At 44.0% G+C, this 121,896-nt stretch overlaps 9 protein-coding genes across 12 annotated transcripts in view; 4 read left to right on the top strand and 5 right to left on the bottom strand.

The window, feature by feature from the left end:
- The first annotated feature begins 1,591 nt into the window (after nt 1-1,591).
- tmprss15 (transmembrane serine protease 15) lies at nt 1,592-18,525 on the top strand. The gene is made up of 30 exons (XM_055148672.1): nt 1,592-1,771; nt 1,927-1,995; nt 2,514-2,623; nt 3,051-3,172; nt 3,441-3,508; nt 3,957-4,099; nt 5,015-5,054; nt 5,365-5,561; nt 6,649-6,768; nt 6,914-7,019; nt 8,781-8,890; nt 8,967-9,107; nt 10,214-10,363; nt 10,431-10,536; nt 10,742-10,892; nt 11,248-11,389; nt 11,526-11,612; nt 11,693-11,818; nt 12,212-12,355; nt 12,494-12,604; nt 12,718-12,832; nt 13,494-13,586; nt 13,672-13,715; nt 13,982-14,068; nt 14,431-14,575; nt 15,208-15,389; nt 16,218-16,307; nt 16,408-16,547; nt 17,631-17,685; nt 17,780-18,525. Exons 3-30 carry the CDS (start codon nt 2,515-2,517, stop codon nt 17,887-17,889), a joined length of 3,234 nt encoding a protein of 1,077 aa, XP_055004647.1. The 5' UTR covers nt 1,592-1,771; nt 1,927-1,995; nt 2,514; the 3' UTR covers nt 17,890-18,525.
- A 2,987-nt stretch (nt 18,526-21,512) lies between these two features.
- LOC110174989 (PWWP domain-containing protein 2A-like) lies at nt 21,513-27,064 on the bottom strand. The gene is made up of 2 exons (XM_055148484.1): nt 26,310-27,064; nt 21,513-24,814 (listed from the first exon to the last, which is right to left on the bottom strand). The coding sequence occupies exons 1-2, from the start codon at nt 27,029-27,031 to the stop codon at nt 22,150-22,152; spliced, it is 3,387 nt and encodes a 1,128-aa protein (XP_055004459.1). The 5' UTR covers nt 27,032-27,064; the 3' UTR covers nt 21,513-22,149.
- Nucleotides 27,059-37,287, top strand: slc23a1 (solute carrier family 23 member 1). Its single transcript, XM_055148485.1, has 15 exons — nt 27,059-27,364; nt 27,723-27,830; nt 28,473-28,616; nt 28,807-28,964; nt 29,079-29,167; nt 29,672-29,739; nt 29,913-30,094; nt 31,722-31,842; nt 32,695-32,851; nt 33,250-33,397; nt 33,678-33,783; nt 34,311-34,440; nt 34,507-34,650; nt 34,748-34,843; nt 35,841-37,287. The coding sequence occupies exons 2-15, from the start codon at nt 27,816-27,818 to the stop codon at nt 36,074-36,076; spliced, it is 1,794 nt and encodes a 597-aa protein (XP_055004460.1). The 5' UTR covers nt 27,059-27,364; nt 27,723-27,815; the 3' UTR covers nt 36,077-37,287.
- Nucleotides 37,288-40,307: 3,020 nt separating this feature from the next.
- On the bottom strand, nt 40,308-51,186 carry ik (IK cytokine). The gene is made up of 20 exons (XM_055148696.1): nt 50,997-51,186; nt 49,747-49,813; nt 49,278-49,370; nt 47,211-47,270; nt 46,927-47,094; nt 46,310-46,424; nt 46,168-46,238; nt 45,822-45,868; nt 44,391-44,554; nt 44,152-44,260; nt 43,238-43,277; nt 42,930-43,131; nt 42,793-42,811; nt 42,594-42,674; nt 42,362-42,443; nt 42,099-42,156; nt 41,936-42,024; nt 41,261-41,369; nt 41,097-41,131; nt 40,308-40,466 (listed from the first exon to the last, which is right to left on the bottom strand). Exons 1-20 carry the CDS (start codon nt 51,004-51,006, stop codon nt 40,439-40,441), a joined length of 1,647 nt encoding a protein of 548 aa, XP_055004671.1. The 5' UTR covers nt 51,007-51,186; the 3' UTR covers nt 40,308-40,438.
- A 3,925-nt stretch (nt 51,187-55,111) lies between these two features.
- On the top strand, nt 55,112-57,824 carry ndufa2 (NADH:ubiquinone oxidoreductase subunit A2). Its single transcript, XM_020941070.2, has 3 exons — nt 55,112-55,261; nt 56,180-56,286; nt 57,649-57,824. Exons 1-3 carry the CDS (start codon nt 55,158-55,160, stop codon nt 57,735-57,737), a joined length of 300 nt encoding a protein of 99 aa, XP_020796729.1. The 5' UTR covers nt 55,112-55,157; the 3' UTR covers nt 57,738-57,824.
- A 971-nt stretch (nt 57,825-58,795) lies between these two features.
- On the top strand, nt 58,796-90,272 carry LOC110174988 (A disintegrin and metalloproteinase with thrombospondin motifs 2-like). The gene is made up of 25 exons (XM_020941101.2): nt 58,796-59,816; nt 69,452-69,786; nt 73,361-73,532; nt 73,934-74,064; nt 74,222-74,305; nt 75,615-75,698; nt 75,854-76,007; nt 77,198-77,303; nt 78,496-78,639; nt 78,719-78,851; nt 79,226-79,339; nt 79,496-79,641; nt 79,754-79,846; nt 80,452-80,534; nt 81,812-81,945; nt 83,617-83,740; nt 83,881-83,961; nt 84,148-84,311; nt 84,383-84,551; nt 85,201-85,333; nt 85,529-85,736; nt 85,872-86,004; nt 86,384-86,449; nt 87,945-88,200; nt 88,461-90,272. Exons 1-25 carry the CDS (start codon nt 59,729-59,731, stop codon nt 89,083-89,085), a joined length of 3,960 nt encoding a protein of 1,319 aa, XP_020796760.1. The 5' UTR covers nt 58,796-59,728; the 3' UTR covers nt 89,086-90,272.
- Nucleotides 90,273-92,136: 1,864 nt separating this feature from the next.
- On the bottom strand, nt 92,137-109,633 carry ncoa4 (nuclear receptor coactivator 4). Of its 3 annotated transcripts, none has more exons than XM_020941079.2 (11): nt 109,474-109,633; nt 100,269-100,377; nt 98,829-98,969; nt 98,168-98,271; nt 97,924-98,059; nt 97,736-97,849; nt 96,298-96,846; nt 95,641-95,940; nt 94,729-95,016; nt 94,523-94,612; nt 92,137-94,434 (listed from the first exon to the last, which is right to left on the bottom strand). In XM_020941079.2, the coding sequence occupies exons 1-11, from the start codon at nt 109,509-109,511 to the stop codon at nt 94,429-94,431; spliced, it is 1,875 nt and encodes a 624-aa protein (XP_020796738.2). In that variant the 5' UTR covers nt 109,512-109,633; the 3' UTR covers nt 92,137-94,428. The 3 variants fall into 3 exon arrangements, with proteins under 3 accessions (XP_020796738.2, XP_020796737.2, XP_055004181.1); XM_020941078.2 differs by lacking the exon at nt 109,474-109,633 and adding an exon at nt 104,438-104,573; XM_055148206.1 differs by lacking the exon at nt 109,474-109,633 and adding an exon at nt 103,344-103,493.
- Nucleotides 109,634-110,019: 386 nt separating this feature from the next.
- On the bottom strand, nt 110,020-115,042 carry LOC110175010 (deoxycytidine kinase 2-like). Its single transcript, XM_020941124.2, has 8 exons — nt 114,721-115,042; nt 113,022-113,140; nt 112,681-112,764; nt 112,422-112,531; nt 112,007-112,154; nt 111,626-111,741; nt 111,428-111,527; nt 110,020-111,259 (listed from the first exon to the last, which is right to left on the bottom strand). Exons 1-8 carry the CDS (start codon nt 114,797-114,799, stop codon nt 111,233-111,235), a joined length of 783 nt encoding a protein of 260 aa, XP_020796783.1. The 5' UTR covers nt 114,800-115,042; the 3' UTR covers nt 110,020-111,232.
- A 5,673-nt stretch (nt 115,043-120,715) lies between these two features.
- LOC110175012 (GTPase IMAP family member 8-like) overlaps nt 120,716-121,896 on the bottom strand; it is an 8,332-nt gene continuing 7,151 nt past the window's right edge. Inside the window, exons 6-7 of one of the 2 annotated variants that reach the window (XM_020941127.2) lie at nt 121,855-121,896; nt 120,716-121,791 (exon numbers count right to left, since the gene is read on the bottom strand). The exon at nt 121,855-121,896 is cut by the window's right edge and continues 30 nt beyond it. In XM_020941127.2, the coding sequence (XP_020796786.1) occupies nt 121,016-121,791; nt 121,855-121,896 (818 nt within the window). In that variant the 3' untranslated portion in view covers nt 120,716-121,015. The remainder of the gene's footprint in view (nt 121,792-121,854) is intronic. The other variant, XM_055148207.1, reaches the window with a different exon arrangement.

Below are 121,896 nucleotides of genomic sequence, written 5' to 3'. Positions count from 1 at the left end.
CATTTGCGTTTGTAATGAGCCCTCCCGGCTTCCGTAGATTTATGACTGCAAACAGAGCCTTCCGGAAGTTGTCACTGCATCTTTCCAAACGTCTTCCTGGTTTGTAAGCGTGAATGAAGCGTGGTCGCCTCTACATCCGCTCTACATACATTTCCAGTACTCCACTTTCCCGCTTCATTTTGTAAACATGAACAACATTTTTAAATCTTAGCCTCCTAATGTTATAGCAGTGAATTATTTCATGGCACACAGACCTCGACACAGATCCATAAATCAAAAACGATGGTGACAGAGCGACAGCGGCAGTGTACGCTGAATCGACGCAGAACTATAAAACGGCCTTCATTGTTCAAATGTGAGTGCAGCCAACAGGGGGCGCCACACTCGCCTCACAGAAGCAGGGTCCCGAGGTCAGGGTCATTCTTGTGCTAACAGTCCATTTGTCATTCTTTTATTCGTTTTTCAATATAAAACCAAAAATAAGAAAATGAAAAAACAACTATTTTCTTTCATTATTTGTCTCTAAAACCAAAATGAAAAAACTGATAACTGATGTGACTGATCAAGAACTGATGATTTGTTTTTTCATTTTTTGATTTTGTGTTTAAATGAAAAATGAAAAAAAAAGGATAATGACCGTTTCCCGTTTTCGTGACTTAAACTGCGATGCCAGACTGAACCAGGACTAAACCAGATCCGACCAGACCCGAATCAGACCGGGACTGAGACCAGGACTACAGGGACCAGACCAGCACTGAGTTCGGGACCAGGACTGGGACTGAGACCGGGACTGAGGCTGGGACCAGACCAGGGCTGAAAATGTTTTAGTCCTGGTTCAGTTCAGTTCAAAAGTCCAGCATCACAGTTTAAGTCACAGAAATGGGAAACAGCCTTTATCCATTTTTTCATTTTGGTTTTGGCGACAAATAATGAAGAAAACTGTTGTTTTTTCAGTTTTCTTACTTTTGGTTTTATATTGAAAAACGAATGAACGAATGACACACAGATTGTTAACCTGACTTTGTTTTTTATGTTTGACTCCAAAAACTGTGAAATGTTCTCACAGTGAAACTCTCCTTCCCTGAAGTCAAATGGAGTCACCAAAGAAAGTTTGATAAGGTTTATTTGGATAAAAACACAGTTAAATCTCTTCACAAACACATGAAATCCTCAGATCAGCTGCCTCCATGTCTTTCTGCACTCATCTGTTTGTGTTTGTGTTTGTGTTTGGGCCTGATTAGGATCCTGGAGAAGATCTGGAGAAGGTCCCACTGCTCAGGTTTAACCCCGGGACACTGGAGGATGGGTCAAATGCAGAGGACAGTAAATTCTACCATCACCTTAAACCTTAAAAAATCTTTAAACAGTAGACCTTTGTTTCTTGCTTCTTTGCTTCCTTGGTCCCTTGCTTCCTTCTCTCCTTTTATAGCTGCCCTGGGTCAGACTCATGGAAATGTGGCAGCTAATCTGCGCCTCTTGTCACCACACACATACATTCACACAGGTGAGTGGGTGAAGCGTCTTGCTCAAGGACACAACAGCAACATTTCTTTATTGGAGCAGGGACTGAACAGGAAATCCTCTGGTTTTATGGAGGCCGCTTTGTGCCCGAGCCGCTGCTCCCTCAACAGCTCCTGTGGTTTGATTTTTATGCTTTTACAGATGATTTTTCAGATGATTTATGGGCTGTTATTATTATTCCAGATGATTTTACAGTTGAGTTTACGGCGCCACGACGATAACGACAGCAGATAAAAGCGACAGGTCCGAGGTTCGTGTTCACAGATCAGCTCAGCGACAGGTGCAATCACGTTTCCTCCATGTAGAACACAACAAAGAGAATATTCAGATTTAAAGAGGTGTAGACAGGTGCAGACAGGTGCAGACAGGTGCAGACAGGTAAACGTTTATATGTGGTGTATTTAGGACCAAACCTGCTTCTGCTCTGGTGTTCGTTGTGTTTGAAGACTCTGCCTGAGCGTTCCTCTGACACAGGTGAGATATGTTTTATATGTCTTTATCAGAATTAAACCCACAGGAAAATTTGTTTTAACATATTATCTCAGGAGAAAACATGACTCACTCTTTTATATTTGTGTAAAATATGATCAGAGGAGCCCCGGGTGATCTTCTGAATAACAGGGGCCCCAGCTGGAAAAAAACATAAACATCATCAGGTTTATGCAGAAAATCACGTGACAAATGTTGAACTAAGTTAATTTTTTTGAATATTGTTTGTGGTTTAGATTATGAAGTCAGTCTTTTCAACAGTTATTTATCTTGATTTATTCTCTGCTGGAATTTTAGTGTGAAAATGAAAGGTTCTCTTGTCTTAGAAGGAGAACGTGTCCAGACTCAGTGATTCTAAAAATGATTCACAAACATATTACTGGAGGTAGAAATAATGTAGTCTCTCCCAGACCAGACTGACAGAGCTGTGGCTGCCTCTGCTCATCACCATGACAACACTTTAAAGCCGTGTAAATGTGTTTCCTGTCTCTCTCTCTCTGGAGGATGAAGAAGTTCTCGTCTCTGGAGCTGCTCCTCAGCCTCATGGTGGTTATTCTGGTTGCCTGCACCATCGGCCTCAGCGTCGTCGGCTTCACCTGCGTCCAAAAGACAGGTAAATCTGACCACAGACCAGGACTAAACCAGGTCTAAACCAGGACTAAACCAGGTCTAAACCAGGACTAAACCGGGTCTAAACCAGGACTAAACCAGGACTAAACCAGGACTGAACCAGGTCTAAACCAGGATTAAACTAGGACTAAACCAGGACTAAACCAGGACTAAACCAGGTCTAAACTAGGACTAAACCAGTACTAAACCAGGACTAAACCAGGTCTAAACCAGTACTAAACCAGGATTCAACTAGGACTAAACCAGGACTGAACCAGGTCTAAACCAGGATTAAACTAGGACTAAACCAGGACTAAACTAGGACTAAACCAGGTCTAAACCATAAACCAGGACTAAACCAGGATTACCCAAGTCTAAACTAGACTAAACTACATTACAAATTATTACATAGTAAATATTTGATATTTCAGGAGCAGATGAGGGCGTGTTCTTGGCCCACTTGAGGATCTCGGGAGGAGCAAACTTCTCTGAGGACCTCACAAACTCCTCGTCTCCTCAGTTCAAAACTCTTGCCTTTGACGTCCAGAAGCTGGTCAGAGAAACACACCCATACTCAGAGACATGCACACTTCCTGTAGCACTGACCTCCTTCACTCGTCTCCTTGTCTCCTCATTTCCTCCTCTCCTCTGTTCTCGTCTCCTCTCTCCTCGTCTGTTCTGTGCTCGCCCCGCCCACAGATGAGAGACGCTGTTTCCTATTGGCCTCTTTCTCTGTGGATGGGACAGAATATTGTAAAGATACAGTCTGACCTCTGTGTGACCCCTGTGTGACCTCTGTGTGACCTCTCTGTGACCTCCAGGTGGGCGAGGCCTTTTCTCTCAGTGACCTCAGGCTCCAGTTCAAATCCTGCTCCGTGCTGTACTTCAGGTGAGAACCAATAAACCAGACCAGGATCATAACCAGATCTGAGTCCAGACCACAGACGGTTTCAACAAATGGACAAAGCTTCCGGCTCGTTCTGGCTCCAGCTCCCGTTGACTTACACTGGAAAACTGTGGCTGCTCCTCTTTCTGTACCTACTGTTGTGAGCCTCGTCATTTTGGTCTTAAAATGTTCATATTAACCTGCTCTACATGATTCTGAGGGTTTTATTCTGCTATTTTACATTATTAAATTCCTCTTCATAATACAGAGTTTAGCTCCAGATTCACTCCTGTAACCGTGAGCCTCAATGAGCTTCATTTGACTGGAGCTGGACGCTGTGGGTGTCGTCACGCTCACTCCGTCCACTTTTTGATCCCGTCTGTGGTTCAGACCAGGATCATAACCAGTTCAGCTCATAACTGATCCTGTCATGTTAAACTGGTATATCCAGCAAAGGCAGCATTGTGGTGACCATTGACCTGCGCTTCCTACTTCCCATGAGTGCCCCGGAGGCGGAGCAACAACTGGGGGTGGGGCTTCAGCTCGTCCAAGGCTCGGAATTGGTTGTTGACCTGAGCAGCGTGAACGTGACAGGTGACTAACATTTCAGTTCGTCAGCTCACTCCCCTGCCCCTGTCTGCTCCTGTCACTGTCTGCTCCTGTCACTGTCTGCTCCTGTCCCTGTCTGCTCCTATCACTGTCTGCTCCTGTCCTGTCTGCTCCTGTCACTGTCTGCTCCTGTCCCTCTCTGCTCCTGTCACTGTCTGCTCCTGTCACTGTCTGCTCCTGTCCCTGTCTGCTCCTGTCCCTGTCTGCTCCTGTCACTGTCTGCTCCTGTCACTGTCTGCTCCTCTCCCTGTCTGCTCCTGTCACTGTCTGCTCCTGTCCCTCTCTGCTCCTGTCACTGTCTGCTCCTGTCACTGTCTGCTCCTGTCCTGTCTGCTCCTGTCACTGTCTGCTCCTGTCACTGTCTGCTCCTGTTCCTGTGTGGAATGGGGGTAAAAAAAAAAAAAAAAAAGACAAAAAAAAAACACGACTACTAACTCCTAAACACATGCTCTTCTTTAACATTTTCTTTAACATTAACTTTTATTTTGTAGAATCATACACGATAAACTTTTGTGCCTTCATTAATGTTAGTATACATGCATCAGGAATTTCGGACTTCTGGTCATTGCGCAATTCATACTGGGAAGGATTTTCCGAAAAAGTGAGCGTCAAACCTCCATGTTTGTTTGTCTATTGACAAAGTTGATCTTTTCAAGTCTTTTGAACCATTTCACTTTTGTTTCTGGTTCTGATATTGTCATATTTTAGTTTTGGGATTTGGACATCGTAATTGTGTGGTTGTTGGATCCTAACAGTGGAAAAAGTCTTGAGAAATGGGCTTTGGAAGTTTGTGAACTCCATAAATGTAAAAGGGAATCATAAACACTAAACTCCCTGTTTATTGTCAGGTTTTTTTTCTGTGTCTTTCACTTCTGTGTCTAAATCTCTCTTTTGTAACAGTGGCTCTGGTTCAGCTCAGAGGCGTTATGACCTGTTCTCTGTGCACTAGTTTTGTTTTGCGGAGGCTCTCAGCTCAACATATTAAGTTGTCATCACTGGAAATATGGCGGTTTAAATCAAGATCATGTCAGAGTTTGGTCAAAGATTAGATCTGCTTGAATCTAGTTTTGTTCTGACTCAGCATTCTCTCTTGTCCAATCATTTTTGGTCATTAACCGCGCCTTATCGGCCCCAGACCCTGAACTGGTCCCTCCAGGGGGCAGTATGGTTCACTTTAAACGCTGGAGACATCTGTTGCTCTAAAGTCAACCAGGCTTACATGTGGTTTGTGTATTTTTATCTTTATTCAGACAAAGGAGCCATTTCGACCACCTCTGTGACCCCTCCCACCACCACTGTGACCTCTACCACCACCTCTGTGACCCCTCCCACCACCTCTGTGACCCCTCCCACCACCTCTGTGACCCCTCCACCACCACTGTGACCCCTCCCACCACCTCTGTGACCCCTCCCACCACCTCTGTGACCCTCCACCACCACCACCCCTGTGACCTCTACCCACCTCTGTGACCCCTCCACCACCTCTGTGACCCCTCCACACCTCTGTGACCCCTCCCACCACCACTGTGACCCCTCCCACCACCTCTGTGACCCCTCCCACCACCTCTGTGACCCCTCCCACCACCACTGTGACCCCTCCCACCACCTCTGTGACCCCTCCCACCACCTCTGTGACCCCTCCCACCACCACTGTGACCCCTCCCACCACCTCAGTGACTCCAGGTGTGACCCCCAGCTCCTCTCCAGGTGAGTGCCTCTTTATGACAGAAACTATAAGAAATAAACACCCAGGTTTCTTTACATCAGACAATCTGCAAACAATTATTTTCTGAGAGGGACAAAACCTCTAGATCAGGGGTCATCAAACTAAGGCCCGTGGGCCGACTCCTGCCCGCCACGTCCCTCTGAATGGCCCCCTGAGCCCCTCTGCCCCCACCACTTGAACTGGCCCTATGAGGCAATCCTCAAAAGTGTCAAGGCCTATTTTTTTTTATTACTTTTTGGTAAATAATAATACGTCTGTATCTTGTATTTTGTTGATTTTTTTTTTTCAATTTAAAATGTGTATTCATATTCAGTGTTTTTATTTAGATTTAAATAGTTATATAACATATTTACATTTGCTGCTGAATTTGCAACCGAATTTTCGTCACCTGACAAACTCGAAATCAAACAGTGGCAGTCACATGCGTAGAGTTCTGTAGTGAAGTTAAGGACAACAAAAGCTGACATAGAGTTCCAAGTTTTCAAAGAACAGTGGACGACTGATTATTTTTTTGTTCAGTGTGAGGACCGTGCAGTTTGTCTGATATGTAAAGAAAGTGCGGCGCTTTTCAAAGAATATAATCTGCGTCGTCAGGGTCAAACAATTCTGTTATATGGCCCTGACCCCCATCACAGTCAGGAGAGATAATGTGACCCCCAGAGAAAAAAGTTAATGACCCCTGTGTTTGATTCAAAACTTTACAATCTGCCATGCCCCCCACACCCTGCTCTCATCACACTTAAAGTCTCTGTAACTAAAAGTGAAACTAAAAGTGCACTCCGCCCTTAAGGCCTGCTCTCTGTTTCAGTTCCGTGTCCGGACGGTCACATGAGCTGCTCCAACGGCTCAGGCTGCGTTCTGATTGGTCAATTCTGTGACGGACACAAAGACTGTCCCAATGGATCAGACGAGAACCAGAGCACCTGCGGTAACACCTGTCACAAATCAGCACCTGTCACACGCAGACACACAGTTTTAGAGATTTTGAGGACGGTGGACCATTCAAAGAGACAATGTGTGTCTAATTGTTAACCGCTATGGCAACGGTCCTAACTGTTTCTCTCTCTTCACAGCGACGTCGTGCGATGGCAATTTCTTGCTCCAGGGCCCCAATGGCTCCTTCACTTCCTCCGTGAGTGGGAACTACAGCAGCTCCACTTCCTGTCGTTGGATCCTCAGGTATTTCACAATAAAAGCTTGATTCACGTATTATTCTGTACTCTCTCTCTTTTTTTTTTTTTTTGAGTCTCAATGAAGGTAAAACCACAAATCTCTATCAGTATTGAAAGTAGAGCTGTGCAAAAATATGGAAATATTGATGATTTGTTTGATGATAGAGTATTGCTATCGTCGGCTGCTGTATCGATATATCACCAAGAGTATTTTTTTGGTTTATCTTAGTAGATTATTTCGTGAAAGAGCTTCAGTTTTATTGCTTGTTTGGAGAAAGTTCACTTGTTTATGTGATAGACTTGACATATCCACAGTTTTGAGTAAAATGGGCGTTTTTCATATTTAGTATCACAGCTATGATTTAGCCTTAGTTTTTTACTGAACCATATTGAATCGTTTTGAAATATATCATATCGAATTGTATCAAATCGAAAGTGCACTGTATCCAAAACCATATCATATCGTGGCCTATGTATCGAGGTATGTATCGTATCAGCAACTTCTTAATGATACCCAGTCCTAAAAATAATAAAATAATTATTTTAAATTTGAAAAACAGGTAAATGCAGTTATCAAATCTGAAATCTGAAGTGTCTTTCGTTTAGACGGTGACGGTGTTTTTGTGGCTTAAAAACCCAAAAAGCTGAAACCACCCTCCAGAGTGGAAAAGTTAAATACACTCCACCGTAGTGTTTCCATCTACACTGCCCAAGACGCAAAACTCTGGTCAGATCATGTACACATTTACGTCACATACATACAGTAAATGGTAAATGGTAAATGGTCACATTTTTCTACAGCGCTTTTCCACCTTCAAGGCACTCAAAGCGCTTTACAACAAGGAACCACTCACCCATTCACACACACATTCACACACCAGTGTACGCAGACACTGTGGGCAAGGTGGGTTAAGTGTCTTGCCCAAGGACACAACGACAGCATTCATCTGTGGGAGCTGGAATCACACCAGCCAACCTGTGGGTCAGTGGATCTGACCACTCAACCTGTGATGTTTATGTTGAGAGCTGGATTCGAACCGCCAACCTTTAGATCAGTGGGCAAATGCTCTACCAACTGAGCTACTGCCGCCCCTACACAGTACACAGAAACAAACATGTCGGATCATTTCCAGCTCTAATAAACTTACAGGAGGCTCCCAACAAATGTGGAGAATCTGCAGAGACACTATTAGTGAACAGAGAAGGATCTGTAATCACCTCTGTCAAATTCTGGATGCACCAGGTCATCGCAGTCGAGTCAGACGGATCTGGACGAGACCTGGAGAACCAGTCGATGGTGGGCCAACTTTGTGGAAGGAGGAGCTGATGAAAATGTGTGACGTGAAAACTTCCGTGTATCCAAAGACACTCTTGTTGCTTTAAGTACAAACACACCCAGTCCAATTCCACACGCTTTTGCGTCACCGTATGCAGCAGATTTACTCCCGAAAATGCTTGTCTAAGTGCGGAATAAAAAGTGAAGACGCGACACCACTTTTGCGTCTTCTGGTCATACCGTCATCATATAAACGTAGACATAGCCGAGACATATAACCAGGGAAGTTTTTTTATTCTGTGACTTTTAACACCGCGTGCTCCTTTGTGTCTTTTATTTTATTTTTATGTTTTTTTACCTGTTTATTATTTATTGGTATTCTTGCTCTTAGTTGATTTTACAGTTTTATTCTCTTAATGAGGACAAGTGGAGTCAAATAGGGCTTTTGTTTATGAAATGTGGACTGGATCTTATTGTGGTGGTGTGTTTCAGGGCGGAGCCAGGCCTGTCAATCAGAGTAGACTTCCTCTTCTTCGAGACGGAGGAGAGGCGGGACTTCCTGCGGCTGTTCGAGGGCGTGGGAGCGAACCGGCGGCTGATCGGTTCGTATTCACCTTTTGTTCGGAAGTCCTCTCACCCGCTCGTCTCTGATTGGCTCTCTCCTCTCTCCCCGATCAGCTGACCTCTCAGGCTCCACCCCTCCAGGAAGAGTGTGGCTGCTGAGCGACCAATCATCAGCGGAGTTTGTGTCGGATGACCTGGGAGAGGGGCGGGGTTTCAGGGCCACGTTCAACACTGAGAATTTAACTGACCTCAGCAGTAAGATCCTCTGACCCTATCCCGCAATACACCCACCCTGTACTTATGTTTACATTATATTTACGCTCACATGTCCCGATCATCTGACCTTGTCCCGCATTCAAACACAAACACAGAGAGCCACAGAAAAGTCTTTGTTTAGTCCTGGTTTAGTGCTAGTTTAGTCCTGATTTAGTCCTGGTTTAATCCTGGTTTAGACCTGATTTAGTCCTGGTTTAGTCCTAGTGTAGTTCTGGTTTAGCCCTGGTTTAGGCCTGGTTTAGGTCTGGTTTATTCCTGGCTTAAACTTGGTTTAGACCTGGTTTAGTCCTAGTTTAGACCTGGTTTAGTCCTGGTTCAGTCCTGGTTTAGTCCTGGTTTAGCTTTGGTTTAGACCTGGGTTAGGCCTGGTTTAGTTCTAGTTTAGTCCTGGTTTAGACCTGATTTAGTCCTGGTTTAGTCCTTGTTTAGTCCTGGTTTAGTCCTAGTTTAGTTCTGGTTTAGCCCTGGTTTAGTCCTGGTTTAGTCCTTGTTTAGTCCTGGTTTATTCCTAGTGTAGTTCTGGTTTAGTCCTAGTTTAGTCCTGGTTTAGGCCTGGTTTATTCATGGTTTAGTCCTGGTTTAATCTTGTTTTAGACCTGGTTTAGTCCTTGTTTAGTCCTGGTTTAGTCCTAGTTTAGTTCTGGTTTAGCCCTGGTTTAGTCCTTGTTTAGTCCTGGTTTATTCCTAGTGTAGTTCTGGTTTAGTCCTAGTTTAGTCCTGGTTTAGGCCTGGTTTATTCATGGTTTAGTCCTGGTTTAATCTTGTTTTAGACCTGGCTTAGTCCTGGTTTAGACCTGGTTTGGTTCTGGTTTAGATGTGGTTTAGTCCCAGTTTAGTCTAGGTTTAACCCTGGTTTAGTCTGTCTGTGTGGAGTTTGAATGTTCTTCTAGTCTCTGGGAGCTAAGGTAGTCCTGACTAAGACCAGCTCAAGATCTAGAGATGGGTCCCACTGACAGGTCTAAGCCCAAGACAGTGGAGGACGGGTCAAATGCAGGTTTAACACAGAGACACTGGGGGACGGGTCAAATGCAGGTTTAACACAGAGACACTGGGGGACGGGTCAAATGCAGGGTGCTGTGTTGCAGATGAGCAGATGCTGAGCTGTACCTTCGAGGACGGTTGGTGTTTCTGGAGACGAGACCCAGACCAAGACCAGGACTGGATCAGGACCAGAGGAGATCAGTTCCCCACAGGGACCGGACCCAGTGAGGACCACACCACAGGGACCAGCGCAGGTCTGAACCACAACTGAACCAGGATTGAACCACAACTGAACCAGGACTAAACCAGATTTTGTTTCAGGGTTTTATGTGTCGACTCCGACCAGTCCTGGGTCTTGGTTGAAGACTTTCCGGATCCTGAGTGTTCCTCTGAGACCATCCTCTGGCGCCTCTTGTCTGTCCTTCTGGTAAGAGCAATCTCCGCCCCTGAACTCATCGTTAGGCCAGAGTCTGACCCTGTTACAACTGACCCCGTAAACCCATTAGACTGCCGCCTGAAGTCCCCTTAGACCTCAACAGAAGACGAGAGCAGAAGGACGATGAGAGAATGAGTTTGAGAGAATTATGTTTGTTTGACTCTTGTTTCATTTGTTTGTCTCTCGTGTTTTTCAGGTATCACATGTTCGGAGCAGACGTGTTCTTCCTCAGGGTCCTGCTGCTCCGGCCGGACCTGCCAGACCTGCTCCTGCTGCAGAGACACGGGGACTACGGGGACTTCTGGTATCAAGGCCAAGTCCAGTTACACAACTACAGTCACACACAGGTACGGGGGCCGGGTTTAGGCCTGGTTTAGTCTTGGTTTGGTCCTAGTTCAGTCCTGGTTCAGTCCTGGTTTAGTCTTGGTTCAGTCCTGGTTTAGACCTGGTTTAGTTCTGGTTTAGTTGTGGTTCAGTCCTGGTTTAGACCTGGTTTAGTTCTGGTTTAGTCCTGGTTTAGTTCTAGTTTAGTCCTGGTTTAGCCCTGGTTTAGTAGTGGTTTAGTTCTTTTTTAGTTCTGGTTTAGTCCTGGTTTAGTCTTGGTTTAGTCCTGGTTCAGTCTTAGTTCAGTCCTGCATTAGACGTGGTTTAGTTCTGGTTCAGTCATGGTTTAGACCTGGTTCAGTCCTGTTTTTTTTTCAGGTGGTGTTTGAGGCTCAGAAAAATGGAGGCCGGTTGAACGACATCGCTCTTGATGACATCACCTTCACGTCACAGCCCTGTGGCCCCGCCCCCCCAGAGCCCACCAACGTCCCGCCCCCGACCACGCCCGCCCCTCTCCCAGGTATGCCCCGCCCCCTCCCAGGTATTAAACATAACTTCGGGTCTGTTTTTGACGAAGTAACAACGACTTAAGGCTCCAGGGGGTGGGGTTTGTGCTCTGTTCTGCTCTCTGATTGGTTGATTGTTGTGTCTTTCAGCCGACTGCGGAGGGCCGTTCGATCTCCATGACAACGGCACCTTCAGCTCGCCCAACTACCCCGATTATTACGGCAACAAGGCCAACTGTGAGTACTACTACTGTCTAACTTGGTATAACCTGGTCTAAACCCGGTCTAAACCCGGTCTAAACCCGGTCTCTGTGCAGGTCTGTGGAGGCTTCACACTGATGCGGGGAAAAACCTTCAGCTCCATTTTCTGGACTTGGACCTGGAGACGTTCTACGACACTTTGGAGATCAGAGACGGACCAGAGCCGAATTCTACTCTGCTCGGTCTGGACCAGGGATTTCAACCAGACTTAGAGGGGTCTGGAAAAATCAGGGATCTAGAAGGGTCTGAACAGGTCTAGACGAGGATCTACTCTAGAGGTGGATGAGGTCAAGAGGATAATCGAGTCTAGAAGAGGATTGGATCTAGAGGAGGCTCAGGTCTAGAGGAGGGTCTGGTCTAGAGGAGGGTCATGTCTAGAGGAGGGTCTGGTCTAGATGAGGATAAGGTCTAGAGGAAGGTCTGGCCTAGAGGAGGGTCTAGTTAAGAGGAAGGTCTGGTCTAGAGGAGGGTCTGGTCTAGATGAGGATCAGGTCTGGTGGAGGATTAGGTCAAAAAGAGGATCAGGTCAAGAGGAACTGGTTTAGGGAGGATCTGAACCGGTTTTCTTTCCTCAGGTGTGTTCACTGGAACCAGAGGCCCCACCCACGACCTCTTCTCCTCGACCAATCAGATGTCCCTAATATTCTTGACGGACAGCTCAACCTCGGGCCGAGGTTTCAAGGCAAACTTCAGCTCCGGGGTCAATCTGGGGTCACCAGGTCAGAGCACCTATCCCCTGTTTGTTCCCTCACCTGTCCCTGCCTCTTCCCCTGTCGTCTCTCACCTGTCCCCCTCTCTCACCTGTCCCCCTGTCTCACCTGTCCCCTTGTCTCATCTGTCCCCATGTCTGTCTTCAGATCCCTGCCCTGTTGGACAGTTCCAGTGCGTTTCTGGTCTCTGTGTTTCCGCTGACTCTGAGTGTGATGGACACATGGACTGTCCAGACGGAAGCGACGAGGCCCAGTGCGGTGAGACCTGGTTTAGTTCTTGTTTAATCCTGGCTTACTCCTGGTTTAGTCCTGTGTTAGTCCTGGTTTAGGCCTGGTTTATAACTGGTTTAGATCTTGTCTTGTATCTTCAGTGTTCTTGGACTCGGAGCGTCTTCAGTTCCAGGTGACCTCCGCAAACTTCTCCGTGTGTTCATCCTCGTGGAGCCAGCCTCTGTCCAATTTCACCTGCAGATACCTGGGATACAGGTGAGTCCCTGCATGCCGTAAACAGTAAACAAAGCATTGAGATGGACGTAGACAAAGACAGACATTCTGTCTTGGCAACAATTCCCCAGCCGGAACAAAGGGAATATTTGGTGATTTTTATCAAGGGGAAAGACGTTATTGTCCTTCTTCCTACAGGATTTGGAGCATTACATACGTCACGATGAAACAGCAGCGATTGGTTAAATAAAAAATAAAAAAAAGTTTCTACCTACTGTCGAGTGAACGAATCCTAATGCTGCGAGGTCAGACGGTTTCCACCAAGTGAAACTGGCTGATGAATTAGGCTATATTGGTCCAGCTCCCACAGATGAATGCTGGCGAGACACTTCAGCCACCCTGCTCCCAGTGTCTGTGAACACTGGTGTATGAATGTGTGTGTGAATGTGTGAGCGGTTCCTTGTTGTAAAGCGCTTTGAGCCTTGAAGGTTTCAGAAAAGCATCATAATGACAGATTGATGGGCACCTTCTTTCCTTGAGGTCATTCCCGTTAGTCTTAGCAACAGGTTTGATTGACAGTGTGTGCACGTGCTCGCCTTCAGTAGACTCGCTCCTGATTGGCTCTTTGGTTGCTATGATACTCACGCTGAGAAATCCAAAAATTCCTCTGTGCTTCTGGGTTTAAAGTGTGCGCGTTTTTCAGGTCTGGACTCTGGAGCCCGGTCGCGTCTCGTCCCGAAGATTCTCCGTTTGTCTCCGTGTCTGTGTCAAACGAGACCATCCAAACAGATATACTGTAAGAGCGCCCCCTACTGTGTGTGTGTGTGTGTGTGCGTGCGTGTGTGTGTTTGGTGTCTCACGCTAGTGTGATTTTGTCACAGGGAGAAGTGTGAGAACGTCGTGTCTCTGAACTGCAGCAACCTCCGTGAGTCCAACACAAGAAAGACCTTTTTTAGTCCTGGTTTAGACCCAGTTTGGATCTGGTTTAATCCTGATTTAGTCCTGGTTTAGTCCTGGTTTAGTCCCGGTTTAGACTCAGTGTACATCTGGTTTAGTCTTGATTTAGTCCCAGTTTAGTCCTGGTTTAGACCCAGTTTAGATCTGGTTTAGCCCTGATTTAGTCCTGGTTTAGTTCTGGTTTAATCCTGGTTTGGTCCTGGTTTAGTCTTGACTGTGGATCTGTGTTTTCAGCCTGTGGAGTCCGACAGGTGAACCTCACGTTTGAGTTTAACCAATCAGAGCAGAGAGGAGACACAGGTGGCCAATCAGAGGACGCCGGTGAGTATTGAGATTTTTCAATTATAGTTTAAATAATCTTTAATCACTTATTTTGCTTAAGTGTAGCTTTAATTGAGTCACTTTAGTTTTTCAGATTTGTAAAAATAAAAATAACTAATGTACCATCACCATATCTGTTTGACTCATCGCATCCTCATACCATTTGTTGTTGAAGTCCTGGTTTAATTGAAAATATAAGGAATTGTCATTTTCAACACATTTCTTGACTTTTTTTCCACAAACTATTTCTTGATTTGTGTAAATATAATTTATATTTACAACTGGTTTTATTTCACCAAACTGAGTCAAAATTAAAGAATCGCAAAAATCTCGTATACACTTTTTTGTTTTGTGTGTTTCAGGAGGTGGGCGGATCGTGGGGGGAGTTGATGCGGCGAAGGGGGCGTGGCCGTGGATTGTGTCTCTTTGGTGGTCGGGGCGTCACGTGTGTGGAGGAACTCTGATTGGTGAAGACTGGGTCCTGACGGCCGCCCACTGCGTCTACGGGTCTGGGTCTTGGTTTTACTGTTTTAAATAATAAATTTAAAGAATATATAAGTTTGTACAGATCGAGGGAAGCGGCATTTGGACACAGCCGGTGCTTCACTATAGATGTAGAATGGTAGATCTCGCATTGACGACCAAATGATTGAGTCAACAAAGCCACCATCTTGGTACTGGAGTAACGCGGCTTTAAATGAATGAACATCATCAATGTTTCCTACTGACCAAGCAGCAGTACAAGATAAGTCCTGGTTCAGTCCTGGTTCAGTCCTGGTTCAGTCCTGTTTTAGTCCTGTTTTAGACCTGGTTTAGTCCTGGTTTAGTCCTGTTTTGGTCCTGGTTCAGTCATGGTTGAGTCCTGGTTGAGTCCTGTTTTAGTGCTGTTTTAGTCCTGTTTTAGTCCGGGTTCACTCCTGGTTCAGTCTGGGTTTAGTCCTGTTTTGGTCCTGGTTTAGACTTGGTTTAGTCTGGGTTCAGCTCTGGTTCAATCCTGGTTCAGTCCTGGTTTAGACCATGGAACCTCTGTACCAAGATGGCGGCGGTATTATTGCGCATCAAGAGGCTGAACGCGAAATCTACCATTCTATATCTATGGTGCTTTACATTTCCCCTTTTCTGACCTTTGACCTCTGCAGGAAGAACATGCACGTGGAGCGGTGGCAGGCAGTGCTGGGCCTCAGCGCCCAATCACAACCCTCCAGTCCCGAGGTGCAGTCCCGACCAATCAAACGCATCATTATACACCCGCTGTACGACCGGCGAATCAAACGCGCCGACATCACCCTGATGCAGCTGCAGGAGCCAGTCAGCTTCAGCGGTGAGTCACACGAGCCGACGCTAATCGAGCCTAAAACTAGTGTTGGAACTAGATCCTCATTATTCTCAGGTCTGGATCCTAAAAAAATACCACTGACAAGACAGAGCAGAACCTTTCCTGACTGTGTGTAGAACGATCTGGACGTGGATCAGAACAAGTGTAAGAGCACATAGACTAGTATACACCCATGGACTTGGTTTAGACCTGGTTTAGACCTGGTTTAGACCTGGTTTAGACCTGGTTTAGACCTGGGTTTAGACCTGGGTTAGACCTGGTTAGACCTGGGTTAGACCTGGGTTAGACCTGGGTTAGACCTGGACCACTGAGAGATTACACAGATATAAGGACACATGGAAAGAAAAAAGTCACAGTTTTACCATTTAATGTGGAAAATCACAGGAGATTGTCTAAAAAAAGAGTTTTTTTTTGTTTTTTTTTATTAACGTGGGATCTGAATCGAGTTTGTTTCTTAGTCTTGACTCCAGTTTGATATTTCAGTATTAGTCACATGATCGGCTCCGTAAATTATTTTAATAAGTCACTAAGTCAATTTCTGTCATTCATTGTATAAAACTCTCTATACTATTTACTAAGTGTCTGTATGAGCTCGCATCTCCACAGACCTGACTTATTTCTCTGTGTGGTTGCCTCTCCATAGAGCTGACCTGTCTCTGTGTGTGCTTCTCTCTCCACAGAGCTAATGTGTCTCTGTATAAGCTTGCTTCCCCACACACTTGACATGTCTCTGTGTGCTCTCCTCTCCACAGAGCTGATGTGTCTGTATGAGCTTGCCTCTCCACAGAGCTGACGTGTCTCTTCTCTCCACAGATTACGTGCAGCCGGTGTGTCTGGCGGAGCTGGACCCGCCCCCCGGGACTCTCTGCTCCATTGCGGGCTGGGGACGCCTGTCGAGTGGAGGTGAGAGCCAATCAGAGCGCAGCACGAATTCGAAGCAGCCAATCAGAGCAGAGGAGCAGACAGGAGCAGAGAGGGTGTAACAGAGCTGTGTGTTTTTCAGGTTCTCTCCCTGATGTTCTGCAGGAGGCTCAGGTTCCTCTGGTTCCTCAGACTCTGTGTCAGGAGCAGCTGCCTCAGTACAACATCTCAGACCTGATGTTGTGTGCGGGACGGGAGGAGGGCGGCACCGACACCTGCCAGGTACAACACCTGCCAAAGTCTGGCTGGTACCAAGACCAGGTCTGAGCCAGGACCAGGTCTGGACCATATCGTATACATGTGTCTGGACATATCTAAAGTGTTTCAGACAGGAAGTGAGCACGGGCGTGATTCGGAATCCGTGTATCATTCGTTCATTTGCTTTTCAAAATAAAACCAAAAATAAGAAAATGAAAAAAAAAAAAAAACAATTTTCTTCATTATTTGTCTCCAAAACCAAAATTAAAAAACAGATAATGATTAATTTTTTCAGTTTTCGATTTTGTGCGTGTTTTGAATAATGGAAAAAATGGATAACGACTGTTTCCTGTTTCTGTGACTTAACCTGCGATCCTGCGAACCAGGACTGAACCAGGTCTAAACCAGGACTGAACCAGGTCTAAACCAGGACTGAACCAGTACTAAGCCGGTCTCAGTCCTAGTCTAGTCCGGTCTCAGCCCCGATTTCAAGCCTGATCTTGTCCCGGTCTGGTCCCAGTCTCAGTCCTGGTCTCGGTCTCAGTCTTGGTCTCAGCCCTAGTCCCGGTCTCAGTCCTAAACCAGGACTTCAGCCAGGACTGAACCAGGAGTGTCAGGACAGGCCCAGAGGTGCGTGTCAGGTTATCAGGATTGAGACCGGAACCAGACCGGGACCAGACCAGGTCTGAGACAAGGACTGAGACTGGTTTAGTCCTGGTTCAGTCCTGGTTTAGTCCAGCATAGCGGTTTAAAGTCACAGAAATGGCCATTATCTGTTTTTTCCATTTTTCATTTGAACACAAAATCGAAAACTGGAAAAAAAAATAAATAAATCATTATCGTTTTTTTCATTTTGGTTTTGGAGACAAATAATGAAGAAAATTTTAGTGTTTTTCATTTTCTTCCTTTTGGTTTTATTTTGAAAAACAAATCAACGAATGCCACATGGATTCTCCAGCCTGGATGAGCTTCCTTTGGAGTTGAACACTGCGGGTCACATCACACTCCCTCAGAACACGACTTTATATAGCCTGTGGTCTAGACCAGGACCAGGTCTGGACCAGGACCTGTCTCAGATCTTGCACTCACGTGTTGTTTGTGTCTCAGGGCGACTCGGGAGGTCCTCTGATGATCCTGCAGAACGGTCACTGGACTCAGATCGGTCAGTTTCATTCATATCATCATAATTGTTACTGAAATGCAAACCTTGAGAGGCACGTTCAGTGTAAATGTTGTGCTCTGATTGGCTGCTTCAGGTGTGACATCATTCGGCGATGGCTGTGGAGACCCTCAGAGTCCCGGAGTCTACGCCCGAGTCTCCGCCTTCACTTCCTGGATCACTCAGATGCAACGCTCGCACGGCTAAACTACACCTAAACTACAGAGGACTACAACTCCCACTACAGCTAAGACCGGAGGACTACAACTCCCACTACAGCTGTGACCACAGGACTACAACTCCCACTACAACTGTGACCAGAGGACTACAACTCCCACTACAGCTGTGACCAGAGGACTACAACTCCCACTACGGCTGAGATCAGAGGACTACAACTCTTCCATGTGGACTACAAATCCCAGGGTTCAGTGTAAATAGTAAATATAACCCTGTGATGATGTCATTCTCTCAGATGGGGTCAGACTGTGAGAAATAGGAGAACAAACTGCCCCCCGTCAGACTTGTCTTGTTTAAATCCAGACTCAAGCTCTTTTTTTTTTTTTTTCAGACTGGTTTTAACTCTCATAGTGCATTATTTGTTTTACTTCTGTTGGATATTGTGTATGTTTTTATTGTATATTGTGTTGATTTGCAAAGCACTTTGGTCTCCTTGTGTTGTAAAAAAGATCTAGAAAGATCTAGATTGATGCAAAATTATAAACCTGTTATTAATGTGAGAGACTAAATCAAAAGATCATTTTGTGTATCGATGAATCTTCACTTTGAAGCACTTTGAATTACCTTGTGTACCAACTGTGTTGTACAAATAAACTTGTCTTGTCTTGCCGGTGACTCTGTGGTGTGACTCTGGTGTAACCGTAGATCGTGTAAATAAATCACAACTATAATAGATCCAGGATATAAATGGACATTACTAACAGTACTCGCAACCTGAGCTTCATTTGACTGGAGCTGAACGCTGTGGATGACACTCGCTTGAGAACACTTCTTTATAGAGTCTGTGGGTGTGACTCCTAGTGCCTCCACTCAATTACATTTCTCTCCAGGTCAGGAATCAGAATACAACAAACAGTTCGAAAAAACCCCTGAAGTGTGAGTTCGGGCACCAGCCAATCAGCAAAGAGACAGACATTCTGTGTTGGCAACGATTCCCGAGATCAAGGATTTAAAGCTGGAACAAAGAGAATGTTTGGTGAATTTTATCAAGGGCAAAGACGTTATTGTCCTTCTTCCTACAGGATTTGGGAAAAGTTTAATATACCAGTTAGCCCCGTTAGCAGAGCATTACATACATCACGACTAAACAGCAGCTACTGTCAAGTGAATGAATCCTAATGCTGCGAGGTCAGACGGTCTCTACAAAGTGAAACCGTCTGATGAATCAGACTATGGTGTGACTCTGCACATCTGAGATTTAAACCTAAAGATTATAAATAACTATAAATAATTGAATTTAAAAAAACATGAACCTTTAATTTGTGTGTGAAAATATGACTTTTTACACTCTCCTCAGTGGAACTGTAGAACCAAACCAGGACTGAACCAGGTCTAAACCCCTGGACCATCTGAGATCCTCAGCAGTAAAAGTACTCGTATATTAAAGTACTGAGTCAGAGTACTACTCATGCAGTATTTATTGCAGTAAAATCTTATTCACAGAAAGTGGGCGGAGTAGAAAACACACACGACCTTTGACCCTGATCGGCTGACGGGGTCTTTCCACGGCAACGGGATTCCAGGAAGCCGCCGTCTGATTGGTCGACGCAGGAGAGAGACATCTGATTGGCTGACGCAGGGAGCAGCTCTTATTCCATGATTATAGAATTTATTCACAATAATAATTATTTTCATTATAATATATTAAATCTAAATATCTGTGATCAGCTCCTCAGATCCTCAGCAGCCCGTCAGTGCCGACCTGCAACCACAGAGCACAGGGTCAACTTTAAACCACAGAGTAAAGCAGGACCGAACCAGGACCGAACCAGGACCAAACCAGGAACGAGTACTTTCTTTTCTATTCCCATGTGTCCTTATATGGCTGTAATCTGTCAGTGGTCTGTGGGCATAGACTAGTCTCTGTGCTCTTACACTTGTTCTGATCCAGCTCCAGATCATTCTAAACACGTTCAGTAAAGGTTCTGTTCTGTCTTGTGAATGGGACATTTTTAGGATCCAGATCTGCCAAAAATTAATAATACCAGTTTTAGTATCATGTCTGATTTTCTAAACTTTTGACCTGCCTTTTGACAAATGTGGTCTGATTTGATCTTAGACATTTAGAAAAATACATGATTTAAGCAGAGTTTGTGAACTGCATTTTTAGAGGTATTAAAATAAATCAATAAAAGTGTCTCAAATCTAAACTCAGATGAATAAGGACCACTGTAATCCCTCAGTCACCCAGGAGGGGGCCTCAGCATGAGTTTCAAGTTTTAACCTTTGACATCTGTCCATCTCTCAATCAGTCTCTATCTCTATCTATCTATCTATTTATTTATTTATCTATCTATCTATTTAATGTATTTATTTATCTATCATCTATCTCTCTCTCTCTCAATCTGTCTCCCCATCTATCCATCCATCTTTCTCTCTCATCTATCTATCATCTATTTATCAATCTCTCTTTCTCTCCCCATCTATCTATCTCTCTCTCTCTCTCTCTTCCCATCTATCTATCTACTCATCTATCTCTCTTTCAATCTTTCTCTCCCCATCTATCCATTCATCCATCCATCCATCCATCCATCTATCCATCTATCTATCTTTCTTCTGTTTGGACATTTACAGTGACGTAATGAGACGTTACATTACAATCGTTGTTCTGTGTTACCTGAGCGACACAGCACAGCTCCATCACACACGTGGGTCAGTTTGGTCTTATTTTATTTTAGTGTATAGTTTATATTTAAAGGTGTAGTATTGAAACTGGTATTGGAACTGAAAAAGTCGGATCAGTGCCTTCCGAGCCCCCTGCTGTGGTTTCTGTGATATTAAAGTGTGAGTGTGTGTAAAGCTGCTACACTGAATAACACTGAACTGACTCTAAAGCTTTAAACCCTCCTCAAAAACAGACCTGGAGTTGTGTTTTCTTTCATTCACACATTTGAGTAACTCTTTATTATTAGTCTGTCTGCATCTCCACAGCTCAAAACGCTCTGTTCTAAATTGTGATGTCATGAAGTAATCGTTTTCAAGTGAACAGCTCCTTTTACTTTTAGTTCAGAAGAGCTTGGGTCAATTCCAGGGAAGAAATTCACGATCCAAATAATTCTAATGAAGAATGTGTAGAGTTTAAAAACGTGTGAATGAAACAAAACACAAGTCCAGGTCCGTTCATGATAAGGAAACTTCATTTTAACAGCTCAAAGAGAGGGACATTTAAAAATAAAAACAGGACTAAACCTCCTCTCATGAAGTGTTTGTTAAACATAAATATGATAAACTCTCTTCAACCTGCACTTTTAAATGAACCAGATTCAGATTCCAAACCGGGACTAAACCAGGACTAAGTGAGGACTTAACTATGTCTAAACCAGGACCAAAGTAGAACTAAACCAAACTTGATGAGGAAGGAGGGTGAGGAGGGGAGCGGGCTTGTGCAGGAAAAAGGAGGGGGTAAAATGCAGGAAGAGGGGACATAAAGGAAGAGAAGGAAGGAGTAAACTGGAAGAGGATGAGGAAGAGGAGAGGATAAAATGAAAGAAGAGGCGATAAAATGAAGGAGGAAGAGGAGGAGGAGGGGGTAAAATGGAGGATGCGTTTTCCGTCTGTTTGCAGCAGAAAAGTGAAAAGGCAGAGACACAAAAAAGATTCACAACATTTTATTTAACAACAGTTTCAACATTTACACAAGTTCTGTTCTGCAAACAGAGGGAGAACATCCGGGCTAAACGGGGGCCAAACTGGGCCACACCGAGCCAGAACCGCAGTCCAACTCTGTCCAACAGTTCAACAGTCCTTAGACCTAACCCGGGTCAAAGGAGGACCGGGTCAAAGGAGGACAGGGCGGAGGGGTGGGTCTAATGTTCTATTTCTGTTTCGCTTTTTGACGACTTAAATAAAATAAGAAGTAAACTGAAAAGTGAGTCACAGTAAACTGGATCCAGACCAGGACTAGACCAGGACTAAGCAAGATCTGTGGACGAGTTTGGCACTAAATAAAGTTCAACTGAGATAAAACATGGCACAAGAAATCTTTCTGAAAACCTGGACCATACCAGAATCAGGCCTCAGACCAGAACCAGGTCATTTACAGCAGTTTACAGCCTACAGTTCCCAGGATGAACCAGGCCTTTAGGTCCTCACTCACCGTTTCCCATGAGGCCACAGGAGCGCCACACAAAATGGCTGCTGCTCCTATGTTTTTATTATTTTTTAAATTTTAGTTTCTCCTTCTCCCCAGAGCTCAGTGCGTTTAGCTTCAGTTGCGTGTTTGCGTCGCTGCTACGTCTCAAACTGCGTGATGAGCGCTCGCACTTCGGGCGTGAGCTGCTTGGCGGCGCTGGCGGCTTCGGCGATGGCGCGGCGGTACGGCCCACGGCGTTTCCTGTCGAATCGTGCCTGAAACGTCTCGAGAAACGGAGACGTGAGACTCAGCGGCAAAACAGACGTGGTCCTGGAGCCGAACCACGCCACGCGCACTTCCTGTTTCACAGCCCCACTCACGTCTCCACGGCGACACACCGCCAGAGACAGCACGCGCGCCGGCCACCACGGGAACCCGGCAATCTTCGCCCACACGATGTCCCCAACGCAAACGCAGCGCCCGTCTGCGCCCACGCACTTGGGCACCGCGCGAGACTGCGCCGCTCTAGACTCGGGTCTCGGGTCTGGTCTCGGGTCTGGTCTAGACTCAGGTTTAAGGTCTGGTTTAAGGCCTGGACTCTCCACTAGCTTTGGTTTCTTCTCAGAGACCTCAGGTTCTGGTCCCTCAGTTTTACAGACGGACTTTGTGCTGGACCGGGTGCTGCGCTGGGACCGTTCAGAGGCCCGAGACCCCGATCTAGACCGAGACCTGGACTCAGAGGAAGAGGCCGGAGACGAGGGCCTGGAGTCCACCACAGAGCCAGACCGAGACCGGGACTGAGACGGGGATTTAGACCGGGACCGGGACTTTGACCGGGACTGAGACGGGGATTTAGACCGGGACCGGGACTTTGACCGGGACCGAGATGGGGACTTAGACTGGGACCGGACTATAGGGTCTGAACTGTCCTTCGACCTGGATTCTGGGGAGAAGTCCATCGGCTCGGGCTCGAGATCTGTTATGGCTCTGTTTTCAGGTTCAAGATCCGATTTTAAGGACTCGAGATTGTAACAGGATTCTGGATGACTACAGTTGGATTTAGCAGGACTACAGCCAGACTCTGGATCAGGACTCGACCTGGACTGGACCTGTGAACCGTCCATAGACACATCCATCACTGCTGCATCTAGACTGAAGTTTGTCTCAGACTCTTGGTCTGGTTCTGATCCAGGCCTGGGTCTAGGGTCTTGGTCAGGTTCTGATCCAGGGCTGGGTCTCGGGTCTTGGTCAGGTTCTGATTCAGGTCCAGGTCTCGAGTCTTGGTCAGGTTCTGATCCAGGTCTGGGTCTCGGGTCTTGGTCTGGTTCAGTCTCTCTGATCTGAGCCCCTTTTTCTGACCTTTCCTCACGCACAGACTTTGCCTCAGCTGGGTTCAATATTGGTTCTGGTTTTGGGTCTAGTCCTGGTTTTGGGTCTAGCCCTGGTTTTGGATCTAGTCCTGCTTTAGTCCGATACCGGTCCTGGCCTGGTTGAGTCTGGTCTGGATCCGGGTCACACCAGCCGATAAAGTCCAGGTCGAAGTCCCGGGTTGGTCTGGGGAAGACCTGTTTGCGGCGGCTGCGTGACGGGGAGGGAGCCGGTCTAGAGTCTGGATCCGAACAGGGCCGAGACTCGGGTTCGGGTTTAGGGTCTCGTTTGGGGTCTTCCAGAGACTGGTCTGGGCCCTGATCTAACAGCGTCTTAGTCCTGTTTGCTGACTCTGGTCTGCACTGGGATTTGATTTCATGTTTTCGGTCTGGTTCTGGATTCTGTCTGGAATTTGGGTCCTTCCGCTCAGTCTTGGGTTCAGTCCTGGTCTCAGTCCTGGTCTCAGTCCTGGTCTCAGTCCTGGTCTCAGTCCTGGTCTCAGTCCTGGTCTCAGTCCTGGTCTCAGGTTTAGTCCGTGGTTTAGTTCCTGGTTTAGACCCAGGTCTAACTTCCTGTCTGCTCTGAAGCCTACCCTGCAGTCTGCTGGGGGTCTTAGTCTGGACTTTGGGGTTCTTGTTGGTCCGCTGAGGTCCTGAGTCTAGTCCGGGTCTGGGTCTGGTCTTGGGGGGAGGGGGGGGCTCTGGTTCTGTTCGGTACCTGTGCGGCTTTAGTCGGATTCTGGGCGGAGACAGAGCCGAAGAGATCCTCCGGGTCAGAACCCTGGTCCCAGCTGAGGCTCCGGAGGCTGGGTTAGACCTGAGACCGGAGCCGGACCTGAGACCGGAGCCGGACCTGAGGGTGCCGGAGCGGGCGGGCTCTCTGTCTCTGTTGCGGGGGTCTCTGGTGTGGTTGGCGTTGGCGGCGCTGGAGGTGGTCTGAGGTCGTCGGGGGGCGGGGTTAGGGGCTGTGGCTCCTCCCCCTGGCGTTCTGGGCGCGTCTCGACGCGGCCGCGGGGGGCGGGAATCATCACAGCGCAGACGTTTCACTTCGGTGGGCAGGTTTTCGTCCAGGGGTTCGGGGTTGGGGCGGCGGCGCGTCGAGGGGGCGGGTCTGGGGCCAGCTGCGCCCTTGCATCTGTCGCACAGCACTTGTCGGGGGCGGAGCCGCACTAACATGCAGGTGGGCTCCTCGCTGTTGCCATAGCGACGGCGGGAGCGTTTGATTCGTCGAGGAGGGGGCTGAGGCAGGCTTTGGTGATACGTGTCTCTGAGGAACAGCGGAGGAGGATAGGGTGCCCCCTGGTGGAACAGCGGGATCAGAGCGGGGTCAGGAGGCGGGGCTTCAGCTGTGGCAGGGGGCGCGGTATCTGCAGCAGGGGGCGGGGCCGGGAAGTGGCGCCGCGACGACTCTCTTCGAGTGGGAAACGTGGTGATGGGGATTCCATACGGGCCGAACCTGCACCAGAGAGAGGAGAGTCACACACACGATACCACAAGGACGGGCCATTTATAGATTACAGTATCGTATCGGCCATATCCAAGCCCATTCTCTAGTACTGGCCGATATCGATACTCGACACCGATATTTCTTATACTCCATTCACTGTGTGCCCTTCATGAACACACCCATGAGTCCAAATGGAAACAGAGTGTTACACAAACATGTCACACATTGTTTTACACCCCAGTGAAATACAGTGTGGTTTTATTTTTACAAAAGTGAAAAGTTAATTTGTGGTTGTTGCTTCACTTAAGAGACATTTGTGGGTCTCTCTTTGGATTTAAAATGAGAGAGATGGATTTAGTTTTGAGCCGATAACCCATATGGGCCCAGCTCTAGTTTTAATCAGGCCCGACCTCTGTCCATTTGTCATGAGCTGAGATTTAGAGATGAGAGAATCACTAGAACAAGTCAGATTTCATAAAACAATAAGGGTGCATGCGTAACAATTCTATTGGAGGATCCACCACCTGATGTCTCTATGGAAATGTTGTTGTTTTGTCTAGAATATTTCACAGTATAGATTAAACCTACCTACTTCTTCTCTCAACAGAAAACACTCTGTTCCACCTTGTGATGTCATGCGGTAATACAGGAAGTGCGCCACTGTGTTTTTAAATTCCACACACTAGAATTATTTGGATATTTTCAGCCATGGAATCACCAAACCTTTCTGAACTAAAGGTAAAAGGAACTATTAACTTACCAACGACTGCTTCATGACTCAGAGCATTTTTGTGCTGTCCAATTTTTAGATGTTTGAATTCACTTATAAACCAAAAAAACATGTTTTAGTCTAATGTTTTGTTACATTTAACATCCTAAATGTATGACAAACTCATTATTTGTGTAATAAATATTTGATTTACCCAAGTAAGGCCTTGGATAATCCCTTACAGAAGTGCATTTATGTGGCCATACCAGCTCGTCAAAGTCTGGTCTCCTCAGATCTGAGACGTTCAGCAGGGTCGGGCCTGGTCAGGACTTGGATGGGAGACCAGTGGTACAATGGAACGCCAGTGTCAAAAACTGGTGATGGTTGGAGGGGCCAATGGCACAGTTTGGCAGCCTCTTTTAGTCAGTCTGCCCCAGGGCAGCTGTGGCTACAGTAGTATCACCACTGAGTGTAGAGTGAATGAATAATGCTCTGTAAAGTGCTTTTGGTGTCATGAAAGGCGCTATATAAATGCAATGCTAAATGAAATCAAAATTTCCTAAATTTGAACTATATTTTATTTATTAATAATATTATTATTATTCTACATTATAATTTATCATAAAGCAGACTGAACACAGGTTTACCTGAACACTCCTTTGTACGGTTATTGTTATAATGATTAAATATAAAAAATACCAGGGTTGTTTACCTACAGGTCAGGTCCATGAGCAGCCCTCTTTGTAATTATTAAATAGAATATTATAATTATAAATATCGGGGTTTGCTGTTTACCTGCGGGAGAGGTCCATGAGCACACCGGAGAACACCTTGTGTCCCACGCGGAAAGACACCACGAGCGCGTCGTCGATCACGTGATCCAGAGAGACCCGCACCTGTGTCCCGGGCCGCAGCTCCGGACCGGACTCTGTCCCTGGGGGATCCGCGGAGTCCTGAGCGGGGTCCTGAGCGTTGTTCGCGGCCTGCTGCCCGCGGTTCTCCCCGCTGTCCCCTCCGGGCTCCCGCAGCGCCGTGAAGCGCGAGGCCGCGGGCTCGGTCCGGTTCGGGCTACCGGTCATAGTCCTCTCGGTACAGGCGCGGTCCGGGCCGTTGGGTTGGCCCAGAGATAGTCCGGCCTCCGGAGCCTCCGGAGCCTCGGGGGCCGCGGGTAGAGACAGCGGGGACACGGCGGATTGCACCGGGTCTTGCTCCGCCCCGGGGGCAGAGTCTCGCAGTAGCGGCGGGAGTTCGGGCTGCTCTGCGCGGGGAGAGAACGGGGCAGAGTCGTGGCTCTGGAGCTCGGCGTTAGCATTAGCCTCTGAGCTAACGGGAGCCGCGGTAACATGGCGCCTGTCTTCGTCCTTGTCGCTGAAGGCGACGCAGAGGCGAGGCCCGGGCGGCTCGGGCAGCAGCAGCGGGAGGCCCGGGCCGGAGCAGGCCGGGTCCGGAGGTCTGGGTTCGGGGGGAGACACCGTCGGAACCGCAGCAGCTCCGGGCTCGCGGGCCACGGCCGCCATTTTGTTCCGCTGTGATGCGGAGCGGCGCGAGGCCCCGCCCTCTGTGACCGCGGCACTGCGCAGGCGGGCTCCTATTGGATAAAGGAGCTGTCCATCAGAGACAGCGCGCAGAGCGTGCGCTTTAATTGGCTGTTTCTGACGCAGCGAGGAGTCCGTTTGTTTTAGAACAAAAACATCTGTTTTTTATCAACAAGAATCATCAATATCAGCAAAAACCGGCCGCGGGTTTGAGTCTCCGGCCCCGGGTCTGAGTCCCGGGACCCTGTGTGTCCAAGGGGCCGCACTAAAGCATAATATGAGAATAACACACTGAAGGCCTATGAGAATAACACGGTAAAATCAACAAGACTCACGTTCAGCATAAATGATATAAAACAAAACCCCCGAGAACACTAACTGTATAAACCAGGTCTAAACCAGGACTAAACCTGGACTCAACTAGGACTAAACTAATTAATTTATAAACAGGAGTTAATCACATGTGACTGAACAAAGCTGTGGATCTGCAGTATTTAGTCTGACTGTACTGTTAAACTGCAGTACCGGGCCTATGTACTATCAGAGTGCAGTAACAGTAAAGTCCTGGAGATGTTAATGATCTTCAGACAACTCCACAGCACCTGTCAGCTCCTGTTTGCCCCTGTCTCTCTCTCTCTCTCTCTCTCTCTCTCTCTCTGTCTGTCTTTCTCAGTTCTGCTCCTGTCTGCTCCTGCCTGCTCCTGTCATTTCTTCTTGTCACACCTCCCTCTTCCTTCAGAGCGTCTTCAGACTGGACTAGTGCAGAATGCCAGAGTCTCAGGTAAGACTTTAAACGATACTTATAATCTTTAATCTAACATTAAAACCCAGAAGATGATCACACATACCCTGTGAACGCTGTGATTGGTTCAGGCTCCTGTCATTCATTAGAAAGCGGGTCTCATAAAAACTGTAAAATATTGTAGATTTTTCAGAATCAGGTCAGAGCCTCTTGTGAGTTTAAGATTCGTATCTTTATAGACCATTGTATTTATTATTGTCCCAGTGACTGAACACAGGGAGGGCATCCGTCTTAAAATCCCTTTAACTGTTTGAAGAAAAAACAAACGAGGGCAGCTGAATCTGGGATAAACTTTAACCTTATTATTGTGATGTTAATAATTATCTGAGTGTACGAGCTCAGCACAAAAGTTCAGGACATGACCTGAAATAAAAACACATTTTCATAATTTAAAGCTCATTCGAGGATTTTTGTCTTTTTAATATTTTATAAAGAAATCAACTCTGAGTGTGCAGCAATAACTAACTGTGAGGTCACTGTTTAAAGGCCTGGGCTTGGGACTGGACTGGGACCAAACTTGGACTAAACTGGGACTAAGCCATGTCATATCTGCATGTCTGACCTTAATATTCATAATTCTAGGACTTTGAACTTCTAACCTAGTTTCCTCTGTCCACTCAGAGCCCAGAAGAAAAATCCCATCAACCAATGGGAGCAAAGCGAGGTCGTCGTCAGCCAGTGGGAGCAGAGAAGGTCGACACGGGGATGATCTACACCATCGAGGACGTGCCGCCCTGGTACCTGTGTGTGCTGCTGGGTCTGCAGGTGAGGGAGGGCATCTGACACACAGGGAGGGCATTTGACACACACAGGGAGAGCATCTGACATAAAGGGAGGGTATCTGAAACACGAAACTGCAGTTCAGGCTCTGATAATAAAAGATAGTCATACATAACCTTTTGTCTGTTTCTTGCCTCACCTGTCACACCTGCTGCACCTGTCTCCCCTGTCGAAGCATTACCTGACGTGTTTCTCGGGCACGGTGGCAGTACCGTTCCTGTTGGCCGAGGCAATGTGCGTGGGGCGGGACCAGAGCACCATCAGTCAGCTCATTGGAACCATCTTCACCACGGTCGGGATAACCACGCTGATACAGACCACACTGGGTATCAGGCGAGTCCTGCTATAGACTGGGTTCAGTCCTGGTTTAGTACTGGTTTAATACTGGTTTAGACCCGTTTTAGTCCTGGTTTAGTCCTGGTTCATGTTCTTATTGTTGCTCCTCAGGCTTCCTCTGTTCCAGGCTTCGGCCTTCGCTTTCCTCATCCCGGCCCAGGCCATCCTCAGTCTGGACCGATGGAAGTGTCCCCCACAAGGTCTGGACCAAGACTAAAACAGAACTAAATCAGGGCTAAACCAGGACTAAACCAGGACTGAACCAGGACCAAACTAGGAGTAAAAAAAATACCAAACCAGCACTAAACCAGGACTAAACCAGGACTGAACCAGGACCAAACCAGGAGTAAAAAAAATACCAAACCAGGACTAAACCAGGACTGAACCAGGACCGAACCAGGACTGAACCAGGACTGAACAAGGAGCAAACCAGTACTGAACCAGGTCTGAACCAGGTCTGAACCAGGACCAAACCAGGACTGAACCAGGACCAAACCAGTACTGAACCAGGACCGAACCAGGTCTGAACCAGGACCAAACCAGGACTAAACCAGGTCTGAACCAAGACTGAACCAGGAGTAAAAAAGGACTAAACCAGCACTAAACCAGCACTAAACCAGGACTGAACCAGGACCAAACCAGGACTAAACTAGGACTAAACCAGGACTAAACCAGGATGATTCTAAAGTCTGGTTCTGTTCCAGAGGAGATCTATGGAAACTGGACTCTGCCCCTGAACACGAGTCACATCTGGCACCCGCGGATCCGAGAGGTAAAAGTACAAATATTGCAGTACAAATACTTTACAGTAGTGAGGAAATCCTTTATAGTATTGTAGTGACTGATGTGCCGTTGCTGCACTGTGATTGGCTGATTGAACTCTGGGTGATACACATCTCTCCTCTGATTGGTGCGTTTAAACCCTCTCTCCTCTGATTGGCTCAGATCCAGGGCGCCATCATTGCGTCCAGCCTGACGGAGGTTGTGATTGGTGCATTTGGACTTCCTGGCCTGATGCTGCGTTTCATTGGCCCTTTGACCATCACCCCCACGGTGTCTCTGATTGGTCTGAGCGTGTTCACGACGGCCGGCGAGAGGGCGGGGTCTCACTGGGGCCTGTCCGCACTGTACGGAACACACACACACATATACACACACAAACACACACACAGACGCACACACACACACGCACGCACACACACACACATACACACATACACACACACACACACGCACACAGAGACAGATACACAGACCTACAGGTAGGTGTACTACAGGAGGTAGTAGCAGTAGTAGGAGTAGTTGTTGTACTAGTAGTTGTATTAGTAGTAGTAGAAGTAGTAGTAGGAGTAGTAGTTGTAGTAGTAGTAGTAGTAGTAGTAATAGTGGTAGGAATAGTGTAGTAGTTGTATTAGTAGTAGTAGTAGTAGTAATAGTGGTAGGAATAGTGTAGTAGTTGTAGTAGCTGTATTAGTAGTAGTAGTAGTAATAGTGGTAGGAATAGTGTAGTAGTTGTAGTAGTTGTATTAGTAGTAGTAGTAGTAGTAGTAGTAGTAGTAGTAGTAGTAGTAGTAGTAGTAGTAGTAGTAGTAGTAGTAGTAGTAGTAGTAGTAGTAGTAGTAGTAGCAGCAGCAGCAGCAGTAGCAGTAGTAGTAGGAGTCGTGTAGTAGTAGTAGTTGTAGTTGTAGTAGTAGTAGTAGTAGCAGCAGTAGCAGTAGCAGTAGCAGTAGTAGTAGGAGTCGTGTAGTAGTAGTAGTTGTAGTTGGAGTAGTAGTAATATTAGCAGTAGTAGTAGTAGTTACAGTAGTAGTAGCTGCAGCAGTTGTAGTAGTTGTTGTTGTAGAAGTTTTCAGTTTGTCTAAGAAAGTCTGGAAGTAAAAGTCTGGGCATCTTAAGCAGGAGAAGTTTATTTACCGTCAATAATAAGGCCCACAGGGACATGAAAAGTCAATATAGTGTAATTTCAAAAGTGAACAGAGTGTGATCTCTGAGTGTTCAAGACCCTGGACTGTGCTTAGCAGTAGCAGTAGCAGAAGTAGTAATAGTAGCAGTAGTAGCAGTAGCAGTAGTAGTAATAGTAGTGTTAGGATAAATATCTAGGCTTAACTGTTTTGTTTTGTACCAAGGTCATTGTGAAGATAAGGCATAGATCTGTGTCAAGACAAATGCAGGATATTCCCATGTACCCAATCACAAACTCACTAAACAGGTCAAGAAGTACAGATAGAGACGATGTCATGACATGTGAGTCAGATAACAGCCCGGATGGAGTCTGATCAGACTGTGCACCGACGACAAGGCGCTAAAACAGCGGTGTCGAACAAGCGGTGTCAAATTCACAGAGGCTGAAATTAAAAACTGCGACTAAGTCGTGGGCCAAATGAAATATTTACTGAAAAATGTCAACAGCATCTGGATGTTTTCTCTTCTTTCGAGATATGTAATATTAAACCTTTTCTTTTAAAAGTCATTGTACCGGCATAAACATGGAGTGTGTGCTTGGAAATGTAGGCACAGACTCCTTGTACAAGTATGAATTTATAATATTTAAATAAGTAAATTACCCGGACTTTATTTCTGTTTCAAGTGTATTGAGATCGGAAAAGGCTGTTATCAGTAGTTGTAGTAGTAGTAAAGTAACAGCAGCAGTACTAGTAGTAGTAGTAGTAGTAGTAGTAGTAGTAATAGTAGTAATAACAGTAGTAATAGTAGTACTAGCAGTAGTAATAGTAGTAGTACTTCCTGTACTTGCAGGTGTATTCTGCTGATCCTTCTCTTCGCTCAGTACCTTCGCTCCATTTCTCTGCCCGTCCCTGTCTACAGCCCCAAGAGAGGACTGTCCTCCACCAGAGTCCACATCTTCAAGATGTTCCCCGTAAGTCCCCAAGTCCTGGTTTAGTCCTGGTTTAGTCCTGGTTTAGTCCTGGTTTAGTCCTGATTTAGTCCTGGTTTAGTCCTGGTTTAGTCCTGGTTTAGTCCTGGTTTAGTCCTGATTTAGTCCTGGTTTAGTCCTGGGTTAGTCCTGGGTTAGTCCTGGTTTAGTCCTGATTTAGTCTTGGTTTAGTCCTGTTTTAGTCCTGGTTTAGTCCTGGTTTAGTCCTGATTTAGTCCTGGTTTAGTCCTGGTTTAGTCCTGATTTAGTCCTGGTTTAGTCCTGGTTTAGTCTTGCCATGGAACTTCTTACAGACTTGGACAAATGTATTTTATTTCAGATGATTCTTTCGATCCTGCTGCTGTTTTAAATTTAATTGACTCCTGTTGTGGAAAAAAAAAAATATCTTTCTTGAAGATAAATAATGAATCCATTTGCGAAGCTCGATGAGTTTTTGGAATATAGACCAAGGTTTATTCTTGTTACAGCAGATATGGACAGGGCCTAGGCCTGTTTCGGCCAAAGCCCAAGAGCCTCTCACCCCTGTCTCCTCCCGTCTCTTCCCATCTCCCTCTCCCCAGAGCATTTGAGCTCTGAGTATTTATACAGAAATACAAGTTACATACATACCAAAGCAGAGTCACTTAGGTTTCAGAGGGTGGTACTAAATTAACATACAGTTGAGGACAACAAAGGGCTTCCTGAAGGCAGAGACAGTTATGCCTAATGAACCTTTACACATGTTAATGACTGGTCTGGGTTTCAGGTAGAAATCACATTCATTTACACAAAGATAGACTGAAAGAAATCTCTTCACAATCTAAATTTCTATCACAACTCCCTTGATTCCCTCAGATTATTCTGGCGATCCTTCTGGTGTGGCTGTTGTGTTACGTCATGACCCTGACCGACCTCTTGCCGTCTGACCCCGGTCGCTACGGTCACCGCGCCCGGACTGACGCCCGCGGTGACATCATCAGCTCGGCGCCATGGATACGAGTGCCCTACCCCTGTGAGCCAATCAGAGTGCAGCACACATTCAAACCGCCCAAGAGCAGTGCTTCCCAAACTGTTGTTCAGCTACAATTTAGATCCACTTTAGTCCTGGTTTAGACCTGGTTTAGTCCTGGTTTAGACCTGGTTTAGTCCTGGTTTAGACCTGGTTTAGTCCTGGTTTAGACCTGGTTTAGTCCTGGTTTAGACCTGGTTTGGTCCTGTATTATGATTAAGGTCCACTTGAGTGTCTCTTGGGAAATGTGCCCTCTGCATTTGACCCATCCTCGCCCTGTAGCAGTGAGTTTGCTGGTCCTATGCCCTGGCATAGACCTGGCTTAGACCTGGTGTAGACCGGGGATTAGACTGTGGCCCTGTAGCGGTGAGGTTGCTGGTTCTATGCCCTCTATCCCTCAGGTCAGTGGGGTTTGCCCGTCTTCACCTTGGCAGGTTTTCTGGGGATGATGAGTGCGACTCTCTCCGGGATCGTGGAGTCCATCGGAGATTATTACGCCTGTGCGCGCCTGTCTGGAGCCCCGCCCCCTCCCGTACACGCCATCAACAGGTGAGCCCTGCCCCGTCCCGTACACGCCATCAACAGGTGAGCCCTGCCCCGTCCCGTACACGCCATCAACAGGTGAGCCCCGAGCCCTCCCATACAGGTGAGCTTCATCCCTGTCACTAAGCCCCGCCTCTGTCAGTCCTTCAGGTTTGGGTTACATTTTATTTTAAAATGATTTAAAGAGCACATTTTCATTTTCCTGTGATCAGTCAGAACGTTCATGTGTTTGTGTTTGTGTGTGTTTATGTTTGTGTCTGTGTGTCTGTTTGTGTTCATGTTTCAGAGGGATTTTCACTGAGGGTTTGTGTTGTATCATCGCCGGGTTATTGGGGACAGGAAACGGCTCCACTTCCTCCAGCCCAAACATCGGGGTCCTGGGCATCACCAAGGTCAGAGGTCACACAGAGGTCACACAGGGGTCAGAGGTCATACAGGGTCACACAGAGGTCACACAGGGGTTAGAGGTCATACAGGGTCACACAGAGGTCACACAGGGGTCACAGAGGGTTAGGGTTATGACCAATCTGACATGAGGTCACTCAAGCTGTACTCACTCTGGTCTCTGTTCTCTGTTTGGTCTCTGGTCTGGTCTTTGGTCTGGTCTCTGGTCTCTGGTCTGGTCTCTGGTCTCTGGTCTGGTCTCTGGTCTCTGGTCTCTGGTCTGGTCTCTGGTCTCTGGTCTGGTCTCTGGTCTGGTCTCTGGTCTCTGGTCTGGTCTCTGGTCTCTGGTCTCTGGTCTCTGGTCTCTGGTCTCTGGTCTCTGGTCTCTGGTCTGGTCTTCTGGTCTCTGGTCTCTGGTCTCTGGTCTCTGGTCTCTGGTCTCTGGTCTCTGGTCTGGTCTCTGGTCTCTGGTCTCTGGTCTCTGGTCTCTGGTCTCTGGTCTCTGGTCTAACCCTGGTCTCTGGTCTGGTCTCAGGTGGGCAGTCGGCGTGTGGTCCAGTACGGGGCTGGGATCATGTTTCTTCTCGGGTCTGTGGGGAAGTTCACGGCCCTTTTCGCCTCGTTACCAGATCCCATCCTCGGAGGCATGTTCTGCACCCTGTTCGGTAAGTCCTGGTCTAGTCCTGGTCTAGCTCTGGTTCAGTCCTGGTTCAGTCCTGGTTCTGTTTCAGGGATGATCACGGCGGTGGGACTCTCTAACCTTCAGCTCGTGGATTTGAATTCGAGCAGAAACCTTTTCGTTCTGGGTTTCTCGATGTTCTTCGGCCTCACGCTGCCCACGTACCTGGACTCACACCCGGACTGCATCCAGACCGGTACGCCAGATGCCCTCTTTCTGTGCCCTCTGTGTCAGATGCCCTCCTCTTGTGTGTGTCAGTTGTGTCAGATGCCCTCCCGTCCTTTTGCTTTCAGGAGTGCAGGAGCTGGACCAGATCCTGACCGTGCTGCTCTCCACCGAAATGTTCGTGGGAGGATTCGTCGCCTTCTGCCTCGACAACACCATACCTGGTAACCATAGCAATGGCGCACCTATTATCTCTATACCTGGTAACCGTAGCAACAACGCTTCCGGTAACCATAGCGATGGTACTCCTCCTCCCACCTGGGCTCAGATTTAAGATTTCAGACAGAATCAGGTTCACGTTGCAGTGTGGGTTATGGTTCTGAGCCAGGATTCAGTCCTGGTGCAGTCTTGGTTTAATCCTGATTTAGTCCCAGTTTAGTCCTGGTTCTGACCCAGTTCTGTGTTTTAGGATCTCTGGATGAGCAGGTTCTGGTTTAACTTCTTGGGTTCTTTTTAAAGACAATGCAGTAATGTGTGTTTACCTTGTTGACATGTTTCGGTGGTGGACCACCAACACCGGTGACAGTTCTGAAGATGGCTCGCAGCTAGCAGCCGAAACATGTCAACAAGGTAAACACACTTTACTGCATTGTCTTTAAAAAGAACCCAAGAAGTTAAAGTATATAAGAAGACAAAATGAATCTTTGGCTTAGGTTCTGGTTTAGTCTTGTATCACTCCTGGTTTAGCTCTGGTTTTGTCCTGGTTTTAGTCCTGGTTTAGTCCTTGTTTAGTTCTGGTTTTAGTCCTGGTTTTAGTCCTGGTTTAGTTCTGTTCAGTCCCAGTTCAGTCTTGGTTCAGTCCTGGTTTATTCCTCTTTCACTCCGGGTTTTAGTCTTGGTTTTAGTCCTGGTTCAGTGTTTTAGGATTTCTGGATGAGCGGGTTTTGGTTTAGTCCTGTTTCATTCCTGGTTTAGTTCTGGTTCAGTCCTGGTTCAGTCTTGGTTCAGTCCTGGTTCACTCCTGATTTAGTCCTGGTTTTAATCCTGGTTTTAGTCTTGGTTTTAGTCTTGTTTAAGTCCTAGTTTAGTCCTGGTTTTGACTTGGTTCTGTGTTTTAGGCTCTCTGGATGAGTGAGGTCTGGTTCAGTTCTGCTTCATTCCTGGTTTAGTCCTGCTTTAGCCCTGTTTTAGTCCTGGTTCTGACCCGGTTCTGTGTTCTAGGGTCTCTGGAGGAGCGTGGGCTCATTCACTGGACCTCCTCGTCCGGTTCTGGATCTTCTCCATCGTATGAGTTTCCATTCGGGATGAACCTGATCTGGAAAGTCCCAGTCTTGAGCCGCCTCCCCTTCTGCCCCACCTTCACAGGCTTCAGGAGGACCACGAAGGACCAGGACCTAGACCAGGGTCCAGACCAAGAGCAGAACCAAGACCAGGACCAGGTCTGGACCAGAGTCTGACCCAGAGAAACCTGGAAAACACCAACCAAAGACTGGAAACTAAAACACGTTCAGACCACTCCTTCAGGCAAGATCAGGTCAGGATCCGAGCTCAGACCTGGTCCACTGCTCCTGACAGGTGCGCCACAGGAGGGCAGGTGCAGGGGCAGGTGCAGTTAGGACTGAGCGATGTGAAGATAAAAATTTAATCGTCTGGTCCCTGTCAGCGTTTGGTAAATTGATCATATTGTGATTTGTCTTTTTCATCCTCTCCTCTCATTGGTCAGGTTTAGCAGTGCTCTGAGTGACAGGTGGATCTGACCAATCACAGTGCAGTGTGGACTCTCAGAAGAAGAAGATGACTTTAGCTACCTCTTCACGGCTGGATGCAGAGTTTACATAATAAGTGATAAAAAGAGAGAGAGAAAGAGAGGAGCAGTGATGGATGAAGCACTCAGTTTCAGTACTTTTACTTTTTTCAAGTACTCGTTAAAGAGTAAAAAGTAAAAGCATTCTGGACATATTTTGAGGGCTTAGTTTTTTGTGTTTTTTTTTTTAACTGCAGTTTTTCTTTGTATATTTGTGTTTGCTCAAATTATGAACGTGTTAAAATAAACCCTCAGGCTTTTCAGCAGGTCTATAATAAAAAAAAAAAAAGACTTTTACTTTTCAGTCCTGCTCTAAAATGTAGTATAGTAGAAAGTACAGATACCTGCTCTCAAATGTAATGAAGTAAAAGTAAAAAGTATCCAGTGTAAAATGTACTTAAGTAAAGTACAGATACCTCAAATTTATACTTAACCTCCCAGGACCCGAGCTCTTGCAGCTTTATTGATTTGTGTTTTTTACCGTATTTTCTGTACTATAGGATGCTTTGGATTATAAGGCGCACTGACATTAAATGGTCTATTTATGAGCTTTTTCACATATAAACCGCACCGGACATAAAAACGAAACACAACAGTTCGATAAGTCAGTCAAACTTTATTTAACGTGTTCACAATAACTCTCAAATTTCTTTATTTGTAACATGTAAAAAAAATACTGTCTGAGACGCTAAATTGTTCGTGTATTCACAATAAGTCGTAATAGTTGAAACAGTTGGGTGATTCCGGCATCCAGTACACCAACATCCCTCTCATCATTATCCCAGTCAGTGTGGTTCCTGTTCCCTGGAGTTCAGTTCAGTGATGATTCCGGTCTTGGTGAAAGCTCGGACCACAGTTGATACTGATCCGTTGGCAAGCCAATGATGTTCATTTTGTCTTCTTGTATACTTTAACTTCTTAGGTTCTTTTTAAAGACAATGCAGTAAAGTGTATTTACCTTGTTAACATGTTTTGGCTGCAAGCCATCTTCAGAAGTGTCACCGGTGTTGGTGGTGACGTGTCGTATATCAGCTGTTGTTACTTCCTGTAGGCGTGGTCAGCCTGATGGACCTGGCATCCGAACATCCCACTGCACACAAACTTTTAGTAGTAAGAACATTATTCGAACGGGCCACACTCATCACAGACCGACAGAGAGGAAGAGGAGAGACACATCATACAAGCACTCAAACAATGCCAATATCCCAGCTGGGCCATAAACAAAGGCAGACAACAAGTTATCAATAAAACCAACAAACCCCGGAAAAAAACACAACAATCCAACACAGGGCAGCAGGACCACAAAAACGTAGTCACACTACCGTACATCAGAGGCATAATCGAACCCATCCAGAGAGCCATGAAAAAACACAACATAAGCACTGTAGTAAAACCAGACACAAAACTCCGCCAACAGCTCGTACACCCCAAGGACAAAATCCCACAAGAACAAAAATGCAATGCCATCTACGAAATCCAACGCAAATCATGCAATAAATCATACATAGGGGAAACAGGCCAGGCATTTCACATCCGAAAAAAAGAACACCAAAAGGAATGCGAAAAGGAAACGTCAGGGAGACTCACCAGAACACAAAAAGATAAAGCAGAACAGGAAAACCTAAAATCCGCCACATCAGACACTGTAAAAGAAACAACCACATTATGGATTGGGACGGGGCTCGGGTCATTGGATCAGAAAACAACAAGTTTAAACGCTGGATCAAGGAAGACACTGAAATCAGGAAACGAGGCACGGACAGCATTAACCGTGATGATGGCGCGTTCCTCCTTTCACACACCTGGGACACCCTCCTCCAGAGACACCGGGCGACGGGAGGCGTGGTCAGTCTGAGCGACCTGCCAGGTCCATCAGGCTGACCACGCCCACAGGAAGTAACAACAGCTGATATACGACACGTCACCACCAACACCGGTGACACTTCTGAAGATGGCTTGCAGCTAGCAACCGAAACATGTCAACAAGGTACATACACTTTACTGCATTGTCTTTAAAAAGAACCTAAGAAGTTAAAGTGATCCGTTGGCAGATCGTGGCGTAAGTGGCTCGGCGCTGTCTCTCTGTCTTGGTGAATGTGTGTTCTCCTTCTCTCATCCACTGCTCCCACACAGCTCGCACTTTCACTATAGAACAGTCTTGAGTTTAAAGTGGGCATTGTGAGCGTGTCTCTTGACAGGTGCATGTTGATATTAAAAGGAATCACAGTCACAGTATGTATTACTCCTGATGCTCCTGACTACAGGAGCCGGAATGCTGCAAGTGGAGCGATTTTGTAGTTTAATAAAGTCATACTAAGACAAACTTTACAAAACAAAATTTATATATAAGGCTCGCTGGATTATAAGGCGCACAGTCGTTTTTTGATTAAATTAAAGGCTTTTAAGTGCACCCTATAGTGTGGAAAATACGGTAATTGGGTTGATTGGGACCTGATGAGTGCTAAAACAAAGAATTATATTTTTACATTTATATGTCCACATTTGATATATAAAACTTTCATTTTATATTTTAATAATTTTGATGGAACACAATAAAGTCACATTTGAATAATGATTTGCAACAACCTAGGAGGCTCCATACACTTTACTACTTTTACTTTGATACTTTCCACCACTGGAGAGGGGCTACGCTTTTTATACACAACGTGAACTCCAGCCAGAGTCAATGGCACCGAATCACATCCATGCTCACTTTCTGTTTAGAACAGTGACGCTAGACCAGACCTGAGCATTGTACAACTCCCGGGCCACATATGGTCCTTTGTTTGACTCTGACCGTCCCTTTTAAGCTCATTTGGAATGACAAAATAAACACATTTTATAATTTTACCTCATGCATGGACTAAAGCTGCATTACTTTTATTGTAAAAGTGTTTTTATGACATTTTCTGTAAGGCAGCCTCACTTTTTAATTGCTTAGTCATAAGATAAACTCTTAACAGTCTGAGCAGCGAGTCAGAACAATGATATTTTCTGCTTTTTATACAGAAATATAATTAATAATCTGTAGAATTGAGTTAAGCATTTTGGCTTCCACAATATATTCTGTTTCTCATTTGGCCCCATGGAAACAATAATTGTCCACCCCTGGGCTCAAGGCTTAGCTGTGGCCGCGTCACAATTCTCTTTCCTCACTTTCTTCTCCTCGATTTCTCTCCTCGATCCTTCATTTTTCAGCTGTCAATCAAATGTGTCATATTACGTGTTGTCCCAAAGAAAACCAAGGAATGAAGGAGTAAACCTGAGGGAGGATTCAGGAGCAAAAACCAGAGAAAAGAATCAAACTTTCTTGGTCTCAGCGAGGAGTTTAGATCCATAACCCTGCACCTGCGTTTAGCTCGAGCTGAAAAAGTGACAGGGACAAACAGGTGCAGGTGTCCGTCCTCAGACAGAGCGTGGGGTACAAATCTGCTGCAATGTGAATGTCAGAGTCACATTTGATTTTCCTTTAGTTAAAAAAAAATGCGTATGTTTCAAATCTGTTGTTCCTTTTCATTCCCCTGAGTCATGATCAAAAAAGAAGCATCTGTTTTGTGTTTTTACATTCTTCTGTTGTTTTTCTGTTGTGAAAACATGAATAAAAGACACGATGTGACTGTGAGCGAGTGTAAGTCTCCTCTACTGCCACAAGGGGGAGCACTCAGTCACTTCTACAGTATTTTAAAAGGTCCTATATCACACAAACCAAACCTTGAGAGATTTAAGTCATGTCCTAATGTTTCCTCCTCAAAAACAGACTGTGGTTGTGTTTTGATTCATTCACACATGTTTGAGTAACTCCAAAGCTCAAAATGCTCAGTTCTACCTTGTGATGTCATGAAGTGGTAGAGGGTTTTTGATCGGACAACACAGCAGAAGGGGAGGACGGGATCAGAGGTTTTTATTGGACATTTCACTTTTAAGCATTTACACACGTTTCATTAATAACACATATTACACAGATCAATATTCTACAAATCTGTAAATCGGACCTAAACTCGTAAACCCAGAGTCTTCAGTACTTCGGCCTCTTCACGTCCACCCTGAGGAAACCGACAAGGAAGCAAAAGAGAGGAGAGAAGGAGAGGAGAGGAGAGGAGAAGACAAGGAAAGGAGAAGAGAGAAGGAGATGAAGAAACAAGAGATGGAGATGAGAAGGAAAGGGAAAGGGATGAGGCAAGGAGTCAAGGAGAGGAGAGAAGGAGTCAAGGAGAGGAGAGAAGGAGGCAAGGGAAGGAGACGTGGAAACAAGGGAAGGAAACGAGGAAACAAGGAAGGGAGACAAGGGAAGGAGGCAGGGAGAGGAGAGAAGGAGGCAAAAGAACGAGACGAGGAAATAAGGGAGGGAGACGAGGAAAGAAGAAAGAGAAGGAGGAAGGAGACAAGGAGGCAAGGGAAGGAGACAAAAGAAGGAGACGAGGAGGGAAGGAGACGAGGAGAGAGAGTTGTGATGAGTCAAACAGATAAACTGATGGTACATTTGTTTTTCAGATTTGTAAAAATAAAATTAACTCAAGTGACTATTATCGATTACTTCATTAAAGCTGCACTGCGTCACTTTTCTGGATGAGGGTGCCTCAGAAATGTTCCAGAGTGTGGCATTAACTCATCTTTCATTTCAGTGTCCTAAACGTGTCATAATGAGATCTGAGCTGTGATTAGTCAAGACTCACCCGTCCGCCTCCATTTTCTTCCTCTTTTCAATGATCTGGAAAAAAATTAAATAAATAAATAAATAAATAAAAAGGTCTCTAAGGATCAAGGACCGGGACTAAACCAGGTCTAAACCAGGACTACATCAGGTCCAGGACTAGATCTTAAGCAGGTCCAAACTCACAGCACTGATCTTCTTCCACTGTCGGTCCAGTTCGGCTTTCTCGTTTGTTTCTTTGAATCGTCGTGTTTTTCTGCCTTCGGACATCTTGATGCCGTACTGGAATGCAGCTCTGAAAATACACAAGTACATGTGAATATGTACATATATACCACCAAATACTACTACAAAATACAACTACTACTAATACTGTAATCTATAAGAAGTACTGGAACCACACTCTGAAATACACAAATGTACTGTGAAAATATAAACTACCTACTTTGAACTAGTGTGAAATTTTACTATCATCATCAGTTATGGTTATGCCATAGAACTTAGGTGTTAGGAGGTAGGAGATAGGGAGCAGGGCATAGGACGTAGGGAGCAGGGCGTAGAGAGTAGGGTGTAGGGAGCAGGGTATAAGGCGTAGGCAGCGAGGGTGTAGGGAGCAGGACATAGGAAGCAGGGCTTAGGACGTAGGGAGTAGGGAGTGGGGCGTAGGGGGTAGGACGTAGGGAATAGTATGTAGGACCTAGGGAGCAGGACGTAGGGAGTAGTATGTAGGACCTAGGGAGCAGGACGTAGGGAGTAGGGCATAGGGAGCAGGACATAGGAAGCAGGGCGTAGGGGTAGGATGGAGGGAGTAGGGCGTAGGGAGCAGGGTGTAGAAAGCAGGGCGTAGGGGGCAGTACATACTTGGGCAGGGCCTCCTTGTTGTTCATGTAGTCTGAATACTCCTCCTGAGTGTCGAAGTCCCAGCGTCCCAGAGGACCCTTCTTATTCCCCTGAAAACACAACATTTAAATGAGCCCATGATGTCATCGCCACAGGAGCAAGGGCTGATGGGAAATGTAGGCACCTGGTCCATTTTACTGTAGTCCACCTCCTCGTCACTGTCCACGGCGAGATCGTCCATTCTACAGAACAGACATAGGTCCAGTTATTTCAGCTGCATAAAAAATACATCAGGGTGGAGCTGTGGCAGAGTGAGGAGGTTGTGGGTTAGATCAGCCTGACCACTAAAACAGGACTAAAACAGGACTAAAACAGGTGTCATTGTGGTTGCTGTGGCAGAGTGGTTGTCCCGCCTCCCGGTGGGGAGTTTGTGGGTTTGATTCTTACGTTGCAGGATAACATTCGGCGTAGGAGTTGGACCCTCCAAAGAAGTCGCCGAGCTGCTCTTTGCTGTCCCTCCGAGACCCAGTACAGAGAGATTAAGGAACAAACTAGGACTAAATTAGAACCAAATCAGATCCAAACTAGGCCTTAAACCAATGTCTACACCAGGTCTACACCAGGACCCAAACCAGGACTAAACCAGGTTTAACCCCGGACCAGTGCAGTGAAGGATATGCCTCCTGGTTCCACTGGGGTCCTGCAGCTCCAGCAAACTTCTCGTTGATGAGTTTGATCTGATCTCGGACCGACCCAGGACCTGGACACAAATAAAAACGGTTTAGGGGGATCTAAACCAGGACTAAAGCAGAACCAAAATCAGGTCTAATGCAGGTGTAGAACTGAACTAAACCAGGGAATGTTTAAAAGAGTCTCACCTGTGTCCACCTCCAATGCCTGGAAAACAGAAAAGTAAAATATTAAAATTATTAACCCCAAAAGAGCGAAATATAAAGTCTAATGCAAACATGCCAGATGCCCTCCCTGTGTGTCCCGTGTATTAGTGGGTTCTGACCTGCTCCTCAGCGCCCCCTCGTGGTTTGTCGAAGTAGCTGTGTCGGCTCTTCTCCTCCCTCTCCCTCTCCCTCTCTCGCTCTCTCTCCCGGTCTCTCTCTCTGTCCCTCTCCCTCTCTCGCTCCCTCTCTCTCTCGCGGTGGCGTTCTTTCTCTCTGGACTTGGACGAGGTCGGGATGTAGTCTCCGATGTCGTCAAAGATACTGAAAAACAAAAACAGGAGGATGAGAGGAGAATCCAGGACCAGGACTGAACCAGGACTGAACCAGGACTGAACCAGGACTGAACCAGGACTGAACCAGGACTCACCTGAGGTCGGCCTCTGGAGCTCGCTTGTCGTCCAGTTTACCTGAAACCCAGAACAACAGGTGAATCTTAATGAGGCGAGGGCCATCAGGTGGGCATTATGTGAGTAATATTTGGTTTGGCCACAAGGGGGGAGAGTGGGTTACTGTTGTCTTTCTTTTTGAGCCTTGTGTTCCTGGTCCCAGAACTTGTTTAGGTGGTAGGGGGTTTGGGCATAGGGGACATGGTATAGGGGTTAGGAGGTAGGGGATATAATGTAGGGGACATTGTGTAGGGGTTCGGGTATACGAGGTAGAGGACTGTGTAGTGTGTAGGAGGTAGGGTACAGTGTATAGGGTGTAGGGGTTAGGGTATAGGAGCAAGGGGACAGTGTGTAGGGTGTAGGGGTTAGGGTATAGAAGTTAGGGGATAGTGTCTAGGGGTCAGTGTGTATTAGGTAGGGACAGTGTGAAGGGTGTATGAGTTAGGGTGTATGAGGTAGGGGACAGTGTGTACAGTGTAGGAGGTAGAGGACAGTGTGTATGGTGTAGGAAATAGGGGCAGTGTGTAGGGGACAGTGAAAGGGGTTAGGGTGTAGGAGTTAGGGGACAGTGTGTAGGACTTAGGGGACAGTGTGAAGGAGTTAGGGGACAGTGTGTAGGGTGTAGGTTAGGAGGTAGGAGGTAGGGAACAGGGTGTAGGGGTTAGGAGGTAGGAGATAGGGGACAGTGTGTAGGGTGTAGGGGTTAGGGTGTATGAGGTAGTGGACAGTGTGTACAGTGTACGAGGTAGAGGACAGTGTGTATGGTGTAGGAAATAGGGGCAGTGTGTAGGGGACAATGTATAGGGGACAATGTGTAGGAGTTAGGGGACAGTGTGCAGGAGTTAGGGGACCGTGTGTAGGGTGTAGGGTGTAGGGTGTAGGGTGTATGTTGTACCTTTGTCCTTTTTCTTGAGCCTCTTGTTCCTGGTTCCTGCTCGGAGGTAGGACAGGATCTGGGTGAGTTTGGAGATTACGATGTCATTGGTCGTCAGCGTCGTCTGAGCCTAAAACAAACAAACAAACAAACAAATACATGAAGATTTAATACGTGTCCTATTCATTCATTACAATAAAATCACACATGTCAACATGTGTAGGACTGGTCTGCAGCAGTAGCAGTAGTGATATCAGTACCTCCATAGTGGGACAGTCGGCTTTGCTCCTGATCAGGGTGGTGGGGATGTCTGTGTCGGTAAACTCGTCCTCCAGGTCGACCACATACGCCATTCTCCCCGGAAGAAACAGCTCGTTCCTCTCAGACTGACCCGAGCGGAACACCACACGGTAAATGTTCCTCCCTGAAACAAACACATAGTCAAGTGTGCTTACATGCGCTCCAGTATCCCGGGTCTGAGTGGTTATCCTGATATCCTGGTATTGTGTGTGTCCATGTAAACACACTGTCATGGTTTCAGTCTCCTACATGAGCCAGTGTCCCGCTGGTGAGAAACCAGGAAACTCTCACTGGGTTTTTCTGAGAGTATCTGATACTGTGGACTGTAGATACAGTATCCTGATTTCTCACCCCTGAAGCTGCCTGAGCATGTGTGAACTGAAGTAATTAAAAGGATAGGAGCGGTTACTTATCCAAAACGACTCCAACTCCTACCAGGACTTTTTAAGTAATACTATTTTATACTTATAAACAAAATAAAGCAGTCTACGGTTTAATACAGCCACATTTTAACACCAGCCTCACCTCTGTGTCTGCGCGTGCTGCTGTTGAACTAAATGAATGCTGTGAGACTGTTGTTAAAAACACCTTTAACTCAAACTTTGACAGAGCTCCACACTCTTATGTTCATACTTGAATCTATGTGCACACTGTATGTATGTCTGTCTGTCTGTCTGTATATATATATATATATATATATATATATATATATATATATATATATATATATATATATATATATGTGTGTGTGTATATATATATATATATATATATATATACACATATATATATATATATATATATATATACACATATATACACACACACACACATACATATATACAAATATATACAAACAATCAAATGCACTAGTGGTCAGTTATTATTAGATTTAGAAAAAGTTGATGACAGTCTGACCATGAGCAATGTCAGTAACTGATACGTGGCCATACCGGTTTGTCAATGCCTAATCCTGTCAGATCTCAGAAGCTCAGCAGGGCCGGGCCTGGTTAGTATTTGGATGGAGACACTGTGAAAATCAGGAGCCACAGTGGGTCCAGTCACAAAAACTGTCATTGTGTCCTTACGCAAGACACTTCACCCACACTGCCTATTGTGAAAGTGGTGTGAGCATGAGTGATGGTGGTCAGAGGGACCAATGGCGCAGATTGACATGGTAGCCGCGCTTCTGTCAGTCTGCCCCTGGGCATTTGTACCTACAATAGTAGTTTACCACCACCAGGTATGCAATGACTGAACAATGCTCTTGTAAAGCGTGTTTGTGACAAAAAGTCTGTGAAAGGCACTATATAAATAAAAAATAATAAAGTTGGCCCGCTGGCTGCCTATTGGAGACCCAGGTTCTAAAATTGTTTGTAGTGTTTTCTCACCGAGGCGTGTCTTAAACTCCATCTTCTCCTCTGGCTCCACCTCTTTCCTGAAACACATTAACATGACTTTATTAAAATGAGCTGTATTTTTCAGATAACCCTGCGGTGTCCTCTAATACAGGGGTGTAACAGAGAGTCACTTTGTCTCGTGGGTCTGAATATTTACATTCAGACATTTTTTTAGTTTAACAGAAGATTTCAGATCACACGTGATGTTATTTTCTCATATTTCTATTTATATGTGTGAGCTGCTGTGTCCAAATAATTTCCCTTGTGGATCAATAAAGTTTGTTTAATAGTTATATAATCATAGTCTTATTATGTTTTGTCTGATGGAGCTTCATACTTTGCCTCCTTCTGGACCTTCTCCATCATGTCCTCCTCTTCTTTTTCTTTGTTGGTGATCTCCGCTCGCACCTGACGCACAAACACCAGAGATTAACACAAGAAAGGGCATCAGAGCTCGTGCAACGGCTATTTTGTGTCACCTTCTGCAGCAGAGCGAAATCCAGACCTTTCACCAAGTGAGTGTGCTCCATGTCACCACCCAAGAACTTAGACTCCTGGATCAGCTGACGACGCTTCTCCGCTGCAGATTTATCTCTGAAACAGAAAACAAACAGAACCACTTTAATGAAGGAATAATCATCAGTAGTCAGAGTATCTTTATTCACCCAGTGAAGATGATCTGTGGCATGTTTTGGGTTTTGAACAGCGGTTTATGCAAAGCAGCTCAGGTTTTAGTTAAGGTTTAATTTTTCTCAGTTCATTTTCAGAGGGCTTTACTGGGATTCTCTTCTCTGTGTTTCTAAGGGTCATCAGGATTGTAGGATTTTACAGTTTGGGTTAGAGTTTAGGGTTATAGAAGTTGGGATGTAGGATGCAGGGAGTAGGGCTTAGCATGTAGGGTGTAGGATGTACGATGCAGGGTTTAGGATGTAGAATGTAGGGATAAGGATGTTGGCTAAAGGGTGTAGGGTGTAGGCTGTAGGACATTGGGTGTAGGACGTTGGGTGTAGGACGTTGGGTGTAGAGGTTAGGATGGTGGGTGTAGGGTGTAGGGTGTAGGTGTAGGATGTAGGACGTAGGCTGCAGTTGGACTCACGCCTCTGCAGTGGGCCCCACAGCTCTGTAGTTGGCTGTAGTACTGATGAGTTCTGTTTCTTCATAATCTTTGTTGACTCCGTCTCGTCTCTCGCGCGCTCTGTCTCTGTATTTCTCTGCCAGCTCTCGCTCCCTCTCCATCTCCTGCTGCCGGAGCTTCGCGTAGTAACTGAAAAACAAAAGCACAACATGTTTAAAATTAAATAAACATCACTAAATTTAAATATATGAAGTGCAAAGTGCCAGAATAAACACGGCGCTCTGGAGTTTTACAAATGGCATCACCTCTTCTTCTTCCTCCTACGGGCGGCCGGGTCCTCATCCTCGTTATAGTCCCGTGGCATTCTGGGAAAAAACACAACAACTATTATTAAAGGGTCCTCTATTACACCATTTTCTGAGCTGTAATAATGTTGAGGTGTGTTTTGTTTCATTCACACATGTTTAACATACAAACCCTGCAGATTTAGATCTTCTCACTCTATTCAACCTTGTGATATCATCTGGTGTAACAGGAAGTGCTCCACTGTGTTTTTAAATGCCATACATCCTTCACGAGAATCATTTTAATAATTTCAGCCCTATAATTTACTATCTCCACTGAACTAAAAATACAATGAGCTGTTAAATTGAAAACTACCACTACATGACATTACAAAGTGGATGAGAGCATTTTGAGCTTTGGAGAGACAGGTTTTGAGGAGGAAATAACATTATAACATGGCTTAAAGGGATAGTTCGGATTTTTTGACATAAATCTGTATGGTCATCCCCGTCATCAGTGTTGTGCATCCACACCGACTTACCCCCCGAAAGCATCCGGTGAGCCGAGATACTGGCCGGTTTTGGTGCTGAGGAAAGTAGTCCGGCAAGTTGTGTGGGGACTGTATACTAAAGCATTTTTCTTCTCAAAGCAATATGTGTTCAAAAGACTGATACATTTGCATCACAAAACCATCGTCCTCTAAAAAGTCAGCCCTCATAATCGCTATTTTCTCTCCGTACGTACCACTGCGCGCAGCCGCCAGGTGACAGCCGCGCACGGATCCATCACTTTCTTCAGTTGTTCGGCAGTGTTTACATGCGCAGACCGCCGCCACACGAGAGAGCTAACGTGAGAGCTAGAGCCATAAGTATATAAGCTTGTATAAGATACATATGAATATATCTAAAAAATGGTGCGAACTCTTGATTATCCAGGCTGTAACAACAAAAATCTGGCTGAATCTCCACGCACATTCCACTGTCTTCCTCTCACGGACTTTGCGCTGAGGAAACTTTGGCTTCTTGCCTTTGGCTTCAACATGGAAACCAAACCAGGTAAGAACGAAGACGTGCCGCTATGTTTACAAGAGGACAGGCTCAAGAATCAGCTGTAACGCTGTGTGCAGTAAATTACTCTGTCATATCACCAGTGAAGCTTCTACAAAACGTAACTTTATAAGTCGACTGTTATTACTATTGTAAATGTCACGTACACTGTTGGCAGCAGCTACGTGGACGTGTGGCTGATTCCATGTTTCTATTAGTAGTCCATGCTTCAGTCACAGTGGTAGGCTCTATGTTCACTGTATATGAGTTTATAAATGACGTGATGGTGATTGTCGCTCACTCGGTCTCTCACGGCTCCAGCTTCAACTTGTACCACTTCTCTGTCTCTCTTCTCTCTCTGCCCGTTCTAACTCCATCTGGCGAAATTCAGCATCAGTATATTCGGGTTCACAAAGATCTCCCCTTGGGTTTGTGGTAAAGGCAAAGTCTTTATTGTCGGTGTCGTAATCAGACATGTTGTCGCTAACATTCCGAGCAGTAAACAAAGTGAACCAGGCTTATATGCTTATGGCTCTAGCTCTCACGTTAGTTCTCTCACGTGGCGGCGGTCTGCGCATGTAAACACTGCCAAACAACTGAAGAAAGTGATGGATCCGTGCGCGGCTGTCACCTGGCGGCAGCGTGCAGTGATACGAACAGAAAGAAAATAGTGCCAAGCGATTGATGAGATCTGACTTTTTTGGCGACGATGGTTTTGTGATGCAAATGTATCACTCTTTTGAACACATATTGCTTTGAGAAGAAAAACGCTTTAGTATACAGTCCCCACACAACTTGCCGAACTACTTTCCTCAGCACCAAAACTGGCCAGTATCTCGGCTCACCGGACGCTTTCGGGGGGTACAACACTGATGATGGGGATGCCAGACAGATTTATGTCAAAAAATCCGAAGTATCCCTTTAAAACTTACAAGAATCAATTTTTGCGTAATATAAGACCTTTAATGACTAGTAAAAATGAATATATGGCACTTTGAAGAGCACAGAGCTGATTCAGACTCTCATGTTTCTGAAACTCACTCATGGGTCCTGGTCTTGGAGGGCGGGGCAGAGGACGGCGCCGCCCTGGGGGTCATCAGCAGCTTCCTGAAGTCATCGTTGGTCAGTTTGGCCCTGGACAAACAAATAAACATACGTAAATAACAGTGCAGAAATCTCTCCCCCTCTGTCTCAGATGCCCTCCCATTCTCCATGCCATATCAAATCACCATTCCATCTCTTTCTCCTAACCCCACCTTTTATTTATAACCTACATATATTTTGCATTACTATATTTTTACTTGTACATATACAGTTAACTGTGTGTCAGATGCCCTCCCATTCTTCTGTAGAAATACCACCACCAGACTAACACTGATGGTTCTGTTCATGGTGGGTTGGGGTCAGTGCTTGAGCGACTTACTTGTGGACTGCCTGTTATAGTAGCATTTGCAGGACTAATGATAGTAGTATTTATAGTAGTAATAGTATTATTAGTAGTAGTACTGACTGAGCGGCAGAGCGGTGGTCGTCCACATCGTGTCCCTCCGGGGCCAAAGGGTTGGAGTAACTCTCGGCTGAAACACAAACAGCTGTAAATCACGTGGAACAGAACATCGAGCAGAATGTTTATGTCATGAACAGGGGTGGGTCAAGTTTTCTTCTTCCCACTCCTTTTCGAGAAATGTGCTTTTCTGTTGTTTATAATATATACGCAGTGCGTATAGGATTCATTTTTCTCTCTTGGCACAAACTCGTGCTGTGCGTGTTCTCTTCCATGTTTTGATGCACTTGTTAGGATTAAGGTGATTAGTAAAAGAGTGGAAATTATTAACAACAGAACAAACTCCAGAATAACATCAGTGAGTGTATGTCTGGACCATGGACTGGACAGGGTCTCTGGTCTGGACAGGGTCTCTGGTCTGGACAGGGTCTCTGGTCTGGACAGGGTCTCTGGTCTGGACAGGGTCTCTGGTCTGGACAGGGTCTCTGGTCTGGACAGGGTCTCTGGTCTGGACAGGGTCTCTGGCCTGGACAGGGTCTCTGGCCTGGACAGGGTCTCTGGCCTGGACAGGGTCTCTGGCCTGGACAGGGTCTCTGGCCTGGACAGGGTCTCTGGCCTGGACTCCATCAGAGCTTTGTCCACAGTCTGATGTGCAGTGTTGAGCTCATGTTTGGAGCTGAAATGACTCTAAAATCCCTCTTATGGGAAATAAACACTAAATAGAAGACTTGTTGTTTGAAAAATCTGATTTAAACTCCGTGAGGTCACTCTGTGGTTTGTGATCTCATCGTTCTGAAACCGGGAAACACAGTTAGAATATTGTGACCAGATGTCCAAGTTTACCAGGAACAGTCCCAGTTTTGAGTCTGTGTCCCCTGTCCCAGCAGATTTATCCAAAACCAGTTTAGTTTACACAAGAAATGCCCCAGGTGTCTCTATTTTTGACCAATTTGTTCCCTGCCAACTGTAAAGAGAAGCATAAACTGTTTAGGTAAAAAACAGAAAAGCTGCTGAAAAGAAAATGTTACTATACTGACTCACGTTGGTCATGAATGGGCCGAGTGCAGAACAATTTTCCTTAATTATGCACTCGTTTCAACATTTTATTATTACCAAACACCACAAATTGAGGGTGTCTCAGTTTTTGATTGTGCATGTGGTTAAAGTTTGTGTTTACTGCGGAGCTAGAATGCTAACGGCTAACAGCGGAGCTAACGCTAAACCTCCGTAAAAAAAAAAAAAAAAAAAACACTCACTCTCGGGCATGGCTCCGGTCCGGTTGGGTTCTGTTGGGGAGAGTCCGGTCTGTCCTCGGTCTGGACCCGGGCTGGAGCTCGGTTCAGCTCACGGGGTCTGGATTCTGAGATAATTCAATCCGAATGACACTAAAGAGAAGCTAAAGCTAAGCCAGAGCACTGCGGCTAAAGGCTAAAGGCTTCCGGTGGTGAGAGCGCCCCCTCAGGAGAGAGCGCGAACTACACCAACAAACCACATGCCCTTCCATCGTCTCTCCCCATGTGTGTCAGATGCCCTCCCATCCTCCTGCGTCCCTGTAGTGTTAGACTGAGATGTGGGCAGGTCAAATGTTTCTAGTGAATCTGCAGATGTTGTGGTGTGTCAGATGCCCTCCCAGATGTTGTAGTTGGAGAAAAACATTTCTGCTTTTGACTTTTGGAGATTTCTTTTACAGAAACACCAAACTTCATCAGATACAAACCAAAGACTGTATAAAGATAATATTTCTATATGTTAAACGTTATTCACACAAAAGTCAAAGGCGTTAAACTGTGGATTAAATAATAACGTGACGTAACAGTGTGTGTGAGAAGTGTCGCCCTCGTGTGGCCTCAGCGGGTTCTGCAGGATCTCCTCAGGACCCAAAGGAGCAGACGGAGATCCTCAGAGGCCACGGACAGGCACGTGTGGAAGAGAAAAACACTTCAGTCTGACTTTGTGTGGGTCTGTGGGGATCTGACTCCAGGTTTGCTTTGTTGTTGTTTTGCACGTTCCTTTGAGCTCCAGAAGTTTGACATCTCAGAACATGTTGCTGTTTTTTAAAAAATGAGTTGAAAAGTAAACACGGAGTTCTAAGATTGTGGTCTGTGCCGCTCCTTTCTCCCACAGGAAGGGTCATCATATGAAAACCATGTGATGGTGCGATCACAAAGAGTGACGTGTCAAACTTTGTGTTTCTAATAAACCAAAAGAATCTGACACAAGCCGACAGAAATGTAAATGTAAAAACATGTTTTGCCTCTGAACCACACAGACGAGAGAGAGAGGGATGAGAGGAGGAGGGAGAGAGAGAAGGAGAGAGGGGGAGTGAGAGGAAGAGGAAAGGAGGAGGGAGAAGAGGATGAGAGGAGGAGGGAGAGAGAGAAGGAGAGAGGGGGAGTGAGAGGAAGAGGAAAGGAGGAGGGAGAAGAGGATGAGAGGAGGAGGGAGAGAGCAAGGGAATTAAGGAGGAGAGAGTGGGGGGAGGAAAGGAGGAGGGAGGGAGAGGGGGATGAGAGGAGGATAGAAAGAAGGGGAAGAAAGGAGGAGAGAGCGAGGAGGAGGGAGGGAGAGGGGGATGAGAGGAGGATGGGGGAGAAAGGAGTGAGGAGAATGAGAGGAGGAGAGGGAGAGAGAGGAATAAGAGAGAGGGGGAAGAAAGGAAGAGGGAAAGAGAGGAGGATGAGAGGGAGGGGGATGAGTGGAAGAGGGAGGAAGAGAAGGAAAAGAAGAGGGAGAGAGGGGGGAGGAGAAGGAAAGGAAGAAGGAGAGAATGGGAAGAAAGCAAGAGGGAGAGAGAGGAGGATCAGAGGAGGAGGGAGATGAGGAGGAAAGGAGGAGAGAGAGAGAGAGAGGAGGAGGAGGAGGGAGAGGGGAAGGAAAGGAGAAGGGAGAGAGAGGAGGATTAGAGAAGGAGGGATGAGAGGTGGATGAAATAAGGAGGGAAAGAGAGGGGGAGGACGGGAGATGAGGAGGGAGAAGTGGAGGAGAGACTCTGTAATGTTCTGATTAAACCAGTTTGTCAGTCACATTTTGGACCCAGTTCAGCAGGTTTGATCCAGGACTCCAGCCAAGACCAGAGACCAGAGACCAGACCAGAGCCAGGACCAAAGACTGGACCAGATCCAGAGACCAGACTCTGGCCTGGCCCCAAACTGGGTGATGTCATGGGTGATTCAGAGAGGACCCGTGGAACATGAGCTGCTTATCCTGACACACACACACACACACACACACACACACACACACACACAGACACTTTCTCCCATGTTCTAACATTGTTCCTCATCACAAACCTGCCTGAAGAGGTTTTAGAATCATCCATCCATGTTTGAGTAATCTAGGGATCTCACCCAGGCCCCTATTCAAACCCTCCTTACTGACAACAAGCTTATGTCACCCACGCTCCCACACGACAATTCTGCATAAATATAAAAAAATTTAAAAAAACATGATACAAAACTGTGCACAACAACTCGACAAACCTTGAAAACTACTGTGACATCACAAGGTGGAACAGAGCATTTTGAGCTTTACAGATGTAAACAGACTAATAATAAAGAGTTACTCAAACATGAATGAAACAAAACACAACTCCAACTCAGTTTATGAAAAGGTAACAACTTTATAACGTGACTTAAAGCTCACAAGAGTTAGTTTTGTGTGATATAGCAGCTTTACAAAAAATACATGAAGTGTGGTTTTTATATTAGTCCAGCCTCTGTCCCTCTGCCCCAAAGCCTCTCCTGACCTCCAGAGTTGCCAAGTCTACTTCTTTTTAGCGACTTTGAGCTCCTGTTTTTGGAAAGTCTCTTGTTAATGTTGCAAGTGGTGTTTTGGGGCTTGCTCTAAATGGCACTTTCACTTCATAAAAGGTGAGGTGATTTTAATCTCTCTTTAGTTCTGTTTTCAGGTTAACAGGCTCAGTAATAACTATATACAGCCTATATCAGATGTGGGGATTGTCCAGCTCCAGGGTCACATACAGGCCTTTGGTTGACTCTGAGCATTTTTGAAGGAAGGAGAAATACAGCGACAGTCCTTGTGCTCATTTAGAATTACTGTTGAAGTTTCCTGTCTAGAAGTAATTTAGCGACCGACGTGTCAGTTTTTAGACCCTTTGTCTGCTTCAGTCGCGCCATCGCTGGAAGGAATCTCCAAGAATCACCTCAGTTTGGCTTTGCTCCTTTTCCCCCTTCTTTTCTTCTTTCAGCGACCTCAAAAACAGACTTTCTTTTGCGGGAAACTGCTCATGGATTCTTGTCGGCCATTGCAACAAATTTTGTGCGGAATGCGAGGAAGCTGCAGTTTGAAAAAGCTGCTAAGAACCATTGCATAAACCACATATAATCCCCGTGCGCTGGCGTGTCAGTTACACTAGGGAGTTTGATTGGCAACCTAACAGCCAATAGAAAATGAGGTAGCCTCGTTTTCTATTGGCTGATGTTTATCTGGTCTCACTGTGTCCACAGTTGATAGATTTTCGTTCTTTTTTTTTTTTTTTTTTTTTTTTGGCCATCATAATTACAAGGCTGCTGCGTCTCTGTAATGGTATTTTTTAATTTAACTGACAACTTGAAACAAAAACAAAAAATCCTCCATACAACCTTTAAGCTCATTTGGAATTACAAAATAAACATATTTTAACATATTTTGTAAGGCTACCTCACTTTTTCACTGTTTAGCCATAATATAAACTTTTCCCAGTCCCACCAGCTCGTCAAAACAATGCTATTCACTGCTGTTTATAAAGAAATACATTTAATATTCTGCAGGATTGAGTTGAGTGTTTTGGCCCGGCGCTCCATAATATTTTCTGTTTTTCACGTGGCCCAGTGGAAAAAATAATTGCCCATCCCTGGTCTAAAGTAATGACTCAAAACACAAGCCGTTCATGTTTTAACACGTTTACCAGATGTTAAATATGCCAATGAAAATATGCACATCTGATTACGGCTCGTTCATCAGGCGTTGCTTCTTTGTGGTCGTTTGTTTTGGGCTTGGGTGGCAAGAATTTCAAAATTAAAAAACCGGGACACCTCCTGTTTTTCGGCGGTTGGTAATAATAAAATTGTGTAACGAGTGCATAATTAAGGAACATTGTTAACATGTGAGTCAGTACAGTCACATTTTCTTTGTGTTTGATCATTTTTAATTAGCTTTTTGTATTTTACCTTAACAAATTACAATGTATGCCTGTCTTTACTGTTGGCAAGGATCAAATTTGTTAAAAAATAGGGACACTTGGAATATTTCTGGTATAAAACTGGGATAAATCACTGGATTTTTGATAAATCTGCTGAGACAGGGGACACAGGGCTCAAAACTGGGACTGGTCACCCTGTTTTGAGCTGTTTTTCACAGGCTCGGGCGCTGGTTTCTCTGCTTATCTGGCGCCCCTCCCGCCGTCCTTCAGATCAAACATGGCGGCGTCTGTGGTTCGGACCCTCGGCTCCAGTTTGGCCAAAAACCTGCGCGAGGTTCGGCTTCACCTGAGCCAGAGCTGCGCCGGGAGCCAGGGCGCCAGGTGGGTGTGTGTGTGCCCGCGGAGAGTGAAGCTCATGCGGGGAAACACGAAGAGAAACAAACGGGGAAACAGCGGACAGCCCAAGCGGAGCTAACAGGCTAATGCTAATGTCATAGAAACACACGGAGACCGAGGCTAAAGGCTAACAACAGAGCTAACAACAAACCAGGACTGAATTAGAATTAAACAGGACTGAGCTAGGTCTAAGCCAGGTTCTAAATCAGAACCAGACCAGGTCTCAACCAGGACTGAGCTAAACCAGAGACTAAAATCCAGGCTCTAAAAACCAGGGAGTGATCCAGGGACTAAACTAGGACTAAACCAGGGACTACAATCCAGGCTCTAAACCAGAGAGTAAACCAGAGAGTAAACCAGAGAGTAAACCAGAGAGTAAACCAGAGAGTAAACCAGAGAGTAAACCAGAGAGTAAACCAGAGAGTAAACCAGAGAGTAAACCAGAGAGTAAACCAGAGAAACCAGGCTCTAAATCAGGCTCTAAATCAGGGACTAAACCAAGGATTAAACCAGGCTCTAAAAACCAGGGACTAAACCAGGACTAAGCTAGGACTAAACCAGGCACTTAACCAGGGACTAAACCAGGCACTAAACCAGGGACTAAACCAGGAATAAACCAGAGACTGAACCGGGCTCTTAAAACCAAGGACTAAACCAGGCTCTAAAAACCAAGGACTAAAGCAGGACTGGGAGAGGACTAAGCCAGGACTGAATCAGGAATAAACCAGGGACTAAACCAAGGACCAAACCAGGCTCTAAAAAACAGGCTCTAAAAACCATGGGTTAAACCAGGAGCAAACAGGAGAACAGACTTGTCTTGTGGTCAGGCTGTTGTGAGTTTCAGATGTTCTTTCTGGTGTGAGTTTCTATTCATTCTGTGTTGTTCTCCTTTCATGATCTCAGAGAGTTTGTGGAGCAGCACTACGTGACTCTGAAGAGGTCCAACCCCGAATTCCCCATCCTCATCCGAGAATGTTCTGGAGTCAGGGCCACACTTTGGGCCAGATACGGTAAATATTATAAACCGTAAACAAGTTAATTACTAACTGGTAATCTGCTGTCTGTTATAAACTAAACCTCGTCATCTGAGAGTGTTCAGGGGTCAGCCTTAATGTAAATATAAAACAGACATGCATAAATTATGCTGAAACAGTTTAATTTTTAATCAAAGGACACAAAGAGGTAATTTTTAAACTATATAACATGTGACCCGGGTCTTCATGTACAGTTTTATTTAGAGACTTTGGTCAGACACAACAAAGTCATGGGTCAGGGCTTAAGTTTAGGTCACAGGTCAGGGTTTAGATTCACTTTACACCTGTTTTGGGCTGACTTATAGCTGTGGAATGGCACTTTTCACAGATAGTCTACTGAGCATGTGCAGTACAGGGGCTCATGGGAAATGTAGTTCTACTAAACAATAACAGTTACACAATATGACACAGAACACTGTTCACCAGGGCAGCCGCAGGGTCTTAAAAGTTTTTCAAATGTCTTAATTTTCATGTTCCTAAATTAAGACTTGGACAACATAATTTAAGACTTTTTAAGGCCTTATTTTTTTCACAAATGTCTTAAATTTCATTAGCCTATTTTTCTGTATACTCAACCGGTCTACGGTGCAATGTTAAATGGAAGGAGGGAAAAAAACAACATGAAATCACGTAACATGAATGAACATCTAATTTGGAGTATGTGCAAACAATACATAGTTTGTCTTGTTAGAATGTTATAAATGTTTTTTGGCCATTTTACAAGCAATGCGTCCGATTATAAATTAATTCTGAATGAGATTTTATAATAAAAGTATTTTTTCTTATTTGAAGCAGTGAGTAATGGTCATTATTAGAATTGGATCTGGAGTTTTTTTGCTCGCATAATGGGTGCGATGTTGGTCTTAATTTTCATTTAAGTGGTCTTAAAAAGGTCTTTAAAAAGTCTTAAATTTGTGGTAGTCAAACCTGAGGACACCCTGGTTCACACTGTGGACTGTTCACACTGAAGCATCAGAACTCTGAGTGACACATGTGAATGTAACAAACACAAAATCCACTCAAAATAACTCTGAACCTGTTTTAGATGTTTTTAAAAAAAGACTTTACCCTTTGCTTTGGTCACTGCTTTCCACTTTAAGCATTTGATGACCCAGGGCCATGATTTGGGCCAGATACAGTAAAGATTATAAACTCTAAATAAACTTTAAGCATTTATTAACCCTGAGGCACAGCTGTGATGTGAAAACCATTTCAGAGACTCAGGCCAAGGGTTTGCAGCTGTCAAGCAATGGGTGAACACTCTGAGAATCTGAGTATTTTATGTCTTTGAGTGTTAGTGTTTATAATAATAAGAATAATATATTTTTCTTTGTTTAGCTCACGGTCGGGAGCGCAGTGTCTCTGTGGAGAACATGTCGTGTGATGAAGTGGCCTCGGCTCTGAACGGACTCGTGCAAAACAAATGACCCCTGTGTGACCTTCGTGTGACCTTTGTGTGACCTGTATTATAAAATTATTGTTCAAATGTGTTAAATAAAAGATTTAAACTTTAATTTGAACTGAGACTCGTCACTTAAACACACTGTGAAGACTGAAGTCCTCAGGCTCCTGTGGCCTGTGACCTTCTCTGATAAAACAACACAAACATGGACATGATGGACACGAGCTTTGGTCCAAATTGCACTTAAGGTTTTATAAATGAGACCCCAGTTTCGTTTTGGTCTAGTCCTGCTTTTTTTTCTCTCTCTCTGCTCCTGAAATCTGCTTTCACTATCACACAGTGTTTTGATTTCATTAGATGGACTTTACAGTCGCTGTGGATGTGTCCTCTGATTTGACCCGTCTTCCAGTGTCCGGGTTAAACCTCAGGAGCAGATCTGAGGCGGGTCCAGGAGAGACATGGAGCAGAAGGTCCTGAGGAATCTCCATAGACCTGCTCCTCATCTGTTACTCCTCTCCCCCTCTGTTCCTCCTTTCTTCTTCTGTTTCTCCTCTCCTCTTCTGTTTCTCCTCTTCTGTTCCTCCTCTTTTGTTCTTCCTCTCCTCTTCTGTGTTTCTCCTCTCCTCATCTGTTTCTCTTCTTCTGTTCCTCCTCTGCTCTTCCTCCTCTCCTCTTCTTCTCCTCTGTTCCTCCTCTGCTGTTCCTATCCTCCTCCTCCTCTTCTCGTTCACAAATGTCATGTTTGATTTGTTTGTGTGTTTTTCTGTAATGACAGAGCAGAGTCCGGAGAGAGGGAAGAGAGAGAGAGAGACCAGAGGGAGAGGATGAGAAAGGGAAGAGAGAGACCAGAGGGAGAGAAGGAAGAGAGAAACCAGAGGGAGAGGGAGAGAGAGACCAGAGGGAGAGGGTGAGAAAGGGAAGAGAGATTTTGAGGTTTGATTTTATTCAAAGCGAGAGAGAGAGAAGGAGGGGGGTAACCATACAGAGAGAGGGAGGTGGGAAAGAGGGATGGAGATAGAGAGTCAGGAGAGAGGTGAGTGAGTTTGTGTGTGTGAGGGACGGAGAGAAAGAGAGAGAGAGAGAGACCACAAATATAGGCAGAAAAAAAGGGAGAGGCAGAGAGAAAGATAGAGAAGCGCAAGGTTCAGAAGAGAGGGAGGAGGAGGAGGAGGAGTAACCGGAGACCAGAGCATGGGGCGAGAGAGGGTTAAGGGAGCAGAAAAACAGAGAGAGAGAAGAGAGGGGAGCGCAGAGAAAGAGAGGGAGAGAAAGAGAGGGAGCACAGGGAAACAGAGAGAGAGAGAGAGAGAGGAAAGGGTTAAAGGGTTAAACGGCTGACAGGAGCAGAGAGAGAGAGAGAGACTCCTCCGCACATGTCTCTGACCAACTCAGTCTAAACCAAGATCTGAACCAGGATTTAAACCAGGACTGCAGCAGGACTAAAGCCGGACTGAAACTGGATTAAAAACAGAAGTGAACCAGGACTAAACCAGGACTAAACCAGGACCAGAGTTCATGCACATCTGGATCAGAACTGAGGACATTTTATAAACTCTGCACTTGAAAACCAGGGCTAAACCAGGTCTAAACCAGATCTAAACCAGGACTGAACCAGGACTGATCCAGGACTTAACCAGGACTAAACCAGGTCTGAACCAGAGCTATACTAGGATGAAACCAGGACTTTGGACTTTACCAGGTTTGAACCAGGACTAAATCAGAACTAAACCAGAACTAAACCAGAGCTATGACAAAACTACACCAGAACTAAACCAGGATTACAGTATGATCATAATCTCTGGATGTTTGGACCACTTTCAACCCAGGTCTAATCCAGGACTTCATCTCAGTCTGTGATCTGGATCTTTCGATCTGGACCAAACCAGGACCAAACGTGAACTGCACCTGAATCAGTCTGAACCAGGACTAAACCAGGACTAAACCAGGACTAAACCAGGACTAAACTAGGACTAAACCAGGACTAAACCGGATCTAAACCAGGTCTAAACCAGGACCATGGCCCGTGGATTGTCGGGTCTCTTTCTGTGGCTCTGCTGTGGACTGTGTCTCCAGACCGGACCGGCTCTGCTCCAGTCTCCCTCAGGTCAGTGCCTCACCTCAGGTCACGGGTCAAAGGTCACTCAGGTCCATCAGGTTAAAGATCAGAGCCTCACAATGTCATTTTTATTTTATTTAGTTTAATTTAATGTATTTGTTTACATCCCGGGAACACTGTACATAAAAAGTGTTGCCCTTCACACAGAGCAGGTCACATACCGCTCAAATACAGCGAGTTTTAATTAAAAAATCAACAATAACCAAAATATTGTAACATCATATCATTAAAAAGTCTCACAAAATATCTTCAGCCATCATCAGCATATCAAATTACAAGTTTCTTTGCTTAAATTCATTGTTATGGAGCAGCAGCACCTAAAAAAACAAAGAGAACTACACTGACCATGATGCTTTGCTCTGTTTCTATCCAATCTAGATGAGGAAATAACTGATATTAAACATTTTTACATATTATTTATTTAAAATATCAGAAAATTTTGTTATTCTCCAGAAAATATTGTAATAAATATCGTAGCATATTTATTATATAAGCATATTGTGAAAAAAAAAATGGCATGGAAAGATTTGGAGAGTAAGTAAAACTCTTGTCATCCTCAGACTTTTTACTTTTACTTTACTACATTTGAGAGCAGGTATTTGTACTTTCTACTCCACTACATTTTAGACTGAAAAGTACAAGTATTTTAACAATATTGTACATTTAGAACATTTTTGGGGATAATTCTGCTTTATGGTTTGATTTAAATATTTTCGTTTATTGTCTATATTTAGTTAAAGCTGCACTGCACAACATTTCTGGTGGATTTGTCTCCAAGGAGATGCTGTTGCTTTGTCTGGAGTGTGTTTTTTAGTGTTTTTATTATAGTCTGAGACCAACTGAAAAGGCTGAGGGTTTATTTTTACACGTTTATAGTCTGAGCAAACAAAATATACAAATAAAACAGCTGGAGAAAAAAAAAACACACACACACAATTCGATTCAGTTGTTTATTTATCAAAACCATTAGATCTGCAACTGAAGCTTACTTTACTTTTGCTTTCTGCTCTTTAAATCCATATTTAAACAGGTGTTTTAATACTTTTACTTGAGTACATTTTGTGATGTGGTGCATTTACTTTTATGTGAGTATTTTTGTTGTTTTTTTTGCTCCTGTATCTGTACTTGTTCCGCCTCTGCTCAGACCCACATCCTCACGTCTCAGTAGAACATTTACAGAAGCAGCAGTAGCAGCAGAGGCCCACACAGCTCCAGGCTCAAGACGGAAAAACCCACCCACCAGAACAGAGCGCAGGAACATAAACACACGTATAAAAAAAATACTGCATTTATATAAACACACATATAAAAAATATAGACTTAAACTTAGACAATATAAAAATGGCAATACACTTCTGTATATGTAGCAATAAAAAAATGCAAGAGACTAGTGTTAAATAAGACATAAGTTATACAAAAGTATATAAAGTGAGTAAAAAAATAAATAGAGTATATCACAGTTATATACAAGAGGGCAAGGAAACAGAGCAAAGATGATGCATTGGCTTCTGTGTTGCATAAGGGTCAGTTGTTGTACAGCTGTAGGGAGTATTATCTGTTCCATAAGGTTGTACATATGTAGGGAAAATCCTCTATACTTTGTCTTAACAGTTTATCCTCTATAGTTTGTGTCCTCTGTCCCTCTACAGTCTGTCCTCTACAGTTTGTCCTCTACAGTCTGTCCTCTATAGTTTGTCCTCTACAGTCTGTCCTCTATAGTCTGTCCTCTATAGTTTGTATAGTCTGTCCTCTACAATCTGTCCTCTACAGTCTGTCCTCTATAGTTTGTCCTCTACAGTCTGTCCTCTATAGTCTGTCCTCTATAGTTTGTATAGTCTGTCCTCTACAATCTGTCCTCTGTAGTCTGTCCTCTGTAGTATGTCCTCTACAGTCTGTCCTCTATAGTCTGTCCTCTACAGTCTGTCCTCTATAGTCTGTCCTCCATAGTCTGTGTCCTCTGTTCCTCTATATTCTGTCATTTATAGTTTTGTCCCCTATAGTCTGTCCTCTGTAGTCTGTCCTTTATAGTTTGTCCTTTATAGTCAGTCTTCTATATTCTGTCCTTTATAGTCTGTCCTCTATAGTTTGTCCCTCTGTCCCTCTATAGTCTGGTGCAGTAAGTGAGCTGTTGTTGTTGTTGTTATACAGTTGTAGGGAGTATTATCTGTCCCTCTAGATGCTGGGTGAGCAGGAGTGTCCATGATGGAGAGCAGTTTTTCCAGTGTCCTCTTGTCCCTCACTGTCACAAAAGTCTCCATCTCACGGCCGATTACATGACCGTCTTCACAGGATTTACAAACGTGGATCTTAAATTGTGTGAAACAGATTTTGTGTCAAAGCAGATTTAAAGCCTCCAGATGCCCTATCACCTGCAGCTCTGACCCCGCTGATCCGGCCTCAGGTCAGAGCCTCAGGTCACAGGTCACAGGTCAGACTCGCTGAAGTGTATGAAGTCACGGGCAGCAGGTGTGACCCACAAAGAAGTCATTTCATAATGGTTTCCGAGCAACCGCGATGTAAACAAGAGCCAAAACACATCTAAAGGAGATAACAGTTCTGATTAGACTCATACAGATAAAAACCAGCAGATTTATTTAGTGACAGGAAGGTTTAAAGTGTGAGGAAAAAGTCCTTCCTTGTGCTTTAACTGTTTTTGTATTTTGGATGAACTTTCGTTATTTCAGCTGACGCACACATTTCCTGGATTTTGGGGTTTTTCTTCTCAAATCTGAACTAATGTAAAACTCTGACACATGGGACTCACCAAACCCATTAGACAAACACGAAGAGCCACAGACTGTTACATAAATGGACATAACTAACCCTCTCGCCGCTGTGTCCAAACAGGAAGTGAGCACGGGCGTGATTCGTCTCCAAGGACTCTGGCTCCGGTTCAGTTTGTGTATAAAAAGCGAAGCCCGTGTCTCTGTACCTGCTCCTGTCAGGATCCTCACTCTGACCTGAAAATGTTGGTCTGAAGCCACTCTACAAGATCCTGGGGTTTTTTATTTCACTATTTTTGTTCCCAAATTCCTATTCCTAATATGGAACTGGGCTCCTGATTCACCACATAACTGCAAGCCTCATGAGCTTCATTTGACTGGAGCCGACGTCATTCCTTTATGCCAGAGGTGGGGAAACTAGAGTTTTAAAAGTAATTTCAGGAAATTCAATAGTAAATACAGTGGGACTTGAAAGACAGAGATTTTGTTGCGATGCTTTGTCATGATTTTTATTGTAAGGTGTTCTTTTTTCGCTTATGAGGTGGATTACCAAAAAACTCCATCCATCTGCTCCTGGTCCGGAACTTCCGTCAAATTTTAGAACCTTTTGTGGCCCACGAGTCAAAAAGTTTGCATTAGGCTGCGTTTATATGGTGACGGTCTGAACAGAAGACGCAAAAGTGGCGTCGCGTCTTCACTTTTTATTCCATTAGACGAGCATTTTAGGGAGGAAATCTGCATACGGTGATGCAAATGTGTGTGGAATTCGATGACAGGCGGCTCAGTGGTGATGTACGTGATGTAAACGTATACACGACCTGAGCAGATCTGACCAGAGTTTTGTGTGTTGGGCAGTGTAGACGGAAACACTACGGCGGAGTCTATTCAACTTTTCCACTCTGGAGGATGGTTTGAAATTTAAACCTAAAAAACACCGTCACCATCTAAACCCCACATGCCAAACTCAGGTCTTACTCAGGTCAGGGCCAAATTTGGCCCGCGATATAATTAAATTTGACCCACAAGATCATATCAAATCTGTATTAGAGCTACCCCACCGGCTGCAGGTAGGCTATAATAGGGTGACCAAACATCCGTTTTTCCACGGACATGTCAGTTTTTTGCGTCCTGTCCTAGGCGTCTGTTTTTTTTTTGTTTTTTTAAGTGGTAAAAATGTCCAGGTTTTCATGATCTTTCATTGGGGACATTAAACTGAGCATCTCTCGTACCACCTGTGACTCAGAAGGAGCGAGACACAAACAGTCGGTCAGTCTGCAACATACCCAAACACAAATGCACATTTAACAATGACTTGTACAAGAGATTTTCCGTTTTCCGTCCTGATCAAGACAAGTGGGAGGCCATGTGCACAGGTTGCAAGGTGAGAGTAGCTCAATGTCGAGGCTCCACCTCCCACCCCCAGTCAGGTGTCCGGGTTTTCAAAAACTGAAATATGGCCACCCTAGTCTAAAAGAAAGGCGCTTCCAGTGTCGTTGTAATTTTGTCGTTTTTACCCACAAGCGTTACCGTGTAAACAGACCCTTAGTCCATTTCTTCATACAGTCTCAGGTCAGAGCCTCAGGTCAGAAGCCAGTGATGTTTAAGTCCACAGGTGCAGCTCAGATTTTATTTTCAGTTTTATGTCTTTAAAGAATCAGGTTTGTGGATTTTTTAAATGAAATAGCAAAGGAGAAATTCAATTCATGTTTTTGATCAAAGACATTTTCCAGATCATCCAAGCTGCTTCTTCAGTTCTGGGTTTTTAATGAAATGCTGTGCTAGTGTCGTCATCGTTTTAGACTTCGACTTAGACAAACTTTATTAATCCACAAGGGAAATTATTTGGACACATGAGCTAACACACACCTGTCTTGGCTCCTGAGGTCCAGAGGCTCAGGTCCCGGTCTGACTCGGTCTCTCTCGGGTCCAAGAGGAGGTCCAGAGAGGTAGAACTGATCCAAGCTGAGGTGAGACCAAAGACTATTTACAGACGTGGGGAAAATTGTTGGTACCCCCCAGGTAATGAAAGAAACATGGACAATTTTCACTGAAGTAACCTGAAACTGAGAAAAGCAATAATATATATTTTTTTTAAATCCTGAAAAAATAACCAATGAAAATCAGTCACTGTTTTTCATTTGTTGTTCAAAAGAATTATAAAAAAAATAAATAAATAAATAAGCTAATGAAACTAGCCTGGACAAAAATGATGGTTCCCCTAGAAAAGATTGTAAATAACTGAGCAATAGAATTTAAGTCCACATGTGCAGCTCAGATTTTCTTTTCAGTTTTACGTCTTTAAAGAATGAGGTTTGTGGATTTTTTTTTTTAATGAAATAGCAAAGAAGAAATTCAGTTCACGATGACTGGAGAAATGTTTTTGATCAAAGACTTTTTGCAGCTCGTCCAAGCTGCTTCTTCAGTTCTGGGTTTTTAATGAAATGCTGAAGTGTCATCATCGTTTTAGACTTCGACAAACTTTATTAATCCACAAGGGAAATGATTTGGACACAGGAGCTCACACATCATGTTTTTAAAGACTTTAAATATTCTAACATTACTGTATTTTCTGCACTATTAGGTGCTCTGGATTATAAGGCGCGCTGTTATTGAATGGTCTATTTTGAAACTTTTTTTCACAAATAAACCGCACCGAACTTTAAAGGAAACACAATAGTTGGATGGGTTCACGGTGACTCTGGGTTTTGTTCCATTGTGGTGTGTAGACAGTGTTGGGAAGGTGACTTTTAAAATGTATTCCCCTACAGATTACATACCCCAAAATGTAGTTTGTAACGTAATCCATTAAATTACTTAAAGTGAGTAACGTAATCTGAATACTTTGGATTACTTGATTTGCTGTAGAGAAGCAAAGATGAGGAAATCTTCACATAAGATGTTTTGTCTGATAAAAGAAAATAAAAAGCCCAGACTTTACTGAACCATATTAAAAATATCATTGATAGAAGACGAAGAGACATGGTCCACACGGCATTGTCCTGTTATATACTGTTTTAGTCCTGGTTCAGTCCTGGTTTAGACCTGGTTTTTGACCTGGTTTAGATCTAGTTTAGACCTGTGTTTAGTCCTGGTTTAGTCCTGGTTTAGGTCTGGTTTAGGTCTGGTTTAGGTTTGGTCTAGTCCTGGTTTAGACCTGGTTTAGGTCTGGTTTAATCCTGGTTTAGTCCTGGTTTAGGTCTGGTTTAGGTCTGGTCTAGTCCTGGTTTAGTCCTGGTTTAGACCTGGTTTAGCCCTGGTGTAGATCTAGTTTAGACCTGGTTTTAGTCCTGGTTTAGACCTGGTTTTAGTCCTGGTTTAGTCCTGGTTTAGCCCTGGTTTAGTCCTGGTTTAGATCTAGTTTAGACCTGGTTTTAGTCCTGATTTAGCCCTGGTTTAGAACTGGTTTTAGACCTGGTTTGACTTGGTTTTAGTCCTGGTTTAGACCTGGATTTAGATCTGATTTAGTGTCCGGCAATAAGTGGAATTATGGAAAAAAAAAAAAAAGGAAAAAAAAAGGGATATAGCCCAAAACATGAAAACAGGAAAATCCCGCCGTGGAATCCATTTATTTCAACAAAGTAACTGTAATCCAATTACCACTCACTGAAACTGTACTCTGATTATGTAACTCTGGTACATGTAATCTGTTACTCCCCAGCACTGTGTGTAGGGAGGGTGCTGTCTGGGACCGCTGGATTGTCGGCGTGTTCGCAGTGACTCAGTTGTTCAGTTGTGTCTAGAAGTGGCACATTGCACTCCCTTTTTCGGTTCGTTCCTCTGTTCCGTTCCTCGTCGGTGTGGAGTGATGAGTGTGTCTGCGATTGTGTTTCGCTATGCGGTCGCTGTCTGCTCCGTGTGTGTTTGCGTGTTCTGGGGGTGTTGTGTGTTTGTAGTTTACTGAAGTCATGCTGGGACACTCGTGTGGATTCGTGTATAGGGCGCTCTGGATTGTGGCACGCATGGTCGTTTTTTGATGGGGTTGGAGGTTTTGAGTGCGCCCTATAGTCTGGAAAATACGGTAAATATGTGACATTAAACAGGGCTCTGCAGCGACGTAAACAAGAGCTCTTCTGACTAATGTACTTTTGTCTCTTTCTCGTTGTTCCTCATCAAAAACCTGCCTGAAGAGGTCTGAGAGTCGTCCATGCATGTTTGGGTAATCTAGCGATCTCTCCAGGGCCCTATGTGGAGCAAAGGGTGGGAAGATTTAGAGCCTCAAAACCGAATATAGCAAGTTCAAAAGAGTAAAAGTAAAAAAATATGTTCTGTGTTACAGTTAATACCCCAGAGGAAGGAGAGTGAGGGAACTTTATGAACGACTCAGGTCAAAGGTGAAGTGAAGGTCAAAGTGAAGTTTGACCCTCTGCATCTGAGAGAGAAAGGCGGAGCAGACAGAGGGAAGGGGTAAGAGAAGAGAGGGAGAGAGGAGAGAGAGGAGAGTGAGGGGGCAGAGGGGCTGGGGGGCAGGGGGGTGGAGCTGTGTGTTCTCTTCAGACTCAGATTCCAGACTCAATGGAAAGACAGAAAAAAGAAAAAAGAAAAAGATGAAACGTGTCTGAGATTCCACTGAACTCCTCTGAGACTAAACCAAACCAAAACTAAACCAAGACTAAACCAAAACTAACCTAGGACTAAACCAGGACTAGACCAGTACTAGACCAGGACTACACCAGGACTGAACCCAGACTAAAGACCAGACAGTCCAGGACAGGATCAGGTCTGAGCTGTATTAAAGCATTAAATCTGGAGTTTGAGTTTGAGTCAGAGGAAAAACTCGCCTTGACTGAGCAGCTCCTGAGCACACACACACTTCACACACACATACACACACACACACACACAGACACACTTCACACACACAGACACACGCACACACACTCACACACACACACACTCACACACGCACACACACACACACTTCACACACTTCACACACACACACTCACATATATATACATATATATATATATATTAGTGCTGTCATGCGATTAAAAAAATTGAGAGATTAATTAATTATGATCTGTAATTAATTAATCTAATTAATCTCACCTAAAAATTGCTGAGAAAAGCCTTCAATTTGAGGTATTTTCATTTAAATTCATTATTACATTATTGTGGCAGATCAAAAGACTGATATAGATTTAAAAAAGTGACTTTAAAAGTCATTTATTGTTTAACAAATCTCTCCAAATTGGCTGTTGAGCCCAAGTCTCCATGAATAAGAAACTGTTTGCTGTAAAGTAGCAAAGACGAGGAAATCTGAACATAATAACTTTTGTCGACTTAAAGACAATAAAAAGTCCAGTCTTTCCTTAACCATATTAAAAATATTATTGATAGAGAAATGCTTTATATATGAGATCACTGGTTTTAGTCCTTGTTTTAGTCCTGGTTTAGACCTACTTTAGTCCTACTTTAGTCCTAGTTTAGTCCTGGAATGGATTAATCCTGGTTTTAGTCCTGGTGTTAGTTCTGGTTTAGTCCTGGTTTAGTCCTGGTTTAGTCCTGGTTTTAGTCCTGGTTTTATTTCTGGTTTAGTCCTGGTTTAGTCCTGGTTTAGACCTGGTTTAGTCCTGGTTTAGTCCTGGACTGAATTAGTCCTGGTTTTAGTCTTGGTGTTAGTTCTGGTTTAGAGGCGCACAGGAGGAAGCACGGTTTATGCAGCGTACGCGAGAAAACACGATCCACACGCGGCTCACGGCAGCACGTCGGTGTCCGCGCAGTGACTACGGAAGGAAACGTGGTCCGCGCCTCAGGTTAATGACGATGATGAAGGTGTGTGTTTGTGTTTGTGTTTGTGTTTGTGTGTGTTTGTGTGTTTGTGTGTGTTTGCGTGTGTTTGTGTGTGTGTGTTTGTGTGTGTTTGTGTGTGTTTGTGTGTGTGTTTGTGTGTGTGTGTTTGTGTGTGTGTTTGTGTGTGTTTGTGTATAGGACAGTAGTGCAGACATCATGAGTCTATGCAGGTTGTTTTCACCAGTGACATTTAAGTTGTAGGCGATATTATATTTGTTATTTTCTTTTATATTTCACGTCGGGAGAATAATTTCCAAGACACGAATGCGTTTTTACCTGTGCACTGCTGCCTCTGTTCTACTGGCTCTTCGACCTCGTCCATTGTGCGACTGACGCCATAAACGTCGCTCTTACTGCACGCGTTTTGTGTGGGTTTCCGACAATGAGTGGAATTGCCGAAATAAAAAAATGTATAAATGTGTTTTTGTGTGTGTGTGTGTGTGTTGTTGTCCCAACAACACATAAAAACAGGTTTTATAATAAAGCAACTCACATACAGAAACACTAAAGTTAGAGATTAAAAATGAGATTAATGCGATTAAAAAACATAACGAGCTAAATATGACTGTAATTAATTCATCGCAATTAACGCGATAATTTGACACCCCTAATATATATGTATATATATATATATATATATATATATATATATATATATACACACACGCACACACACACACACCAGACATGTCGATCTCAGGCCCAGGGGCCAAATTTGGCCCATGATATAATTTATTTGACCCACAAGATCATATCAAATCTGTATTAGAGCTGTCCGCCAGCTACAGATCGACTATAGACACATTATTTATTTAAAATGTTATTATTTTATAATTTTGCTTGTTCTGGATTCAAGCAAAATTATTATTAAACATTTATTTGAATAAGAAAAGGTTTAAAATTACATATCTTAAAAGAAAAGAAAACATGCAGAATTTTCTAATAAATAGTTAGTTTGGCCCACAACTTAGTCCCAGTTTTTAATTTTGGCCTCTGTGAGTTTGAGTTTGACTCTCCTGATATATACAAATATATAAACGCACATCTGTAAATCATAATCTTTCATAATAATTCTAAATCAAACTGATGATGTCATTTCTTTTGCAGAGAGATTACATCACTTCCTGTCGGACTTCGCAGTGGTTCGTCCAATCAGAACAGACTCAGACGGGCGTGCCCTGCCTGACTCCGCCCCTCGGCACAAAAGACACGCCCCCTGGTCCCGCCCCCCGGAACAGGAAGTGTTCTACAACCTGACGCTGCAGGGGAAGGAGCTACGGCTGCATCTGCGAATCAGCACGCGGATTACGGCTCCGGGCGCCACCCTCCTGTGGGAGGAGTCAGGGGTGTCTGAGCCAATCACAGAACAGCAATGTTTGTACTCAGGACATGCCTCCAACGACTCGCGCATCACAGCGGCGTTCAGCATCTGCAAAGGACTGGTAATGTACATTTAAAATGTATTTATGCACACACACACATTTATATATACATATATACAGTAGATAGATAGTTATAGATAATATTTATTTCAACTGTATTATCTGGTGTGAAATGATATCCAAGTCTCACAATATATCGTCACAGTATGAACCTCACGGTATGATATTTATTGCGATATCGTGGGAAAGCTCACGATTAGGGATGTAACAATATCTCTCTGTACAATATTTTAAGTATTATTATTATTATTATTATTATTATTATTATTTAGATATTTGGAGGAGGCTAACAAAACTGTTAATATTCTACTTTTTCCTCTTAAAATGCCTTGACAAGACTTAATCCTTAGTACTGTTAGAATCTTAGAACTAATGCTTAGAACTGTTATTTCTTCTTGTCGTCTGCACTGATATGGAGCAAAGGATCATGGTCTTTTTTTTTAAATCTATTTCTGCACCATAACTCTTCATTTAAGCAAAGACACTTGTAATTCGATATATTGTGATGGTCAGTGTTGGGAGTAATGTATTATAAAAGTAATGTATTACAGTAATGCGTTGATTTTTGCTGTAACGCAGTAATGTAAGGCATTACAGGGGGAAAATTTGTAATATTTTACTTGGTACAAATGTGAGTAACGCGCGTTACAATGCTTTTTTAACCTGGATTGAAGTGGTGGGTTTTTCTTCATAGAAATTCGCTAAAATCACCGTGAAATCAGCAGCGGTGAAACGCCGGAGACGCGGCCGGATAGATCTTCAGTTAACCGCGGGTGAAAGGACCGACGCAGAACTCCACGCTGTTTAGACCTGGTTTAGACCTGGGTCACTTCTGGTTTAGACCTGGTTTACAGTCGTCCCTCCGTCTAACGCGATTCACTTTTCGCGGTCTCGCTGTTTCGCTGATTTTTAGAATTTTTTTTTTTTTTTTTTTTGTGCAATTTTGCATGCCTTTTGTTTTTAGTGTATGAACCATGGATCTATTAAAATAATAATAGTATGAACACGTATTGCGTTCCTCCCGCTGTGTCCTGATCGGCTAAGGGACTCCTGTCTCCTCTACAGTACAGTACAGAATATGTTCAGCTGCCAAATTTAAATAAATGTTCAATCTCTAGCAGTGTGATTCTGAAGTGCTGTATGTCTGCAAGTTTTCTCTCCGACAAAACCCACAACGTCGACGAAATGTTCTGCACCGACAAAGTCTCCTGCGCTCACACCCAAAAGACAGAGGACGATGCAAACCATCGCACAAAAAGTTGGACTTCTGGACACGTTGAAGGAAGGTAGGAGTTACGCGCTGTAGCAGAGTTTTGCACCGGGTCTTGTACCCGCAAATAGTTGCTGAAATCAGGACTGTGAGCCCGAGCAGCAGGGTCCATAAAGCGCGATCGGGCGACAGCAGCTCTTTCCTCCATGAGGTGCGGAGCAAAGCCGGTCCTTTCTCCTGCGGTCACCTTCGAGCCCATCCTGACAGTGAGTCCTGTTTTAGTCCTAGTTCAGTTCTGGTTTAGTCCTCCTCTTCAGTCCTGGAATCAGTCTGAGGTTAGTCCTGTTATAGTCCTGGTTTAATCCTGGTTCAGCTCTGGTTTAGTCCTGGTTTAGACCTTGTTTAGTCCTGGTTCAGTCCATATACGGCTCAAAAGTTCAGCTTTTTCGCAGTTATTTTGGTGAGAGTAACTTAAAGTAATGCAATAGTAATGTAATGCCTTACATTTTAAATGCAGTAATATTGTAATGTAACGAATTACTTTGAAATGACAGTAATAAGTAATAAATAACGCATTACAGTTTTAAAGTAACTTGCCCAACAGTGGTGATGGTCCATGATATTATTGTGAGAACTCTGACGATACGATATCACGATATTTAGTTTTTTGTTACATCCCTCGTACTATCATACTGTCACATTGGTGTGTCCCACAGCCCAGTGTTTATGTATTTATAATATAAAATTGGAAATATCAGGTTTTCTAAAATGTGCATCTGCGGTGGGCAAGTTACAGTGTGAATATTACACATATATATCCTATAACTGTAAACAGAACATTTGTGTTTATCTCTGACTGTTGTGTTGTATATTTATATAGATCATATAAGTGATTCATGGATTTTAGCTCAGCATTTAATACAATATTACCGAGCATTCTGCTGAAGAAGCTGTTAGATCTGGGTGTTAACAGTCATGTTATTAAGTGGTATTGGGCATTACTTACAGGGAGACAGCAACAAGTTAAGGTTAACTCAGCGCTGTCAGATATTCAGGTTGTCAGCACTGGGGCACCACAGGGCTGTGTTAGCTCACCTCTTCTTTTCACTTTGTACACCAATGCGTGCAGGAGTATACAGGTAAACAACTATATAATTAAATTTTCTGATGACACAGCTATTCTTAGTTTACTCAGTAAAAGCACAGATGCCATCAGCTACAGGACAGGAATTGATGAAGTGGTGCATTGGTGTGAGGAGCATAACCTTGTCTTAAATGTGGAAAAGACAAAGGAGATCATTTTTGATCCCAAATCTGTCGGGGACCACAGCCCCATTAATATCAGGGGGAGGACATAGAGCAGGTGACATGTTATAAGTACTTGGGTGTGTTATTTGATTCTCAGCTCCAATGGAGCCAGCAGGTACAGTCTGTCTGCTCAAGAATCAGCCAGCGTCTCTATTTTTTAAGACGGCTTAGGTTACATGGAGTTGACACCAATGTAATGCTGTTGTTTTATAAAGCATGCATAGAATCTATCTTACGCTATGGCATGTCAACATGGTTTGGTAACCTGTCAGTCAAACTTAAAGCACAGATTTTTACCTTGACTAAAAGAGCAGGTAAAATAATGGGTGTGGCCCCAAGCTCACTTCAGCAAATTTTTGAGGAGACTGTGAGGAAGCTCAGCAGGAAGGTGATCAATGACCCAACCCATGTTCTTCACAGTCAGTTTGAGTTGATGCCATCAGGCAGAAGGTACAGGGTCCCAAACTGTAAACTGAACAGATTCAAACATTCTTTTGTGCCACTAGCTGTTAATCTGCTAAACTCAGATAATGCAGTTAAAAAATAATTATAAAAGGCTTAGGGATTGTGCAATCAAAACTGCACATAGGTGTAGGGAATGTGCCATTAAAGCTACACATAGGCTTAAGGAATGTGCAATAATAAAATCTGCACATAGGCTAAGGGAATGTGCAATAATTATAACTAAAACTGCACATAGGCTTAGGGAATGTGCAATCAAAACTGCACATAGGCTTAGGGAATGTGCAATCAAAACTGCACATAGGCTTAGGAAATGTGCAATAATTAATAGAATAGAAGAATGCAAGGGCTTGCCTGTTAAGGATAATTTAAGGGTCCTGTTGGTGCATCACTCGTGGTCATACTGGTCTCATATTTACTTTGTTTTATGGTGTTTGTTTATGTGCTGCTTTGTGTTGTGTTGTCCTGTTTTTTGATAAAACATGTTACCCCCTGTCCCAAGACAAATTTCTCCGATGGGAGACAATAAAGGATGATCTTATCTTATCTTATATGTTATATTTTCCATAATATGTTTAAATGTGTGTGTTTCAGGAGGGCGTGATCCTGAGTCCTTTTGGAGACTTTTACATTGAACCCATTTTGAAGAACTGCTCTGGATCAGACCAGGACCATGTGGTCTACAGAGACTCAGACCTGAGACCGGACCAGAACCCAGCCAATCAGAGTGCAGCACAAGAGGTCCCGCCCACAGACTTCCTCAGAGGTGAGTCTGACATGAGCCCAGGACTCGGTTCTTTTTTTTCCAGGTCCCAAAGTCCTGGTTCTGATCCTGGACTGGGACTAAAGTCTTTTATGAGTCTGGTTTGGACTCAAATCTTTTCCTTAAATATGAACAAGACCAAATAAAACACATCTGTTTAACATTTTGATTTCAAACTCAAAACTGAACAGGATTTTCTGACACCACAAAAGGTGCATGTTTATGTCTGCTCCTGTCTGCTCCTGCCTACACCTGTCTGCTCCTGCCAGCTGCTGTCTGTTCCTGTCTGCTCCTGCCTACACCTGCTTGCTCCTGCCTGCTCCTGTCTGCTCCTGCCTACTCTGCTCCTCTGGTTCTGCTCCTCTTGAACCTTCTGATCCCGGTCTGTGTCTGGTCTGGTTTAGGTCCGGTCTTGGCTCCTGAGGTCCAGAGGCTCAGGTCCTGGTCTGACCCGGTCTCTCTCGGGTCTGGTTCTGACCCGGTCCAGACCCTGAGGAGGAGGAGGTCCAGAGAGGTAGAACTGTTCCACATTGAGGTGAGACCAAAGACTATAAATATATGTGTGTGAAGGTTCTGTTGGAGGTGGATTTGTATGTATTATTTTTAACCTTGTATGATATTATATTTGATCATTTTTGTGTGTTGTGTGTCTGTGTGTGTGCGTTTGTGTACATGTGTGTGCGTGTGTGCAGGTTCTGTTGGCGGTGGATTACTCCGTTCTCTTGTTCCACGGCCGAGAGAACGTCCAGAGATACCTCCTGACCTTCATGCACATTGTACGTACCACACACACACACACACACACACACACACACACACACACACTGTAGCGCCCCCTGGTGTGTGTATGTGACTGTGGTGTGTGTATGTGACTGTGGTGTGTGTATGTGACTGTGGTGTGTGTATGCGACTGTGGTGTGTGTGTATGTGACTGTGGTGTGTGTATGTGACTGTGGTGTGTGTGTGTGTGACTGTGGTGTGTGTATGTGACTGTGGTGTGTGTATGTGACTGTGGTGTGTGTGTATGTGACTGTGGTGTGTGTGTGTATGTGACTGTGGTGTGTGTATGTGACTGTGGTGTGTGTGTGTGACTGTGGTGTGTGTATGTGACTGTGGTGTGTGTGTATGTGACTGTGGTGTGTGTATGCGACTGTGGTGTGTGTGTGTGACTGTGGTGTGTGTGTATGTGACTGTGGTGTGTGTATGCGACTGTGGTGTGTGTGTGTGTGTGACTGTGGTGTGTGTATGTGACTGTGGTGTGTGTGTATGTGACTGTAGTGTGTGTGTGTGTGTGTGTGTTTCTGTGTGTCTGGTGTGTGTATGTGACTTTGGTGTGTGTATGTGATGTGTGGTGTGTGCGTATGTGACTGTGGTGTGTGTATGTGACTGTGGTGTGTGTGTGTGTATGTGACTGTGGTGTGTGTGTGTGACTGTGGTGTGTGTATGCGACTGTGGTGTGTGTGTGTGTGTGGGGGGGGGTGTATGCGACTGTGGTGTGTGTGTATGTGACTGTGGTGTGTGTATGCGACTGTAGTGTGTGTGTGTGTGTGACTGTGGTGTGTGTGTATGTGACTGTGATGTGTGTGTATGTGACTGTAGTGTGTGTGTGTATGTGACTGTAGTGTGTGTGTGTGTGTGTGTGTGTGTTTCTGTGTGTCTGTGGTGTGTGTATGTGACTTTGGTGTGTGTATGTGACTGTGGTGTGTGTATGTGACTGTGGTGTTTGTATGTGACTGTGGTGTGTGTGTGTGTGTGACTGTGTGTGTGTGTGTGTATGTGACTGTGGTGTGTGTGTGTGACTGTGGTGTGTGTATGTGACTGTGGTGTGTGTATGTGACTGTGGTGTGTGTATGTGACTGTGGTGTGTGTGTGTATGTGACTGTGGTGTGTGTATGTGACTGTGGTGTTTGTATGTGACTATGGTGTGAGTGTGTGTGTGTGTGTGTATGTGACTGTGGTGTGTGTGTATGTAACTGTGGTGTGTGTGTATGTGACTGTGGTGTGTGTGTGTATGTGACTGTGGTGTGTGTGTATGTAACTGTGGTGTGTGTGTAAGTGACTGTAGCGCCCCCTGGTGTGTTTCAGGTGAATGAGATTTATCAGGAGCCGTCTCTCGGAGCAAATATCAACATCGTCCTGGTGCAGATCATCCTGCTCTCCCCCACCAAGGTACTACTACTACTACTACTACTACTACTACTACTACTACTACTACTACTACTACCTTATGTAGTACTGATATATATGTTTAGTCCTGTGTCAGTCCTGTTTTTAGTCTTGGTTTAGTCCTGGTTTAGTCCTGGTTCTGACCCGGTCTTGTTCAGTCCCAGGAGCTGATCTCGGTGGGGGATCCTCAGAAGAGTCTGCAGAACGTGTGCACCTGGTCGTACCTCCACCAGAGAGACCAGAGAGAAGACCTGAGGCACGACCACACCATCTACCTGAGCAGACAGGAGTTTGGACCCTCCGGCATGCAGGGTGAGACCAGGGACCACACCAGGACCAGAGACCAAGACCAGGACCAGAGACCAAGACCAGAGATCAGACCAGAGACCAAGACTAGAGCAGAGACCAAGACCAGGACAAAGACCAGACCAGAGACCAAGACCAGACCAGAGACCAAGACCCAGACCAGAGACCAAGACCAGAGATCAGACCAGAGACCAGACAAGAGACCAAGACCAGAGACCAAGACCAGAGACCAAAGACCAGAGACCAGAGACCAAGACTAGAGCAGAGACCAAGACCAGGACAAAGACCAGACCAGAGACCAAGACCAGACTAGAGACCAAGACCAGACCAGAGACCAAGACCAGAGACCAAAGACCAGACCAGAGACCAGACCAGAGACCAAGACCAGAGACCAAGACCAGAGACCAAGACCAGACCAGAGACCAGACCAGAGACCAAGACCAGAGACCAAGACCAGACCAGAGACCAAGACTAGAGCAGAGACCAAGACCAGGACAAAGACCAGAGACCAAAAACCAGACAAGAGACCAGACAAGAGACCAGACCAGAGACCAAGACCAGAGACCTAAGACCAGACCAGAGACTAAGACCAGAGACCAAGACCAGAGACCAAAGACCAGACCAAAGACCAAGACCAGAGATCAAAGACCAAGACCAGAGACCAAAGACCAGACAAGGGACCAGACTAGACTAGAGACCAGAGACCAAAGACCAGACCAGAGACCAAGACCAGAGACCAAGACCAGAGACCAAAAACCAGACAAGAGAACAAGATCAGACCAAAGACCAGACAAGAGACCAGAGATCAGTCTAACACAGTCTGTGTGTTTAACAGTGTGTTGTGTGTTTTGTGTGTGTTACAGGGATGTGTGTCTGTGTGTGTTTAATAGTCTCTGTGTCTGCGTTAGTGTCTGTGTGTTTAACAGTGTGTTGTGTGTTTTGTGTGTGTTACAGGGATGTGTGTCTGTGTGTGTTTAATAGTCTCTGTGTCTGCGTTAGTGTCTGTGTGTTTAACAGTGTGTTGTGTGTGTGTCTGTGTGTGTTTAACAGTGTGTTGTGTGTGTTAGTGTGTTAGTGTGTTGTGTGTGTGTGTTTAAAAGTGTGTTGTGTGTGTGTTTGTGTGTGTTTAACAGTGTGTTGTGTGTGTTAGTGTGTTGTGTGTGTGTGTTTAACAGTGTGTGTTGTGTCTGTTCCAGGTTACGCTCCGGTCACGGGGATGTGTCGTCTCATTCGGAGTTGTGTTCTGGTGATGGACGACGGTTTCTCCTCGGCGTTCGTTGCAGCTCACGAGACCGGACATGTGTGAGATCATAATGCTACACATTAACAACACGCAAACAACACACTAATAACAAGCTAAAACCAGGCTAAGAACACACTAATAACACGCTAATAACACACTAATAACACACTAATAACACACTAATAACACACTAATAACACGCTAAAACCAGGCTAAGACAAGCTAACAACACGCTAACAACACACTAAAAACATGCCATTAACATGCTACAAACATGCTAACAACATGCTAAAAACATGTTCACAATACAATATTAACCCACAAGTAGGTTCAGTCCTGGTCACAGTTCCTCAGAACAGTTCGGTTACAGACTGTAGTAAGGCTGTAGTGGCTGAAGCAGTAATCAATGAAAATAAAAACATCACAACTACACAAAGTTCTACATTTTACACAAGTGTCCTGTAAAGCGTGTGTGTGTGTGTGTGTGTGTGTGTGTGTGCGTGTGTGTGTGTGTGTGTGTGTGTATGTGTGTGTGTGTGTGTGTGTATGTGTGTGTGTGTGTGTGTGTGTGTGTGTGCCTGCGTGTGTTTGTACGGTTCCTTGAGATGTGTGTAAAATCTCTTCAGTTCTGGTCAGAATGTTCAACAACAATTTGAACAGAGTCTTGGCTTCGTATCCAGGCACTCCACCCACACACTAGCATCGTTCTGTTATTTATAACTTTTCTAAAATCTAAATTTAAAATTTTGAACCTTTTACTGCGTTTATTAATGCTGTAGATCCAACATTAAATTCACTCCTGAAGCTAATAACACGCTAACAACATGCTAAAACATGCTAATAACATGCTAAGAACTTGCTAAAACTACTAACAACATGCTAAAAACACTAACAACACTCTAACAACACGCTAAAACCATGCTAAGAACATTCTAAAAACATGCTAAGAACATGCTAAGGACATGCTAACAATATCCTAAAAACACGCTAAGAAGACGCTAACAACAGTTTCAGTGTGTCCTCCTTCAGGCAGTTATAAGAAAGTGTCCACCAGAGTCTGACCACAACTGAAGAAGCCAAAAAATGACCAAACAACATTTGTCCAGTTTATAAACTGAATTTCTCCTTTGCCATGTGTTCCTTCAGTTTACAGTGTCTGTGTGTGTGTTTCCTTCACTTTAACACACTTTAATGTGTGTGGTGTGTGTGTGTTTGTGTTTGTGTTTGTGTACTTTAATGTGTGTGTTTCAGTCTGGGGATGGAGCACGACGGAGACGCCAACGACTGCGATGACGACGTTCACCTGGGAAGCATCATGTCTCCTCAGGTCCAGGCGTCTTTCTACAGATACCACTGGTCCAGGTGCTCATGGAGAGAACTGCACCAGTACCTGCAGTAAGGAAGGGCATCTGACACACACACGGGGAGGGCATATGACACATTGGCAGGGCATCTGACTCTTTGTGTGTTGTAGTACGTACGAGTGTCTCAGAGATGATCCGTTCCTTCCGTCGTGGCCTCCTCAGCCTCAGCTCCCGGGATTCGGCTTCTCCATGAACCAACAGTGTCAATACGACTGGGGCCCCGGGTTTACTACATGTACTACTGTGAGTACTACTACTACATGTCCTACTGTGAGTACTACTAGTACATGTCCTACTGTGAGTACTACTACTACATGTACTACTGTGAGTACTACTACTACATGTACTACTGTGAGTACTACTACTACATGTACTACTGTGAGTACTACTACTACTACTACTACTACTACTATTACTATTACATGTACTACTGTGAATACTACCACTACTACTACTACTGCTACTACTACATGTAGTAATGTGAGTACCATGTGTATATGTGTGTACTTATTGTGTACTTTTGCAGTACACACTGGTAGGCTTGTGTACTCGGCTCTGATGTGTGTATATTGTGTATATTTGTAGTACTTATTGTGTACTCTATGTACTTTTTGCAGTACACAGTGGTGGACCCATGCGCTCGGCTCTGGTGCAGTCACTACAACGACCCGTTTTACTGCAAGACCAAGAAAGGACCTCCTCTGGACGGGACCCAGTGTGGACCAGGACAGGTACTGAACCAGGACTAAACCAGGACTAAACCAGGACCAGGACAGTCTATGATCTCTTCTTACTGCACCACTGCTTTTGTTTATTTGTGTGTTTATCTCTCTGTTTCCATGGCGACTGTTTGTTGACCTCCCTGTTTCCGCGGCGACTGTCTCCAGCACTGTTTCCGTGGCAGCTGCGTGTACCTGGCCCCTCACATGATGCGCACTCACGGCTCGTGGGGCACCTGGGGTCCCTTTGGCCCCTGCTCCCGCTCCTGCCGCTCCGGAGTCCAGTTCAGGACCAGGATCTGCGACAGCCCCAGGTACGGCCAATCAGAGGGCTCGGCCACAGCTCGCAGCCAATCAGAGGCTTCGCTGCGGGTGAGGTCACAGTCTGAGCCAATCACAGCTCTCCTCTCTGTCTGCTGTTCTCAGGCCAGCCAACGGGGGGCGCCCCTGCTTTGGAAACAGCTATGAGTTCAGACTCTGCAACCAGGACACGGACTGTCCCCCGCTCACGGACTTCAGGTGAGGACTAAGACCTGGACCAGAACTAAACCAGGTCTAAACCAGGGCTAAACCAGGACTTAACCAGGACTGAACCAAGACTAAACCAGGACTCAACCAGGATTAAACCAGGACTAAACCAGGACTTAACCAGGACCTAACCAGGTCTAAACCAGGACTGAACCAGGACTGAACCAGGACTAAACCAGGTCTAAACCAGGACTGAACCAGGTCTAAACCAGGTCTAAACCAGGACTGAACCAGGACTTAACCATTACTAAACCAGGTCTAAACCAGGTCTAAACCAGGTCTAAACCAGGACTGAACTAAAGAGCCAATCAGAAGCCTTTGTTTGTGGTTCATTTATAACAAATGTCTTTCTCACTTTTAATTTTTCCTCAAAATTTCTGTAATTTTTTCTCAAATAGTTTTCTTTTTCTTCACATTTTATTTCAAATCACTTCTGTGACTTATTCTATTATGTCCTAACTACTTATTTCTATATTCTACATTAAGAATCGTTTTTAGGGTTTTTGTGACATAAACGAGTTTTAGTTTTATCGCTTATTGTCTCTTCAATCCGTCTGCCCTTCTAACAGAGACTAACGCTCACTGTTGTTCTTCAGGGCCGAGCAGTGTAAAGTGTGGAACCCATTTTTTGAGCACAACGGAACCAAACACCACTGGCTCCCCCTAGAGCATCCGGACCGTAAGTGCAGCTCCACCTGGTTTTTAAAGTCAAAGTTTAAACTGTTTTAATTTTACTCATTGTTCACCCTGAATCATGTGACCTCTGCGTCGTCACAGTAACAGAGCTTCCCGTGGCCTCGCTTTGGTTCTGGAAGTACGTTTATCCATTAATTTTCACTACAGACTTTTGGAAAATTTCAAATACTTGTGCACAACAGAGAAGACTTATGGATTCCTAGAGTCACCAGCAATAACTTCAGAAATTGTTTATGGATTCCCAGTGCAGCCTCGTTTGGCCGCCGAGAGCTCTGTGCAGCGTCTGTCTCAGTTTCACGGCACCTGGTCTGTCGTGCAGCGACCAAAAGCGAGTGTCTCTGGCTTCAGCAGACTCAGTTTCACGTTCATGACACATTGGCTGTTATGTGGCTGTTGTGTGATTGAGCGAGATCTTTGGCATTTTTCATCCTAACGACATGAAACTTGGCGCTGCACACTCCTGTACCGTGAGGACGACTTCCTTCAAATTTGAGATCAGTTGGATGAGCGGTTCGAGAGTTATGCGTGGAACAGACAAACAAACAAACAAACAAACAAACCAGCAAGAGGAGACACAGAGACGCGTTCATTGCATTTATACATTCTAGATTAACAGGTCAAAGTCATCGCGGCGGCTAACCCAAGCCCTGGGGTTTCAAAATGACCGCTCATTCATGTCAGTGGGCTGAGCTCAATATCTCATGATCCCAGATTTGTCTTTAGCTCGGTGAGGTTCTTCCGGTGGCTCTGGGGATTTTCAAAATCAAGAACTGGGACATTCTCGGTTTGTGGTGATTTTTAATTATAAACTTGTGAAACGAGCGTGGAATTAAGGAAAACTATTCTGCACTCGGCCCATACATGAGTCGGTATAGTCACATTTTCTTTGTGTTTTGGTCGTTTTTAAGCAGCTTTTCTGTATTTTACCCAAACAAATGACCGTTTATGTCTCTTAACTGTTGGCAGGATCAGATTGGTCAAACAGAGAAACACCTGGGACATTTCTTGTTTAAAACTGGATAAATCACTGGTTTTGTATAAATCTGCTGGGACAGGAGACACAGGCTCAAAACTGGGACTGTCCTGGATAAACAGGGACGTCTGGTCTAGTTTCAGAAACAGATTTTAAATAAAAGTTCAACTCTTGTGTTCAATCTCTGATCTTCTCTGAAACTTACTCCCAGACTCGGGGGGCTCTGTGGGGCTCCGTACGTGTTTTTATTGTTGTATATTCGAGTAAAAGTCTTTGTGTCGTTTCAGCCGACGAGCGATGCCGTCTGTTCTGCGTTTCCACGGAGACGGGCGCCGTGGTGGACATGGGCCGAGTGGTGCATGATGGGACTTTGTGTTCTTACGAGGACCAGCACAGCGTGTGCGTGAGAGGAGACTGTGAGGTCCATACTCGGTTTGCATTAAGAGTCTGCACCATTTAACCAAAACACTTAAAGCTGCATGGTGTAACTTTTCAGGCGAAGGGTCCATCAAATGTTAGTGCTTTGTCTGGAATGTTTCACAGTACGGCATTAAACATTTCTATCGTCACAGAGACCAAACCAGATCAAGTTACAGGTCAGATCTGTGGAGATAATATAAGATTATTCTTCTTTCTGCTCCTTTTCATTCATTTCTTGTGTGTTTGATGTTGTGACACTGTTGATATCTTTTTATACTTTATGAGATAAATAAATAAATCTGTGGAGAGGCGACCCCGCTCACAGTCAGCTTTTCTGTGGAATCAATTTATAGTTCAAAGACGCTTTTAAAACACAAAGCAAAAAATTATAAATCAAAATACCAAATAAAAAAATCAAACAAAAACATAAATAAAATATTTTAAAATAGAAATATATAAGATTGCAGTCTGATTATTTGTGTAATTTTGTAAAATATCTGTCTTTGTCTCTTTTATTTTTGTTCTGCATTTTTCTCAATTTTTTATTATTATTATTTTTTTTTTTTGATGCCGTTTTCTTTGGTTCTGATTTTTCTGGTTTGATTTTTTGGTTCAGTTTTGGTACAGGTGTGACAGGTGGGTGGGGTTTCCGTGGTGCATTCTCATTGGTACATTTATGTTTGACGGACAGCTGAGCCTGGAGCTCCTGAACCTGTTGTGGATATTTCCTGCTGAAGTTTTAGTGCTACAACGTGATTCTGTACAGAGGAAGTTCTGGACAAACTTGTTTCAGTCGCCAAAATTACAGTAGGAAACGTCCACAACAGCATCAGGAGCCCCAGGCCCAGCTGTCCGTCAAACGTAAATGAGCCAATGAGAATGCACCATGTAAGCCCCGCCCATCTGTCACACCTGTCACACCTGTACCAAAACTGAAAGAAAAAGGTAAAATGAGAAAAAGAATCAGAACCAAAGAAAACATCACCAAACAAAACTGAGACAGACGTGCAACAAAAACAAAATGCTTCCAAAGGGGCATAGACAGATATTTTACATGATTACACAAATAATTTGATTGTAAATATATTTATTTTATTTTTTGTGTTTTTGTTTGATTTTGGTATTTTGATTTATCAGTTTTTGCTTGATGTTTTAAAACGTCTTTGAACTATTTGAACTTTGAACAATTTCAACATTTATTCCATATTTTTGGGGGCATTTTTGAGCTATAAAATCACCTGTAATTGAATAAATGTAAAGTCGAGCTGTTTAATGTCACACTGTGGAACATTCCAGGCAGAGCAATGAGGTCTCAGTAGACACAAACAAGGTGATGGATCACAAAGTTACACAGTGCACCTTTAAGATCAGTATATTTAAGATTTTACTCGACCTTTTACAATTTAATTCCCAGTTTGGCCGTTTTTTAGGTTTTAATTTTTACTTTGTGCTTGTAAATCATGACAATACACTAGGGAATTTCACAACTGTTATGATAGCAACCACTTCAGCAGCAAAGTCACAACACTGTTATACAATAAAGAAGATCATATGATGATGTGGGCGGATGTGGTGGAGACACGGATCGAGAGCGAGGAGCAGATCAGACCAGAGTGTTTTCTCTCTGTGCTTCGTCTCTTTGTATTTAAATGTGTTTGTGGTTTGTTTTTAGCACGTGGGCTGTGACGGACAGATCGCGTCAGACCAAGCCGAGGATCGCTGTGGCGTCTGCGGAGGAGACAACTCCAGCTGCAAAGTCATCAAAGGGAATTTCACCAGGAGCACGCGCAAAAACGGTACAGAAACTTGCTCAAAATACTGCTCTAAATATTGTTAAAATACTGACTCCTGACCTCTGACCCCTGACTTCTCACCCCTGACCTCTGACCCCTGACCTCTGACCCCTGAAACCTCCTCTACACTTTTGTGCTTTTAGGTTTCCTCAAAATCCTGGAGATCCCCAAAGGAGCACGTCACCTGCTGGTCCAAGAGTTCAAGTCCACACCACACGTCCTCGGTACAGACCTGGTTTAGTCCTGGTTTAGTCCTGGTTTAGTCCTGGGTTAGTCCTGGGTTAGTTCTGTTTAGGTCTTGTTTCGGTCTTGGTTTAGTCCGGGTTCAGTCCTGGTTTAGTCCTGGTTTTAAACCTAGTTTAGTCCTGGTTTAGTCCTGGTTTTAAACTGGTCTCTGACGTCTTTTGCAGCGGTGAAGAACATGGACACTGGTCATGTGTTCCTGAATGACGAACATCATCTCCCAGAATCCCGCGGGCTGGTGGAGGGGGGCGTGGCCTGGCAGTATGTAAATGAGGAGGGGGTGGAGTCTGTGCAGACATCCGGCCCCCTGAGCTCCAGCGTCCTGCTCATGGTGAATATATAAACATATAGAGATATACTACAGTGTATCATATATTTATATATATATTTTTTTCTCCTCAGGTTCGCTCTCACGGTTCTCACAGCTCGGGTAAAGTCACGGTGTCGTATAAATACGTCCTGCAGGAGGCGCTGCGCTCGGGTCTGGACTCAAACCTGCTGCTGGAGGACGCCATGTTCTACGAGTGGGCCCTGAAGAAGTGGTCCTCCTGCTCCCGGCCCTGCGGAGGAGGTACTGCAAGTACTACGAGTACTAATACTACATATACTTCATATACTACAAGTACTATTGCTACTGCTGCTGCATTAGTTTAATCCCAACTGTGTCAAAAGTCACTGAAAAATGCATTTCCCATAAATCACTGCACACACAGTCTGTTAGACACACGCTGTGTTCTGATTGGCTGACACTGCACACCAGAAGCTGCTCCACACTGGAGCACACACTGTGTCTCAGGTCTGTGTCCGACCAGCTGGACTCAAACCTCTGAAACTACAAACACTAAACCCTGAAGGATCTGGACGTCAGAGTCAGATTCTGTCAGAGTTTCACTGCACAGACACGTTAAACCAGCAGGGGGCGTCTGCATGATTCAGATTTGACACAGCTTCAACTGACCTGAGGCATAAATGTAAGTCTGTATCACAAAGCTCTGTGCTGTTATCAGGTTGTAGTGGGAGAATTACAATTTAGCAGAAGTCACGACGGCCGCTTTTGGCCCCTGGGCCACTTTGCTCCAAACCCCTGAAGGTTCTGGACTGAAGCTCCTTCCACTGTAGAGTCAGAGTCATGTTCTCTCTGAATATCACTGGAACATGATCATATCATTTGGAAAACTATGTCAATGTCATGACATCATTTATTTGTTTGTTGTTTCCAGGGCGACAGTACACTCGCTTCGGCTGCAGGAGAAAAGCCGACGGGAAAATGGTTCATCGAATGTTCTGCTCCAACATTACCAAACCCCGAGCCATCAGCCGCTTATGTAACAGAGAAGACTGCTCCACCCCAGAGTAAGAATATTACAAATACTACTAATACTACGAATACTATGAATACTACTACTAAACCAGAGTAAGACGTGTACCAGTACTATAAATCCTAACTGCTGCTTGTAACTTTACTTTCAAATGTAAAAATGCTTTAAACCCAGATGCCCTCCCGTGTAAGTCTCTCTAACCCAGATGCCCTCCCTTTGGCGTGTGCAGGTGGGTGGTGGGACCCTGGCAGACCTGTAGCGCCTCCTGTGGGGCGTCAGGGTGGCAGAGGCGCTGGGTGTCGTGTCAGCAGGTCTCCTCCGGGGGGCAGCAGCGCTCTGTCCCCTCCAAACTCTGCTCCACGGACAAACCAGAGAGCAAGAGGAGCTGCAACCGCCACAGCTGCCCCGCCGTGTGGAGGGGCGGAGCCTGGGGACAGGTGAGAGCCAATCAGGAGGAGGGAGGGGCTACTACTACTACTACTATTACTACTACTGTTACCGTGACCTTTGACCTCTGACCTGTCACGTTCTTCGGTTTGATCTGTTCCGCTCTGTGTGTTTGTGTTCTCCAGTGCTCTGTGACCTGCGGCGGCTCGGGGACGCAGGAGCGACAGGTGAAGTGTCTCTCACCTGACGGGGTACCTGGAAACTGTACTGGTCCTCAGCCAATCACAACGAAGACCTGCCTGGCCCCGCCCTGCTCCGGTATGCGTCAGCCAATCAGAGCACAGCACCATCACAGCCACGTTATATGATGTTTTTTTTATTTTTTATAATGAATTAATTGTTCTAAATTAAATAGTTCTGAATTATTCTCCTAGGAATATTCTCCTTCGAGGTACCATGGAAATAATAATAATAATAATTCCAAATTGAAGTTTAGATTTACATGGTCTTAAATTTTTATTAGAATTTAATTATTTTTAGTTGGAATTAAAGTGATCATGTAAACCTGGCAAATGTAAAATTAAACAACTGAAGATAATCCTTTACACAGCTTTAACTGAGAGAACGGACAACACAGCAACACGAGTAAAGTGTTCAGTGTGTCTCATAGCGCCCCCTGTTGGTCTGTGTGTTTCAGGAGAGCAGAAGAACTCCATTGTGCGCTGGTTGTCCAGATCGACTCCAGACGTGACTCCTCGCTCCAGTCAGTATTTTTTTTATATTTTATACTTCTATATGTTTATATTTGTGTGTTCAGAGCGTCAGTTTTCTTCTGTTTATTTCAGAGACCTGTTTTATTTATTTATATGACAGAAGCCAAAGTTTTCTCTAAGAACTAATCACAGAGAAATGACCCAGGCTCAGATGTGTTTAAAATGGATCAAAGTGTCTTAATAATAATAATAATAATGATAATAAGCTGCTTCTTCAGTTCTGGTCAGACTCTGGTGACACTTCCTTATATCTGCCTGAAGAAGGAGCTAACTACGCTGAAACTACACTGAAACTAACACACACACTTGTTTACGGTTTCTGTTTGTTAGCTCAGCCAATACATGCATCCTGAATTTTCGAAGCATCCGAAAAAGTGAGCATCAAATCACCATGTTTGATTTCCCAGTGGGATGTCTCTATTGTCAAAGTCGACATTTTGTCTTTTATTCTCTGCAAAATCGGGATGATTTCTTAGGCAGTCAAATGTTTCCTTTTTGGTTCTTCCTGTGGATCAATCCTGTCCATCACCTTCACCTTTCACTGTTTTTCAATTCCGTTGGGAAGAAAAACAGTTTGAACAGAGGTTTGAGTCACACACTTTTGCATTTATGGAGTTTGCAAACAAATTTCTCGAGTTGTTTTCCGCTGTTAGGATCCAACAACCACACAATTACGATGTCCGAATCCCAAAACTAAAATATGACAATATCAGAACCAGAAACAAAAGGGAAATGGTTCAAAAGACTTGAAAAGATTGACTTTGTCAATAGACACATCCCACTGGGAAAACAAACATGGAGGTTTGATGCTCACTTTTTCTAAGGATCCTTCCCAGTATGAATTGTGAGATGACCGGAAGTTCCAAATTTGTGATGCATGGATTGAACTGCACTAAGTGGGAACAGGCTGTGAATACTGATTTCTTTGTTTTGATTTAGGGCTGAGTTGTAAATAGCAGACTTTCTCCGTTTCTGTTCAGAGAAGGATTGTCTTTCTTAACAAAAACTCTCCTCTCAAGCCAGTTCTTTTCTCTGGCTCAGATCTGTACCTCCCTGTCCTCAGAGGAGTGGTTAGTGTCTTTGAGATGGAGATGCACATTAGACTGGGGTCCTGAGTTGCTCATCTGTGTTTTATCCTTTGGGTCGACCAGTTTCTGTCTTAAAGTGTTTGTTGGTTTGAAATAGGCTGTGATTTCACGTTCTCAGAAACAGCAGTCATCTAAGGAATAATTAAACCTTTTCTCCTGGTTTCTGATTCTCTTTAGTCCTGTTTTCTGGCTGTGTTTATTTTATTGAAGATCATTTAGGATCTCCACAAAGAGAGAGAACTTTCTGCATGTGTTTTTCTTCTTTCCTTCTGTGTTGAAATGTTTGAATATCTCCAGTTTTTTCCTGCAGTTGATGGTGATTCTCTCGGTTTAGGCTGTTTGTGTCTCTGTGTATTTTCGATCGTGTCGTTGACCATCGTGTTATTTTGTTTTTCAGAGCAGCGTTGCCGTGGCGACCGCTCGGTGTTCTGTCAAATGGAGGTTCTGACCCGGTACTGCTCCCTGCCCGGATACAGAGTCATGTGCTGCGTGTCCTGTGGGAAACTCAACAACACCGACTTAAACCAGACCCAGTACACCTTAAACCAAATCCAGTCCACCTTAAACCACCAGACAGATAATCAGACCACCTTAAACTCGTCAACATCCCATAATAACAGCACAGACCCACCGTCCAGGAGAGAAGAGACCAGGTCAGAAACTAAACCAGGACTGAACCAAGACTAAACTAGGATTGAACCAGGACTAAATTAGGACTAAACCGTGTCTAAACCGCATCTAAACCGGGTCTAAACCGGGCCTAAACTAAGACTAAACTGAGACTGAAACAAGACTGAAACAAGACCAAACCAGGGCTAAACCAGGACTACACCGGGACTACACCGGGACTGAACGAGGACTAAATCAGGACTTTTGAAGTAATTAGTATGAGTAATTTTTTTTTCTCTCTCAGTTTAACCACTCCTCCCCCTGATGACATCACTATAGAGGCCCCGCCCCCTCACGTTGTCACCACAGAGGCCCCGCCCCCTGACAACATCACCACAGAGGCCCCGCCCCCTGATGACATCACCACAGAAGCCCCGCCCTCTCGAGTTGTCACCACAGAAGCCCCGCCCCCTGACGACATCACCACAGAAGCCCCTCCCCCTGACGACATCACCACAGAGGCCCCGCCTCCTGAGGACATCACAGACTTTGTTTACGTCGAGTACGAGGACGATTACGACGACTTCTCCAGCTTCGGGACGGAGAGCTCTGATTGGACGGAGGCTCCGACAACAGTTTACACCACAACATCACCGCAAACAACAACAACAACAACAACGGTAACCACAACAACAAGCAAAAGAACCCCAAAACGACCACGGAAACCGTCCCGAGCTGAGACCAGGGCCTCCCCTGCGCCCCCTACTGGCCCTGAGGTGCAGTACCGCGTGGTGGGCGTTCCCGTGGCGACGCAGAGTGACTTTGTGCCGAGGAAAACGCCGCGATTTGGTGAAAGAACTCAGAACAAACGAATCCAAGAGCTACTCCGAGAAAAGAGACGAAGACTAGACCCCACTATGGACTTATAACAGGACCAAGACCAGGACTAGACCAGGACTAAAACAGGACTGAACCAGGACTGAACCAGGAATAAACCAGGACTGAACTAGGACTAAACCAAGACTAAACCAGGACTAAACTGGGTCTAAACTAGGTCTGAACCAGGTCTGAACCAGGTCTGAACCAGGTCTGAACCAAGACTGAACCAGGTCTAAACCAAGACTAAACCAGGATTAAACTAGGACTAAACCAGGAGTAAATCAGGACTAAACTGGATCTAAACCAGGACTGAACCAGAACTAAACCAGGACTAAACTGGGTCTAAACCAGGTCTGAACAAAGACTGAACCAGGTCTAAACCAGGACTGAACCAGGTCTGAACAAAGACTGAACCAGGTCTAAACCAGTACTGAACCAGGTCTAAACCAGGACTGAACCAGGACTGAACCAGGACTAAACCAGGACTGAACCAGAGGCACAGAAGGGACTGAACCACACCAGGAGAGACCGTTTCTCTCTTTTGTTCTTTTGTTTATATTTGCACATCAGTAAAAGCTGCTGCAGTTCTTCAGATTCAAACCCGTTTGGATCGGCGCGTTTGACCCATCCTCCTGCTGCGTTTGACCCGTCCTTTAGCTGCATGTGTACTTTCAATAAATATGTTACTCGAGTAAAACGTGATTTCAAAAATGCTGAAAGAGAAGCTCAGAACTACTGCGACTGAAACAACTTCCAAATGTAAAGGTTTTGTGATACAAGACTGCCCCCCTCTGGTACAACAGCATAACAACAGGCTATAGGAGAAACTCAACTTTAAAGCTGCACTGTGTAACTTTTCTGATGGTGCTTCCATCACCTGCTTGTTTCTATGGACACGTCATTGCTCTGCCTGGAATGTTCCACAGCAAAACTTTACATTTATTCATTTACAGGTGGTTTTATAGCTCAAAAATCGCTACAAAACAGACATCCTGACTGTAACTTGGTCTGGTTTGGTCTCCGTGGTGACAGAAAAGTGTAATGCCGTACTGTGAAACATTCCAGACCAAGCAAACAATGTGACGGACCCTCCACCAGAAAAGTTACTCAATGCAGCTTTAACTAATATGTGTTGAATCGAACAGAACAGAACAGAACCCGGCAGCAGAGGTGTAAATATGATCTGGAGAGATGTGGAAATGTTTCAGAGTGTTTGAAATAAAGCAACAAGAAAGAACAGCCAAGTGTCTCGAGTGAATCATCTGATCCTCTCTTTTTCTGTCCGTCTCTTCCTCCAGTGTTGCCAGATTGGGAGGTTTTTGTCAATGTTTAGTCACAGAAACATTTAATCTTTGAACAAACCATGTGTGATCCATTGTTGGGCTTTTTAAAAACATTACCAAGATTGAGAAAACATGTTAAATGTAGAACAGTATTTTCATTTATCACAGAAAAAAAAAGTAATTTAGTCAAATAATTGAATAAACCTGTTGTAACGTAATCTATTGGCTTTCTAAAAAAAAAAAAAAACATGAGAGAAAATTCAGAAAACATGTTATCAAGATTTTTTTTTCCACTGACAAAATTTCAAAACATTTTCACAAGTTTTTCATGACCTAAAGGGAATTTTCCACGACTTTACAGCACCTCCATGTGTAGAATTGATCAGGGTTAAATCTGAAATGTGAACTCTTTCCTCTCCCCTTATGGTTTGGGATTATAGTTTTTGAACATTCAAAATCCTGTCAGTGCATTTATTGTCGTCTCTTTTAAACAAAAAGCACCAAGACATTCAGAAATAATCAGAACAGACTCATGAAAACTTAAGAGAACACTGCAGTTGTGTGAAAGAGATACTATAATTCCATGACTTTTTCAGGATTTCCATGACCTTGGGAACCATGTGTTCTGTAATACCTTTGGTAAAAAGTCGAACAGTGTTTTCATCACACATAAAAATGAATATCATCAACGGTCGACTACAGTCTCGGCTACGACAAGAACATCTGCAAACACAGAACCAGAGACTCAAACATCGAGAAACTGAATCTGTGCAGCAGCTGAAAACACCGAGAGGTCTGAACGTAGACAACGTCTGTTAGGGAGCATCATTTACCCAAGTTTTTGAATTTTTTTTTTTAAATCAATCTGTACCTAGTATCAGTTTTTTACACTTGCTAAAGTAAAGTTCTGTGAAATTTCCTGAAATTCTCTTGATGTTTACTGGGTCCACCAAACCTCTGGAATTTTAGCGCCTGTGGCCTTAAATCTGAGCTGAAAAATCTGTTTTTCTTTAATAACATTCTTATTCTTTCTGGAAACCCTGAGCCGTACCTGTCACTGAGTCACACTCTTACTGTCACACTCACTCACTTGCTCCACTTTTTTTTTATGCAGTTTCTGATCACTACAGAAAGAACAAACTTTATTCACTCATTTCATCTTTGGCCTTTGTTTTTACTGGATAATTATGAAAAAAACAAAATTGTCAAATCTTAGAAAGTTCTGAAGACAGAAATATAAAATTGGGACCAAGAGATGCACAATAGCAACATTTATATTCAACTTTCATTGACACCATGGCCCTAAATTGATCATTTTTTGAAGTTATTTGAGAAAAACTTCTATCAGAGCTTTATGGATGGCGTGAGGATGGAACTTGGAACTGGCTCGGTGGACTCGGTTTTATTCAACTGAACAAATATTCAACTGGAACAAATATTCCAGATTTTCTTTTAATTGGTTTCGTCACATTTTAAAATTGGGTACAAGTTGAATTTCTGACATTGGGGCAAATAATGCAGCCTAGTGTCCGTTCATTTGTGCCTCCATAAAACTGAACACGAGTCAAAGTCCCATGTGGTTTCTTGCTTTATTGTTATTTCATATCGTATTGATTGGTGTGAAAACAAAAAAAACACCCAAACTTGTTGAAAGTCGCCCAAATATCTGCCCACCTAAAGCTTCCCCTCCCACCCGACATCGTCAAAAATGGACAGACACCCGCCCAATCTGGAAACACTGTCCTTCTCCTCCAACCCACGTTCTGCATCTTCACATTTTATCTAAATAAGAAAAACAAAAACAAAACACACACACACTTCTTTTTTTTTTTTGGACGACGTCTTTATTGACTGTAGAGAATCACAGCAGCAGGAAGTGACATCATCCGTTTTAGCAGAAGCCGAGCCCCTAAACCCCATTCATTAAAATTCTAAATAAAAACAAAAATCCTAAAGAGAAAAAAAAAAATCACGGCTCAGCTCCGAGTCACGGGACGGGAAGCGAGTTCGAGGCTACATAAATATCATCTGAGCGTAAGAAAATAAACCACGGACAGGTCATCGGCGGGTCAGATGCTGTTCGTCCCCCGCGGCGAGTCAGATGCCCTCCCGTGAGTCAGATTTAAGCTTCACATATTACACATAATACATCTGAATTTGACATTTTACATTTTAAAGTTTAGCTTGTTAGATCAGAGTTTCTCAGGCTGGGTCCGAACGTCTCCCACACCCAGAGACGTTTTCGCTTTACCCTCGATGTTCCAAAGTACGGCATTAAAACTTCTCAATCTGCCTAGAAACAAGCAGCAGACGCCACACACCACAGGATTTTTTTTTTGGGGAGGGTCTTAAACGATTTTTAAACTTGCGACAAAAAGCTCACACCACAGACACGAAGATAATCTGATGAGACTTAAAATCTCCGATCACAAAGACTTCAGCGGGATCTGTCTGCGGACCACAAGATATAAAGTTTGTGTCAGTTTTTTCCTGCCGACAGTGCGTTTAAAGTCAAAACTGTGTTATTAATATTTGCAAAATGTGGTGCAAAACTTCAGATACAGGATTTTTAAAGCATAAATGATTGGAGATAAAGTCCACAGGAAGTCGAGTCCCTGTTTACGGATCGAGTTGAAGATCCAGATTCTCCACAGACACACGTGAGGAACTACTCCCACATTTTTACTTTTAAAGAATGCCTCAAACTGGATTCACGGTTTGGTTTTGTGGACTGGGGTCATTATTTGCGGAGAATAACTTCTATGGATAATGTGGATGAGACGCTGCACTTTAAATTTACCGCTTTAAGAGAGGTGAGGAATAAAGTCTAATCATTATTTTTGCGGTTTCTTGAGTTTGTATCTTGGGTCTCTGTGTCCGTCGCTCCTCTACCCCCAACGCTCTGTTTTATCGGCTGTTACCATAACGTTGCTGATGTTTGGTGGTTACAAGATGACACACGAAGGCTGTGTTTAAACTGAAATGAGTCGATTTGCATCCAGACATGTAATTTCTGTGTCCTTAAGCCTTCCCTATCCACACAGCTTTGAGCACATTTGTTTATGATTTACAGAAACAAAATTTAAAACCACACAACTCATTTGCATAAACTGAGGCTCAAAAAAACAGCTTTCCTTGTGTCCTTTAGTTCGACAGAAGCTGAGCAGCATCAGGACACGACTCAGTGGAATCTGAGTGTTCTTTCTGTGACAGAGGGGTGTTCTGTTGATGGCGAGTCTGTTCTGTGTTTCTGTCGTGTTGGAGATGGTTCGTGTTAAACTTTTCAGAGATTATACGTCTGCAGGTCGTACACATAGACACACCTTTATATAAATGGACACATATTCTCGCCTCTTAAGTGTTTTGGCACTGAATTACTTTGCGGTGCACAGACCTACAGCAACGTTTTCAGGCGTCCACAGTGCCGGATCAGATCTGTACTCAGATGAATTTGTGGGAGCTGTAGGCGCCAGATTGTTCCGTCTCTGGAGCCGTTTTCCATCAGATTAGTGTGAACGAACACTGCATCCGCAACGAAAACAACTCGAATACGAACTAGTGTGGATGTGGCCGAAGACACAAAGTCGGGTCACGTGGAGAAAAGAAATCGCAACCAAAATCTGGTAAACTGTCCTGTAGAGTGTGGCGGCCTTTTAAAAGATATTTCTAAGCTATAAAAACATCTACAAGTTTAAAACCATACTGCGGAACATTACAGGCAAAGCAATAGCATCTCCATGGTAACTCCAACCTGAATAAACCCTCTTAAAGTTCACCTTGAAGAGCGTTTTATTCAGAATCTGTCTTGTTCTGTGCTCTGTACAGACCCCTACTGACCAGCGCTGGACGATCCACTTTTACAGGTGGATTGTGGGAAATTGAGTGCTCTACTTTTTGGCTCCCTGGACTTTTTGGACAGAACTCGATACGTGCGAGTTGTAAATGGCGCCCCCTGCAGGGACAGTGTGGACGTTCGGACACAGCCTCAGGTCACAGATTCTTAGATCAGTTTGTGGATTTCTGTGGCGTTTTAGTTAAAGGCAAAAGTGTGCGATTTCAGCAAAGTGTCAGAGTCTTCCTCCTCTTCTCCTCCTGCTCCTCCTCCTCCTCTCACATCTGAAATGAACAGAAAAAAACATGAGTACAGACATCTCCCTGCATGTGTCAGATGCCCTCCCGTGTGTGTGTCAGGAGTCGTCCTCACCTGTAGAGGGGGCGAGTGCAGCCACAGGTCTTTGTCTTTGTTGAGTTTCATGCAGGAGAAAAGGTCACAGACGACCGGCATCGCTCGCTCCTGAACAGAAAAGAAACATTTAATTCTGAAAATCAGTATCGAGTTTTGGGTGTAGAAGTCAAGTTTGAAATTTTAGCTATAATTCCTCAGGTTCTGTCACATTTCCCGAGTCTCACCTGAGCACTGGAGCGTTTCCGCAGCAGCCACCTGTCCTCCTCCTCTTCCTCAGGTGTGCTGGGGGCGGGGCTTGTGCTGGGGGCAGGGCTAGCGGCGGGGCTAGCGGCGGGCTCTGGCGTCTGATTGGCCGGGGTCTTTGGCGGCACCACCCACAGGTCTGCCTGCAGGGGGCGCTGGAAGGGACAGCTGTCAGAGGTCTCCATGGAAACAGGGGGGGCGGGGCTGGAGCAGGAGGAGGCGGGGCTGGAGGTCAGGGGGTGGAGCCAAGCCTCGAGGATCGCCTGGACCTGGAACAAAAGGTGAAAAGGGTCAGGAGACTGTTTCACAACGGAGAGGTCACGATCCGAGGGCCGCCCCTTCACACATTCATTCTCATTAGGGTTTATTATTTAAGAATAATTCCATTTGAATCAGTGTCCCGCTTTGAGAGTCAGGAGTAAACTTCAGAATAATCTTTCATTTCACAATTTTGGCAAACTTCTATCTGGTTATGATCCCAGTCTGGACTAAGTCTGGCTAAACCAAGCGTACACTGTGATTTTTGGCCCTTTTTGAGTTTTTTGAGACGATTTTTCACTCCTGCAACAGTTTTAGGGATTGGGCAGAGCGTTCGTGTAATTGTGTGTCGTGCTTCGTTTAGTGTATATGGGATAATGAGAACTGATTAATACCACACGACCAGCTCCCGATCGGCAATCACAGGTCGCAAGAAAATCAAACCTGTTTGAAATCCAGTCGCCTCTCGCTTCCAATCAGATCATACAGTGTGAGAACATGAATCATGAGCTGTGAACTTCTACGCCCTGAGATTCAGTCGTTCAGTTTGAGCTGTGTATGTCTGGCATTATGATCCTGGTCTGGACTAAATCTGGTTATGATCCCGGTCTGGACTTTGCTGCAGGGACACTCACCTTCTCTTCTCTCTCACTGTAGGACAGCGGCATCTTCTTCACAGTGGGCGTGTCTTTTTCTTTAGTGGGCGTGTCTCTCTCTTTAGTGGGCGTGTCCTTCTCTTTAGTGGGCGTGTCCTTGTCACAGGTGGGCGTGTCCTTGTCACAGGTGGGCGTGGTCTTGACCCCGTTCTTGTCCCGCCCCTCTCGCCGCAGTAGCCACGCCCTCAGAGCGTCGCGGCCACAGTTCTCGTCACAGACGCAGCTCCTCAGAGAAGAACACGGCTCGTTAGCGCGACACACCTGCTGCACTGGCGCCACCTACAGGACACATACAGAACAACAACAACACAATGAGACACCAGCGCCACCTGCAGGACACACACAGAACAGAACACACAAACAACACACACCAGCACACACAGAACAACAACACAATGAGACACCAGCGCCACCTGCAGGACACACACAGAACTGAGAGGACAGAGAGGAGTGTGTTAATCTCACATGAGGCCCATCCTTTCCTTCTCAGTCACCCAGACGCGTGTCACCATCAGCCATGACAAGGACGGTCTGAACTGATCAGTGAAGTGAGGAAAGGAGCAAGGAAAGGAGCGAGGAAAGGAGACCTGCCGCTTCCTTGTTCTTTTAGAAACCTCAGGAGGGTGACAGACTGACCTGCTGAAGCCACGCCTCCAGTGCCTCGCTGCGGCGGCTCTTCTCTGTCGGCTCCTTCTTCGGGGTCTGGGTCTGGTCTTTGGTCCGGTCTTCGGTCTGGTCCTGGGTCTTGTCTTGGGTCTTGAGGGGGGTCTGGTCCTGGTTTGGACTCTGGAGGTTCTGGTTCTTGAGGCACTTGAGCTTCCCGAGCGCGTTCCCCAGGTTCTCGATCTCCAGGGGGCGCTGTGGGCGTTTACAGGAGGAGCAGTCTCGGGGCAGCAGCCAATCAGAGCTGTCCCAGCGCTCTTCAAAGGGCCGAAGCACCGCCCCCCAGGACTCGCACGCCTCCGATTGGTCCATCTCCTCTGAGCTCAGCTCCGATTGGTCGATCTCCTCAAAGGAAGAGGAAGTGCTGCAGCTGATGCTCCGTGCTCTGTTGCTAAGGCCGTCATCGTGGGCGGGGTTAGACGAGGAGAGGGGTGCGGTCTCTTTCACGAGCCACGCCTCCAGGTCGAGCAGCTGCCCCCACGCCGCGAACATGTCGAAGGAAGGCCGAGTCTGGACCCAAGTCTGCAACAGGAAGAGGGCGGAGTCAAATTAACGAGTAAACAATTATTACAGAATCTGGATCTCATTTAATCACTGCTGCTGGTCTAAACTGCACACGTCACTGGACAGAGACAAACCGCTCGCCTCATGGCTCCAATTCACTTTGCTCCTCATTCTGATCTTCAAATGTTGGTTTGAACTCTCTGAACTGCTCTACATGATCCTGGGGTTTTTATTTCACTATTTTTTCCCAAATCAAGATGTGAACATTAATAACAGACCAATCACACGTTTCACTGACAGATGCTCAGCGCCTGATCCCTGCCTGTGTTCTATACACACACACACACACACACACAGGACCACAACCCTTCATTCAAACTCGTCTGTTCTTCATCACCTGGAGTCACCCTCACCCAGTCTGACCCTTCACATCAAAATAAACACTTCTACGAGAGTAAAAGTTCTAACCCGATCTGACCCTCCTTTATGACCTCGACACACATAAACGCACGTATACACACACACAGATAGTGATCTGATAAATCACAGGAAACAACAGCCATAAAAACACTATAAAACTACTGTTTATGAGCCTAATGACAAACTCCACAACCACCCAGTCTGACCCAGTCTGACCCAGTCTGACCCAGTCTGACCCAGTCTGACCCAGTCTGACCCAGTCTGACCCAGTCTGACGCTGCCTTCATGTGATCTCAGAAACTCTGTTCCTGTTTTTATGAGTCAGAAGTCGGTCTACAAACTTGACTGGGGTCAGAATTTCAGCTGTGAAACTGGTTCTGGAAATGTTGGACTCAGATTCCTATTTTTCTTAATCTGGGACTCTGCTCCTGTCACTGCCCTCGTGAGCCCCTCCCCCTCTCCTCCTGCACAGGTGTGTCTCACTCACCTGTGGCTGTAAACATGTCGCCAGCCAATCCCGTGTCTCGCCGCTCTCGTAACCCTTGGCAAAGGACTGTGGCTCCGCCCCCAGCAGCCACTGGCTCAGAGCGCCCTCTGTCTTCTGTGGAGGAAAACACACTGAGATTTAGTTTAAGTTTTAATCTGGACACTAAAATCCAAAGTCAGAGCACTCGCCTGTCTCTTGGGGGCGGGGCTGTGGGCGGATGATGTTACAGCTCCGAATGATGTAATGGTGGAGCGTAAAGAGCGAGTGTCCCCATGGAAATAGAGGTCAGGGGTCTCCTCCGGGGTCAGGCCGAGGGTCGCCACGCTGAACACAAACAAACAGTTAAACACCTCAGTGAAGCAGCAGAGCAGTCCTGGGTCAGGTCCGGTCTAGTTCACATTTAGACCTGAGACAGTCCGGTGTGAGTCTCACCTGTCCAGGAGCGCTGTCAGCTGATTGGTCAGGTGGTTCCTCACGTCGTTGCTGATTGGCTGCTTGCGGAGCTGGTCTGAGATCAGATCCAGCTGAGCTCTGAGCTGTGGACAGAACATTAACACGTGAAACTTTAATCTGAGTTTTGTTTTGACCACAATCTGACCAGAAAGACCTGACTGATCTGAACTCCAACAGGTGAGAGGATCTGAGCTCTTAAACACGTCGCTCTAAAGAACATCACAGCTTTAGTCAACAGTTTTTCTGCTCATCTCTCTCTTTACATGCTATATTTACTCGAGGCCTTGTCCAGCTCCGGGGTCACACACGGCTCTTTGTTCGACTCTGACTGGCCCGTTTAAGCTCATTTGGAATTACAAAATAAACATATTATAAATTTTACCTCATGCCTGAACTAAAGCTGCACTGCTTTTATTTTAGACGTGTTTTTTAAGACATTTTTTGTTCGGCAGCCTCACTTTTTCATTACTTAGTAAAAACAAACTCTTCCCAGTCTGACCAACTGGTCAAAACAATATTCACTACTTTTTTAAAGAAATACAATTCACATTATGCAGAATTGAGTTAAACACTTTGGCATTCACAATATTTTCTGTTTCTCATGTGGCCCACTCCTGGTTTATATATTTAGTACATTTACCCGTGTGATTTGCAGGAGCTGCTGCTGAAGCGTTTCACTCTTCACTTGTTCCAGGATCTCAATCTGTCCGAGCAGCCACAGCTCCCTGCAGCGCAACGCCTCCTGCTGGCGACTCATCAGGCTCTGCACCTGCCCGCACACCTGCACACAATAAAGACAGGTGAACGTGAGGACAGAGACAGGTGAAGGTGAGGACAGGTACACAGGAATAAACTCTGCGTCTCATTCCTTCTCCCTCTCGATTCTGCAGGAAATGGGTGAAGAAGTCTCGCCCACAGAGGAGACGCAGGGAGGAGAGAGGATCTAAACTCCTCACTGAGACTGATAAAGTTTGATTCTTTCCTCCTTAACTTGACTTCTTTCTTCTGTGGTTTTCTTTGGGACAAAACTTAATATGACAGACTTGAGTAACAGCTGAAAAATGGAGCATCGAGGAGAAAACTCGAGAAGGAATCGAGGAAAGAGAAATGAAACACAGACACCGACAGAATACACACAGAAGTTCGAAGTCCTGAACCTGCCCTGTGTGAAGTATAAACCTGAGAGGAGACTGTGATTCAGACTTCCAGCAAAAACAAACCAAAAGAACGACGACGATAACACAAAATGAACCCAGTCTCATCCCTCCGGCCTCATCCCTCCATCATTAAGAGTTTAAAACATGAGCTCTTCTGTGTGTAACGAGTCATTAAAGTATTTCAGAGTAAGTTTCTCACCTAAAACAGGTTAGAGCTGGTCCTGCGTTTTCTCAATCAGGTTCTTTGTCTGCTCTCTCTGTATTTCTCCTCTTTCTGTCCATCCTCTGTGGTCTAAGGTCAGTTATACCTGTTGAGACTCACATGCTCCTCCCTCTCTCCTCCTCCCTCCCCTCTTTTCCTCTCCTCCTCCACCTCTCTTCTCTCTTTAGTCACATTTGACCCGTGGCTCAGACAGACACAGATCTCATTGTGGTCTGCATCTCTAATCTCCGTCTGTGGTTTCTGGAGATGAGCAACACGGAGAAACACGAGCTGCGTCTTTATTTTGGGTTTCTGCAGAAAACAGCTCCTTAAATGTGCCCCGACGAGTCCGGAGACGCCCCAGCCCCCAACGCGAACCAGTGAAACATGAGCGAAACGTGAGCTGACCCGAAGTGCACGAGGGTCAGAAAGGTCACGGTTTCTTCTTCACGCTGGAATTTCAGTGACAGTTCGGCCGTGTAGGTTTGTGGAACTTTGGGTTAATGGTTTTCTGTTGCAAAATGTCTGTGGAAATGTTCAGTGTATTCTGCATTCTCTTCATTTGCCAAAGAAAACCATTAACAGGAAGTTTCGTAACCTCACCGTGCGACACTTCCGGCCATTGTGACAAAGGTTTATTATGTGAGAGCTGAACACACCAACAAAATATGTGTGTGTGTACAGATGTGTGTGTGTGTCTACAGATGTGTGTGTGTCTGACCTCAGTGGCGTTTTGTCTCAGTTCTTTCTCCGTCTTCAAGATTCCGCTCACAGCGTCCTCCAACAGCTGCTGCGCCCGGCTGCACTGCCCCCACAGGTCCATACTGGAACTGCACACAGACAAAAATACAAAAATATGATGTTAATTTCCACGCCGTGTTTCCAAAGTGGATCTATGATAAAACCTGGATAAGTCCCTCCCTCTTTTCCCAGCTCCAGACCAACTAGTGGCCGCTCCAGGTACTGCAGGTCAGAAAGAATTCTCCCACAGAACACAAAGCATTTTGGGAATTCATCCTGCCCATGTTCTGACAGGGCATCCGACTTTCACAAAGGTCAGATTCTGTAGGATTATTTTCTATTTTCACAACATAAACTTGTTAAAATGTTTAAATCCTCAAAGCGTCTAAAAGTTATTTGTCAGACTCTGAGGCGCGCTCGCTCGGCTCTAGCAGTTCTCACTCTGATTGGTCCAAAAGCTCCACGCCGTGCAAGTTACAGAAGTCACACGAGTGGGAGGAGTTCGCCCGGATTCAAGAAGTAAATGTGGAAAAGAAAATTATTTTTGGGCCAATCAGCCGATGACACAGACCACTGAAAACAACATGACGGCATCTTGGGTTCAGGTTCAGATCTGATTCTAGTTCTGTGTTTCCACCTGAAGCTCGTCTCTGTGACAGAGGAACATCAAGAACATCGTGACAGTTTTCAGATCTGGAGCTGCACGTTATGAACAGAAGTGAAGAAACATTAGAATTGAGACAGAAGATCCAACAAAGACCAGACCAGAGTCCTGATCCTGCCCACAGAGTCCAGGTGAAGTCCAGACTCCAGAGGAACAACTCTGTCTCTAAAACTGATCCTGAAGCTGGTCTAAGTCCGGTCTAAGTCCGGTCTAAGTCCGGTCTAAGTCCGGTCTAAGTCCGGTCTAAGTCCGGTCTAAACAAGGTCTAAACAAGGTCTAAACAAGGTCTAAACAAGGTCCAGATTTAGCTTTGGTTTAGTCTGGACTCTGACTCAGGTCTGAGGTTCACCAGGTGGATCAGAGAAGGACTAAACCCGGATCAGACTAGGATCAAACCAGAATCACAACTGGACTAAAGCAGGCTCAGAGGTGAACTATACCAGGCTCAGACCGGGATTAGACCTGGATTAGATCTGGTTTAGGCCTGATTGAGTCCATTCAATCCCAGATCCTGGTCTGGTCTGTGACACAAGTCCAGACCACAGCTGTTTTTAGTCCAGGTTTAGTCTTGGATGTGGCTTTAGACCTGGTTTTAGGTCCTAGTTCAGTCCCTAGGCCCCCGTGTGTGTGGGAGACAGATAGGACCCAGCTGAGGTCTAGTTCTGGTTTACTTCTGATAAAGTTATAGTTTTGACGTAGTCCGAGTTGAGCTGGGTTTATCGGGACTCACAGCTGATCGAGTCCACGCCCTGAGTCTCCGTCCGGTCTGGTCTCTGATCCGACATTTAAATCCTAAAAATCAGCTTTAAAACTTGTGAAAACCTGAGGGAGCGGCTGCTGTTATCACTGTGTCTCCCTAAGCCAGATGCCCTCCCACACACAGCCCCTCAGAACCTCCAGAACCTTTCAGAACCCTCTAGAGTCCGGGTCGAGGGATGAGGTCAGGAGGTTTCATGACGTAACCTCAGCCCCCTATTACATGAACATTAAGATAAGTCAGAAAAATTCCACTAGAGAGACCTCAGCAGAGTTCAGACCTGGTTCAGCCCTGGTTCAGCCCTGGTTCAGCCCTGGTTCAGCCCTGGTTCAGCCCTGGTTCAGCCCTGGTTCAGCCCTGGTTCAGCCTGGTTCAGACCTGGTTCAGACCTGGTTCAGACCCAGGATAGTCCTGAGATAGTCCTGGGATAGTCCTTGTTCAGACCTGGCCCAGACCTGGTGTAGAACTGGTGTAGACTGGGTTTAGACCAGTTTTAGACCTGGCCTAGCCCTGACTCAGACCTAGTGTAGACCTGGTCCAGACCACATTCTGTACATTTCCATATATCAGTAAAAAACAAGAGGGAACTACATAGACCATGATCCTTTGCTGCGTTTCACTGCAGACTACAAGAAGAAATAACAGTTGTAACACTTTTCCATCTTGTCGAGGTATTTTAAGAGGAAAAAGTAAAACGTTCAGAGTTTTGTCCCTCTTTTCTCAAACCCTGAAGAGGCTCCATGACCAAAAAGACTCCACTGTGCACAAATAATAATAAATCAGACTTTAATCTTGCTTTTGTGGACACTCAGAGACACTTCACAAACACAGTTACAAAAGGATTAACTGAGAGCTCGTGAGGAAGAGTCCAGGCCGAGCAGATTTCCAAACTGGGTCAGAGCCAGCGGGTCGAGAGGTGATTAGAAAAAAAAAAGAAAAAAACAGAAAAGAGGGAAACTGTGGCCATTCTGAACTCTAAACTCCTTGTGTGTGTTTGTTTTTCTGACAAGTCTGATCCTGCCGACAGTAAAGATGGACAAATATTATTAGTTTGACTCAAAAACAAACACCTGGTTTTGACTTATTTTAGACTTGGTTTAGTCCTGGTTTTGACTTATTTCTAGACTTGGTTTAGTCCTGGTTTACATCAGACTGGTCAGAAAAAGGGACACCTGGTTTAGTCCTGGTTTAGACCTATTTTAGTCCTGGTTTAGTCCTGGTTCAGATCTGATTTAGTCCTGGTTCAGATCTGATTTAGACCCGATATGGTCCCGGTTTAGACCTGCTTCAGTCCTGGTTTAGATCAGACTGGTCAGAAATAGGGACACTTTGTTTTAGACCTGATATATGTCCTGGTTTATTCGTGGTTCAGTCCTGGTTTAGCCCTGATATAGTCCTGGTTCAGTCTTTGTTTAGTCCTGGTTTAGACCTGATTTAGACCTGGTTTAGATCAAATTGGTTAGAAATAGGGACACCTAGTTTAGCCCTGGTTTAGTCAGAGTTTCATTTTGGTCTAGTCTTGGTCTAGTCTTGGTCTAGTCTTGGTCTAGTCTTGGTCTAGTCTTGGTCTAGTCTTGGTCTAGTCTTGGTCTAGTCTTGGTCTAGTCTTGGTCTAGATCAGACTTGTCAAAAACCTTGGACATGTCTTGTGTAAATCCAGGTCAGATCATTGGTTCAGTCTAAATCTGCAGAGACACGGGACTCCGGCTCCAAACTGGGTCTGGATCAGAGGTCAAAAGTCTGCGAAGTGACCCTTGGAGGGGGCGGTTCCGTTTGTGTGTGCGGTTTTGGTCGTGATGAAAGAGTGAAATGAAGCGGGTCTCAGGCTGCACAAAGGACCAGTGTTGGGTTCACCTTACGTAAACCGCGTGCGTGTTGCGTCATCCGTCATCAGCGTGTTTTTACATTTTTATTAAATTTTTTTTTTCCCCCTGCAGAATTCCATTTTTTTTCCTGCTCATTTTCTGCACAAAGCCCGAACCAGAACCAGAACCAGACTACGGGTCTCACAAAAAAAAAAAAAGAATCAATTAATAAATAAATAAATAAAAAAGCAGCTCTGTATTCTCCTCATTTAATAAAACCGAAAACAAAACCCGCAGTAACAAAGAATGTTTTTAGGTTTGACTCGTCTGCACGAACCTTCTCCGAGACAAAACATGCACCGAACCCACACGAACCGGGTCAAGTGTCTCAAGAAATACACCAATCTCACATGAACAGGGTCAAAACATGCACCAAATTCACACGAACCGGGACCAAAATGCACCAAACTCACATGAACAGAGTCAAAACATGCACCAAATTCACGAATATGGGTAAAAACATGCACAGAACTCACACGAACCGGGACCAAATTGCACCGAACTCACATGAAACGAGTCAAGAAGCTCAAGAAATGCACCGAACTCACACGAACCGGGTCAAAACATGCGCCGAACTCACACGAACCGGGTCAAAACATGCACCGAACATAAATAGCAAGAATTCCACATTATTAAACAATATTAAAGCGTGATTCGGAAGTGTTTTTATGTTTTGTTTTTTTCCTGAGTCGTTGCTGGCGCCGGAGTTTTTCCTGGAAAGAGGCTCCGCAGCCTGTTATCTGATCTAAACCGGGTCTGAACCGGGACTAGAACAGGTCCAAACCGGGTCTAATCCAGGTTTAAACCGGGACTAACTCCAGACTGTCCCGTCCCCGTCGTCCCCGTGTTAAATCCGTCTTTACCTCGTGTTTTGGAGCCGGTTCGTGTCTCGCTGCTGCTCCGCCATTTTCCGTATCTGTCCGTAGCACGTAGAGTCTGCGCGCTCACGACGCCCCCCCGCGCGCGCGCGCGCTCCAGACACCATCAGCTGAGCGCACCCACGTGCACCCACGTGACCCCCGGTGCAGCACACACAAACCAGCCGGAGCCGCGCGTGTTTCACCTTTGACCCCGAGCTGAGCGAGCAGTTTAAAGACTTAGGCTCGTGACACAACAAAACATTGTAAAAAATAAAGCTTTCTCTTTCTCTCTTCCCTCTTTCACTTCTCCTTTTTTTCCGTTTAGCTGTAAAATACAAATCTGTATTAAGTCCAAACATGATTTTTGTGTTTTTAATGTTTTTTCGTTTAAACTCGTCGTGAGATTTGAACACGTTTCTTGTAAATAACTGAATATTTGTCCCATATTCAGTTTGAAGCGCCTCTTTGCTCTTTGGATTTCAGAATTATACTATTGTGCCGTGCTTGTTTATGTGTCTTACCACCATTAAATGTGTAATTTTGCAGCCCAACTTTGTGCACTAATAAACGGACAATGGTTTATGTTTTATGGACGTGTAACTGTTCCCAAAGGCTCGCCCTCTATCTCAGCGGTGTCAAACTCAAATTCACAGAAGCCAAAATTAAAAACTGGGACTAAGTCGTGGGCTAAACTAAATATTTATTGAAAAATATGTAATGTTAAACCTTTTCTTATTCAAATACATGTTTAACAATAGTTTTGCTTAAACGTTGAATCCAGAACAAGCAGAATATTAAATAATAACATTTTAAATAAATCATGTCTCTACAGCCTATCTGCAGCTTTTAATAGTTTAATAGTTAATAGTCATGTTTTTGTTTTTTTTTTTGTTTTTTATTACACCACATAAGTTATCTGTACTTTTCTTAAATGTAGTGAAGTAAAAGTAAAAAGTATCTGCTGTAAAATGTACTTGAGAGTTTTGAGAGTACTTTCTACTTCACTACATTTTTGAGCAGGACTGGAAAGTAAAAGTATTTTTTGTTAATCTGTGAGACCTGCTGCGAAGCCTGAAGGTTTATTTTTAACAGTTTATTGTTGAGCAAACTAATATATACAAAGAAAAAACAGTTCGGGGGGAAAAAAACTAACTTCTTCATCAAAATCAGTCAATTTGAAGTTATTTAGAGCTCAAAATCTGCGAAACGCTTTGATGTTGTACTCTTTAATTACATTTTTAAACTGGTACTTTAATACTTTTATTCTAGGACTTTTTTTTTATCATGTGATACTTTTACTTTTGACTTGAGTATTTCTTTGTTTCTCCGGTTTCATAGTTCTTCTATCTCCTCCTGACGAAATCACGGCGGCGCTCCCGAGTCCCACTCTCACTCGCGCCCTAAATGCATCGTAAAGAGCGGGGCCTTGAACGTATCACGAAGTCCATCGGAGTTTAGAGATAAGAGCTGGAAAAACAGACGCTCAGACAAACACAGCTGCAGGAACGTGACCACAAACAGCCGACCTCTCATCTCTGCACTTTTACACAACAACAACAATTACACAAACTTTACAACGCGGCAGAAATCTGATCCCGGGACTAACATCCAAACGAGAGCCTCATTTTGGCACGTCTGGATTCTAAAAAAGTAGAGATGCACCGATACCAGTATTGGTCCTGAACATAAATGGGTCATTCCACGTCAATTCTCTGAATGCCCCACTCGACCATCTCAGATCTGACTGAAAAAATTCTAGAAGGTTCACAAACTTTCCAATAAGAAAAATCCCAAATTTTATCTCCCAGCTCCTTATAGTTTTGTCATTTAAAAATATTTTGTGAACTCTGCCCTGACCGGTTTTGAGTTTTCCAAGGAGCCACTTTCAGATTGTTGTATCTAAAAAACTATTGAAGGTCGGTCCTTCAAATTTTCCAGGGTTAAAATTTATCAAATGTTCTTATAGAATCTGGACTTTTACACATGTACTTTTGGTTTATCACAGATTTCTTGGGGCTTGAATTTGCTTGAAAATTCTCCTCTTCAAATCTGAGGGCGTCTTTGAAGGACTGTGGAAAGTGCAGTTTCAAAGACAGAGGTTTGATATTGAACATAAACCTTCCCCACACGCCATTGTGGACTTTATTTTAAAACTGAGCCTCTGTGATGAACGATCTACAAGATATGAAGTGTTCAAAATGGGAAAAAATAAATAAATTGGTGCCATCTTTACCATGTTATACCAAAAAAATTAAGCACCCACCAACATAAAATGGACCATTTTAGAAAGACTACACGTCTGTTTTTAACATATTCAACATTTGTGATGCTGTTCTGACTTCTTTTTGCATCATGAACTTTTGAAAATGTTGTGTCCGAGCTTTCAGAAGCTCAGAAAACATTCTAATATTTGAAGAGGAGAATTTTCAAGCAAATTCAAGCCCCCAGAAATCTGTGATTAGCTAAAAGCACATGTCTAAAAGTCCAGATTCTATTTTAAATACAGAAATCTGAAAGTGGCTCCTCGGAAAACTCTACTCAAAAAAGGTCAGGGGGGAGTTGACTAAATATTTTTAATGACAAAACTATAAGGAGTTGGGAGAAAAAAATTGGCACTTTTCCTGTTGGAAAGTTTGTGAAGCTCCTAGAATTTATTCAGTCAAACCAGAGATGGTCGAGCGGAGCATTCAGAGATTTGGTGTGGAAGGACCTAAATGGGAATATATCGATATATCGATACATCAGCCCACGATATTGATACCGAATCATCACATTAAACGATACAGCAGGAGAGTCAAACTCAAACTAACAGGCCAAAATTAAAAACTGGGACTAAGTCGTGGGTCAAACTAAATATTAATTGAAAAATGTCAACAACATCTGCATGTTTTCTCTTTTTTCAGGATATTTAATTCAAATAAATGTTTAATAATAATTTTGGTTAAACATTGAATCTAGAACAAGCAGAATATAAAATAATAACAACATTTTAAATAAATCATGTCTCTATAGTCGATCTGTAGGCGGAGGGCAGCTCTAATACAGATTTGATATGATCTCACGGGACAAATTTGGCCCCTGGGCCTGAGTTTGACATGTCTGGTATACAGGATATTGATATTTTGATATTTCTGCTCACCCCTAATTGTAAACTTTCACTTTAACAAGAGTTTATTGTACAAAGACGAACCGTGTGACCTGGTAACGGCCTCCTAAAGAAATAAAAATATGACTGAGCGTGAGGAGAGCAGACGAATGAACCCGAGACAGAGTCATGTGACCAGAGCTGAGTCATGTAATCAATAAATCAATCAGTTTACAGGCTGTGCTGAGGTTCAAAGTTTCTAAAAGTCTTTATTAAAATCTTCTCTTTTAATGTTAATGTCATGATGATTATTTATGTTTTTTGTTTTGCATTTGTTTGTCTTGTAGTTTTACTGTATTTCTTGCACTTTGAATCAGGCCTGTAATGATAATCAATAAACTAATTAATCACATGATAACTTTTATTTTATTGTTTTGGTTACGTGTGGTTCAGAACTGGTTTATTCAACTGTTCTTCTGTTCACACGTCTTGTTTTCTTTAGGCCTGTTGTTTTTGTTTGTCTTCCAGTACCTGTATTAAATGTTCTTCAGAAAGTAAACTTTATTGATCTTTAAACGGGTGTATTTGTGTTTTTATTTCATCGTCATTAGAATAGTTGAAAATTGTCTCAAAATATCAATTATCGTTTATCGCAATCATTTCTTAGTCAAATAATCGTCTGTTTGAATGACTTTGTGTATGAATTGCACTATACAAATAAAGTTGCACTGTGTAACTTTTCATTTGGGAGTCTGACACCTGCTTGTTTCTATGGATATGTCACTGCTCTGCCTGGAATGTTCCGCAGTGTGACTTTAAATGGCTCGACTTTACATTTATTCAATTACAGGTGGGTTTACGGCTCAAAAATACCTGGAAAAACAAACATTCTGACCACAGATCTGACCTGGAACTTGATCTGGTTTGGTCTCTGTGATGATAGAAAGGTTTAATGCCGAACTGTAGAACATTCCAGACAAAGTGATAGCATCTCCATGGGCACGCTGCAGCTTTAAAACTCGACCTGAGTCTGGTTTGTGCAACGCTCACAGTTTCCTTCCTCTAAACAAAACAACGGTCACAGAGTTTGACAAACACAAACACAAATCAATAAAGCAGCGCACAATACCGATACTGCATCATCAAATTAAACAATACCATATATCGATATTTCTATAATTTTGCAAACCCCTGTCTCACCCCAAGTCCCACAGGAGCAGTACATTAGATCTTAAAAACATGCACTGGGAGTACCCCAAAAACCCACCACGATCCACCAGAATCTGCCAGAACCCGACTGAACCCGACTGAACTCACGGGACTGCTGAGTGTTTTCTTGTGAACAGTTTTAGCCCGACCCCGACCCAGCGCAGCCAAGACACGAAGAGTTCATTTCAAATTGGAAAATAAATCTAAAAATAAATAAACATATGTGATTCAAGATCATAAAATAACTCGTGAAAAATGGTGAAGGACACACAGGCCCAAAAACCTGACGAGTACCAGGACCAAACCAGGACTAAACCAGGACTGAACCAGAACTGAACCAAGTCTAAACCAAGTCTACGCCAGGACTACACCAGGACTACACCAGGACTAATCCATGTCTAAACCAGAAGACTAAACCAGGTCTAAACCAGGACTAAACCAAGTCTAAATAAGGACAAAACCATGTCAAACAGGGACTAAATCTGAGAACTAAACCAGGACTAAACCACGTATAAACCGCGACAAAACCGGTTCTAAACCAGAGGACTAAACATGTACTAAATCAGAGACAAACCAGGATTAATCCCAGACTAAACCAGAGTTAAACCCGCCCTAACCCGAGCTAAAGTCTGATAAACGCTGTCGGTTCGGTGCCAGTGGACCGGACCGGACCGGAGCTCACGGGCCCAGCTGACCGTGAGGCCGCACGAGGAGCTCCTTCAGCGTGGAAACGGAGCAGACTCACCCGGGGGTCGGAGGCTTGCGGCGGGGCTCTGGGTCCATAGTCCCTCGGTGCGGTCCGGTTCGGCTCTGTTAGGTTCGGTTCGGCTCGGTTTGTGTCGGTGAAACGTGGAGCTCGCGAGGTGCCGGTCACTTTCACCCAATGTCACCGCGACGTCACCGCGTTTCCCTGACGTAAAAGAAAGGGGGCGGCGAAACAACGCGAGACAAAACGAGATCTGGGACAATAACAGACGCCAGCGACGCACAGCGGAGAGAGAGCGGTACTGCACCCTGAAGACATGAACAAAGGAGAAGAGACGAAGAGAGAAACAGAAGAAACACAAGAGAAAATATTTGATTTTTAACAGACCTTTATGGTGTCCATCAAAAAACATTTACCCTGAATTGCATCCACACCTCATGCTATTTACATAAGAGAAGAAAAGAAAAGAGAGAAACAAAAGAGGAGCAGAAAAGAGGAAGAGAAACAAAATAGAAGAAACAGAACAGAAGAAACAGAAGAGAAGAGAGAAACAGAAGAGAAGAGAAGAGGAGTAGAGCCAGGGGAGACAGTTCCATTTGTTTATTGTGTATTTTTCCACAGTCTTTGAACACAACACGAAGCGTTCACTGTCAACACTGTAATGGACAAAAACAGCACCAAAAAAAGTTAAAACATACAAGTTTAAAAAAAAAAAAAAAAAAAAAAAACACTAATAAAGACACAAAGCAAATGTAACAAGCTGAGAAAACCAGGTCTAACCAAAGAGGCTGAACTTTGTGCCGGTTTTTGTGGAAGAATCACAGATCTGAACCATAAACCAGGTCACATGTTCAAATACTGTAAGTGCTTTAAAATCTCACTGGAACATTTAAGACATGATTTCACACTTTACAAAATAATTTCTGTCTAAGATTCTAAGTCCAAACTCATTTTTACAATTTTACATTTTAAAAACTTGAAATAAATTATTATAAAAATGAAATGATGAAAAAGCTCCGTAAGACACCGTCGTCTGATTTATGTTTTAATGTCGTTTCCTCGTCACAAACCTGGAGTTTTGCTTCGTTTCATTCACAAGTTTAACACAAACCTGCAGATTTAGGTTTATTTAGTTCTTCTCTCAAACTGAAAACACTCTGTTCCAACTTGTGATGTCATGTGGTGATACAGGAAGTGCTCCACTGTGTTTAAACTCCACACATCTTCACTAGAATCATTTTTTCAGCCCTGGATTTGAGCCCTGATTTAAAACAGATGAGTCAAAAGTTTCAGCACGTGCACCACACACCTGTGTCAGAAAAACATCTGTGTGCGTGATAGAGTTTAAACACACATGTGTGTGTGATAGAGTTTAAAAAGTGACTTTTATAGTTGTGTGTTTACAGAGTTTTACAGTCTATAAACTCCTACACACGAGACACACGTGTGTGTGGACGCTGCACTGATCACAAAGGCACAAACCATATAAAAGCCCATGGTCATTATTTAATTAAAATGATGAGGCTTATTTCTGTCATGGAACGACTTGAGGTTTAAACTAATGTTGGCGTTAGATTCAGCTCAGGATTTCAGGATAAGTCTGGTTTTGTTAAACCTCTGATGGAAAACTCCTCTGGTTTGTTTGTGATGAGAAAACAACATAAAAACACAACTTAATGCATAAAGGGGTCAGATATCGGAGCTTTAAAAACACATAAAAGTTCTGAGTTTGTGACGTTTCAGGTGAGGTTTGAGAGTTTACTAAATCAGACTGAGCCGACCAATCAGAGCACAGATCCTAAAGTGTGGACAGGAAGTCTTTGACCTGAAAAACACACAAGAGTCCAGAGTCAGAACAGGAAACATGTTTACAGTATTAGTAATTACTGCTACTGCTACTAGTAACTACTAGTAGTAGTAGTAGTAGTAGTAGTAGTAGTAGTAGTAGTAGTAGTAGTAGTAGTAGTAGTAGTATTTGTATTTGTATTTGTACCTGGTCCATCAGTCCGTGCTGGAGGATCCGGTCGTTCTTGAAGTCCTGGTTCACGTCCAGGACTAAAATGGGGATGTGGTTCAGATACTCAAAGTCCAGCCTGAAAACACACACAGAGTACTACAGTACAGTACAGTACACAGTACACAGTACACAGTACACACACACACACACACACACACAGTAGTAGTGCAGTACCTGAGCGTCCTGTGGTAGAGCCAGGCCTCGTGTTTAAGGTGCAGCTGTTGGAGATACTCCAGAGGAATGTCCTGCTCCTCCTCTCGGCCTCTGTGCAGTAGCCTCTGTATACACCTCTGAAAGTACACAGTATAAGTACACACAGGTACAGTACAAGTACATACATATACACAGATCTGGAAAATACACAAAGTACATGATTACTGTTTAAGACATATCTGCACTAAAGAAAAGATTTTTACACAGACACGAGATCTGTCCGTTTTGTTGGAATACTGTCCTTCAGCCATGCCCTCAGGTACATGATGCTGCAGTAGCAGTAGTACTCATAGTAGAATTCATAGTAGTAGTAGTATTCATAGTAGTACTGGCAGTCCTCACCTCTGGCTCTGCCCTCAGGTACACGATGGCGTCCAGGTTTAAGTCTGGGCTGAACTGGTCCAGGGTCCACTGGTGCCAGTCCTGATACACGGACCACTCAGTCTCTGTCAGGCTCTGGTTCTCGAACAGAGTAGAGGCAAACACGTACCTGCAGAGACAGGGAGAGACCAGGGAGAGACCAGGGTTAGACCAGGTTTAGACCCGGGGTTAAGAGCCGTTACCTCGTAAAACAGACTGACAGCTTTTCTGCCCTTCCAGTACGGCAGGGCAGTATTAGCAGTAGTAGTACTGCAGTAGTAGAATTACTATTATTAGGAATAAGATCTATCAGAGTACACAGATCTCTTGTAGTGCAGTAGCAGTAGTAGTAGTAGTAGTAGTAACAGTAGCAGTAGTAGTACTGCAGTCGTAGTACCTGTCAGAGTACACAGATCTCTCGTAGAACTGCACTGGTCGGTCAGATTCTTGTAGTTTGAGAGACGGAGGCTGCAGCTGAGAGCGAACTCTGCTCAGGCACGCGTACGACTGAAAGTACACAAAATATACAACTAAATATACACAATACACAAAAAATATACAACTAGAAGCACTGTAGTCACAGTAGTATTAATAGTAGTGGTATAGTAGTAGTATTAATAGTAGTGGTATAGTAGTACTACAGTAGTAGTACTGACCTGGAAGGTGTAGGACCAGCGTGTGGGTTTACTGTAGAGCATCTGCAGCAGGTTCCCTCCACTTTTCTGAGAAGAGCTCAACTCCTGAAACACACACACAGCATTAAGAACACAACACAACAACAGCTCCTGAGACATGATACTGATGCATTTCCTGAATTCCACGTATAATAAACACACACCTTTGAACAGCATGGGTGTTGAATTTTTCCCAAATTTTCATCATTTTGCCCCTGTCCCTGATACTTTTATACATTTTTCATCTGTGCTTGTCTGAGCTCAGATTGTAGTAGTAATAATAGTAGTAGTAGTAGTAGTAGTAGTAGTAGTAGTAGTAGTACCTCATATATATCCTCTTTGTCCGTGTGCACGTTGCACCACTTGGCGATGGGCTCTGGAATCACCTCCCAGTCGTCACTCGTCTGCTCCAGGAGTCGCACAAACGTCGACTTTCCTGCTGCTAAAAACACACAAACACAAAGAAAGTAAACAACACACTAAAAACACACAAACATAAAGAGAGTAAATAACACACTAAAACACAAACAAACACACAGAGGGTAAACACACACTAAAACACAAACAAACACACACTAAAAACACACAAGCTAAAAACAGAGGGTAAACAACACACTAAAAACACACAAACATACATTAAAAACACACAAACACACAGAGGGTAAACACACACTAAAACACCAACAAACACACACTAAAAACACACAAACTAAAAACACACAAACACACAGAGGGTAAACAACACACTAAAAACACACAAACATACATTAAAAACACACAAACACACAGAGGGTAAACACACACTAAAACACCAACAAACACACACTAAAAACACACAAACTAAAAACACACAAACACACAGAGGGTAAACAACACACTAAAAACACACAAACATACATTAAAAACACACAAACACACAGAGGGTAAACAACGCTAAAAACACACATTAAAAACACAAAGAGTACACAACACTAAAAACACATAAACATATACTAAAAACACACAAACATACAGAGGATAAACTTTAAAAACACACAAATACACACTAATACACAAATAAACAAACTTAATAACAAAAACCTCTACTTAAAGGTGCACTGTGTAACTTTTTTAGTAGAGGGTCCATCATTTGCCTGACTCCATGTAGATGTTATAGTTTTCAGGAATGTTCTACAGTGTGACATTTCATTTAACTATCGCCATGGCAACTCATGTTAATACATTTATGAGATAATTGAGAAATAAAAACACCGGTAATTGAATAAATTCAAGATATAATTGTAGAAAATTATAATAATTGTAGAAAATAATCACTCAGTTAAGTCAAATTAAAAGTAGGAATGTACAGTAGTAAGTATAGTTTTGAGGTATCGGTACTTTACATTGAATACTTTTTACTTTTACTCCTTTACATTATTTTTTAACACATTCATGATTTGAGTAACAAAAATATACAAATAAAAACAGCTGACAAACAAAATTCAGCACAAATTTGTATCAAAAACACTACATCAAGTTATTAGATCTCAAAATCTTCACAAAATACTTTTACTTTTTACTCTTAAAGTACATTTTTAAACAGGTACTGTACTAAAGGTATTTTTCTACACAGTAGCTCACACATCACTATAAGTAAAAAATATGAGTAAAAAACTATAAATGGTAATAATAAATTCTAAATAAGTATCAAAAAAGAGCGAGACAGGAGTTAAATGAGGCAGAATTATATTAAGTAAATGTACAAGTCAAAATAAAATTAAAAATAAGTAATAAAATATATGTACTTTTACTTAAGAAGCAAAATTGAGCATTTCTAAAACCACTGCAGTTTAGTTTTTTATTTGGATTTGTCTTTTAATCTGATTTTAGCCGCGTTTTTGAGATAAACACTGAGGATTTGGCGCCTAATTTCTTCATCACAAACAGGACCAAAGACGGACCAAACCTGGACCAAAACACAGACCAAAACCCAGACTTTAGACCCGGATTTTCCCCCGGTTCTGGTGCGGTTCCGGGACTCACCGATGTTTCCCTCGATGGAGACTTTGAGGTGTTTTCTGCGGGCTCCGGAGCTCCGCGCTCTCTTCGGGGGAGTCGCCATGTGTGTGCCCGGGCTGAGTGCGCTGAAGGCGGGATGAGTGCGGGGTGTGAGCCGAGGGGAGCTGCGGGGTCCTCCGGGTCAGAGAGAGTCTTCAGGAGGGACTTTAGTGAGTTTATCCGTGTCTAGTGAAGAGGAGCGGGTTGAAGAAGATGAAGAGGAGATGATGATGAGGAGGACACTGGAAACTGGACTCTGAACTCTGAACACTGAAGTTAAACCGCGCGCGCGCCTCACGTCACCTCCACTTCCAGTGCACGAGGCGGGTCTGAGCGCTATGCTGCCTTCACGTGGTGTGGGAAAGTTATGGTATGTTTTATGTTATGTTATATGTTATGTTATGGTATGTTATATGTTATGTTATGGTATGGTATGGTATGGTTTATGTTTTATGTTATGTTATGTTATGTTTTATGTTATGGTATGTTATGTTTTATGTTATGGTATGGTATGTTATGTTATGTTTGTTATGTTATGGTAGGTTATGTTTTATGTTATGTTTGTTATGTTATGGTATGGTATGGTGTGTTTTCTGTTATGTTATGTTTTATGTTATGTTATGTTTTATGCTTGTTATGTTTTATGTTATGGTATGTTATGTTTGGTTTGTTATGTTATGGTATGTTATGTTTTATGTTATGTTTTATGTTATGTTTTTTATGTTATGTTATGTTTTTTATGTTATGGTATGTTATGTTTGGTTTGTTATGTTATGGTATGTTATGTTTTATGTTATGTTATGTTTTTTATGTTATGTTTTATGTTATGTTATGTTTATGTTATGTTATGTTTAGTTTGTTATGTTATGTTTTATGTTATGTTATGTTATGTTATGTTTTATGTTATGTTATGTTATGTTTTTTATGTTATGGTATGTTATGTTTGGTTTGTTATGTTATGGTATGTTATGTTTTATGTTATGTTATGTTTTATGTTATGTTTTTATGTTATGTTATGTTATGTTATGTTATGTTATGTTATGTTATGTTATGTTATGTTATGTTATGTTTTATGTTATGTTATGTTATGTTTTTTATGTTATGGTATGTTATGTTTGGTTTGTTATGTTATGGTATGTTATGTTTTATGTTATGTTATGTTTTATGTTATGTTTTTTATGTTATGTTATGTTTTTTTATGTTATGGTATGTTTGTTAGGTATGTTATTGTATTGTATTGTAATGTATTGTATTGTATTGTATTTATTTTATTTATTATATATATATATATATATATATATATATATATATATATATATATATATATATATATATATATATATATATATATATATATATATATATATATATATATATATATAAAAAAATAAAAAAAATGTGTTTCTCACCTTCCACGGTGGTAGGTCTCTCACCCTCATTGAGCTCGGGTCCTCTACCAGAGGCCTGGGAGCTTGAGAGTTCTGCGCAGTATCTTTGCTGTTCCCAGTACTGCACTTTTCTGGACTGAGATGTCCATTGTTTTTTCCCGGTATCTGTTGTAGCCACTCTTCCAGTTTGGGGGTTACAGCCCCGAGTGTCCGATCACCACAGGCACCACTGATGCCTTTACTTTCCAGGCTCTCTCCAGCTCTTCCTTGAGCCCCTGGTATTTCTCTAGCTTCTCGTGTTCCTTTTTCCTGATATTACCATCGCTTGGTATTGCGATGTCAACCACCACGGCTCTGCTCTGTTTCTTATCCACCACCACTATGTCTGGTTGGTTCGCCATCACCATTCTGTCAGTCTGTATCTGGAAGTCCCACAGGATCTTGGCTCGGTCATTCTCCACAACCTTTGGAGGTGTTTCCCACCTTGATCCTGGGGTTTCCAGCCCGTACTCTGCACAGATGTTTCTGTACACTATGCCCGCAACTTGGTTATGTCGCTCCATGTATGCTTTCCCTGCCAGCATCTTACACCCTGCAGTTATGTGCTGGACTGTCTCAGGAGCCTCTTTGCACAGTCTACACCGTGGGTCTTGTCTGGTGTGGTAGATCTGGGCCTCTATTGCTCGAGTGCCCAGGGCCTGCTCCTGAGCAGCCAGGATCAGTGCCTCTGTGCTGTCCTTCAGACCAGCCCTCTCAAGCCATTGGTAGGATTTCTTGATATCAGCCACTTCAGTTATGTTCCGGTGGTACGCCCCATGTAGGGGTTTGTCCTGCCATGATGGTCCCTCCAGCACCTCTTCCTCTGGACCCCACTGTCTGAGACATTCTCTGAGCACCTCATCTGCCGGGGCCTTGTCCTTGATGTACTCAAGGAGCTTGGATGTTTCATCCTGGACAGTGGTTCCCACACTCACTAGTCCTCGGCCCCCTGTTTAGACTAATGCCCCCCGCGACCCGACCCCAGATAAGCGGAAGAAAAAGGATGGATGGATATATATATATATATATATATATATATATATCCATCCATCCTTTTTCTTCCGCTTATCTGGGGTCGGGTCGCGGGGGGCATTAGTCTAAACAGGGACTCCCAGACTTCCTTCACCCCAGACACGTCCTCCAACTCCTCCTTTTATTGATTTATGCTACATATATACAATGTATACAAAATTAACACATAAAGCAGACATTCAGAATTATTCAAAACAAAGAGGAAAAAAGATTGGAAACATAAATTAACATAAATGACAGTATATCAAACCTAATAAAAGAAACTAACTGAAATGAAAGAGGCATCAGTGACTGAATTGAGGGCTGAGGAGAAGATTTATCTAATTATGAATTAAGTCTCTGTAGAGGTTGGTTATTGAAGTAGCCTTTTTGCAGGATAAATGTTGAATCGATTAAAAATAATGATTTATTTCTGTTAGTACAGACATGTCCAAACTATGTCCTGTGGGCCAAATGTGGCCCTCAGACAAATTTTTCTTGGCCCTTAGGCTTCCAGGTGAATTGGCCCAAATGACCTTACATCAATTAAAAAATAATTTTTTACTGCAAGTTTTTTGAAAATCTGCCTTGATAAAGCAAATATTTAATATTTACTGTGTGGTTTTAAAGATCTTAGTGTGAATAAAGACCAATGATCCATTTTAATGTGTTAAACATACACATATTTCAATTATTCCCTGTACTGAGCACCAGTCTACGGCCCTCGATCAGCCCTCTGCTTCATCTGTGTTTAGAGATGTGGCCCTTGATGAAAAAAGTTTGGACACCCCTGTGTTAGTAGTAATGGAAAATAAGGTTTCGCTTTTGAGAATTTTGCTCTATGGTTGTGGTATTTGCCAAGAAGAATACATTAATTAATTTGTTTTTTAATTTTTGCATTTTGATGTGTAGAGCGTAATGATATTTTCTTCTTTGAGGATTATTGGGACGTGTAAGTTCTGGGAGAGAAAAACATCTAATTGTTTCCAGTAGGTGGAGCTAACGAGGCATGAGGAAAAATAAGTGAAGAACGTTTTCAGGGTGTGACAGACAGAAGTTGCAAATTGGGTCGATTTGGAGAAATCTGGATAAAAACGTGTTTATGGGGTAAAATGTGTGTAAGATTTAAAAGTGGTATTTTATTGATGATTGGTACTGAAAAGGGTGTGGGAAAGATGATTCTTTCCTCTTGTGAAGTGGAAATTACGAGTGTGTTGTGTTCAGGTGCTTTTGTTGTCGTAGTGAAGTGAAACATGGTGAACTCACAGTTTATCCAGACCTGTTACTTGGTAAAACAGTTTTACATTTGCTAATTCATTTGTGACAGTGAGAAGGTTAGAAATTTTATTTATCCTCAAGGGGTAATTCTGTTTGCAGTCACAGAAAACAGCATAAAAAACACACACATAAACTTCACAGAGGTCAGAGGCTTGTATAGTTATGGACACCAGAGCTGAGCTTTTGTGCAAATGAGGTATAAAATGTAAAGACCAGATACAAAAAACAGAACATCAACATTAGAACAGTAAACAAATGATAAAAAAGACATTTGACTTCAAAGAAAATGCATTGAAACACAAACAGTCGGCTGAATAATATGCTGTATATTTTATTGAGCATGTATAGTAGAGAATTTTACTTTTACTAATTTTACTGCACAATGTCCAGTGCTGTGGAGTAACAGATTACATGTACCGGAGTTACGTAATCAGAGTACAAATTATGAGTAACTGTATTCAGTTACAGTTACTGTTTCAGTGAGTGGTAATTAGATTACAGTTACTTTGTTAAAATAAATGGATTACATGGTGGTATTTTCCTGTTTTCACATTTTGGGCTAAAGCAGGACTAAAACCAGGAATAAACCAGGACTAAAACCAGGACTAAAACCAGGACTAAACCAGGACTAAACCAGGTCTAAACAATATGACACTAACAGTAGGATGGACATAATGTAAAGCTGCAGTGATCTCATATAAAAATAATTTCTCTATCAATAATATTTTTTAATCTGGTTAAGGAAAGACTGGACTTTTTGTGTCTTTTAGCAGATAAAACATCCTCGTCTTTGCTTCTCTACAGCAAACAAAAGTCTGTTCATGGAGACTTGGGCTCAACAGACAATTTGAAGAAAACAAATAAGAATTTTCAGGATGTGGTTGGTACGTTCATGTCGTTTTAAAAAGCATAACAATTTCAAGTAATTCAAAGTATTCAGATTACATTACTCACTTTAAGTAATTTAATGGATTATGTTACAAACTACATGTTGGGGTATGTAATCTGTAATCTGTAAGAGAATACATTTAAAAGTAAACTTCCCAACACTGACAAAGTCAGGCATCAAAATGATACATGTACTAGGTATTTCATTAATCAAATTGTACTTATTTTTACTTCAGGTTGGAGGCCCTTCCTCTATGTAACGAGGACAATAATATGTAAAAACTTGAACGCTGGAGAACAAACACCACAGGGGCTTGTCTTGTTTCTCTTTCCTCGCCTCCTTCTCCTTGATTCTGCAGGAAATGTGTGAAGACTCACCCACAGAGGAGACACACAGAGGAGAGAGGATCTAAACTCCTCACTGAGACTGATAAAGTTTGATTCTTTTCTCTGGCGTCGGCTCCTTAAGACTCCCTCAGGTTCACTGCTTCATTCTGTGGTTTTCTTTGGGACGACACGTAATACAACACATTTGATTGACAGCTGGAAAATGGAGGAATCAAGGAGAAGGAAGCGAGGAAAGAGAAATGAGACAGGGCCTTATTGACTCAGGTCTGGACAGCAGGTCAGGTGAGTTTGAAGAATGACGGAGTCCACATCCAGGTAATGCTTTAACGTCTGAGTGCCCCCTGGTTCCAGAAGTAAATTTAACCTTAATATTTGAATATTTGGGAAAGTCTGTGGGAAAATCAGAGGGAAAATGTACGGAAGCAGAGGGCGCATCACTGTGGAGCTCCAGAAATGTACATTGAAATTGTGTTAACGTACAGAATTCTGAAAACTGCAATAAACTGTGAACCGAGGCAAACATCCTCTCGTTTTTGTTGATGGTCCGTTGGTGCTCTTCTGTTCTTACTATTTTGGCTCAGTCCAGACATGGTTTTCCCTTTCACAGTGGTCAGATATTACAGCCTTTCGGTTTTCCTGCGTTGGGGTTAGGTCTTTTTTGTTTTCAGATCTTTTTGCTGTGTGGTTGTTTCCTTCTCACACTCCTTTTTCTTTGTGTAAAATGTTCTCTCACTCTCATCTGTATACGTTATGTGTGGATTGGAATCTGACTTCTCCAGAGACCACCACGAGACAGCAGGCATGCTCAGTCCGATGGGTCAGATCCCACCTGAAGCACATCTGATCAGACACGTCGCAGTGACACCTCTGACGAAGACAAAGTCCTACCGCCCAAACATGTCAGTGAAATAAATAATAATAATAAAATAATAATAAAAAGTTTATTTGTAAAGCACAATTTATTCACAAAGCAATTCAAAATGTTTTACAGAATAAGAAAGACATTCAAATCACAATACAAACAAATCAGAACATAAATCAACATTATAAAATTTAAATTAAAAAAGAAGAGAGATGAGTGCAGAGTAAAAACCTTCAGTCATCTGCAGCTAAACAGAAGAGTTTTGAGACTGGATTTACACAGAGTCAGAGCTGGGGCCAATCTGTTCCAGGTTTTAGTTGCAGAAAACTGAGCACTTCCTCCCCATGATATTTTTTTACATTTAACAGTTTTAACATTTTCAAAATGTATTTTCTAAACCCATAATCCTGGTCTAGTCCTGTGTAGTCTAGTTTTGCACCAAAGGAGATTAACTAGATAAAAACACTCAGCCGCTGCTGTCTCCTGTGTCAGATTTCTTTGAGATTTCCCCAACTTTCTCAATAAACCAGTCCTTAACCTCGTGCCACTGGATGGAGAGCTGCAGGGGCAGGAAGTGAACATTTTTAAACATCTTTGAGGTGTAGTGCTGCTGTCCTTGGTTTTCTCTGATCATTCTGTCAACCACAGAGAGTAGCCTCCTCACCTGCTCCTGCCTCTGCACCTGCCTCTGCTCCTGCCCTTCTGAGAGTCTCTTGTGAAACACACTGTACCTCCCTTTACATTTAGACACCAGCTCCTGGACCTTGGCATTTTTTTTAATCATATTGTCAATGTTACAACCCCTCAGCAGATCTCCGTGAGTGAACAGGACCAGGCAGACTTTTAATGCATCTTTGTAAAACAGTTTGTGCACAAGCTCAAACAGGAGCCAGTCAGCCTCAGAGATCCTGCCGATCCGCACCACGATCACAAAGGCATGTGGCCCTGGAGCTGCTTTTTCAATGGACGACATGATCTGTTCAAATAACTGCTTTGGTTTAAGACTTCTATCAGAAACCCCCGGAGTGTCCACCACAGTGACCCGGCGCCCGTCCACCTCAGCTGATCTCTTCCTGGTCTCTAAGGTCACAGGGTCAAAGTTACAACTTGCTTTAAAGACCTCAGAGCCCAGGATGGTGTTTCCAAAGGAGCTCTTCCCTGCTCCAGGCAAACCCAGAAGAACCAGACGCACCTCCTCCAGTCTCCAGGCTCCCTCCAGTCTCTGTGGGTTCTGTTGGTTTTCTGCAGGAAGAACATCACAGTCTCAGTTGACTCCAAACACAGACTTGACTCAGGTGATATTACCTGGGCCCTGGTGCTGAAGAGCTGCCTCTGGAGCTGCCTCTG

This window comes from Boleophthalmus pectinirostris, unplaced genomic scaffold (genome assembly GCF_026225935.1).
Source record: "Boleophthalmus pectinirostris isolate CB_2022bp ecotype Guang Dong unplaced genomic scaffold, ASM2622593v1 HiC_scaffold_12, whole genome shotgun sequence".
NCBI lineage: Eukaryota > Metazoa > Chordata > Actinopteri > Gobiiformes > Gobiidae > Boleophthalmus > Boleophthalmus pectinirostris.
The sequence above is the reverse complement of the archived record's forward strand: the minus strand, read 5'-3'. Positions and strand labels throughout refer to the sequence as shown.

Excerpts from the sequence above, each read along its gene's own strand:
- ncoa4 (XM_020941078.2), bottom strand. The coding sequence starts at position 104,559 with ATGGTGTCTGGAGCGCGCGCGCGCGCGGGGGGGCGTCGTGAGCGCGCA. Across the intron at positions 98,060-98,167 it reads CTGACAGCGCTCCTGGACAG|CGTGGCGACCCTCGGCCTGA; the intron begins GTGAGACTCACA and ends GTTTGTGTTCAG. Across the intron at positions 94,613-94,728 it reads GGAAACGCTCCAGTGCTCAG|GAGCGAGCGATGCCGGTCGT; the intron begins GTGAGACTCGGG and ends TTTTCTGTTCAG.
- tmprss15 (XM_055148672.1), top strand. The coding sequence starts at position 2,515 with ATGAAGAAGTTCTCGTCTCTGGAGCTGCTCCTCAGCCTCATGGTGGTT. Across the intron at positions 10,893-11,247 it reads ACAACTACAGTCACACACAG|GTGGTGTTTGAGGCTCAGAA; the intron begins GTACGGGGGCCG and ends TTTTTTTTTCAG. Across the intron at positions 16,548-17,630 it reads GCGGCACCGACACCTGCCAG|GGCGACTCGGGAGGTCCTCT; the intron begins GTACAACACCTG and ends TTTGTGTCTCAG.
- ndufa2 (XM_020941070.2), top strand. The coding sequence starts at position 55,158 with ATGGCGGCGTCTGTGGTTCGGACCCTCGGCTCCAGTTTGGCCAAAAAC. Across the intron at positions 55,262-56,179 it reads GCCGGGAGCCAGGGCGCCAG|AGAGTTTGTGGAGCAGCACT; the intron begins GTGGGTGTGTGT and ends TCATGATCTCAG. Across the intron at positions 56,287-57,648 it reads CACACTTTGGGCCAGATACG|CTCACGGTCGGGAGCGCAGT; the intron begins GTAAATATTATA and ends TTCTTTGTTTAG.
- ik (XM_055148696.1), bottom strand. Across the intron at positions 47,095-47,210 it reads CGTAGGAGGAAGAAGAAGAG|TTACTACGCGAAGCTCCGGC; the intron begins GTGATGCCATTT and ends TTTGTTTTTCAG. Across the intron at positions 41,132-41,260 it reads AGTGGAAGAAGATCAGTGCT|ATCATTGAAAAGAGGAAGAA; the intron begins GTGAGTTTGGAC and ends ATTTTTTTCCAG.
- slc23a1 (XM_055148485.1), top strand. Across the intron at positions 28,617-28,806 it reads GTGTGCTGCTGGGTCTGCAG|CATTACCTGACGTGTTTCTC; the intron begins GTGAGGGAGGGC and ends CCCCTGTCGAAG. Across the intron at positions 33,784-34,310 it reads GGGTCCTGGGCATCACCAAG|GTGGGCAGTCGGCGTGTGGT; the intron begins GTCAGAGGTCAC and ends GTCTGGTCTCAG.
- LOC110175010 (XM_020941124.2), bottom strand. The coding sequence starts at position 114,799 with ATGGCGACTCCCCCGAAGAGAGCGCGGAGCTCCGGAGCCCGCAGAAAA. Across the intron at positions 112,532-112,680 it reads GCTGGTCCTACACCTTCCAG|TCGTACGCGTGCCTGAGCAG; the intron begins GTCAGTACTACT and ends GTGTACTTTCAG. Across the intron at positions 111,742-112,006 it reads ACCTGAGGGCAGAGCCAGAG|AGGTGTATACAGAGGCTACT; the intron begins GTGAGGACTGCC and ends GTGTACTTTCAG.
- LOC110174988 (XM_020941101.2), top strand. The coding sequence starts at position 59,729 with ATGGCCCGTGGATTGTCGGGTCTCTTTCTGTGGCTCTGCTGTGGACTG. Across the intron at positions 75,699-75,853 it reads TCCTGCTCTCCCCCACCAAG|TCCCAGGAGCTGATCTCGGT; the intron begins GTACTACTACTA and ends GGTCTTGTTCAG. Across the intron at positions 88,201-88,460 it reads TCCAGGAGAGAAGAGACCAG|TTTAACCACTCCTCCCCCTG; the intron begins GTCAGAAACTAA and ends TTTCTCTCTCAG.
- LOC110174989 (XM_055148484.1), bottom strand. The coding sequence starts at position 27,031 with ATGGCGGCCGTGGCCCGCGAGCCCGGAGCTGCTGCGGTTCCGACGGTG. Across the intron at positions 24,815-26,309 it reads CTCATGGACCTCTCCCGCAG|GTTCGGCCCGTATGGAATCC; the intron begins GTAAACAGCAAA and ends TCTCTGGTGCAG.